Genomic DNA, 134,908 nt, shown 5'->3' with positions numbered 1-134,908 from the left:
ACATAAATCAGAAAGCAGGCTATTGTCTGCTAGTGGTGTTTTACCTTGATTTTGCATGGACCATGCATCTGGCATTCTTGCTGGTCCTTTCCCTTGTCGTATGGCATCGTTTAATTTCTCGCCTCTTTAAATAGATGGTATGAAATTAAATACGCATTTTATTTGGGTTTATACATGGATCATGAGGACGAAACATACCTTTTTCTGGCTGATTGGACAATGAATTAATGCCGATAATTTACTGAAGCTTTTGTTTGGTATGGACTATATATATGGGTATACTGCTAGTACTACCTTGCAAGCATGTGATCGACGTGGTGTCTGATTAATTAGCAGTCTGCTGTTGGTGAGTCCATTTAGCTAGCTGGGTTTTTGGAGCATTATGTGCTGCCTGTACTAGCCTGTACATGCATGCCGACAGAGGACGTGCGCCCAGGATCTAGATGTGCGCATTCTGTCCCAAATGCCCATCAGATGGTTGCCCATCAGCTGCATATCGATTCACAGAACCGAACCATCTGATGGTCCATGTCTGAAGGCCATGCCGACCTGCCTCGTAGACGCCTGTGTGTTTATACTTTCTGGTGCATGATGTGAGTGGTCTAGATCTATATGCTCTGATTATGAATACATCGTTGTATTTGACTTTTTTTTAAAAAAAAAACAAGAATTCAATATTTAGGTTAGACACATGGAAATATCATATACGATGTTATTCCTATAGAAATGAGTATGGTCGTGATAGCATAATTTTGTTGTGTATCACAAATAACTCATAAAATAGAAGTTAGTGGAGTTCGACCGTTGTGTTGAATAGCATGTATTTCAGAGAAGGGGGCGAGTATCATTTATTCCACATCATGGATAATTCCACGATTATGGGCAACCCCGCTTCATGCACCAGGATCCTCTAACAAGATTAGGCGATAAACCGCCTACCTGGAAAGAAAAGAAAATAACATTAGCAAACTATTAGATAGTAAAAAAAATCCCATTGAAAACGATGTTTTCGATCCCTTTATACAGAGAGAGAGAAATCAGTGTAAAAAAAAGAGAGAGAAAAGTTGCTATTGCCATCCTTTTCTTTGCGTGTTTTGGTTTCTCTTAAATCCTAATGGCTATTGGACTATTATGGAACATTTTCTTTTCAAAAAATAATATACTAACTGTGTATACACATCAAAGTAACTCCAATGTAAGACTGAAATTGAACCTTGCACCAAAAGTTCCAACCGCGCATATTATGAGAATCTATAGTATATCATTAATAAAATTGACTTCAAAAGAGAAGTGATCGTAACCAATTAAAAATATTTTTTGTGGGGTCACACAAGAGGGAGGGCAAATGTAGGTAAGATTGAGATTGACTTTATGTGGGTCCCACAAATCAATTTTCACGCTGCCACGATCTAACCGAAAATTTGTTTGCTTGGATGGACCACACATGTCGAACCAATACTAGAGTTACCCTCATAATCATAATAAGTGTGCTAGGATAAAGTGTTATTTAAGGAAGATAATCAAACTCACAATCAACGAACAGTTTTAAACGTAAATACGGACACGAGTTAAGGCTAACCATGTGGATATAAAAACGCATGCACAAAATTGTTTTATGCAAACATTTATTTGTAAGACATCCATCACACCAATTCACACACAAGTCTTCTTTCAGTCTTTACCTCCCCCATTTGGAACCTCAAACGAAGACATGCCAACTGAAAACCACAAACCATAGATCTAGAAATGTACACCTACCTTCTTTTTTCCCCCACATGTATTGTTCATTTGTACGCATAGCAATACTGTCCACTAGACAAATCTCACCTGCCTCTCCATCCCATCTCCTATACAACAGTTCTAATGCACATGGCGTATTGCATGCAAAAACAAACCCATCCCACCACTCACGCCATCCATCCATCCATCCATCCACCTCTGGAGTCTTGATAAGTGCACCCATCTCATCTCATCTCCTACTAGGCCAAAGCCAAACCAACCCAAACCCAAAAGGCCAAAAGCCAATCAAGGCAACAATGCGCAAATATGCAAAGTGTAAAAACTGCACCACCAATCTACTCCTATTGTGCTTACTGGTTCCCATAAATAAATGCCATCCATGAGGCATAAAAGGCCAACCAAAACCAAGGAACCAACACCCCAAAGCCCCCCTCCTTTAATTTGCACCCTCCCCAAATCTCCATTGCTCCCTCTCTCTCTCTCTCTCTCTCTCTCTCCTCCTTCTCCCCTTCTCTCTCTCTTTCTCTCTCATCCATCCATGAGGATCAGGAGGCGGCCTCAGTCCCTGCAGGCTCTCTCCTCCCTGCATCCCTCCTCAGATCCATCCACTGCTCCCCAGCCTCCACCAAGAAACCATGGACGTTACTGGCTCTCGGTAGACAAGGTGGATGAGGAGGAGAAGAAGTCGGAGCGGTTGCACTTGCACCCAAATGCGGATCTTGCCGACGACGACTCGTCGGCGGCGATGCGCGCGGCCGCGGCATTGCCGTTGTTCCCGCAGGTATACACTACCCCCTTTGATCCCAATCTGCTCCAACGACAGAGAAAACAAGAAACTTGCCATTATGAATGATTCTTGTTACTAGTTACTATCATCATAGGTTGCACCACACCCGTTTATGGCGGATGCCCAGATCTATCTAACTAACCCCCCCCCCCCCCCATGTTCTTGGATTGATGCCATTTTGCCAGGACAATGCGGTTGTGGAATGCAGCAAGATCAGGCCCCGTGGTGGTGCACAGCAGGGAGCAGCAGATGGTCACAGGAGGTATGTGAAGAACAACTGAAACTGGAACAGGAACAAAACAAGAAAGTGCCTCTGCTATGCTAACTTGTGTCATTTGTGTCATTTGTGTGGGTGTGAGTGACAGTAGTAGTGGTGGTAGCGGTAGTGGGGGGTAGTAATAAATGGAAAGGGAAAGCATCCAAGGGACTTTTTCTATCTTCTGGGCTTGGTTTTTACTGTTTTATACTGGGCAATGCCAGCTTGACACATGACACACATCAATCCAACCAATTTAATACACGGCCCTGCTCATGTAGGCATGTACTACTGCTACTAGTGTTCTTGGCTTCTTTACTGCTAATCCATCCAGCGCACTACTGCTCTTGCACCCTCGATCTTGGCATCTTCGATCGGCCACTTCCATGGCTGTTCTATGGCTGATTGTGTGATCGCCTCTCTTACAGCCTGTTTTTTGCTTGTCCTCTTCCATGATCGCATTGGTGCAACCGTGCAAGCCATGCTGATCGATCGGCAGACATGGACCATGTGCGTCGCGAGCGTCGTGAACTATTCCCTTGTGTTTGGCATCATAAGTTGCTGCATCTCTGATTGCATTGGGTTGGATTCATTGCTGTAGCTGCTTGTTCGTCAGATGGTTGACAGATGACTCGATGATGTTCTTGCATTTTGCAGCCTAGAGAATGGCCATTACAGCAAGCCTGATCCGGCGATCAGGAGTACTACAGGAGAGCGTCTCGTCAACGGCGTCGTCCGGGCAATGCCAGTGGCCGCGAACGCGAAGGAAGAGACCAAGAACGACGGCGGCGGCGGCGGCGGAGCCAAGAAGCGGCGTGGCCCGGCGGTGCTGATGGAGGGGTCACGTTGCAGCCGCGTGAACGGGCGCGGGTGGCGCTGCAGCCAGCCGACGCTGGTCGGCTACTCCCTCTGCGAGCACCACCTCGGCAAGGGCCGGATGCGGAGCGTCACCGGCGGCCGCGGCGGCGCCGGCCAGCTCGGCCGCACCGAGCCGAGGAAGAACACCGCCGCCGCCGCTGTCGCCGCGGCGCCCAAGGCGGCGGCGGCGGTGGCTGAGCCGCCGGTCGTGCGGCCATGCTAGACGACGCGAGATCGATCGATCGGTTCAACTGCAAGATTCTTTTGTTCTATGGTGATGGTGGTGCATATCAGGTGGTGGTGGTGGTGAATCATGAATGTGAATTCCATGTTCCGTTTTCTGTGAATTGCAAATTCCATGGCGTCTTCGTGGAAGAACTGGAAGATCACACTGCAGATGATCTGCTCTTGACCAGAATTTCCCGTGATAGATTCCATTGATCCCCTTGCATTCCCAGGATCCAAAACCATGCAAAACCGTTGTGCACTCTCGCCGGGTGCAATGCAACCGCATTGATCTCACTGTTCCTCATCGATCACCCACACGCAAAAAAGCCACAAAAAAAATTCGTGAAGTCAGAATGCATTTAGTTTGCGTCGTGCAATCGTCTCCGATCCGACATCCATGGACGTACTACAGCCACACGGATCGATCGAGCAATTACTTGCGTCAAAATTATCACCTGGAAAGCGGAAGCAACATTCCGGATAAAGCCTGACGCGACGCAAGGCTGCCTGTCCGGGACAGACAGGGGAAGGATGTCAGTGTCAAGGCAGTACTTAGCCACTTAAGTACTCACAGTACATTGATCATAACCTCTTCTACTACTGCCTCCGTCCCGAAACAAGTGCAGCCATAAGTTTCTGCGTCCAACTTTGATTGTCCGTCTTATTTGAAATTTTTTTATAATTAGTATTTTTATTGTTATGAGATGATACAACATGAATGGTACTTTACTCGTGACTTATTTTTTTTTCAAAAAATTTTCAAATAAGACGAGCGGTCAAAGTTGGGCACGAAAAACCATGGCTGCATTTATTTTGGGAGGGAGGGAGTAACTAACAACATGCTCTAGTCTACCAATGTTTCTAGGCTCATCAAAGCACGCTCGCCATAGCATAGGATTCGTACAAACCGTCTTCACATTAACGCTCACACACACAGACACAGTGTAGGGCAGCTTGTGCATGATCACGAGAGGCACAAAACGAACACAGGAGATCAAGAAGAAGAAAAAAGAAAATTTAAAAAATTGGCCAGGGCAAAAAAATGATGTGTCTGTTAGATGCTTTTGGATGGTAGCACGTAGAGGAGATCCGGATGAGCTAGCAGATCTCAAAGCTGCATGTGGAGGGGAAGCTAGCTAGCCACTGTAGTAGAGCTCGATCGCCCAGTTGCCTCTTCTTGCATGGCTTCTAGCTGGAGGCAGCAATGGAACAACTAGCCAGAGAGAGTGCATGAGATCGTTGCTTGGGACAAAAAAACCGTGTCAGAATGGACTTGGAGTGTGGGGAACCTACCTTATTATCTTAGCTTCATGCATGTGATTAATCGGTGATTATGTCTTAATGGAAGGAAATGCACTCTGATCCGTTCGATTTTGCAGGGGAATTATCTGTGCCGTTGATTTCAAGGGTCAATCCCTAGATAGGACAATATGGTCAGGCACTGGTGGGTCGACTGGGCTCGTCTGGGAGTGAACAGTAAAAATATAGCATTAATTTAGAGATTGAAAGTGTAACATTTTATAGCAAACGTAGTAGAGATAGATTTGTCTTGACTCCAAAATTTTCAGGAAAGCATCATTAGATTGTTATGATTGTGAGGCAACATCCAGTAAATCATTCATTTAATTTTTTTTTGAGCTTGCCATTGTGTGTACTACTTGTTCAAATGACAATTCAACTTGATGAAATAAAATTGAGACCCCTATGGAACATAGAAATGGTAAAATAAGGGATTTTAGTAGGAATAATACACAATAAAATACTAAAAACACATAAGAAACATAGAAACGGTCTTTTAAATAGATGGACAGACGATGCAAATAAAAATAGAGTTAGATGAGAGAGAAAGACTGAAAGAAAATTTCTCTAGAAGTCTACATGAACCATTCCAAATGACTTTTATAGGATTTCAAAAGCTTCAAATATCTGTTTTAAAGAGCCAAACAGGAAATTTTCTTATAGGCACAATACTTTGTTTCAAAGTCAAAGAAGGCCTGACTGTGAAGCTCACCCAGTGACCAAGCCAACTGACACATGGTTAGGTCACTGCAAAGCTAAGCAAAAAAATATCTCCACATTGCTATCCCAGAAAGGTCCTTTTAGGATAGGATAACGCATTTCTCGTCTTCACAAACGTACGTACGGTCTCACTCACTCACTCGCACCACCGGACCTCACCTGCCGCGGCCATGGAGTTGCTGCTCCTCCCTTCTCGAGGCGCCGCCACACGCCCGCTTCACCAACCGAGCCGGCGACGCGTCGCCGGCGTGTTCACCGCCCGGCCGGCGGCGGTGGCAAGCTCCAGCAACGTCGAGGTCATCGACACCACCGCTGCGGCGGCGGCGAGGGGGGACGTCGCCAAGAACCGCCAAGAATGGCGCGCGGCGGGCGGGCTCGGGCTCGGGCTCAACCTGTCGGAGGACATGAGGCGCGGGATGATGTGGCGGATGCTGGCGCCACCCGCGGCGGCGGTCGCGGCGGAGGCCGCGTTCCTGAGGGTGCTTGACGGCGCGGCGAGCGACGCGGCGCCGGCCTGGGCCGGCTCCGCGGGCTCCGCCGTGCTGTTCGCCGTGGGGCTGCTCGGTTTCCACTACGGGTTCCTGTCGTCGAGGTGGAACGCCGCGGAGAGGGGCTCGCTGGTGGGGTGGGAGCTCGCCGCTAGCCACTGGAGCGAACTGTCCATGGCCAAGCATTCCTCCATAGACGACGAAGTGGACGACGACGAGGACGAGGAGGAGGAAGACGAAGATGAGGAAGAAGTAGAAGATGAAGACACTGACTAATTAACTCGATTTCACAGCACTTTGTTCGATTAAACCATGAAATACTCAGTAAAGTGGTTTAAGACTTGTAGTCAGATATATATATTCAGATTAATAGAGATTGTAGTTGTACATGACCGTTTTATGCTAAAAGAACATTCAACTCGCAGCTGAGGGCTCCTTTGGAACGCTGAAACGTTACAAAAATCTTCACACGAGTTAGTTCGTTTCTAAAATGTTCGTAAAATTCCTCTTTCCCATAGGTCATTTCGGATACTATCTTAACATCACCACACGACTCTAAGTGTTAATCAACTGGACCGAAGAACATGACAAACATACTTACATGGTACTCCTAATTAAGATCGTGCACGTCTGGTGACCCGTGGCGTGCTGCACTTGTGAGCGGTGAGCCCCCGCCTAATCATTCAAGAACCTCGTCGACGCCGGCGTCGCCGATGAGGCGACCGTGTTCGGCGGCGAGGAGGGCGAGTTCCTGCGGGCACTCATCGACGCGGACACGCGTCGTTCCTGGTCGGGACGCTGCTGGTGGCGGACGCGTCGATCAGCGACGAGGCGTGGGTCGGGCGGCGGGAGCGCGACGGGGAGCTCGCGTTCCTCGAGTCGGAGGAGGAGGTGCTGTGGCGGTGGACGGCGCGGCGCGGGTGCCGGCGAGGCGGCGCTGCGCGCGGCGGCCGCGGTGACCGGACTCGACCTGCAGCCTCCGCTCTGGGTGGCGTTCCTGCTCTTCGGCCTCCTCCTCGGCGTCCCGTACGGCGTGTTCTCGGCGAGCTTCGATCCGGCGGTGGAGGGATCGATCGTGGCTCGGCTGGGAGGAGTTCGTGCACACAACATTCGCCACGTCGTGCTCCGCGCCGCCGCCGCCGGCGACGGCCATGTCTACGATCACCGCGACAAGTAGAAAGATTGTTACTACATACGTATTCCAATCCAGCAAACTGTGAATCTGTGATTGCTCAGCCTAACTGTTTAGTGGTATCATCAGTTGATGAGCTGTTGTGAGTTGTGACTCGATAGTGATGTTCTTTTTGTGAAAATTAGTAGGGTTTTTGGTTGCTTTTCGGGTGTCCATGAATCATGACCCTTGTTGTTAATTGAGAGCTGCAATGCTGAGAAAAAAAATGCACTAGTGCTAGCGTGCAATAGGGTATACACTGTTATCTCACAAGCTGAGTAACTTGTGTAGCAACGGACAAGCATCTCTAACCTGATCCAGGTGCTGAGGTGCAGGGTCACCAGTTTGCACAGCTACCAGCATGTAGGCGAGCAGGGATGCAGGCAATGCTTCAAGCCAAGAATGAAACAGTGGTTCATGAAAATACAGTACTCCTTTATTTCAAAATATATGATATTATTGATTTTTCACATAACGTTTGACCATTCATCTGATTAAAAATATATATAAATATTATTTATTTTGTTGTAACTTATTTTATCATCAAATAAAACATAATCTTAACTTATACTTTTACATACTTATATTAAATTTTTTAATGAGACAAATGGTTAAACGTTGTATGCAAAGTCAATGTATCATACATTTTGAAAAGAAGGTAGTATCTGATTTAGTTCATCCAGTCTAGTCTCTGTCGCTACGAGATTAATAGAAGGGAAAATATGCAGCTAGTGAAAAATCCGTATGCGAGGGAGCTAGTTAGAGATGTACCATGCGCGACCCGTTGCTTAATGGCATGGCATTGTGTATATACAACCGTCTGAATACGACCAGTTGCATATTATACTCCTAAAACTCTAGTCGTAGTGGTGAGGGGTGAATTCGTCACCACGCACAACTGACATGTGGGGACTAGAAATTGATGAATCTGTCATCACTTACTTCCACTATCAGCTGACATGTCGATGCCACTAATAAACAGTGAAGCACGCAGAATATTCATTCCCAAGCTATGAAAAAGAACAAAAGAATATATTCAACCTCCTTGCAATGTATGGGTATTTAGCTAGTACTATACATGAAGGGTTTGCCGCGCATGCATCAATTCATGACTATACCTTGAATAGTTGAATACGAATACGTTAGCGTTTCCAAAACGTTCCTACCTCCGATCCAATACAAACTTTATCCGCGTTTCCAAAACGTTCCTACCTCCGATCCAATACAAACTTTATCCTAGTTCCCGTATACTCCATTCGTTCCAACATATAATACGTACTATGATATATCACATTAATCAAAGTATCTTATATTTTGGATGGAGGAAATATACATACACGAGAGCCACACCAAGCTTAACTGTAAGGCCCTGTTCTTTTTTCCAATAAAAACTAGATAAACTTTTTGATAAAAGTGATATACTTTTTAAACTGCTAAACGGTTCGTTTCGTGCGAAAACTTTCTATACGAAAGTTGTTCTAAAACATGAAATTAATCCATTTTTTAAGTTTGTAATAATTAAAATTCAATTAATCATATGTTATTACCACATCGTTTTGCGTGAAACAATTAATATTTATGTTCATCTTCATCTTAAGTAGATTCAAACACCACCTTAATGTGAGCATATATATGGAGGCGACACAGTTACTGGAAGCTCCGGTGGTGGATTCAGAGAATCGTTTCGTTGGTGTCATAACGTGTCTATCGGTATCATAGGATGCTAATTATGCTTAGATTATAGTGTTATAACATATGGATAAACAATTTCGCTATATGTTTTGTCGAAAGTCATCGGTGTCACCTGATACCAGCCCTTCTACTTTGGATCCGCCCCTTCAGCTCCCGTTGGGCAGTGCCCGCGCCCGTGCGGCACGTTGCGTAAAGGGAGAAGGGTGTTGGAGATGAAGCGGGACATGTACACGGGACACCATGTACGCGTGCAGAATCATGGTTTACAACCGGTTCGGCGTGTGGTCACCGCGACACCAGGGGTACCTCAAGTTCGCCAGGCTCGGCGGGGCGATCTCTCGATCCTGAACCAGAAATTTGGAGGCGCTGATAGAGCAGCACGGGCTGTTTGCTTGGGACGAGTACAATGCACGGCAAGGTGGAGTTGTTGGCTGCGCGTGAGTAGCTGCAGCGCCAGCGGCTTTTTTTCTCCGCCGCGCGCCCGCCCGCTCGGCTTGTGATTGCGAGGAGGGAAGAGATGCGGCGAGCCAAGCGACAGTGTGAGCGGGACCCCCGGCGTCTGGTGTCGTTGAAGAAGAAACTTCGGGCTCCCAGGCAGGCCCAACCGCAGCATCCGTCCCCGGCCCGTTTGCTTGCACACTTTTTACTGTTTCTTTTTCCTTTTTTTATTGAGAGAGTTGTGCTCGGATGAGTTTAGGCTGTCTTCGGCTCTTCTTTTTCGCGGGCAAGCTTCCCCAAACTGCTAAAACGGTATATATTTTTTATATAAACATTCTATAGAAGAAATGTTTTAAAAAATCATACTAACTTATTTTTAAAGTTTTTTTAAGTTAATACTTAATTAATCGTGCACTAATTGGTTCCTAATCCTTACCCCAGAACACAGCGGTTTGAGGTCGTTTCAAAAGCCAAACGTACGCGTGAAAAAAAAAGAAAGAGAAAAGCAAATGCACAATTTTGGTAGGGAAGCAAAACTAAAAATGACCCTACGATCAGTGTGCAGCAGGGCATATCGTACCGTTAATCTGCTCCACCGACGACGGGAACGGCGAACCGACGGCCTCCCACCCCGCCGCGACGAGAGCTTATCCATGAGACAAGCGTCTTTAACGCAACAGCTTGCCGAGCCCTGATCCAGTTGCAGGCAACCAACAAACTAACACAATTGCTTAGCAGATACGCAGGCAAGATTTCAGGCCAAGAATGAAACAGTTATTAGTGAAAAACTAGCCGTCATTATATACATGAGATGTAGTTCCTCCAGTTTGGTACTCTAGCTACCAGATCTAATTGTGGGGCAAAAAAAAAATTATGTAGCTCACATAGAATACATTCTGCCAAGTAAGATAGCCACAAGGATGTCAGGGCTCTAGCGCATAAAAATGTGACCAAACGTTAGCACCTTGTCGATCCAAATCATACCCGCCCATGCTGACGAGCATCACATTCACGCGCGCCACGTTCCAATGCAGAATTATAAGATTGATCGTTCAACTTCGACATCCCAGCTCGCTTCAATCGCCTATTCCGATACCTCCATGCGACTTGAATACGCGTTGCAGCAATGGTTCTCCAGTAGGGTGACTCATACCTGTTGGATGCAGTTGCAACAGTAGCGCACCAGCATTAGTGAACATTGTCATACATATCATAGAAGATAGATATTCGGCAACTGACACAACTGAATGCATGACCTGCATGGAGCAGAGTACCGTAGTAGTTTCTAATTATCCCAAATATCCCAGCTAATAACAATTACTGTGATGCATGATGAACTCCCTTAGTTTTTTCCCAACTAACTTATGGTAAAATTAATTTAAATCAACAGATAAACCATTCATAAGCCTACACAATTCTAGTTGAATCAGAGAATTATTCTGGTGAGCATATATGATCATGTGACACTAAAGAAAAAAGTCTCCACCTGATTGCACCCTGCACTCGTGGATTGCGCAAGAATCGTGAAAATTGTGAAGTTACTTCTTCGAGATCGCTTGCCCTTAGTACAAAAGCTTCAACATTTGTTAAACATCTTACAGTACGAATAGCAACCAAACGCATACCATGGAATCTCATTCTCCCACCATCTGAAACAATAGAAATATGGAGACTTACCAAATATAAATCACAGAAAAGAGAAAACAATAAAAACACAAAATGCAAAAACTGCAGACCTCTGTTAGCTGAAGAGTGTTCCAAGTACCATGTCAGGAGCTCCTCTCCACATACATCACCTTCATGTAACGGAGCTTTGCTTCCATCTGCACTGATGCTTTCTAGCTTTCCCCTCACTATGAAGACCATTTTTTCAACTGGACCACCTTGATAAAGGATGTCACTTCCGCTAATATACAAGTTTTGTCTTAGTTTGTCACATATAGCGTCCAAGATAGGCCAATCCATCAATGTGAATAATCGGACCTGCAAAATAATTGTAGTCAGCATTTCCTTGAAAATTGTAGGGGTAAATCATCAGCAACCTCAAATTTTAAATGCATCATGAGCATGGAAAGTAAAAATGTGATAGAGTAACTAGTTGCAGTGCTTGCTCTCCCAGAACAGTCAGAGTCCTCATATAAACAAACCTTGTTAAGAAATCTAAAGAAATGACGGCGTATGTCCCTTTGAATATCTTCTGGTAAATTACTTAAAAGCTCCTCTTCATTCACCCCTTGGGTAGCTGCCCAGGTGAACCTTTCTGCGCGTCTAACCCTCCTGGACATTCATAAAACTATTAAGTATTACAATCTTCCAGTCCAAAAATAAAGAGGAAATCATTTGCTTGCCAACTCCAACAAATGTAAAAGTTCATGTTCTGCCTGGGGAAGTTTGTGTTCTTTGCCCATTATAGGAATACTCCAGATTTACCATTCCCTCCCTCTCCAACAAATCTTTAACTTCTGGTATGATTAAGATTGTGGAGATGAAGAAGAGAATGCAAAGAGGAAAAGCCTATTTCGAACATTTCACAAACTGACACTCATTTTTCTTAAAGACGACAGAATACACTGAGTAGCGATTGTTGGTTAGTTGCACATTTAGAGTGGCAAATACTCAATATCAATCCTTGGTGTCAAAGAAAAGATAAAATTGCACCCTTTTGGGCGAGTTAAAAATTGATTTCCGCACAAATAAACTAGTTCGAAATAATGATCCTAAAAGAATGTAGCAAACCAAAATTCAGGTATCTCATTGACATTGCCATGAGACTGTTGTGCATCTTCTGCATATGGAAACTTGGTAACTAAATTGACAAATTTCAATATCAAACAAATGATGTTTCCACTAAATCTGTTTCCTCAAAATATATCATGCATTCGTTTTACCCACAAAACAAAATGAGATCTGTAACACAGATCATAGCTTGCATGAGATTCCACTTATAAGATGATTTATCAAGAAAAGCAGCCTGATAACTGTTGAATATGTACACGTTTTTCTTCTTCTGAATAATAGGAGCCACATAAACAATAAAAAGTAAGACAAAGCAAAAAAAACAACAACATATTAATAGTCTGAATTAATAAATGGTTGCGATTTGCAACAAGATTAAGGAATATATGATGTTATTTTTTAAAGAAAAGATTAGTAAAATTTTGTTTAGAAGTTATGTAGATGAACCTTCTTAAATCTTCTGGCAGGCGTCTATGGCTCATCCACTGTTCAACATCACGCCTCCTAAGTTGCATTTCTAGTCTCCTATCCAAAAAAAGAAGAAGAGAGAATCAGGACTAGATATTTTTTCTGTTAGCTGGTACAGCTTATATCTATATAGAGGTGTCAATTCCTGATGTGTATTAACACAACAATTAGAGGTCCATCTCAGGATTGTAAGGTAGACAATATTGCACAATAAACACTAGCAAATTTTGCATGTATAACCACGTACCGTCTTCCAAGAGCTTGGAGAAAATTTTGCATGTTCCCAATAAGTAATGCGAAAAGCAACAGCCCCAAACCAATAATAGCCATAGTAAACAGGACTTCCCATGCAAAATAACTTGGGACAAGATTACCAGCTAGCGTACTTATTTGCTGACGTCAAACCAAAATAACATCAGTAAAGGGTAGTCAAAATTGTACAGTGTTAGCATGGATGCTGTAATCACGTATAGAAACCTTATACATCAAATGGAACAAATGAGACACAACTTAAGTACAAGAATATAAGGAACAAAAGTCAAATACCTGGAAACCCCAAAATAATGAATATATATAACGTTTAACAGCATTGTCCTCTGTAGTTAGCAAAACAGCCTGTTCATAAATCCCATAGTGGAAACCGTTGTCTCCAGTGTCGAAACAAGCTGTTGAGGCTGAATCATTAAACCACTGCTGTCTGCTTAGTTGATTCTGCTTCCCAATATTAATGCCACGTCCACAATCTATAAAACCATCACAAGATGGAATTTTTGATGCAGAACAAGCATTCCGTAGGCATTGGTTGACCCTCTGTCAAATGAAAATAAAAGGAATAATAACATCATGAACCTCTACTTTAGTTAACATCTCCTGAGTAGCTTGATATGATCAAGTCCTCTATTAAAAATACCAAAGGAGTCGTGAACAACTTAAAAGGAGCAGGTGAATATAGCAATTTACAATCACCCCTTTTAACACAAGGAAATCAAATGTGCATCGTTGTAACAATAGAGGTTGTACAGCTCTTAGCCTCCATGGCAGCTGTATCTGTTGTACTAGTTTGAACCTCTTCTCAATCTTAATAAACTTTGGCCGCGTATCTTACGCCGGCCCGGCGAAAAACACAAGGAAATCAGCATGTATACAATAAAATGCAATCTAAATGAAAACAACAAATTAAACAGAAGATATGTTTTCTCCGTATCAATAATAAAGCAATAATAAAGCACACATTGTCATGGCATAGTTCTCCAAATATAAGGAAACAATTAATAATATGACATTCAATTTGTTGGAATTTGTAAAATGCCACTCGAGTCAGTGTTGCATCCATAAAATGCATTTCTTAATTTAATTCCTTGTTCTTTGCCGATTACGAGCCATATGAAAAGAAAAGCATGCCTACCCCACTGTCTATCACCATTTCTCTTCATCCCAAAAATCCAACAGTTTCCAAACAATTGCTCTCCACCTCTGGTGGCCTAGACTCTGACAGGCTCCATCAGCCATTGAGTTATAAAACCCCTCTAGTCTGCAACCAATTCTGAGACCTCTGACATGGCTGGCCACAACAGTAGCGAGGTGAATTTTTCAGATTTTGGTCCTTTTGAAAAACTTATTTCGCAAATAGACCCTTGGAAAAACTTATCCCAGAAATGGTCCTTCTTGGGGCGCCAGAGTGGCTGGCGCCGTCCCCCTGCCGACGTGGCGGGGCGATGCTGAGGTAGCTAGGGGGAGCGCGCCAGAGTGGCTGGCGCCCCCCCCCCCCCCCAATTTTTTTATTTTTCTTTTATTTTTTTGATATTTTTTTTTCACGCTTAGGGACACATAAGAACCCACCATAGAAAAAATGAACTCAAATGGACGTAATATGTGACCTGTAGAATTTTTCCTCTCCTCTCCTCTCTCTCCGAACTAGTGCAGAGGAGAGAGATGTGCAACTTTTTTATTTTTATTTTATTTTTCTGATATTTTTTTCACACTTAGGAACTCACAAGAACCAACCATATAAAAAATGAACTCAAATGGACAAAATATGTGGCCTATGGAATTTTCCAAAGCTCTACCGAGAAACTTCTCTCCTCGAAAACACAATCTTGCAAGCGGAATTTGGAGGTTTTAATATCGCCGAACCCGGCGAAGCTGGGGAGAATCGGATGTAACATTTTCTGTAGATGTCCATGGATATATTATTTGCCTGATTCCGAGTCCGTATGAGAAAATTACGCCTATTTTAATAAATGACATTTTGTCCGTTTCGGTAGAGTTTTGGAAAATTCTACAAGTCACATTTTGTCCGTTTGAGTTTATTTTTTATATGGTTGGTTCCTATGTTCTCCTAAGTGTGAAAAAAATATCAAAAAAATGAAATAAAAATTAAAAAATTGCATCTCTCTGTACTGTTTAACTTATGGCTATCATTTCATGTGGTTATATTTTGAATTAGATTAAGTAATTTCATATAGTGATAGAGTGCATTATGTATAACATGCTGATCAAAGGGTTTTACTAAATGAGCTATGGTCTAATTTTAGTGAAGGTGCAAAGTAGACTAAGTGGTATGCTAGCTATTTTCAGACTTAGCTAAGTGGTAGTTCGAGTTTAAATTTGGTTGTATCGTGATCCTAAGTGTGAAAAAACATCCGAAAAAATAAAACAAAATTGACACCGTTGCAACTCCATACAGAGAAATAGGAATGGAGGTGAGGGGTGGGGGGGGGGGTGCTGGCGCCCCCCTCCCTCGGGCGCTCCTGCCACGTCGGTTCGCGTGTGCCACGGTGGCAGGAGGACGGCGCCAGAGAGGCTGGCGCCGTCCCGTTGGATGACGGCGCCAGCCACTCTGACGCCCCAAAAAGGACCATTTCTGGGATAAGTTTTTTCAGGGGTCTATTTGCGAAATAAGTTTTTCAAAAGGACCAAAATGTGAAAAATCCAGGCGAGTGATGACGATGAAGCTTGAGCAGGTTGAGATAGCACTACAAGTCAACCATTGCAATGTGTGTGATGACGATGAAGCTTGAGCAGGTGGCAACAATGATGAGGGAGAGGGAACAGTCGTACTGCTGCTCTTTGTGAGGGGGTAAAGGAGAATGGAGAAATAAGAAGACAAAGGGAGGGCATACTGGTAAGTTTCAATATTTGAGTGGATGCAAAGGTTGATTTGAGTGGTTTCCCTATTTCAACATTTAAGTGACACTATCAATTTCCCCAGATGAAAAACTACTGGTTCAACATGAATAAACACAATATTTTTGTGCAGAAAACTGAAATAGAAGCTGAACTAACCTGCAATCCAAATAGGTACCAACATGAACCAACAACATGTCCCGCCAAAACAAACATTAGAAGGTTAATCACAAAGTTAGCCCACGCTGACTCGAATATGAATCCATTGGCAGATGAGTCAGACTGACCACCAAGCAATGGTACAAATCTGATGATGCGGGGAACATACTGAAGAAGAACAGTGATACGCAGTAAATTCTTAGCATAGTTTGCAGTTGATAACCCAACATATTTAGGGATGACCAGCAATATCATCACCTTTATCAAGGAACAGAAGACAAAAAAAAAGTATTAGCCAATAAGATATAAAAAGGTGTAAATTGTTTCGATGAATATCCTTTATTAATAGGGTTAGAAAAAAATGCAATTCTGATTTACATAAGCAACTGGGGCAATAAATAGATAAAGGGCATCAGTGCAATCAGATCAAATGATGCTCATACTGACAATATTGATGGCAAACAGAACAGAAAGTAACAAAGAATTGCCAGCCTAGCTAAGGTGTTCCTCTGCATGATCAATTTCATGAGACTCATCCTCAATCTGCTAAGGTCACAAGTATGGAATAATCAATTAGTCATTATCATGCCCAAGATCCATAGTATTTTCAATGCTAAACAGCAACTTCTTTTTGACTTCTTGTCAATTTCTAGTTGGCTTAAATACATTGGCAAATACTCTGAGACCAACAAGAAACTACCAAAATAAACCTGAAAGGTTCAATAGCATATATTTTCAACGGGGACTTGAACCAATACTCCTTAGATGAAGCTTATGTATTTTAAAGTACATCAATAGTGGAGATCACAAGTTTATAGCTTAAAAGGATAATGTGGTCTATTGTGCACGTGAAGAGAACTGAAAGAAATGCTCTTGATCTGTTCATGATAGGTCCATAACACTAGCTACATAGGGCAATGAATTTGCTGTGTGCATGAAAAAGATGAACATGGATCACTAGCACTTGCCAATCGCAAGCATTCAGTTGTGGCCACCGGTCCACAAAGCCATGGCAGATGCAAAGTAATAAGCCAAGCAAACAAGAAAAGCAATTTTCAACAGCTGGATGGATAGCTGGGACCTCCTAACTCCTATGCTGCTTGTGCCAGGTCTCCAACATACTCTCCAGGATGTATAGTGCGTTCCCAGTAGCTAACTCTTTTATTTGTTTGACCTACCCTAAAAAATAATTATCATAACCCTAAGAACAAGTTTGCCTTCTGCTACCGACTTGAAGAGGAGTACCAAAGCAATATAAAAATATAAATAGAATGATAAAGGAAAACTTCAGCCTAGATAATAAGTCATCCATCAGGGATAAAGAAGAAAAATGAAGCTTAATGTCAAAATTTAGCCACATCAACTCAGAAGGATAAAACAAGTTACCTGAGGGAGTGGAAGCACAACGAAGAAGTCGAGTAAAAAATATCCACGAAGATAACGGACAGCAATTTTCTTTGGCTCGTCTACTAAATCTCCAGCTCCCACTACTCGCGATTCTGGAGCTACATAAGCCAGTCTGAACTGAAAGAGAAATGCAAAAAATAAAACGGTCAAAAGTTGATAATATGTTTTCTTGGGGTTAAAACTGGACAGGAACAAATAGATGCAAAATAAAATAAAATACAAGATATGATAAATCAAACTAAAACATGATACCAGAATGGAGTCAAAGCATGACAAACCATTACAATTAACAAACAAAGGGTAAAAAGATATCACAACTATTTGATCATGGAGATATGATAAATCATCCGCTGAAGATCAAACAATGCATTACTGTTAGTTACTAAAACATGATACCAGGACACAAGAATATTGAACCTGAGCGGCTGAGCCTTTTCTCACATATTGTCAACAGATAAAAAGTGCAAGTTATACTCACAAAAAACCAGTATCTAATTTGGCATTTTTAGAAGAAAACTACTGATCACTCAACAAATATACTTGTCCTAATATGCATACCAAAGAACCAAAATATAATCAAACTGCCTTCCATCTGATGCCTTAGTGACCATGTTATTTATGAAAGAATTTTATAAAATGTGGAACCATACCCTATCATGGAACATGAATTATAGAACCTTCTATAGAATAGCAAAAGCAATGATGTACTGACCTGAAGAAGCATGTGTAGAAAATAAATAGCATCAGTCACGCTTCTCACAACTGCAAGTGCTGTAGCAAAATGCCAGTTCAACACAATGCACTTGTTATCCTGCATAAAAAAAAAGGGAACAAAAGTAAGTGCAGGTCAGCTTTGATCTTCGGAGTATCTGAGATTTTCGGAATTTCCGAAAAGCACTGCTTCTGCATCTACTTAAAAGTTTTAATCGCCTATTCCTTCCCCCCTCCCCTTTTAGGCTTATTTGACCCTTTCAATCCATTACACAAGATATCAACACTTAGAACAGTTAACCGATAGGAGAATAGAATGCTGCAACAGGAGTAAGAAAAATTACACAAGATTAGCTCACAAACTCACAAACAAGGTGCAACAACAAATGAAGTGTACAAGAAAGTTGTAGGCTTTTGACAGATGGATATGAACTAGCATCTTCAAGTGAACTAGTTACCTTTTGAACTGATAATAGGAAGAAAAATAGTGGGTCAATGAATATGGCAACCAGGCATGATATCACAAAGAACTGATTCCATTGCTGAACAACTTTTGCATGTGGGTTCATAACTGGAATGCGTGAAAGGAAACGCTCAATTTCCTTCTTCCATCCACCACCATGCTCACAAAGAAAATTATGGAACTTCAAGAGAGCAAAAGAAAACAGATTAGATTATTCAATACAACAATACCACAGTCAGTAACTTTAAGCGCTCTTAAGAAGTGCTTTGATCATTATGTTGAAGAAATCTAACTAGACAAAAAAAAAACTAAGAACCAAGGTACTAAATAGCATTCACAATGGCCACAATTGCAGCCGCAATAACAATAGCGGGGTACTTCCGCTACAGCGCTACCTCCAGCAATATTGGCTGTTATTTTCCATTGAAGATTGAAATAGAAATTTTGATGCTTAAAATTGAGTTATCTGTAGCCAAATGTTGATTGCTTACTAGGAGATTTTTATATAAGAAGAAGATAAATATCAACTAATATTACCTCTCATCTATGTAGAGGTGCATTCTATACTCTGTTTTTTTTTTTTTGCCTTTTATCTTTTATGTTTCTTTTAGACTTGTGTTCTCTACTTTATAATTCAGAAGTACTAGGCTTCTCGAATCCAGATCACTTATGATGATTGTGAAGTATGTATCAATACTATGCTATTTTACTAGAAAAATGTTGCGCAATCCAGCCACAACTATCAGGTTCAGATAAAATCATATAGTTTTAATGTTTTGTGCATTCCTACAAAAAGAGGGAAGTAAGACCACCTTACTGTCCAATGTACTTGATCCTCTGTGAAAATGCCTTTTGTTTTTACAAGCAGGAGGGCAGTTGACACAATCAGGATCGTCACATTGTCCCAAAGGTCCAGACATCATCAAATGTTCATTCTTTGGAACATTCCCACTATAAGACCACCTGTTTCCTCCAATTTCTTCTGGCATTATCGCATGTGGCTTGTTGACTTGTTTTCCTTGTGGAGGTCGAGGAGGCATATCTGGTGTATTTGTAAATGGAATGCCCGCTGCTGCAGTTTGTGTTGGTGGCTGAACAAACAGAGGACCAGTATGGGGTACAAATGTGTCTTCTTCGTATTCATCATCCCTAACTGGTATGCACATTGATGTACTTCTAGGAGGAAACGTTGGTAGCTCAACATTTCTTAGTAGCATAGGAATATCATCTCTCTCCTGGTCAGACATTTCTTAACCCTGAAATCAACATCCATTGTAATAGAAAATCAAGTTCAATGACACAAGCAAGAAAGTTTGCATACTTTTGTATAAAAGAACATTATCTATCTTCAGAGAGTAACGACTCCAATCAATATCAATACTCATGTTGGAATTATATTTGTAGCACAATGTCAGCATAACAATAACGAAAATTTTCAGAACATTTTCAGGAATGTAAAAACACATTACTGAATGCCAGTGTTTGAAACAACCACCTTAGATAGAAATATAAAGTTATTAACCTATAATGGCCACTAGAATGATACAGCATGAAAATACACTCTGCGGTAGAGAATCCACATGTAGATTGGCCAAACAAAATCAGCCCCTGTTGTGTCAGTAACCTGCTGCATATCTAACAATGGTGACAAGCCTATCACAATCAAGTGTTCACCTGATTAGGTCCCCAACTTACAGAACCAATTACATCTGTAGGAGTCCCCCAAAGAACAGAGAACCTGAAATGAGATAAAGACATTTTGCACTTGTTATAGAAGGGAAACCTATAGCATTACTGAATACGGACTGCTGAATTGGAACTAAGAAGTGCAAACCAATAAAGACAGCAAATACAGCTGCAACAACTTTAAGACTAGTTGTGTCCAATACTCCAATGTATGAGATGAACGAAGAGAGAAAATAACTAATAAATAGTTTAATATAAAAAGGGGTATATATCACTTGAACTTGCACATTGTGATATATACCAATAGAAAGCCTTTGGTTCTCTCAAAATACCACTGAAATAGTGTGCTCTTCCTCAATCTGAATCTACCGTTCTCCTCTGATGGAGGTTCGATTGACCCTTGAAGATTGAAGCCAAGCAGCCAGGGCAGGCGTGTGGTAGCCTCCAGGGCATCGTCAGTGCCCTCCTTAAGCAGCTTGAGCAATGGCGGCACCTGGCTGCAGCGAGCAAGCTACACTAGGTTGGCGGTGGAGTCATCTAATCAAGGGAAAAACATTGGTTCATTCATCCTCGCCGCCGCCACTCATTTGCTACACCCCCATTGCTTCAGTGGAATCATCTATCTTATCATCAAAATCACCAAACACCAGCAAAACATTGCACTTCACCAAATCTAACACCCAGATTCGCATACAAAAAAAACAATTCAATTACTTCCAGGAAAACCACGAACTCATCGGCTTCCAAATCAAAGTAGGACTCGAAGCAACGAGGCGGCGACCTCAGGGAAGACAGACGGCGGCGGGAGGTGGCTACCCTGGCTGAACGCGAGGGCACGCACCGCCGCCAACAAAAAAAAATCCCATAAAAATCGCCTCTCCGACTCCTCTGGAAGCATCAAACCCCTACTCCCCCACTCTACCACATCGCCGCGGAAAAGCGCAGAAAAAAATGAACAAAAAAATGAAGAGAAATCGAACTAACCCGACGTGTTCTTCTTCTTCCTCCTCGAGACGTCGGGAGATTGCACCGATCAACAGCGGCCAACCACAATCGCTTTCAGAACTTGTGCGCGATTTGGACACTGGAGCGAGATAGCGAACTATTTTTTTTTCCACTTCTCCTTTCCTTTTTCTTTTCTTTTTGATTTTTAATCCCTTCCTCTTGTGGCTTCCACGCCAAGGACCAGGAGGAGAGAAAGCGAGTGGACACGGGGGCAAAGAGTCAAAACGACGTCTCCTTTTCTCTCACTGACACGGGGCACGTGAGGAGGGGCCCGCTGCTCAGTAGATGGCGCGTGGGGCCCACCAGGCACCAGGTGGGTTTTGGACTGTAGCTGCTGCCCCGACGCGCTGCTCGCTGCCCCACTCTCTCCCCATTCCCCTCCACGCCGCCGCCGCCGCCGCCGCGTGGATGGCCGGAGTTTCCGCCGCCTCCGCCGCCGGGAAGATCGGGAGCTTCCTCTCCAAGAGGCCGTACGCGCCGCCGTCCTGGGCCTCGCACCTGTCCCCCGCCCCCTCGCAGACCTTCTCGCTCGGCCATGTGAGTTTGTTTCCCTAAGTCCACCGCTTGATCGTTGATCCTAACGGCCGCACTTGTTCTTATCGGTGGATTCGATTCGAAGTAGTTTTGAATTGATTAGGAGGATCGATTCCGGGAAACTCACGGTTTAATTTCTAATTGAAACAGTTCCCGACGCCGATCCACAAGTGGAATCTGCCCAATTTGCCGAATGGCACGGAGGTGTGGATCAAGGTTAGAGATAAGCAACAGTTTGCTGTATCAATGAATAGATATGATTCAGCCCCGCAAAAAAAGAAAGAAGAAAAGAATTGATATGATTCAGGGAATATGTTCCATTTACTCTATCAATGAATAGATATATGATTCAGGGTAGAGTAGTTTGTTTATGGAGTTTGGCTTCTGACACGAGAGTTTGGGGGAAATTGCAGCGAGACGACATCTCAGGCATGCAGTTGAGCGGGAACAAGGTCCGGAAGCTCGAGTTCCTGATGGCAGATGCCGTCGCGCAGGGCGCTGACTGCGTTATAACTGTAGGTGGCATCCAGAGCAATCACTGCCGTGCCACCGCAGTGGCTGCAAAGTATATAAATCTTGATTGTTATCTGATACTGCGCACATCCAAGGTGATCTTTGTACTTATGACTTATGAGGTTATTAAATCATTAAATTGATATGATATCGTGTGGTAGCATATTTGGGCTAACCTAGTTTTGGTGGGGCATGTTCACATTCAGCTTCTTGTGGATAAGGACCCTGGTTTGGTTGGGAATCTCCTTGTTGAGAGATTGGTGGGAGCGCATATTGATCTTGTTTCAAAAGAAGAATATGGAAAAATTGGCAGTGTGGTATGCTCTTTTCGATGATGTGCTATTATTGCTTTTATTATTATTTTCATAATTCCATCGGGCCATGTGTAGCAAAGGAACTTTTTATATTTTGGTGTTATACTGATACTTGATATCCATACTCAAGTAGTTATTAAAGGGGCTAAAGGTCCAATCAAGTAATGCATCCTGCAGTATATGTCTGCATCATACAATTAGCATGGTCATTTTTTCCCTATTCTGAGGAAAGATCATGATTATATTGCCTATTCTTTGAATATGTATGTAGATAAACTGGTAAAGTGGCATTGCCTATTAAAATATCTGAGTGATCTTTTTCTTGTTAGAACTTCTTTATTCATATTGATATTGCTTAAAAGTCCCTAAGCCTAGTATGGATTTATTTGGTTCAGGCTTTAGCGGACTTGCTGAAAAAGAAGCTTTTGGAAGAAGGCCGAAAACCATATGTTATTCCTGTTGGTGGATCAAACTCTCTAGGAACTTGGTATTGTTTTCTGTTCAATCCTAACTATTGAACCATTTTTGCATTTTCAATTTCTTTGTGCGTTTATAGCATACTTTGAATATTCCTCAGGGACTATTATTATTCATGGATTGGTGTTTGCCATCAGTCTATCAGAAAAGAAGAGATTAGTTTGTATTTGAATAAACATTAGGGCATCACTTTTTTTTGGCAAATTTCTATTGGTCAATATACTATGTTGGACCTGGAATGTTGGAATTGTCTAAGGCCCTAGGCTCTGAATCTAGTGGATCTCATGCAACACTAGAAGATCCGGTTCTATCTTGTGTGGTGGCTAACAAGTGGAGCATAGCTGAAGGACAAATGTAGTGTATTCTATCCACATTTAATCAACAACATTGAATAGAATATAAGATTACTGTAAAGAGAAGGTTTGCACTTCAAAGTTCAAACAGGTCTCAGAATTTGTGAAAGTGATACCCGATTGTTGAAACTTGACCTATCTTTGTAACTTGTATTGTTTCCTTTTTCTTTTTGTAAATCAGAACTTGTTTTGTTTCTTGATAGGGGATATATAGAAGCAATAAGGGAGATTGAACATCAAATTCAGATATCAGGTGATGTTCAGTTTGACGACATTGTTGTTGCATGTGGCAGGTATTTTGTCAATACGCACCATTCTTTACTTTTAAGGGGTACTTATGTACTCACTTGTTATTGCGTCATGCCTAGTTCCTGAAAGTAGCAATTGCTGCTTTATGACTTGAATGATTTTTAAATTTATGCAGCGGTGGAACCATTGCTGGTCTTGCTTTAGGATCAAAATTGAGTAGCTTAAAGGCAAAAGTATGCACTTTCTTTGATTGTTTTCTATCCTGCTGAAATTGTTCGACTAATTATCCATTTTTAGGATAGGTCCATGCTTTCTCTGTTTGTGATGATCCTGGATATTTCCATTCCTATGTTCAAGACCTGATTGATGGACTTCATTCTGATTTGCGTTCACATGATTTAGTCAACATTGAAAATGTAAGTACATTTTTAAAGTTCTATATTTGATATTTAAATGGTATTGAAGAGTGGACTTACATCCTCTAATTATGACATTGTTATGCGCGTATCAGTATATAACATAATTGTTCTGAAACTAGTTTATTCATTTCATTGTTCCAATTTTATGGTGCAACTCTAATTGATGATATTTCCTGCTAATGTGCATTGGTAGAATTTTGTGAACATTTGACTTGATTACCTGCAACTGCCGCTTCACAGGCTAAGGGCTTAGGTTATGCCATGAACACAGCTGAGGAGCTTAAGTTTGTTAAAGATATAGCTACAGCAACAGGCATTGTCCTTGATCCAGTCTACAGGTACAATATATTCCTTTTGTTGAAACATTAATCCCAAGAAACACCTTTTGCATGTAACTCTAATTTTACAACCAGTATACTTGCCATTTGTCGAAAAGTATAAAAAGTTTTGTTCTGTTAGACTAATATTGAAGGTCATCACAAGTTCATGATAGACTGGCCATATCATTGCCTAAAGATATATGCTTCATATTTCTGCAGTGGAAAGGCAGCATATGGAATGCTGAAAGACATGGGTGCTAATCCAGCTAAGTGGGAAGGGCGAAAAATTCTTTTTGTACATACAGGTGGTCTTCTTGGTTTGTATGATAAGGTTGATGAGTTATCATCTTTGAGTGGGAGTTGGCGCAGAATGGATCTTGAAGAATCTGTTCCACGCAAAGATGGAACTGGTAAGATGTTCTGATTGCTATGCTCCAAAATTGCTTCCATTGTTGTTAGAGGTTTCAGACATCTCATTGTCTAAAAAGAGTATTCGCCTCAATTTGTACGACAAAATTCAAAGCAGATGGTTAATGTAAAACACTGTTTGTTATATTTAAAGAATAAAGCATATATTTCTGCCATTTGGAAATAAAGGTTTATATACATTTGATGTACTGCCAGGCACCTTTTCTATTATCTTTGCTTATGTAAGATTGTTTTATTTTATAAAAAAGAAAATCAGATATGCCATTTCTGTTACAAAGACCTGCCTAAGCAAAAAACTGTTCTTAGGGCCCCTGTCGTATACATAAAGCAAGCACACCATTGGCAATCTTTAACATTCACCATTAAACAGTAGTAATGAACTATACATAGGAAGTAACAGAAGGAAATACACCGAAGATTCAACTTAATAACATTCCAATAGCATGGAAAAGCTAAGTGCAGGAGCCAGAGACCAATCCTTGCAATGGCACCAACTCAGATGAAGGTTCTCTGCTAAAAGATGGATGAACAGCAAAACAAGCCCAGCATTCCAATTTCCAGCAGTCCCATGTAGCATAGAATCAGGCATTTGACACGGTTGGTGCACGCACCACAGTAACCGGGCAGGTTGCATTGTTGACAACATAGTTGCTAACACTTCCAAGTAGGGCCCTGCATTGAGGTAAAAACCATTGATTCACACGCAATTTAACTGAGAAGAGGTTTAGATCAAAGAATGAAAAAGGTTTAAATGCTAACCTTTTCAAGGGTCCTAGTCCCCTGCAACCAAGAACAAAGGTATTCACCTTGAGATCGTCTACTGCCTCACAGAGTTTCTCCCTTGCATCACCCCAGTAAACTTTTGCCAGTACTTCAACCTGATCCAGCCAATATGGAATCAGTGTTTTGCTTTGAATTACATTTGGATCAACGTTTCTTTTTAGTTTGATTACATTTGAATCAACCTTCCCTTCTAGTTTTTACAGTCCCATCACAGGTAATTCATGAAGAATTCAGAGAAGGCTGCAGAATCATTACCTGCTTGGACTTGGATTCAGCTTGCAGGATCTCCAGTACCTCCTTATCGGGGTTGATCCCATACCTCGCCTGCACGTTCATCTCCATAAACTCCAGCAGAGGAATCAAAGCTACACAAAGTCAAAAACCAACGGTAAATCAGATGCAAAACCTGTCAATCTTTTCTGAACCAGAATTTGCTGAACAAGAGAAGAAACTGAAAAGGCAAAAGAAAAAAAAAATGCAATGCCCCTACATACGTGAGCCGGTGCTCTTCCAGAGCTCCTTGTGGCTGGCATCTGCTCCTTTGGGAAGGACATGGACGAGGATGATCCGGTCGCCGGCCTTCACCAGGTTATCCACCGCCCACTTCGCCGCGGCCTTGCTCGACGGCGAGTAGTCCATGCCGAGCCCAATGGTTCGCTTCTCAGCCGCCATGGCAATGGGTAAACGAAGGTGGTGAAGCTGTCGAAGTAAACACCTAAAGAAAAGAGAGGTATTTGTGGTGCTATCTCTGGGTTAGGCTTGTAGCACAAGTACTCCTATTTAAGGACGTCGTTGAACAGCAACAGAAATAGGGTGACATATCGCCTGTTGATAGCGAACTTGTAGACTAGGTTGCCTTTATTCCTTGTGCAAACTGCCTTTTCTCCTTTACATGGCCGATCGGCCGTTCGCCAGATAGGCAGCCATGATGGTGCTTCTCTCTCCAGAAGGCTCTTTAATCATCTGGAAAGACGAAGAATATTTTCGTCCAAGCTCAGTACAAGTATGGCTTTGATCTGTGGCCCAGTGTCAATTGCGTTAATTAGGAGCCAATAATGTTTCCAGGTCTCAATTCTGACGCAGTTTCTTGTTTTCCTGGCCAATGACATGGAAACAAGTACGGTTCCAGAACATAGAGATATTTCACTTGCCTAGCAGCTGTAGGGGGTGTTTAGATGAGAGGTGTAAAGTTTTAGCATGTCACATCGGGTATTATATAGGGTGTCACATGTAGTGTTCAAGCACTAATAAAAAAACGAATTACAGAATCCGTCAGTAAATAGCGAGATGAATTTATTAACCCTAATTAATATATTATTAGTAAATGTTTACTGTAGCACTACATTATCAAATCATGGAGCGATTAGACTTAAAAGATTCGTCTCGCAAATTAGTCGCAATCTGTATAATTAATTTTTTTTCTATATTTAATACTTTATAAAGGTGTTCAAACGCTCAATGCAATAGGGTGCAAAATTTTTGTTAGGGAACTATAAACAGGCCGTAATTTACTAGTACTATGTTTTGTTCATTCGTATTGAGAACTGGTCCATCCAAGTTTATTTGTAGTTGAAGATTGCAAGGTTGGCACAAAAAAAGGTCCAAAACCATGGGCATGTTGGCGGTTTACAAAACGGGAGCGGAATCGTATGCTCAAATTTTATTCTTCTTCACAGCTATAGGCCCTGGATGGAAACGCTCAATGCCTCTCAATACAATAATCCCAACAAATTATTATGCACATATGCTTCGGTCAACTTCAGTTGAAAAGCCCCTACGTACATTCCTAGTTTCCTACTTTTCTTCATATTAAAATAAACAAAAACATAATATTTGATAGAACAGATTTATAGTATTAAGATATATTATATATTATTTATAATATTAAGAGTAATAGATTTGTTTATTTTAGAACAGATCGAGAGTACGCTACTGCAAACCAACTGTGCTTGTGAACTTCTTTGATCGGTGGCGTAGCAGACCAACAGCGACCGACGAGCTGGGCCGCGCGAGACAAAGCCCTACCACTAGGCCCAAGGGATGGCGACCTTCATGGTTTTGGGCCCGCGCAGCCCATCAAATCATCAGAGTCTATCCGGGCCATTTCGCAACCCGTGGCTGTGTCTGAATTCTTCTTAGATGAAAGATTCAATCAACAGGACGACGAACAGCACACTTTATGTAACAGTAGAAGCAACCCAGGGAATACGCAATGCTTTTCTTTTTACATGGCATAGATCGATGAAGTTCCAAACCATTCACTTAATCCGATTAATTACGCGCATTCTAATCGCTTGCATCTAATATAGTGATTAAAGCAGTTTGGGACGTCTAGGACTCGTTCTAACAAGCAGAAAAAAAAAAAACTCAAAAATTAGGGAAGGACCTAATATCAAATAATTAGAAGGGGTTAGGTTTTGAACCCAGGTCGTCTAGCCCACCATCTTGTGGAGCTAGCCGAAAGACCCCTGAGTATTTCTCGTTCTAACAAGCACCTCACCTCTACTTGTCTCTAACAAGCAGAGGTGAGGTGCAATTAAACAAGGGTTGAATAAGCTAATCCCGGGCAAATACCACCGAATTAAGTTTGTGCAAGTGGACAGAATTCAAGTTCTGGACTCATTCAGTCCTTCTTCATTGAATATTCTTGTGGATTCTCGCGAACTTTTACTTGCAAAGTCCGACAATATTCAGAAGCCAAGGTATGCAGTGTACAGTTCAGTCTTGCAACACTTATAAATAGGAGTAGCTTCTCTCATTCACCAAATGCACCAAGCTTGACATCCCCTGATTCCTGAAGAAGTTAACTGGAGGTTACAATAGCATTCTATTTTTACTCTGCTGGTTCCTTTTTGCTATTTAGCTGTGTATATTTCTTTCATCTTCGCGTAATTTTGTAGGAGATTTTCAATTGGTTCCTTTGTTTACAGGAGCATTTCATTTGGAGCATTAGAGCTTGTGCAGCTCGGATATTCCTGGAGCAAGAATGGGGAAGTCCAAGCGTAACAACGTCAAGAAGAGCATCTGGCAGCTCCTCTGCGGCTGCTCATCACCTCAGACGAGCGATTAACTGAGACTGCAACACACGATATTAAGGAGAATAAAGTTGCTCATGCTGATGGACGTTGGGCTCAGGGGTTGATGTGATTACAAGGTGTCGGAAAGTTATTGATTGTTTCATTAAATTGTCTGTAGATTTATTCGTGTTGAATTTAGTTCCGTTGTAGTAAAGGAAATTCAAGTCTCTTGTAACCAGATTCTGAAATAAAACCGTTTCACCTTGTATCATGGCTATGGCCTAAAATATTTCTGGTTTCCTCCAAACTGGGTAATACGGGGAAACTATTTTAAACTCTCGAGGGGATGTCTCCTTGTTGTTTGTATGTTACTCAAATGGTTATGAAAAAATTTGAGAAAATATATTAATATGTGATATATCACTTCACAAACATACAAAGTCAAATTTAACTTCTACATATCGTAACGAAAAAATAAATTTGACTATGAATATACTTTAATTATCTGTAGTTTGTTTTTTTACAACTTATAAAAGTTGATTTAACTTGCATGTTTGTGGAGTAATATATCACATGTTAATACATCTTCTCAAAAAAATTTCATAACCATTTGAGTGACATGTAAACAACGATGGGTCATTCACTCGAGAGTTCAAAATCCACTCTCCGACGATATATTACTGTATTGCTTAAATTGGTACTAATTGGTAGGTAGACTGGTAAGGCATGATTTTTTTCCCTTAATATAGGTAGAAGTTTTATAGATTTTTCACAAGAATAAGATAATTTCTCAAACAAAACAAGAAATGAGAGGACAATATGAATGTGGAACTTCGGTCAGGCTGTGCTCATCGAAAATCGGTTCCTCCCTACATATGGCATTAGCTGGTTGAAGGCATTGTCTAGAATTCGAAGAATTTGGTCTCTAGTATGAAAACCTATGATTTGGGTTTTGTTGATCGGATCATGGCAATGACAATGCAATTTTTATTTTGGAGGTGTTGTTTTTAAGGTTTTCTAAGTGATGCGTGTATAGAGTATAAAGCTTGTGGTTGTAGCTCACTATGGCATGATATTTGTTATCATGTCGTTCTTCTTTCTAAAAAATAATTATAGGTTGTGGACAACCTACTATGCTGGTGCCAAGAGTGATCTTAGATTAATTGTATCACTTTATTATAATTGTTTACATCCATCAAGAAAGTTTCCTTTATCTTAAAAAAATAAAACCTCTAAATTTACTTCCAAGGACACCTAAATAGTACTCACTTTTGGTGGAAAAAATATCGTTTCAACATCGATATAGTCTTCAATTGAAGCTTTTTTTTCATAAAAGATAACTAAATATCCAACAAATCAAAATATATGATTTTTCATACATGCAATTCATATGTTAAAAATATTGTGACTTAAAATATGTTCAAACAATGTGTTTTTGTCCTAAGAGGGGTTAGTTTTCAAGCGGGGGCTGCTATATAACGGAATCTCGTTTTCGAACGGGATGATACCGGTTAGGTATCAGGTCTTGATACATAACCTGTATCATGCGTTTCTATCACATACGTATCAGGTGATACTTGAGAAGTATCAGATGATATCTATCATGTATCATGCGATTCTTATCACATAGAGGGTGATACTTACGAGGTATCATGTCCTAATACCTAACCGGTATCAGGTGATACCTACCAGGTATCATGCGATTCTACCACGTATCAGATGATACTTGTGAGGTATCAGATCCTGATACCTAACCGGTATCAGGTGATACCTATCAGGTATCATGCGATTCTACCACGTATCAGATGATACTTGCGAGGTATCAGATGGTACCTATCAGGTATCAGGTGATACTTATCAGGTATCATGTGATTCTACCACGTATCAGGTGATATTTGTGAGGTATCAGATGATACCTATCAGATATCATGCGATTCTTACCACGTAGAATGTGATACTTGCGAGGTATCAGACGATACCTACCAGATATCCCACCGTCCATGTCCCACGCTAGAGCTCGTTGCTGGCAGCCACATCCTCCACCGTCCACGCCATGTCAGAGCTTGTCGCCGGCGGCCGCGTCCTCCGTCATCCACGCCCCATGCCGGAGCTCGTCGTCGACGACCGCATCCTCCACCGTCTACGCCACGTTGGAGCTCATCACCGGCAACCGCTTCCTTCGTCATCCACGTCCCACGATGGAGCTCGTCGCCGACAGCCGTGTCCTTCGTCATCCATGTCCCACGCCGGAGCTCGTCGTAGACGGCCGCATCCTGCACTGTCCACGCCACGTCGGAGCTCATCACCGGCGGACGCTTCCTTCGTCATCCACGTCCCACGATGGAGCTCGTCGCTGACGACCGCGTCCTTCATCATCCATGTCCCACGTCGGAGCTCGTCGTAGACGGCCGCATCCTCCACCGTCCACGCCGCGTCGGAGCTTGTCGCCGACGGCCACGTCCTTCCCCACCTCGACGAGCTAGCCAAGTACGTGCTCGTTGTGCTCTGCGCCGACGGCGGTGGTGAGGGCAACACCTTCGCACTCTACTTCCTCATCTGTTGCCGCGTCCGTGTTGTCCTCCTCCTCCCCTGCGCCGGTGCCGACGCCGCCGGCGAGGAGCTCACGATCACGGGGCAGTGCGTCGACAGTGCGGGTGTGGGCGCCGCTGCCTATGTCAGCCATGCGCGCGCGCTGGAGCGGCACCGTGTCCTGCAGAGGTTGCTGCTGCTGTTCAGGACGTGCATGGTCAGGTATCGCTACTATTTGAATAAGCAAGGGGATAAAAGGATCCCGTCCGGACGGAATTCCGGTGCGTAGCATTCCCGTTTTCAAGCACCCCTTTCTGAGTTCCGACCCATACTCTGTTTACTCTTTTTCTTCCATGGTACTACTGCATCGCTACTACTCCACATATCACGATTGTACGCTTGCACATCGCACGCCCGACGTTCGAAACGCAAGTTAACATGCGTGAACTTCTGAAGCATCTTATTGTTTTAATCATTTGCAGTAAGCATCTGATTGCTTTAATCATCTGCAGTAATTTTTAAGAGTAAATCATTTGCCATATTTAGCAGCAGCAATTATTGAACCGTTCCAAGCTAACCAAGGTAAACGGTCGTCCATGCTTCAGTCAAGGGATCGAGCTTGGCTGATTTGGCCTTCTTTTTTAAGGTCGCATTTGGGCTTTTTTGAGACCGAAGAAATCCAGGTTTACGCGTACCCTTTTTGCACTACCATGTTGCTGCATACATGCCGACCGGTGAACGCATCAAACCTGCTGACAGGTCAGTTTCAGGTCAGGTCATACACCCACACTCGATGGATTGGGAACATCTGCTGACGTGCAGTCCCAACTATAACTGCACGTTAGAGATTGCACGCAATCCAGTCATCCAATTTTTCCGTTGAAGGTCCAGATTAAATGCTACAGTAGTCTTGCTACAGCCCTAACGGTGTCCTGTTGAAATTTGGGCATTTGAATTTACATCCTACAGCCCTAACAACTGTTTAAGTTGTAGTCACGCAGGAACCAAATCGACCATCGATGTATCGTATCAAAGACAATTTGTAAGGCCCTGTTTAGGTTTCAACTTTTTATTCTTTAGACTTTCAATTTTTCTGTCACATCGAACTTTTCTACACAAACAAACTTTCAACTTTTCCGTTAAATCGTTCTAATTTTTTTAAACTTCTAATTTTAGTGTGGAACTGAACACAGCCTTAAGTCAATTTTACTCGTCAAGCACAATATACACATAAAACGAGCTACTAGCTACTACATGAAGCTTGAAATATAAGCAACCTTTTGTTCTTTAAAAACTAGTACTACTTGACTAGAAAATTATAGTATATTTCAGTGAACACTCCATGTCAAGTGCAAACTAGTTAAGCGGGAGTTCAAAGTGTAGGAGTACGTGTTAACTGTAACCAATGACCTGGTCCAGGCGGCACCTTTTGCGGATTCCGTATGTACTTTTCCTGCTTCGTGCGGACCAAGCTTCCTTCGTCGTGTTACTCGAGGGTGAACGTACAGGACTCGTTATTCGCTGAATTTTCATGTGGTTTTTTCTCATGTTGTTTTCCTAGTAACGCTTGATAACTACGGTGTGTTTGCTCTCTGGCACGGAAAACAGAACGGTCCATTAGGGCACCCACAATGGTTATCTATAAGCTATCTACAAGATATCCATGTCAGCATATTTTCCTACTTGGAAGATATTAAATGAAGAGAGAGAGAGCAAAGCTATCTACTAGCTTAGAGATAGTCTATAGAGAAAAACGAGGCAATGCATGAGAGAGCTATAGATACCTATGTAGACATACTATTGAGGTGGTTTACTATTAATCTAGTCTATTGCTGAGATGTACATGTTTTATAGAGAGCACCCTACTTTACCATTGCGGGTGCTCTTAGTACGTGATTAATTAAGTATTTGCTATTTTTTTAAAAAAATAGATTAGTTTAATTTTTTTAAGCAACTTCCGTATAAAAACTTTTTTTAAAAAACATACCGTTTAACAGTTTGAAAAACGTGCGATGGAAAACGAGGGAGATGAGCTGGGAAAAAGGGGTATCCGAACACACCTACTAGTGCAAACTTACAATTTACTGTAGTAGAAGTTCTCATATCAACTGGTCACCCTCAGCTAGCATGAGATCGAGAAGAGTCGTTCAAAAGTGAACTGTACATGATTCAGTCAAACAATCCGAGTAAAGCTTGCTAGTGCTGTTCACAATTACTCATGCAGAAACCAAGTCATAGTTTCACGGGGTTGTCACGGTGTCACACCGTATTCGACCACTTGTTGCTTGTTGCGTACTAGCATACATACCATGGGATGCAACAAATTAAGGTACTATGTGTGCAGCTAATATAACAATATTCAAAGTGCTCACACTGATAGACACTCTCAAGGATTAACTTGACGTCTTGACCTTGATCAATTCATCATAAGTACGTTACGAGTCGTTCGCCGGTACGGTTCTTGGGGAACAAGGCAATATTCTACACGGTGAAAAGTACGGAACACAGGCTAAGCTAGGAGAATTAAACGTACCATTTTCACAGAACATTCTAAGAAAACAGAGTTAATTATACAAAATGAAACCAAGTTGTTGCACAAAGTGAAAAATCCAAGCCCAACTTCAACTGTCACTTGCTAGCTAGGCCGACCTGTTCTACATTGTCATCACTGAAGTTCTCCATGGTTCTTCATGTACTTTTCCTAGTATGTGCTCGGTAAGCTTCCCTGATCGTCTTACCCGCAGCACTATAAAAGGACGAAATGGGTGGCTTGTTGGAGGCACCAAACATTCAGAGACATCGAGCTCTCTTTGATCTCTCGCTGAGCTAAGCTAGCATTTGTTCATCTGAAGTGTTATTCCAGTTAAGTTCAGGTTCAGTAGCAGCAGAGGGCGAGCTCTTTTCAGAGTAATCGAGGATGCCTGACCACAACGGGGTGAAGAAGAGCATACTGAGCGTACTGTGCGGCTGCTTTTCTCCACCAAAGACGAAAGGTTGAGATGAGATCATGGCTTCATGTACATCGATCTGTAGTGTTATTCATCTTGTTCAGATCTAGAATTGTTCTGTGTACATGAGAGGTAATAAGAGGCCGGTGTAGTGGCCGTGCGTCCCAGTCCATCAGGTAGTTTTCCATTGATTTGATTTGTACTCTTGTAGGTTATAGTTGTTTACGCCGATTGTATTGTTCCATACGTATGTGTGGTTGTGTGTTTTGTATGAGTCTTGAGTGATAAAGAATTACCAGCTTGTTTCTGAACGTTTTCACTATACTCGCAACTCGCTCCACTGTCCCCTGAATATGTCTGTATACTATTACTATGACCGAGTCAATGCTTATAGGTGGTTATAGGGAAAATATAGTATAAACCATATATACGATGGAAATCTAAAAATTATTGTTAGATGTAAAAATGGATGCATGAGATTTATCCACGTCACCAAGAGTCCGAGTAAAATTTTTACTCATGATTTCATGATTGAAACTGAGAGTAGAATTTTTACAATTGGTGACATGGACAAATTTCAAGCATGCAGTTTTACATCCAAGAACAGTTTTTTACTACATATTTTCCTTGGTTAGGGTCTGCCTACCCGAGCTTGGGCTCCAGCCAATTCCAAACAATCAAAGTTTCAAACAAGCTGAAACAAAAGAAAAGAAAAAGAAGAATCCATGGATGTGTTCCTTCTAAACCATCCATGTTACCAAGATGACTCCTGCACTAAAAGTTTCCCTATTATTCTTGGCGATCATCTTGTGACCTCCACCATAATCACCAATTAAAAAGAAATTATCTAAGATCTCTCCCTTTACCATCATACCTCTAATTAGTCGGAGATGTAATAATGTAAATGGTAGAAGAGCGTGTGTAATTAATACTCCCTCCGTTTCAGATTACAAGATGTTTTGACTTTGGTCAAAGTCAAATTATTTCAAGTTTAACTAAGTTATAAATATAGTAATATTTAAATACTAAATTAGTTTCATCAAATCAATAATTGAATATATTTTCATAATAAATTTGTCTTGGGTTGAAAATGTTACTATATTTTTTCTATAAACTTTGTCAAACTTAAAACAGTTTGACTTTAACCAAAGTTAAAACATCTTATAACCTAAAACGGAGGGAGTAGCTTTTAGTTGTGTAGCGCCCGTTCCGTCGTGGCGCCTAGCGGGAAAATTATCTCTTAAAAACCCTATTTGCGAAATTTGTTTCCTTGCTTGTTGTCTAGTGTCCGTGCCATCTCAAGATCTCAATCCCCGATCTATCGTCGAGTTCAAATTCCGAATCCAAATCCTTCCAAAATCATTTCCTCCGCAAAAGTCTATTTTGCCTCCCCCGAGGTCGATGGGCCGAATCTCGCTCGGCCCATCTCCCCCTCTCCCCCGGCCCTCTCCTCTCTCTCCCGGGCGCTCTCTCTCTCTCTCTCTCTCTCTCGCTTTCCCCGGCGCGTTCCCCCCCCCCGACTCGCTACTCGCGCGTGCGAGAGCCGCGCCGAGCGCCCCCTCCTCTCGCGCGAGCTCCCCGCTCGCAAAGCCGGCCCCGTGCGCCGTCGCTCGCGCGCGCGCCCGCGTGGTTTCCCGCCCGAGCCGCGTCGTCTGCGCCGTCCGCGTCGCCCGGTCCCGCTGCCCAGCCGCGCCGCCCGTTGTTTCCCACGCGCGCGTGCCGAGTGGCCGACCGCCCGGTCGCCGCCGCCGTCACCCTCTGCCGCGCCAGCCCGCGCCTGTCGCCCGTGTCGTCGCGCCGCTCCAAACCGCCCCGCCATCATCGCCGTCGTCATCGCCCGGCCCCCGCCACTCCGCGCGCTAGCCTCCAAGGGGCGGAGGCAGAGAGCCCCTCTCCCTCTGCCGAGTCGCCCCGCTCCCTCCTCCTTTTCCCGAATCGGCAAAGGGGCGAGCCCCCTTTCTCTCCCTCCTTTTCCTCTTTTTCTCCCCTTTTTCCCCTCTCGCCGGCGTCACCTCCTGTCGCCGCTTTGGACGCTAGCCGGAGCGCCAGCTCGCCGGCTTGACCGCCCATGTCGGTTCCCCTCTCTCAAACCGACATTGCCGCCCTTTTAAACCCGTCTTCCCCCTCCCTTCCTTTCCTCTCCCATTCGTCTCCTCACCGTTGTCGCCGCTCCCGTGCTCTGCCTCGCCTCCGCCGTCCATCGCCAAGCGCCGGGAGAGCCGGTGCGTTCGTGGACGCGGAAGGGGACTCCGGGCGCGCCCTCTTCTTCCTCTTCCCCGGCCCGAGGCCGGAGAGATCACTCCCGCGCCGTCGGCCTCTCGTCACTGCGCCCCGTCCCGCACGGTAGTGTCTCTCTCCGTTCTTCCTCCTCGCTCCATCTCCTCCCCCTAGCTTTCGGTAGTAGCTTGAGTAGACTCCCCGTAGTTAGCCGGCGCCGCCCCGACCGTTGCCGTCGCTCGCCGTGTGCTCGCCGCCGTCGCCGCCCGAGCTCCGTAACACCCGCTCGTCGCCGGCCTCGCTCGGCGTAGTTCCGCCCAATCCGACGCTAGCATCGGATTCCCGTAGCCGCGTGGATGCTCTCGCCGCCGGGAATTGGCCCCTCGTGACCTCGTCGCCGTTTTCCCCTTTTCCCGCCGCCGGTTGCCGCCGCCGCGATTCGCCGCCGTCAAGCTCCCTCCGGCGAATCCGAGCCGTTGGCTCGTCTCCCCTCATCACGTGCAACCACCCGGTGTGCTCGCTTTCGCCGATATCGCCGTGGTTCGCTCCGCCGCTCGCCGCTGTTGTCCGCCGTCCGTTCCGGCCGGCGTCGTCGTCTACCTCCCGCCGGCCCGCGTGGCAGCCACGTAGGCGCCACGTCGGCGCCAGCTCAGCCGAGGTCGGGACGGGCCGACCCCGGTCAGCCCCTCCCGTGCGCGCGTTCCACCGCGAGCCGTGAGGCTGCGCATGGGCCCGCCGCATCCGTTCCTCCGCGAACCGCGCGCGTGCACCGCGTCCCAGCCCCGCCCGCGCGCGTACGCCGCAAACTCCCTCCGCACGGTGAGCCGAGCCGCTAACAAGCGGGTCCCACCCGGGACCGCGCGCGGTGAGCCCGGTCCACCGGCTCTCTCTCCCCTCCCCTCCCGCGCGCGCGCTTGGGCCGTCTTGGGCCGGCCGGCCCGTTAAGCTCGGCCGAGCCGCTCCATTTACCTTGGGCAGCGCCCTAGCCGCCCGAGGAAAAGTCTGATTTCCATCCCTCTTTTCTTTTCTTTTCTTTTCTTTTCTTTTCCAAAAAGGATTTAATTAAATCCTTTTCCTTTAGACCAAAAATCCAATAATCTTAGAAATTCAATATCTTCCCAACCGTAAATCTGTTTGACTCCGTTCAACTTCCAAAATTCCTCAAATCTCGAGATCTATCTAATGGCACGCTTAGAGGTCATTAATAGGGCTTTATTTTCGCCGTTTGTTGAGTTGTTCCGTTTCGCGTGTAGTTCCGGAGCCCGAAGACCCGCAGTGCGAGGATTTCGAGGATCAAGCTCCAGATCTCTAGCAAGGCAAGCCACCTTTGAACATCTTGAGCCTATATTTGAAATTTAATTATGTTGCTTGAAAAATATTATGCATTGATAGGATCGCACTTAATCTTTTGTCCCGTCTGCAAGACAGATTGGCGGACTTACCTAAATTGTTGCATTTGATCCTTTCCTTGTTAATTGTTACAGCATGTCCCCTTGTAACCACCTAGTTGCGTCTTGATATTCGTGCATCCTGTGCGAGTATCGACGGACGCCTTCAAACTTATAATCTGAATAACAACTTGGGTAAAACTTGGGTTTTACGAAAGATTTGGAAAACCCGACACCTGGGTCGGTGCTTGCGAACTAAATGAATTTCCAAAACCGCGGACCGGGGAACGTACCGGGTGTACGGTTTCCCGCTCTCGCACTTAAGGACCGTTTTCCTTGGAATTTCATCCAAACATAAGACAAGTACGACCACATGGGTGGAATGGGACACCCCTGGCTGAGTAACTAGCTTATCAGGGGAGCCTTGATGCCGAGAGACATGTGGATTCGCCGGGGTGGTGTCGGGGAGGACCCCTGGGCTTCCTGGCACAGTATGGTCTGGGACCTAACCTGTTGTTGGTCTGGGACCCCTCTCGTCGGCATATGGCAAACCTGTGTCGGCTTTCGAAATGCCTTGTCATGAAAGCTTGGAGGTCTCCCGACGTGGCTGATCCCCACGGGCTGGGTGACCCGGGTTAGTAATGTCGTGTGGGTAAAGTGTACCCCCTCTGCAGAGGTTAACAAACTGTTCGAACAGCCGTGCCCACGGTCATGGGCGGATGTGAGGTGATTCCTAGCGTAGTTTTGTTTGACTACTGCTTGTGAAATTGCTGTTGTGAAAAGGGGTTCGATGTTTGAAAAATCTGCAGCTGATGGGATCAGCTAGGCCCGGGTGGCTGTTTGAAAAGTTGTAGGCCCGGGTGGCCGTTTGAAAAGTTGTTGGCCCGGGTGGCCGTTTGAAAAGCTGTTGGCCGGGTGCCAACCTTGTTTTAATTCTAAAGACTGATACATTGCACATACTTCGACCGGACGAGACGCACTGTCTCATCCGTGTCGTTTGAGAAGCACTCGCTTAGTTGTTTTTAGAAAAGAGTTCAAATAAAATCAATTGCAAAAACAACAGCCTTCCCTTGAAGCCTGCATTAAACACTTAATTCCCATGGCTTGCTGAGTACTCCCGTACTCACCCTTGCTCTATATAAATATCCCCCCCAGTTGCTGAAGAAGATGAAGCAGATCCTGCTGATGAGGAGTTCTTCCAGGAGCAAGCCGGCTACGATGAGTTTTAGGGTTTCGGCCTAGTTCCCAAGTCACGCCTGTGTGTTTGGTCCAAGTCCTGGCTTCCGTTTCCCTTTTGTAATGCAGTTGTGAGCTCGGGATCTGTCCGCAGCCCAACATGACTGTACTTCTACTCTATAATAAAGAGACCTCTGTTGCTGTGATATTCTGTCTCCCTGTGATACCAGCACTGTTTCCTGGGACTGGTATCGATTAACAGGCTAAATTGGAGCGTCACGGGCTAGTTCCGGTCGGGACTAGTTCGGGGCGTGACAAGTTGCAAGCAAATTTACTGGCATGTAAGAGAGAAAGAGGAGAGGAGAGAGAAACGCTGATGTTAAATTTTACATCAACCCTTAGCTTGTACGGAATACATGATAAAAAGTAATTTTTGCTGCATAAGGGTGAGGAAAGGAAGGAATGATAATTAAAAAAAACTTTTATAGATTAATGATTAGAGCATATATTTGTCTTAACTATTGTAATAGGGATAGTTTTTAAATAACTTGTATTGCTTAGGAAACATACTATGTTCTATCTTTCGGGGTGGGGTTAGGGGTGGGTGGGTGGAGGCGGAAATTATTGCTCTATTTTTTTGCAAGGTTGGAAACTTGTTAACGCGAAACAACGTGATAAACTAAACAGGACAATAAACATCACACGAAATACAAAAATATTCCATTGCATGCAAGATGACCGTGGTAGAGTCTGTTCTTAAACTTTCAGCAGAGCTGTTAATTTCAGGGTGTACATGCAGTATGATTCAGTTTCAGTCAATCAAGAAAAACACTTGCAAGCTACTGTACTTTCGGCGTCATGGCCGGCCGGCTTTGCATCCAAGAAGAAACATTTCCATACACGTACCTGGTGATCTGGTCGTGATCGAGCTGATGAGAAATGATGAGGTGACGCTGAACCTGAAGCCTTGGACGACGTACGCAGTACGCTTACCTGAAGAGACAAAAACAACCGCCCAAGCTAAGATTTGGTGGGGGCAAACCCTGTCGGCCGCAAAGGCACATACATATATATTCCATGTAAATTACGTCGAAGGCTCGTAGATGCGTTGGATTTTCGAAGATTCCAACATGAGACGTGAAACTCTGCTAAGGTCTGGTTTAGTTCTCAACTTTTGCTTCAACTTTTAACTTTTTCATCACATCGAAACTTTTCTACACATACAAACTTTTAACTTTTACATAACATCGTTTTAATTTTAACCAAACTTTTAATTTTAGCGTTAACTAAACCCACCCTAAACATACACGCGCTTCCTGGGACGACGAAATTAGACGCATCCTACATGCAGAACGTCGTACAATCTCGTCAATGTCGCTAGCGAATCGTGGCCCTATTTTTCTCCGCGCGACAATCAGCCAACACACGCAAGATCGATAGTGCGCCGCCTTGCGTGGATTTAGCCGTTGTGATTGTGGTGAAAAAACAAAAGTTCATTGAGAGATGAAAATGGAAGTGCATTTCCTTCCCAAAAAAAGAACCGTCCGTCCGTTCGATACGGCTGCATCCGAGTCACACTTTACACTAGTGCGCATTTCCCTGGTTTTTACCCCCGAAATAGGCCTGAAATGTCCCTCCATTTTGGAGTATAAGCTCTCAGGGGTACGGACAGAAAGCGACCGTGCTATCTATTTATACTCCACGCATTCAGGGCTCTGCTTATTGGCAGCGGTTGTTGCTTGCAGAGTTACAGTTCCAATACTCCTCTTGACAGAGAGCACCCGTGTTAGTTCGTAGAAGTTGTTCCTTGTTAGCTGCTGATGGAGAACGGACGCGGCGGCGGCGGCGACGACACGACGAATCGGCGAAGCAAGCCGGCGCCAAAGCGCGGCGGAGCCCTGAAGAGCATCCTCAGATTACTCTGCTTCTGCGGTGCTCCCGCGGAAGCATAGTTATGAATTATGATGATCCATACACGGGCGTAAAGCACGTAGCTGAATCTGGGCCGCTCAACACGATAAGGAGTACGTTTGGTATATGTCACTGGTTCCCTAATTAAGTATGGGTTTGTTCTTTCCGTGCTTGTGAAACTAATGTTAGTGTTGTAAATTAGGTACGCTGGTGTTGGTCGGTGTGGATGAGTCATGTCTGTCTATGTATAATTATGGTCTTAGTTACATTCATTTGAACGCATGTAATCCAAATACTCATATATATATATATTCTCCTCATTTAAGTTGTTATATACCTACACGGCTTGGAGACGAAAGCACAAACAGCGAGGGTGGCGGTATCGCTAAGACGAGCCCGCGTGAGAAAGAAAAACGGCCCGCTCGGCACAGCCCAACCATGGATCCTCGCGGGTGGGCTGAGACGGCGAGACTTGGTCACTAGCACGGATGCACGCGCGCCATTGTTCCGCGCCCGCGAATCCGCGACGCGGTTGGCGTCTTGGTTGCGAACCAGCCGCGCGCTGCGCGCACCGCGGCAACCGTGCCGATTTGCGTTGCGTTGCGCGGCGGGGCGGGGCGGCCGAATCTTGCGGACTTGCACAGTTGCACCGACCGAGAGCGATTGTGCCTTACGGTTACGGGGGAATAGAAATCGTCGCGCAGCAAGCACGCACGAAATAGGGGATGATGCTACTTGCTTAATTTTACTTTAGATTAAGTTTAAACTGATGCGGGTGGTGTCTAAGTTTGTATTAAGGGGATGCATATATGGTGAAAATAGATTAATTATAGTTTAAAAAATTTTCTTAACCGGGTTCCTGGGCACTCCCCTAATGTACTCTAGCTCCGCCCCTGTGTGCAGCCCCGGCGAGCATATGATCATTTGGACGCCCCTCGGCTCGCTCCGCTCAATGTGGTGAACTAAACATTAGTTAAAGATTATACTTGAAATATATATAGTTCTACTTACCAATCAAAGTTCAGTAGGCTCGAACTAAGACTGTCTGTTAACTAAGACTTACAAATCAAATATATATATAGCTCGAACTAAGACTGTCTGTTAGCTTAAAGATTTCGTAGGCTCGGCTTGAGCTTTAATTGAGCTTGAGTCTAGGCAGATGAACTTGCTTGAACTCCGCCCTACTCTAGGCTGATGAAGCGAAGGCTATAGTATGAGCAAATCATCGTTGTTCGAACAAACTTCGGTAGCTCTGGTTATATACTGTAGTAAAAATGTTACAGTATAATAGTCCTCGCAATATATTTTTCTTGTTTTTAATATTTAGTTTGTCCTGAAATAAATTAAACTCTCGTAGCCTAAGGTAATTTTAGTGGTGCTTTAATATGCAGTTCCTCCATCCTAAAATAAATTAAACTCTTGCATCCCAAGATAATTTTAGTGGTGAGGAAAGTAGTATTTGTGGGTGGGTATGTTAAGGGAATTGAAACTATAAAACTTTTTGATTCATTTGTAAGTCTAATCCCTCCGTTACATTAAAAATCAATCTAGTACTATGAATTTAGACATACATCTGTCCAGAGTCATACTAAAATATGCCACGTCCAGTCCTAGGTTCGTTTTTCGTGGGATAGAAGGAGTAGGTAAGAAGATAGTATTAATTGATTTATTTCATGACTTTGAACTCTACTAGTATATGGCCATGTTTAGTTCACAAAACAAAAACTTTTCACCCATCACATTAAATGTGTGGACACATGTGTGGAGTATTAACTGTGTTTAGTTCCACGCCAAAATTAGAAGTTTGAAGAAAAAAGTTAGAAATTTATGTGTGTAGGAAAGTTTTGATGTGATGAAAAAGTTGGAAGTTTGAAGAAAAAATTGGTAACTAAACAAGGCCTAAATGTAAATAAAAATAAAAACTAATTATACAGTTTGCGTTAAATTGTAATACGAATCTTTTAAGCCTAATTGTGTCATGATTTAACAATGTGGTGCTACAGTAAATATTTGCTAATGACGAATTAACTAGGCTTAATAAATTCGTCCCGCAGTTTTCTGGCGGAATCTATAATTTGTTTTATTATTAGACAACGTTTAATACTTCAAATATGTGTCCGTATATCCAATGTAACACCTCGAAATAAATTTGTTTCCAACTAAACCGGGCCTAATACGGAGCATCTGCGCCTGTGCGTTCTGAAGCATCTTATTACCTTAATCATTGCCATCTATCATTGCAGTACTAGTTTGCAGCAAAAATAGTTGAACCGTTCCAAGCGAGTTGCTACCTTTAACCGTCCCAAGCTAGGTGCGCTTGTGAAGGGAACGAACTTGGCTTGCCTTCCTTTGTTTTATTTTTCTTCTAAATTAAGACTGCCCATACTCCATAGCTAGTCAGAATCCCAGTTTACGCGTATTATTTGCAGCGTCGTGTTTTGTTGCATGCATGCCGACCATACTAGAAACTGATTAAGGACTTGTTTAGTTTCAAACTTTTTCTTTAAATTTTTAACTTTTTCATCACATCAAAATTTTTCTACACACATAAACTTTTAACTTTTCCGTCACATCGTTCCAATTTTAACCAAACTTCTAATTCTGGCGTGAACTAAACACACCCTATGCCAAGTTCAAGTGCATTTAACTGAAACAATGACCTGGTCCAGGTTGCGCCTTTTGGCGATTGCGCATGTACTAGCTACTTGCAAACCAAGTTTCCTCAATTTCGTCGCGTGAATCGAGGGTACATGACTCGTTAATTATTCGCTGAAATTTTCTTATGTTTTTTCACGTTCTTTTCGTAGTAAAGCTTATATTGATATGGACAATTATATCAAGATGATACGGTTAAGTAAATGACTATACAGTTGAGTAAAAAGGAATATGATATTTTAAAGGTAAAATTGGTTCTATGGCATCGAAAGTTCTCGATTTTGATTCTATAGCATTAAAAGTTTATGGTTCACTTTAATAGCACTGAAAACTACATCCGTTACTATTTTTAGCATTCTGTCAGCAGTTCCGTCGGCTCACCCCATCCTACCTCTATCTTCTTCCTCCTGCGCTCTCCCTCCTATGGTTGACCACTCTTCAAGGCATCAGGCGAGCTCGACCATGACAGTATAGCGCTGAGCGAGTTGGAGCCTTGGATGGTGGCAGCTGGTTCTGGCATGCTAGAGGCGGCGGCTCTTGGGTCGGTAGACAACGGATCCAGGGCAAGGAGGAGCGGGTCGGCACTCAGGCGAGCCCGCAACGAGCGCGAGGGTGGTGCTTCGGGGCGAATTTGAGGGCCGATGGATGAGCTCGATCGAGGGCAGCATGTCGGAGAGAGCTCAAGGGCGCCGACAATAATTTGGAGGGCTTTGCTTCCGTGCGGACCCGACAATGCCGGCGACGAGCTGGACAATGACACTTCGGGCGTTCATGGATTGGATGAGCTTGAGGATGACGCATCTAGGGGAGACCGAGGGCAGTGCACGCGGACGAACTCGGAAGCGGCACGGCCGCGGAGGAAATGGACCTGGTTGAGCACGCAAGATTTGAACAAGCTCTAGCATGGCCATGGCGGCGCGGCAGACGAGATCGATCGACGATTGCGCTGTACGGGCAAAGCTAGAACGTGGATAGATCACACCTAGCAAGCGCGGATGAACACAGCGGCTTGCGGATGAGCTCGTGAGGGCTCACGTATTACATGACGAGCTCGTGGAGCCAGCATACTGTGTTCGCACCATGGCTGACCGGCCTGAGCTCCTGTATGACTGCTGTTTCGAGATGAGAAGGAAGTGGAAGAGGGCCACCATTGGTGTTTGATCTAATTTTTTGTTGAAAAATAATAATAAGAAAAGAAAACTAACTGGAGTTTGGATGGAATGCTAAACAGAAGTAACGGAGGTAACTTTAGGTGCTATCAAAATGAGCCGTAAACTTTTGATGCTATAAAACCAAAATCGACAACTTTCGATGCTCTAGAACTAATTTTGTCTATTTTAAACTAGCCACCTTACAGTGTTCAAAAGTAAACGGTGCTTAAGTCAACCAATCCGAGTACGTAGGAGCAGGAGTATATATTCACCGTCCAGGTCCTAGTTTATGCGTATTTATATCACAGTGTTCTTTTGCGAAATACTCCTAAAGTGTACTCACACAACATATTCGACCACGTGTTACATACCATACCATGGAAGACAATAAATTAAGGAATATAATGCAGCTAGCCGGACCCCGGCATTCCTCCAAATTAATTAAGATAAGTAATTAGAGTACTATTAATTATTGAAGTGCTCATCACACTAACATGCTCCTCCATTCGCTTCCCTCGCTTCAAGCTCTTAGTCCCGGTCACAAGTATAGGGCTTGTTTGGATTGAAGCCAATTATCCCCTACCATATATAGAATTTCATTCCTATGATCAATTTCATAAGAAAATAACTAAAAGACATGGTCAATTCCATAGAAAAATAAGTAAAAAGATAATATTTCTTAGAAAACTTTTATTTGGATCAATCTTTCTTGTGGTGCATTTTCTTATAGGATTGAATTGAAAAACATGAAATTTCGATTCTTGCGTTTTTCGGTCATACGTTTCAAACGAGAGCCTTAACGTTAAGACAAGATTATGTCAAATTTCTAAATTTTCGATCATCAACAAAATTTTCAAATATTTAGTTTAAAAATAAGAGAAATAATATATGTAAATTTGTCTCAGAAAATATTATCATATTATCCTAATATTATAAAACTATTAGACTTTGTAAAGTTATTTTAATATATAAAATCGATATTTGGAATTTTAAAATATTAATCCAATTTTATCCTTTCCACCACCGGGGAGTGATGGTTGGTGCGACCTATTCTACATATATTATTGTCACTGAAGTTAATTTTCTATGCATGGTTCTTCATGTACTTTTCCTAGTTTATATACATCGTGTTTGGAAAGCTTCTGGTCGTGTTACAATAGCGAGGCCTATAAAGAGGACGACATTGGAGATGCTGCCTGGAGGCATCAATCATCCAACTCTTGTTCTCTCGCTTAGTTTCTTTGGCCATCTGAAGCATTAATTAATTTCCAGTTTAGTTTTGGGTTCATCATATTCAGTAATCGGTATCAGAGCTCTTCTAACAGTAGCCGACGATGCAGCGTCATCCCAACAGAGTGAAGAAGAGCATGCTCAGAGCAATCTGCAGCTGTTTTTCACCACCCAAGACAAAAGATTGAGATCGGCGCAGGGTGCCGCGGCGCGACATAGCTTTCTGCAGTCTGCACGGGTTAGTACACGATCGGGATTGACGGGGATTATCTACAATAGTGCTCATGCAGTGGTAGCTATAGTCACGAGCATGTGGACCTAGGTCCTAACGTTTAGTGACTACTACTACATGTACATGTACAGTAGAGAATCCATATACACATTATGTTGGGTCGAAATGATGATGCTTATGTCTGATAGTATATATAAATTATGTTGGGTAGAAATGTCGATGTTTTTGTTCTTGTTTTATGTCATATCGATATGTAGTGCCGCAACAAGGCCGGCGTGGTGGCAGTCCAGATAGTCCATCAGGTCGTGGTCCTTTATTTGATCTGTAATGTTGTGGAGTAGTATGATATTGTGTGCTAGTTCTTTCATACATGTAACGTGCCATGTAGGGTTGTCCATCGATCATCTTTTATTCTTTTGTAAAGAATGGCTATGTGTTTGCAAGGAATGTGAGTGATAGAAGAATTACTAATGTATTACTTCCTCTGTTCTAAAATATATATATTTCTATTATTTAAATTTTATACCACAATATGAGGATTTCTACATTGATTCCCACGATTCACATCACTTCCATAAATCCAGAGCCAATGACTTCAAAGAGAATCTAATCCATTCAAAATTTTAAAATAGAAAACTGAAGTAACTTAAGAGAAATCTTTTCAACTAATTAACCTTAGTACTTGCTAAACAACCTAAAAATATTATATGTTGAAATGTAGTGAGTATTTACCTCCACTCTCTTAAAAAGAACATATACATATATGTTCTATTTGAAAAAAAAAGTCGTAAAATAACCTCAACCATTTCCTTTACCATTTTTATAACAAAATAAAAAATGGTAAAACAGAAACAGAAACTAAGCCGGAGCCGAACCGCAAGCTATAATTAAGGCTTTATTAGTAACGTCCTACTACATACATGCGCGTGTAATCCAAATAGCATTTTCATTTTTTCTTAAAAAAAAAGTACGAATTACCCCCCCGGCCGCGAACTATCACAGTCGATCGAATTACCCCCTGAACAACAAAACCAGACATCCTCCACCCCCAACTATGCAAACCCGACAAATAACCCCCATGAGCACTGTTCTGAGCGGTTTTTGACTTGAGTTTGTACACGTGGCGCCAACATGGCAATCCAGTCAGCAAAGAAAATTTAAAAAACTCCCTGGACCCACTTGTCATCTCCCTCCCTCGACCAAATCTCTCCCAAGTCCCAATCCCCCTACACTCTCTCTCTCTCTCTCTCTCTCGCTCGCTTGAGAGCTCGGGGCGGCCGGCTAGCGGCGGCATCATGGGGAGAGCGCGCTACGGTTAGCGGAAGGGTGCGCCGAGGAGGGCGCTGGAGGCCTGGAGCCTAGAGGCAGCGGCGTTGCTGAACGTTGCTTTTAGCACCCTGCGGCGGCGGTGCGGAGGCGAGTGGAGCACGCCTGCATGGCTAGTGGTGGATGTCCTCTCTCTCCTCTACTCGCGCCGAGCAACGCTCGGCGTGACAAGACGGGGTCGGTAGTGGCAGCGGTGCTCAGGTTGTGGAGTTCACTGTTGACCTCGCCGCCTCCACAGCAAACTCGAAGCCACCCGTCGCACAGCTTCCCCCCACCCCCTCCCCCACATCGTAGCACCCTGAGTAGAAGAGGCGGGTGGTAGTGGCAGCGGCAGGAGAGGCGGGCAAAAGAGACGGCGGCGACAGGATCTACCACCTCTCCTCCCTCACCTCCGCCACTGGTCGCCGCCCCCATTCCTAGCCTCGACCCAGCCGCCGCTCTCATCCTGAACACCGCCTCCGCCACCAGCCATCGCCGCCATTCCAAACGCTGAAGAGAGGGGGTCGAACCGAGCCTCCAAACGTCTCCATCACCAGCCGACGAGCCCCCTTCCCGAGTCCCGCCTCTAGTTGCATGCCTCTGCCACCAGCCGTTGTCCCTATCCCGGACCCCGCCTCGAGCCGCCTCCGCCACCTCTATCCTGAGCGACGCCTCTCCTGCCTCCGCCACCGGCCACCACCCCATCCCGGGCCCTGCCTCCAGCCGCCTCTGCCACCCCTATCCCGAGCAACGCCTCTCCCGCCTATGCCAGTCTGCCACCCCCATCTCGAGCCCCACCTCTCCCGCTTCCTCCGTCCAGCCGACGCCTACCCCGAGCTGAAGAGAATGGGAAAGAGACGGGGGAGAGGAAAGATTAAGAGAGAGAAGAAATAGATGATAGGTGGACCCCACAAATTTATTATTATTATTGCTGACTGGATTGATACGTTGATGCCACGTGTGCAAACTCCCAGTCAAAACAGCTCAAAACAGTGTTAGGGGGTAATTCGTCCGGTATGAATAATCGAGGGTGTAAAATATCTTGTATTTGAGTTTAAGAGGATAATTCGGTCGGCCTTAATAGTTCCAGGGATAATTCGTACTATTTCTTTTTTTTTTTTTGGCAATACATATAGCACGTTTACCCTGCAACTGCAATTCACACACGTTTTACCTGGCACACCCTGTTCTTTAACGTTTGCGTTATTTGTTGATGGTAAACTGCGACGCGAGCCACCCCTTCCTCCGTTCCTCGTCTCGGAGGCGGAAGCTCTGCATGCATCGCGGCTAAGCGAGACGGCCCGGCCAAACCGCGCGCGAAACGCAGCGTAAAGCCCAACCGCGCGTGTTGATATCTATGGCACGAGCCCACGTGAAAATACCGTCCCTCTCGTCTCGGCACAGCACCACGGAATAACGGATCGCATCGCGGCCGCGTTTCGATCGGGCGGACTGCACGAGCCCCCGCAGTTCGGCTGTTCGGCGCCACCGAGCCGAGGTGGTTGCCTGGTTGGTGCGTTGGCACAGCCCGCGCGCACGCGCACACGCACACGCGGCTGAATCTTTCCTCCGCGCGCGGGGCGTGCGCGTACAACGGCACAAGCCCAAACCATGCCGGGGTGACTGCCGCCGTGCGTTGCACGGCGAGATGTGTGGCGCGAGCGACCCGATCGTGCACGCGGATTCGCGGCGCGGCAAGCGGAGCACACAACGTCTCCGGAGTCCGGATCCAAAAGAGGCTTTCGGGGCCCATCGCAGCGGGCCGGGGGAGTGTGGTGGTGACTTCCTCATGAAGCCAGCCGCTTTTCCCAACTTTAGTCTTCGCCAAGAATTTCTAGGGATCATACACTCGTCATTTCCATCCCCCAACTCTTTACCAAAAGAAGTTGGCACGCCGTGTCTCATGTCTGTGGGGGAGTAAAAGACCGACGATTGATTTGAATGGAAGCATGTAGCAGAGAGGAGATCTCGGGTCCAGTCCAATACTTCGGCTCCGTTCTTTTCAGCTCAGGGACTAAATTTTTTTTAAGTCTCTATCACATGAGATGTTTGAACACTAATTTAGAGTATTAAACATAGATTAATTATAAAACATATTCTATAAACCTTGGACTAATTCGCAAGACGAATCTATTGAGCCTAATTAATACATGATTAGTCCATGTGATGCTACAGTAAACATTTGCTAATTATGGATTAACTAGACTTAAAAAATTCATCTCGTAAATTAGCTCTCATTTATGCAATTATTTTTATTATTAGTCTATGTTTAATACTCTAAATTAGTGTCAAACACCCTATGTGACAAAGACTAAAGTTTAGTCCCTACATCCAAACACCACCACTTGGGGAAAAATTTTGGGTTTGGTTATCACATCGGATATACGGACACACATTTGAAGTATTAAACGTAGTCTAATAACAAAACAAACCACAGATTCCGCTAGGAAACAGTGAGATGAATTTATTAAGCCTAATTAATCCGTCATTGGCAAATATTCACTGTAGCACCACATTACCAAATCATGGCGCAATTATACTTAAAATATTCGTCTCGCAATTTACACGCAAACTGTGTAATTGATTTTTTCCACATTTAATACTCCATGCATGTGTCCAAATATCTTCGATGTGATGGGTGAAAAGTTTTTGTTTTGGGAACTAAACAAGGCCTCATTCATAAAATTATTAAAACTGATTACTTGCTTCACGATTTGAAAAAAAAATGTTTTCTCAAAAAAAAATCTTCTACTGTAGTATTATTTAGACCACTTATTTTAAGTTATTTTAAGTTCTTTGGTAAGTTACTTTTCATAATATTTAATTTACCATGCAATAAATAGATAATTCACGATAACCATCAGCTCAACAATATAATTAAAGGGATATCTATTGATCTTTTAATGGATTTATAACTTTAAATCTTGCAGAATTTTTTCAAGGGACTATCTTGCAAAAATTTTAACCAATGATATATCCCATTTTAAATGAAATAACAAAAATAAATAATCATAAATCTAGAAAAAATAGTGTAAAATCTAATTTTGGTGCACTGTAACTGAGTATAAATATATGCTAACTGGATATAAATGCTATCTAACAAAGTATATATGTAAGCTTGATATACATGAACATGAATTTTGATACAAAATCCTACGAACGAAAGTTGAAAGACAGAAACCTAAAAATCCATTGTAAGTAAAATAGCAAAAATGTAATTCAAAGCCTTTGTGTAATCATTAACTCGGCTTCTGATCTTGTCTCGGCCCCATGTCCACACTTCTAAGTTCGAATTAATCGCTACAACAAACAACGGTCGGGCCTTCACGTAGCATCCCTGGCCCTCGATGTTTTCTTATCGATCGATCCTTTATTGGCTTCCATCAATGCATGCATGTTAATACAGATTTGCTACGTACGTAGTACGTACGTACATGCAAGCCATGCATGCATGATTAAATTCATTTTTCATCGTCGTGTCAGCCACTCAGGCAGGGCCGTCATAAACGTTAAATTGCAGGTTCAGACGTTTGCAGTAGGTTGTCACCACCACCAGCTCCAGTGAACAAATCTGACGCGAGATTTCAGATTTTCACCGCTTTCACCTCACCAAGAGATCGACCGGCCGCTCGTGAAATTTCGCGCATTTCACCTCACCAATTCACCAATGGCTTCAATAATGTGGCGCCGCAGATTGAAGCAGTTTACCCATGTGCAGCTGGAAACAGATCCTGAGACGTAACCAAAACGGGCGCCGATTGTTGAGCAAAATTCAGTAATGAAAAGGATGGTACTGGTACGTACGCGAGTCGTTGTAAAGAATCAAGTGCATGCATATATATGCTCGATCGCCAGCCGGTGTCCTCGCTCGGATGTGTGCAACTGTGGAATGTGGAGGCTGCATATATAGCTGAGCTGCTGGGCCAGTTGTGTTTGTAAAGGATATCAATGGTGAAGAACAGCAACAAATCATCACGAGCTGCTTTGGTTATGGGTAGGTGGCCGTTTTAAATCCTTGCAGATGGTTCAAGATTCGCAACAGTTGACTTGGGGTTGCCATGCAATAACTGACTAGCTGACAGTCTTAGTACATGTGTTTGCCCACCATTCAATTTTGCCACTGCACATGCTCGGCTCTAATACTCCATAGCTAGCGATTTTCATATAAATAAGTTAGGGTCATGTTAGATTTAGAGGATTATCTATTTAGACAGTGTTTAGTTCCTTTAAACTTTCAATTTTTCCGTCCCATTAAATATTTAGACACATACATGAAGCATTAAATATGGATGAAAAAACCAATTACACAGTTTGCAGGTAAATTGCGAGACGAATCTTTTGAGCCTAATTACGTCATGATTTGACAATGTGATGCTGCAGTAAATATTTACTAATGATGGATTAATTAGGCTTAATAAATTCGTCTCGCAGTTTACAGGTGGAATCTGTAATTTGTTTTGTTATTAGTCTATAGTTAATACTTTAAATGTGTATCCGTGTACTTCAAAAAAATTTTGGCACACGAACTAAACATGGCCTTCATTATAAAAATAATTAATATATAAAAATAAACTTAACAGATAATTTAAAACAAAATGGTCTAAACAATATAGTAGGAAAAAGTGTTTTTTAAGAAAAAAATATCTTTTAAAGTATGGGGCAGATAATTCATTTTCAATAATCTGAAAAATAAAAGAACAAAGGCCTAGGGCCATTTGAAACAAAGTATTTACCGGATTATGGCATTTTAAATTGTGTTTTAAGTAGTTTTATAGCTAATTTGTTAAAGGTGTGGCAAATTATATAAACTGGGACCAATAAATCGTTGATCACAGGTGAAGTTTAGCTCAAATAATTAAGTGATTTGCCACAACTGTATCAATCTAAATGCTTGCCTAACAAACATTGACATGTCGACATTCGACGTGATAAACTATGGCTGTGGACAGAACAATGTCCTTACCGATTACATTGTTTTATATCAGCGGGGAATGTGAAACATGCCAATGAGGTTCAAACCTTCAATTCGTTCCATCTCTTCGAATCAAGGCAGTATATAACTACTACTCGAAGGGATGTAAATTTTAGTGGAGGATCGGATTAGCCGCAGCTCTGAACAACATGCATATACTCCTAGATCGAAGAGGAGAGAGGAATTGAAATAGCTGTCACAAGACACCAAGCAAGTTCATCATTGTACCACAGTGGACAAGACTAGTGATCAGTAGCTAGTAGGATAATCCATGTGTCTAAATTACCTAGTACTGTACCTGATAGCACTGGTCAGTGGAGATGGTGAAAACTAGAGGCAGAGGCTCCGCTTAGGTCGTTAGGCGCACTGTTTCTTTCGGCTGATTTGGTGTGGGTGTCTCGCACATGCTTCGCCAGTTTTGCCACTCTCGCAGTCGCAGCTAGCAACAGGCGCCTTGCGCTGCATAATCACAAAGTCTCGCGCGTACAGTTTCCGATCCAGGACAGAAAAGCTTTGGGAGGTGATAGTCGCCAATAATTACATCTTAGTACAAGATTCTACCCTACAACAGACAACTCGGCAAAGCGGTAAAAAAAAATTAGCAGCTCTAATCTATTGGTGTCCTAGGCCATATCATCTGTTCCTACTCTTGTAGTACTACGGCAATTCTTAATTAACTTGTTCAGTGTACGTAGTACAGTATCATTGTTGCTTCAATTTCGCCGGCATCCTTTTGAGTCGGGATTTGTGACTAGTGACCACCAAATAAACTATAGTGGTAATCTTTTTCTGATTGTAGCTATCAAATTAGACATGGTAAATGCGTCACCAACCAAGCAAATTAACACGTTTAGGCAGAGCCGCAGAATGCACTACATAGATCATCAAGCAATTAGCACAGGGCGCAATAAAAATCTTTCCTAGCCGCGCTACTGAGTCCCTTCTACACGATAGTAGGACGTACGGCATGCATGCACTCTACTAGCTCCAAGCCCTGCAAGCATGAATGTTTGTCACCCAATCATTAACCGAGTAGGTAAAGGCCACGGTTAAATATGCAAATCAAACTATAATAGGGCCTTGTTTAGTTTCAAACTTTTTCTTCAAACTTTCAACTTTTCCATCACATACAAACTTTCCTACACACATCATTTCAATTTCAATCAAACTTTCAATTTTAACGTGAACTAAACACACCCTAGCAAAAGTACAGAGAAAAAAAAACAAGGCTACGTTTTTCTCAAGATGGACGTGCAGCTTTGGGTAGAGACACGGCAGTCGAGCTAGCCGTAGTTGCAGTAAGCACACAGGCAAGTAGATATGGTCCAATTGGCTTAACCATTTTTATTTTCTTCTTCAGAGGAATGGCTTAACCATTGGTGAGTGAGCATGATGGAGTAGTAAAACTGTTGGAAGCTAGCATTAATTCATTTGCTTTTGCATTGACCATTAGCAGAAAGAGTGAGTGAGAGAGCAAGTAAAGAAGAGAAGTAGCAGAGCACGCACCTGCAAAAGAGGCCACTTCCACTTCCAAGTCGATAGTTTCTCTGTAAAATTAACTCATGGGTTTACACCAAAAGTCGAATCAGCTTATGGATTCATGTCAGGGCTAAGTACTCGTACCCTTTCTTGACCCCCTTTGGGGAACTCATTTCTGTTCCAGGCCTGATTGATCTCCCTTTTGGACCATGCCTTTTATTGATCAATATGTACGTTTCTTTGCTTCATTAGCTGGTTCAGAACTTCAGATTAGTTACATTCTTTAATTGGTCATTTCCTTGTGCCGTTGTGCATATAGATGATTGATGAACAAACCACACCAGCAGATTAATCTGTCAATGATCACACCACATATATATTTTCTCTGTCTGTTTCTTTAGGTTTACCAACCATGCATGCATGGTAAATTTCATATTAATTATTGACATTTCATATCATCCTCTGAAATTCGATGTTTCACATCATCCAATACTACTAGTAGCTTTTAAGTACTGGTAGTATCTTAAATAGTGATATTGTTGTGTGGACCCTTTTGGTCATTATTGGTGATATGTGAAGCCCCACACTTGGGTTGGGCAAAGGAGTTTCTGTAACAAGTACACAGAGCTATGATAAGCTCGCAGTTGTCCAAGGATGGCAGTAATGGCAGAAGCTCAAAACTTATGGTACAGTAAAAAGGAGAAATATAGCAAACACATTTTCTTGGCCTCGTCCAAAGATTTTCATGAAAGAATGCTAAAGCTACCGGTGCTGTCCCCGTCTGGTGCAGCAGCGATACGAACAAAAACATCAACAGTCACGTAGTACTTGCAACTCCTTTTTACTCTCCCCACCCAACAATTTTACTTTACCACCCCTCGGTCACACTTGATGGCATTAATTCCTCTACTGCAAATGTCAAATATTGCATGTGATGGCATTGGCGTGAAATGTTTTGTGAATACATAGAAATAGCTTATGATCATGAATATAACATATAGAAAGCCTCCTCCTTTTGGATTAAATGATTTTACCAGATTTTTGTAGGATAATTGAGTTAAGTCACGTGAAAATTCCGTAAAAATTCATGTTTTAGCCAATTAGCCCTAAAAGAGCAATGTTACACGTACTTAAACTTTTTTTAACAGAGCTCTTATAAACATTGATCTAAATCTTTTGAATTAACTAGATGACAGTTACAAGAAATCTAGATATATGACATAGCACATCAATATTAGTAAGAGTTTAATTAAAAAAAATAGTACGTTTAATATTTTTTGTTCTAAGGTTGTATACATGTCACACAAACTAAACTATACCACATTATTAACAAACTGTCTACATTGCTTTTAAGTACTAATGTACTATCCATATCTATCTATTTTAGATCTTTTGTATCTCGGCGAGTATATGGATGGACACTGTTGATCAATTTCACAATGTATTGAATGCACTGCTGGCAACATTCTCCGATGATGATAGAAAGGGGGAGAGGGCAATCAAACATAACGAATCACGAGAAAGGCCTAGATGCATGGAGCTATCCATCCAGCAACCGCAACTTTTTCCCCTTTGCTCTTTTGCTCTTGTTTATTCGTTCTTTTCCCATTGACCGGTTGCTGGCTGCCTGGCTCCTCCTATTGATCAATTCCGTCCATTCCCATCCGCCCAATTCGACACAGCTTTTGTTGCCACGAAAGTTGCCTCCTATTTAAGCCCCAGCCTCATCAGCATTCAGCTGCACAGCCATAATAGCTAGCTCTCTCACACACATAAACACACACGAAAGGACGTAACAGGGCAAAGGAGAGTAAGGCCATGGCCCTAGACAACTACCACTCCTACTACGTCGACGACCACTTCGTGCTGCCTCCTCCTCCTCCTCCTCAGCTGGATTGGGATTGGGATCAGCTACAGCTGCACACACTTGGAGGAGGAGGAGGAGACGCCGCCCAAGATGGCATTCATGGCGCCTTTCTTCCGGCCATGCGTAAGACACACCCACTGCTACTAGCTACCACCTCACACACAGTATATACGTAGACTCATGCATACGCAGATACGCTTGCTTTCCTCTTTTGCTTGCAAGCTAGCTAGCTAGGGCATGTTTGTGTAGTGAACTAGTGAGATAGTGTCGTTGAGCTTAGGTTCGTTGGTGTGTGTAGTAGGTTTGGAGTCGCCGGAGTCGTCGTCGTCGGAGGCGTCCAGTGGCTACCTGCAAGACGCCGTCGCGCACTGGAGCGACCGTTGCAATAAGCGGCAGAGGATGGCGGAGGCGGCGGCGCCGCCTCGACGGCCAGCGGCGGCGGCGGCGAACGAGGACCTGCACTGCCTTCTTCAGGTAAATGCCATCAACACATTCATGGACAATGTACCCGTCATCGAAGATATATGATGCATGGTTCATCGTAGATTCATTGATGCAAGAACTTGTTGCGTTTTCAGGTAGCTATAGTGGGTAGCTAGCTCGGCGCCTAGACAATATATTCATTCTTTAGTAGTGGTTACTTATTACTGGAGCTTTTTTAAAAAAGATGAAAGATCATGAGATCACTGAAACTTTTTTGTTGCCTGTAAAACTTCCAAGTAGCAGTAGTAATTAATCTCGAGTAGAACGAAAGTGCTAAGAACATAACAGAGATCACAGCAAAGTGGAAAGGCACAACTCCATTGTCGCAATGTCGCATATATGCAGTAACATATACTTACGTACAAAAGAGCAGTGCAGCGTCGTCGTGTCTCCTCGCAGAAAGCAAGCTGTGCCTGATTGTCTTCTTCCTCGCCTTTTGCTCTAGCTAACTCGTAGCTGCTGTTGTTTTGTTGCTTGCTCTTGCCACACACAGAGCTTCTGGGATTCCAGCAGCAGCGGCGGCGAGGGGGGTCTCATGCATGAATTGAATATCATGATCCCGGAGAGCGGCAGTTTTGTCTCAGGTGATTATGAATATCGACACGTCCTTTTCAATCGGACAGCTTTTACTACCACATCTAAACACCAGATTAATCATATCTCCGATCGAGTTCTTCCTCGTCACTGCATGGCTGAATTTCTTCAGGCTAAGCAACAACAGCTAGAGACAAAATAGCTGTCGGCTTCTCATCACAGTCAATTATCAGCAAACTTAGTACATCTGATCTTAGTGTCAAAGTAGTTGCATTAAAACAACTTAGGACCCTGTTTATTGGGCAGGAGATGAGGACGACGCATCGGGTTGGGAGCAGGAGCAGAGGGGCCCGATCAGCGCAGCAGCAGCAGCAGCAACATCAGCAGTGCAGGTGCCAGCGGCGCAGGGAGGAGGAGGAGGAGAGGCAGCTGATCCCATCCTCCACAACCACAACTCCTCGCCCGCCACCTCTCGCACCACCACCGGGCAAGGCGCTGCGCAGCAACTGCAGCTGCAAAAGGCAACTAGTGCAGCAGGCGCGGGCCACGCAGCGGCAGCGGCAGGGCGGCCAGGGCGCCGCGGCAATTACTCCTGCGAGGAGCACGTCATCGTGGGCAAACAGCAGCAGCAGCCATCGCCGTCCTCTCGTGCCGCCTCCGCGTCGTCGCCTCGTCGCTCCTCGTCGCTGACAGGTGAGGTGAGGTGGGGTGGGGGTGGGTGGGTGACCGGTGGGCAATTATCACTCGCCGCGCATGTGTGGCAACTGAGGCGGTGGCAGGGATTGGGGCGGGGAGCAGCAGTGCTTGCAGTCTTGCAGATGTGGTTTCGAACGTATTTGCCTTGTTAAACAGTTTCATAGGCATGCATGGATGCATGGCAGGCCGCATCTATTGATTGCCCCCCTCAGTTGTTATTTACTCCTTCATAGTATAGCTTCTATAAATGAAGAGGGTTTTTAAGTAAAATGCTACATCTGTCCCATAATAGTTGTCTTTCTAGGATTCAAAATTTGTTCCAATATATTTATCACTAGAAAGTACTAGTTGTCACATCCATTCCTCTATATTCAAATTTCTTCCTTTTCTACCCCTAAACTACTACTCCACTCCTAACCATATATACCATTTAATGTGGGGTATTATAGTCTTTTTTCTGAAATCTTAGTCCCTGCTAAACTATCTAGAATGACAAGTATTTTGGGACGGACGAAGTAAATAGTCATGTTGTTACTGTTCAACCCCCCTTAATAATAAGAATTGCATTTGTTGATGTTTATAGAAGTGTAAAAGAAATTTCTTGGTCATTCATTCACAGGGAAGGAGAAGAGGGACACGGGCGTGCTGTACCCGTTTGCAGTTGTCAAGCCGCTGGGGTTAGAAGGCGGCGGCGCGGCGACGCTGAACGACGTCAACCAGAGGATCCTGAAGCGGCCAGCCAGGCCGGTCCGGCACCCAGTCGGCCAGTTCGCGTGCAGCCCTGCTGTGTACGCTCATGGACTAGGCCTGTCCGGCAAAGCAGTTGTTAGCCTCACAAGGATCAGGACGGCAGGAAAGGGCACCATAACCATCATCAGAACGAGAGGGTGAAGTGAAGGAACCAATTATATGGAGAACTGAACGGACAAATGTCTTGGTCAGGAAGTTAGGATAATAATGGGGGAGTTAGTTTACCCACCCTTGTAAATACATAGCCACATCCTGTGGGTGAGGAGGGTTCAAATTCACCAGGATGCATCAAGGTATGGTACATATGGAAGACTGCATTGTATCGTTACCTTGTCGGGGCCTCAGTACTGTATTCAATTCAACCCTCTTATCATGCCAAGCATAAACCAAGATGTATATTGGCACAGCCTTTAGGTGCCTGCGTAGGAAGTCCCTTATCCCGGATTCTGATGAGGAAGATCGGCAATGAACTAGCGAGTATCAGCACATAACAATCAATAAACCTGCTACGTGTAACTGCAAATGGACCGTCGAATACAAGAATACTCGAAAGCGCTATAGCCTATCGGCCTCTCTCCACCATCGCCGTATCGCGTGGGCGTTTGGCTAGGAGTATAGGACGCAGGCATCACAGCAGCGGAGCATAACAAATAAAGAGTAAACAGTATCCTACGAGAACATGGTATACAACTATACCTACTAACATCATTTGCTGCAGCAGACTCAGCTAACAAGAGGTAGTATGCACCCCTCATCTAGCAACCCTCTTTTGTAATTACCGAGTCATATTTTTACGGTAGTTTCTTTTTTTTTTCAAAAAAAAATGTGTCACTTCAAGCATTGTACACATATATACCACAATATTAGTATATTATGTTCAGAACTAAGCTTTCCTTCTTTCCGTTTTAAAAAGGACAAGCATCGTTTAATCGCAGAAAGATGATAAATGAAGACATACTCCAGGCTTTTGATTGACGCTAGGGTACTGCATAAATACCCCCAACCTGCTTTCACAAGGAGTACCATGAGCAAGTGCAGTAAGAAAATGACGAAGAAACTAAAAAAACATATTTGCTGTAAAATACAGCATCACTTGCCTGAAGACGCAGTAATTTTTTATTTATCAACTCGATTCTCTGCCAGCTTTTGATGTTCCATTTTGGCAAGACAATTTCAACTTTATGCTGCCGCTCTATGCTTTCCTCCATCATTACTTCATATTGACCTCTTCCTGCAGTTGTGCCCTTCCAAGAAGCATGAGCCAACCAAATACAAGGATTGGAGTGACCAGACACAAGCCGAACATATGTCTCCAGGAACAGAAAATAAATCACATTAATATGTCACGAGATTGCCAATCTAAAGATGCTTTGGATGTACATCGTGTCCAGATCACATTCCATGCGACATAAAGGTTCCTGAGCAACCGATCTTGAGAGTCCAACAATTATGAGTTAAAAGATCACATGCAACCGATCTTCAGTTGCAAGATGGAACCTTGAGATAATATGGAGATCTCGAATTATGGACAAAAACAGGGATAGCTGCATCACGTATCTGTTTCATCTTGCAGGAGTATCTCATAAATGTCAGTTCGAATGTGCAATTCCTTGTCACGCATTACTTCTTGGAGATCTGACAACTCTTTCAGTGTCAAAATTGAACTCAGTTTTTCAAATCCATCAAGCCATAATCGTTTAGACCTGCAAAGTGGGATGTCTTGTTATGAGTGCCAAGTTCCAATTGTCATTAGTTTGGCCATCACTCAAGTTACAGTTTAAATGTTTAATATTAGAAAACAATAGCAGCTAAAATAACATGAAAATAGAACTTGTGTTTCCCAAACCCACAATTAAAGATGGAACTTTTTGATAAAAAAATAAAAAAGAAAAGGCAGAAGCTACAAGTTCCGAGTTCCAAGTAACAAGTTCATAGAGCAACCATATTTGCAAGAACACCAATTTACTGTCAAAGCACTTTCTTCCAAAAAAGTGTGGTTATTTAAACTTTATACTCTATTGTACATTTAGCTATCTGTAAGGGCAATAGCACAACAAAGTTCAGGTGCCCATTATCCTCTGATGAGATCTCTTCTGTACTCTAGTAATATAGTGTAAGTATAAGATACAAATGTAACAAAAAACATATAAATGATCTTTGTTCCAAATTGGCTACATAAAAATAGCTGGATATAGATGGATGATAGAATAAGCAATCATGTAAGTATAACCAGAGAAACATCAAATTGCGACAACATATTTCAGTACCATACCATGGACAGGCATGTATAGCTCTGAAGAACACACGCCGAGCTGCAGAAGCATTGCAAGCTATCTCTGCCTCATAAGCTAGATAACAGCGCCACAACAGAACGGATTTCTGTAACTTATCATCAGTCAGAGCTCTCTCAAACAGATTGTGTATTCTATTGTCTGATCCAGCTTTGCACAATTCAAAGGACAAAGCAAAGAGCAAGCCAATTATGGAAGGATCCCTGATAAAATCAAAAGACAAAGAGCAGTAAATATGCAATGCAATACCATGCGCACTTCAGAAGATATTTTTAGAAGAGTGCATGCACCCAAACTGGCTACTTAAAGGAAAAAAAAATACTTGATATATACTGTTTACTGTGTCAGGAAGTTCGCAGGTTACAAATGTATCTCTATATACTGTGAAAAGCATCACAAAAAAATGTATTGCTAAAGGAGACCAAGAGAATCATTAGCAGGATCAATTACATTTCTACCTTATTACACAATATATTCCATATTTTTGTCAGAGAAGAACACCATAGCATGTAATAAAAGCAGTGTGTTATGGATTTTGTAGGGAAGAGAACTCACCTTTGATTAAATTTGTCGAGTGTGAGACGTAGATTATTGGAAACACTGTAAAGGCAACCTAGAGTTAACATGGCTGCATATGATTTTGGGTTGTACGGATATGTTTGTATTCCTTGCGATATTTTTGGCCAAACCCTTGAGAGACTCAACTGATTAAGATTTTTCTGAAGCTGCTTGATGTAGTGCATCCACAATTCTTCGAATTCTAAGCTATGGTTGTTCTCTGAAAAATCATGATAAGAGTATGCTTAATAGATTGCGAATTTGACAGATGAGAATAATAATACATATTTACAGACATAGAAAAGCAAAGTAAATGAAAAGGATAAATAAAATCATGAACTATCAAGCACTGCAGAAATAAAATAAATGTAAGATCTACAGTGAAATGCTAGTTAATTTGGACTATGGGTGGAGACTTGTGATCCAAATAAGCTTGATACTTCATGCAAAATCTTGGTATCAAAAGCTGTAGTTGACACCTGAGCAGCCTTGGGAGTACTAGAAAGGAGCTTGTCACTTCCAGTCAGAAAATAGGTATGTTTATTGAAGATTGTAAAATATCTAAGAGTTTAGCAAGATACATGAAAACAATTTCAAATGTCAAACTAAAAAATACGTCTAACAGAGCCCTAAAGACAGGTTATAATTCAATAGTTAGCAGATGGTAGATAGCCAATATATAACAATTAAAGGAACAGAAAATGTAATGGCTTAGCATGTGGTTGCTTTTATGATCAGTATCTATTAGACTATCACTAGTACTTGAGAAAAAAGTATGGGAGGACAAACAATGGCTACAATTTGTACAAAAGTCAACTCGCCCCGCTTATAGATAAATAAACATACACATGAGCTAAAAGTAAAGGCATGAGTAATTATCATTCAGATTATCAAGAAAAAGGTGCTGAAGGATGAAATACCTGAAGGTGTCATATAAAAGGTCTCTTCTATAACTTCAAGACCAGAAGCAAAACCAGATGTCATACTCTCAAACAAAGATGCTGAGCAGATTAGAGCAACAGACTCTTCTTTCATACCATCACTTGCAAATGAAGATCGCAAGCTTCTAATCTGCTCTTTAAATCCTTGACGAGCCTTTAACACCTGAGGTCGTGATATAGACCCATCAAAAGAAGCATACTTCGCCTTGTCCCCTAAGCAGGACAGAACGTGGATTGCACGATCCACAGAGTCAGAATTGTTTCTTGAAGCATATATTGCTAGCTCCATCTCAGCATACCAAAAATAAAGAATAGGAACCTTCTTCCTGAGATCCTGCCCAACGAAAGCAGAAGCGAGCATAAATAAATGTGCTAGAATAGAAGACTATATAAGGCACATTGTTGTGCTGGGAATAGAGCCCTGAAATCAATAAAACTATGTTTGACATAGCTGACCAAGTACCGATGTGGTGTTTCCTTTCCAATAACATAAACTGCTCAAGACAATTAACTACGTAGTATATGCTTTCATAAAGTTGCTTGAAACCTATTCTAACTCAACCACGAGATTGCTGCTAGACCAATGTGAGAAACCTGAATGGCAAAAATATGTTAGCCAATTTTCTTGCAACAGGCCACATCAAAATGATTGTCTATTGAGAAAACCAAGTGTCACAATGTCCACTCTATAATAGTAGCTACCCCTAACATAATATTGCGAATAGGTTGAGTAGTTATAGCATGTGATCTAAGTTGGTGACCATTGGTTTGTGTCCATGGTGGAATTGAAAATAATATTGTGAAAACGAGTGAGTACCTCTATTCCAAAATAGAGGTTCCCTACTTGCCATAGGAGGTGCGCAGTCAAACTTTCAACACTTTCAAAAAAAACTTTTCAAACCTTAAGCACTAATAGATATCATGTTATTGTTTCTCACAGTAACTAATTCCAGGCAGTACATTTTATAATGCTTATCAATGTATAATGTAAAAGAAGGGTATAATTGCTAGCAGTGTGTCAGAGAACCATTGCAATATACAGAACTACATCTATATTGGAATTTGGAAGGGAGGTAGTGAGTGAGACCCATTTGACATACTGATCTATATTTCTAGCAGCATTGGCACATTACAAAGACATAATGACAACATTGATTGTATTTTTGGATCTGAACATACTGATTCATTTACTTTATGGTTTTACCTCTGAAGCTCCTTGAGAAGTTGATAGTGCCAAGTCGAATATATGCCTTGCTTTGACAAAGTCCCCATTCATAGCCTCAATTCGTCCATATATTCCACAAAGCAAAAGATCCTACCCGAAAAAGGTGACATGGTTCAGTTTTTTTTTCTTATTTCAAAAGAAAAGAGCGTCGTGCTCCAAGTATCACTGTTAAGAATATTTACTGATACATGTAGTGCAGGTATATAAATATTAAAAAAATGCACACATGGAACTGTTGGAAAAGCAAGATCCAAAATAAGATGAACGTTGAAATACTTTGAGCTAGTTAAATGAAATGGATGTTATTGAATTGAAGAGACATGTCTCAATCTCTGAAGAACTCAGTTTGATTTTGGTTCCCAAACTGCATGATGCATCCAGTCTACCAAGAGACGCAGATTAAATACAATGCACGTATTCAAGAAAACATAAAATGCACAACTAGCTAGCTTAAAACACATGAAAAAACTACCGGTTTCTGTATGCTCATTGCACAACTAACGACCTAGTTTTCACCTGTTATGCTACTCAGCCAAGTGATGCCAAAAATACGGAACAAGGCATACCTGTCTGTCTTTCTTCAATAGATTTTTGGCCAAAGCCCGGGATGCGGTGGCTGGAGTAGCCAGATATTTTTCTTGAGCTGTATGAATTTGGGGGGTAACAAGAACAGCTTCCTCCAGGATATGATTACGAGGGAATACATCAAGGAAAAGCAATATTGCATTTTTCAGAAATTTCGCAGTGCCAGGCCTTTGAGAAAATTCATGCATAGTTCCTAACAATGACACCATTTTATTATGAACTGAAGTTTGGTTCTTGTCTATAAGGTTAGACACCGTACTAAGATCTTCCTGAATGTCATCTGTAATCATCTCTAGGCTCAAATTCCTATCAATCCAACTTGAACTGTTGGTGGATGTCCTGGAATGTAAAAATATCCTGTAGTTAACTCATTGGTACACAACAATATGAAAATGGCAAGAAACAAATTGTGAAAAGTAACAACTTATTCATAGTGCAACCCAATGAACTGCTCATAATTAATACAGATTTTTAAGGCACATAAAATGAGGACAAGGCTGATATAACACATTTCACATCTCACTGCCATCGTCTCTGTTTTCATCCTACATGTCCAAATGTTTGCTTGCAAGGACTATAAACTCCTGGGCAGTAATACCATTACCATCTATTTTCCTTAATTTCTGGATTCAAGTAAAACTATCAACATGATCAGCACAAGTCTAAAATTAAGATGCACTTGCCATGTTGAATCATACACCTCATTATACAGTTACAGCTATCATTAGTATGTTCTTTCAAAGGCCCATATAGTGATGATCTTAAGGAATACGTTCACATCTTTAAAAAATGAGCAATAATATTTGCTGTTTCACTGAGGTCGAAATGCCATTTTTATTGTACAAGTGCTAGTAGACTTTGCGTACAGAGAATGACAACAGCTTATCTGAAAAGAAGTAGATGAAATTACCATCTAGAAATTTTTCCACCATAGAAATCAATGAATTGGCATATCAAAGAAAAGCGAGCCTCTTCAGAAGATAGAGAGAACAGGAACTCAGTTATATCCTCAAACAAAATTACTCTGGAAAGCTGATCATTGTCTTCTCCAGTTGGAGCATCATCAGAATAAAGTGATCCTGTCCATGAAAATGGCATCCAGTGTAAGTACTGGGTTAGCTAAAAAAACAATGTGATTTGTCAATCTACAAACACAAGGAGAAAATAACGTACCAAGTTTTTCATGAAGAGGCATCCATTGTTCATTATCCCTTGATAACTCCATAAATGACCATCTATTCCACGTTTTTGGATCTTTAACTTCACTATTGTAATCAGCATCTCCATCAATCCCAAGCTTTTTCAGCAAAGATTCAACATCTTCTTGTGCAGATGGGTCCTCATCATCTGGATTTTCTGCATCATTTCCATCAGATGTCGATGGTTCCACTTTGCTTGTTTCACTATTAGTCCTTAGAGAAGGATCAAACCAACCACTCCAACCACCCCTTTCAGTTTCTTGGGTATTTTCTTGTATATCTATATTTTGTCTACTCTCCTCATCTTTTGCCAACCATCTGGACCATCCAAGAGCCCCATCTTCTCCGATTCTAGCACCACCATTGTTCCAGAAGTGCTCAAAGAGTCTTTGCTTACTGCTTGTGGTCAGATGAAGGGGAGGGGAGAATAAACTAAATTCTATTTGAGCCTGAAATAGTGCAGTTGCTAATTCCCGATGTCCAGTATGCCATTCGAACCGACACAAATTCACAAATATATCCACTAGACCGAGTTCAAGATGAATTAAGGAAGAATACTTAGGTTCGAGACGATCATATTGTGTATCCTGTGAAAAAAAGAAAGAAAGAATAAACATCAGAAAATTTTAACTCGCTAACAGTGCATACATGCCGAGAGAGGGATAGAAAAAGGGGAGGGGGAGCAGATAAGCTGAACTATATACAAAGAAACACTGAAGTTGAACCTGCCTACATAGCTTAGTACAAGCTGCAGATAAAGCCTGTACTGCATAAGCGTAAGACTTCCGTAGGTCAGATACTTTGAATCTGGAGAATTCCCCTTGACACAGAAGTAGATACTGTTTCCACAACTTACAACTATCCGGGTGTTTCATGAGTATCTGCTCCCATTTATCCAGGAGATTCTGGGTGCTATCCCTCTCACCATATGCCTTCAGAAGATAAAGCAATAATTCTTCATTATCTGGATTAAGCTCTACAGCTTTTTCCAATATACTAATTTTTCTTTCAGTTGTTTGCAAACGGGCTGCTTTCTGAGGTTGAGTACTGGCAACTTTATCCTGTAAAAAGTAGCAGAGAAAATTTCTTCAGTGGATTTATAAAGAGCGGACAAGGAAAAGGTTGAATGAAGAAACATTATATTAATAAGGTTGATATCTTAGAACTCTCTATGTAACTACTAATGATATCCCATAAAAGTAACAACAATGTGGATCACACTATGCACTGTTTCACAAAAGAAATATTATAACATCAGACAAATTGGTAATACCTGGAATCGGGCAAAGTCCAACCAAATTTTCTCATTGTGAGGGAACTCCCGAGACATCTTGTTGAATTCTCGTGTCCTCCGAAGTATTTCATCTTCCCAAGATTCTTCAAGTTCCTGTTCCCCAGTAGTGTTATTTTCAGGAAGAGATGGTATCCCTAGGGGGATAAAATCTTCTGGGAGAATTGCAGAGTTATCCTTTTTCAATACTTTTAGGTGTTTGAAACCCTTATTTCTTTCTACAACTGCATATTTCGCCGAGTAGTAGCGACCTCCAGCTCTTGCTTTGCTATTCAGTCCATCTAAATCTGACTCATGACCCATATGTACCGAGACACCCAAGTTATGAAACAAAAGCCGTTTTAGACCACGTGCCTCTGGCATGTTTTGAGACTTGTAGCGTGCAATATCCATTCTGCATAATTTTCTTGTGTGTCAAATTTCAGTAAAATGAAAAATGCATCTACAGTCAAACTAAACAAAAATGAAGAAAGCAGAAAAATAAAGAATCAACTCATGAACCAAGGAAAAAAATGGAAAGTCACAAAATCACACTAAGCATTAATATTCTGGCCAAAGCATGATGTAAGCTGATTCATTCTATTTAAATCAGATCTCGCTTTTCTCAAGACGAAATCAAATCAGCCCACTTAACTTCAAAGGGGACTAAACATTAATGAGCTTCGAGTTCAGTAAATTTGCCTAACAGTTTCTTGCAACTCAATTAGCCCAGAGGCTTTTATTTATTTCCCTCAGAGATCACAACAAATATGTTTAAACAAGTAGCTATGAATCTAGGAAAACAAACTTGATACTGAGAATTCTGATGATGCCCTAAACAGAAGCAAGCCTGCACAACATCTAACATGCCACTTTAGCAGCTAGTCTAGCACACCTTCATGGAATTGCGCAATTAACATAAACGCCCATGGTTTTCAAATGGAACCTGATACCGCAAAAATGGAACAAACCCAGTGCGTATGCCTGATTATTAACTTCAGATGACAATGCAAGTTCAGCTTTGCTACACATTTCATATGCAAAAACCTGACCTGTATATCGATCCAAACGCCAAGTTATCCTGGTCGCCCTTGGCGTCGAAGTAGTAATCCTTAGCCAACTTCGTCTCCGACCCAGCCCAAGCGCGAACCCCCGGCTTTCGCGAGGCTTCCGCGCTATTGTACCGCTCCTTCTCCCGCCTCCGCTTCCTCCTCTTCCTATCCTTCCGTCTGTCCCTCCTCTCCTCGTCGGAGGCCGGAGGCGACGGTGAGTAGGGCAGCAGGTCATACTTAGCAGGTGCGGGCCGTGGCGCCTCCTCTTCGTCCGACGAGGCGCTTAGCGGCGGCGGTACGGATGAGGAGGCAGTGGCGGGGATGTTGAGGGAGGAGGCGTCGAAGGAGAAGCTAGGGTTTGAGAGCCACTGGGACCCCGCCGCGGGGGCGGAGGATTCCTCGGGCGCCGAGAGGGGGAAGAGAGGAAATAGAGAGGAGGAGGAGGAGGAGCGGGCGGCGGCTGTGGTGGGAGCATGCGGATCGCCTTCTCCGCCGGCGGCGAAGGCGGGTGGCGGCGGCGGAATCTCCGGCGATGGCTCCATGGCGGTTGCGAGCCGAGGGGGAGGAGAGAGAGCCGAGGGGGACGAAGAGGTCGGGCCCACGGTGATAATGGACTCTGGCTTGTTGGGCTAACTAAATTCAGCCCATAAGTTTATTGGGCCTCCATGAGTGTGAGAGATCGACAGATAATTGGGGGCATAAGTTCACTTCAGATCCCTTAATTTGTCGCCAAATCTAAAATTCATGTCTAAGGGCCTGTTCACTTTGATGCCAAAAATACTTTACCAAATTGCCAAAATTTTGGCATAGTTGCCAAAATTTTGGTAACTTGCCAAAATTTTGGCAGGATTTCTTATATAGTTACCAAAATTTGGCAGGAAACTAAACGTACACATATTTTTGGCAACTTTACCAAAATTTGGTAAGGTTGAAAATGGCATCAAAATGAACAGGCCCTAAACCTCTACTCCCTCCGTCCCATAATATAGCAATCTAGTATAGGATGTGACATTTCATAGTACAACGAATCTGGGCAGGCCGCATGTCTAGATTCATTGTACTATGAAATATTTTATCTGGTCCTAGGTTGTTATATTATGGGACGGAGGGAGTATCAGATATGACTGTATGACGCGTCCCTCAACTCCTAAAATCAGTGAAAACAATATCTCAAGACGGTTCGGATGATGGTTTTCGGTTGAGGTTGGGTTTAAATCGTTTCCTTAATCGGTACTCCCTCTATCTAAAAAAAGCCAACCTGACCCCTCCTAGTCCTACGAATCCGTAGTACTAGGAGGGTCACATCCCTTTTTAGGTTGGCTTTTTTTGGGACGGAGGAATTACTAGATATAATGTGTTGCTCAACTTTTAAAACCAGTATAAGCATGCGTTGCTCAACTTTTAAAACTAGTATAAGCAAGATCTAAAGGTGGCTCGGACGACGGTTTTAATGTCTGGTTTAACTTGATCCTCGTCCCACGCTTACTTTCTGTTGCTGCGTTCTGGCACTGTCCATTGCGAGATGTTAAAAACACGAAAGGCGCACGCACGGACGCACGGCACCAAATGGGCAGCAACCGGAAAACCCGAACGATGTGGCTCTCGTTTCTCGCACGAGGAACCGAGACATATGGTTTGTCTTCATCGTCAGGAAACGAAAGCAAAACGCCCGCACACAGGGCAAACTCATGCTTTGATTCACACGCAACAATCATAAGACGGTTCCCATGGTGCTGTGCCGCCCCATGCATGCTCAAGCATTCTTCATCCCAGAAAAACCCGAGCTCTTTTAGACCTACAAAAACATGGATCGAGAGGCAATACGATCCACATCGAACTTAGATTAATCTACAGTGGAGCGGGACGATGTTGAGCACGAGCAATAGGTCGCTCTCGCTTCCTTTGACCCCTGTGTGCACGACGTTCGCCGGTGGCGAGGAGGACGGCGCGTTCACGGAGAAACAGCGCAAGTATCCCATCAAGATGAGGCGGCGCATATGCGCGAGCTGCGGGCTGCGCCGCACGGAGCACCGCGCCGACGCCGGCGTCGGGGACGAGCACCACCTGCCGCCGCGCAAGCGTCTCCTGCTCAGGCGCGGATGTGCAAAAGAGGAGGAGCCGCAGCCGGAGCCGGAGGAGGAGGTGGAGACCTGGAGCGGCGACGCGATCATCGTCACAAGGGGGAAGAGAGCCCCGCGGAAGAAGCGCGACAACGCGCCTTGAGCGGCTTGAGCTCTCGGGGTCGTATCTATGCGTGCCTGCGAATTTGCCATCTGCCATCCTACCTGAAGTAATATTGACGACCATACAGCAACAGCATGTTTCCTCCAAGTAAAATTGAGAAACGTGCAGATGTTTTTTTAGATAATGGAATGAAACATTCCAGCCTTTGCTCATCAGAGCTACAGCCAATTATTACAAAGTATCGTAGTTCAAAATGAAATTAAACACACCAACAAAATAAAAGACCAAACCAAGATAAGGAGTATACATTTATTCAAGTCTATTTGTGAATCTCCATCCATAGTTTGCAAAAAGTTGCATTACTGTCGTCTCAAGCCTACGACATGCAACCTTCATATGCTCTCCATCGTGCAGATGTACATTTGCGTTTTGCAAGGAAAGAATATGGGCCAGCCAATCGTGTTTGTTTCCCAGGATGGATTAGCAGGATCAGCTTCATTCAGACAAGAACAGTGCAAATGTGCAATACATCTGAATGCATTGCGATAACATGGTGTCCTGACGATATGCGGCCGCTCAAGCATGAGCTGTAGTGCTGTACCCTGTAAGGTGTCAAAACTGTAGTGGAGAACAACATCCATCATCACATCACATTTTAACAAGATTGGTCATTGCGCAGGGAGTTTTCAGTTGCCTTCCTGCAAATATTAACAAAAATACATATCAAGGACTTGTTTTACATCATATTAATGCAAATTCACCACATTATGCATTAGTGAGTAATTGGCATATAGCCAATACTAAACAAAGAAGATTTGTTACTAAGAAAAAGGATCAACACAGCCAACTCATAAAGAATTTAGTGAATGATTAATATGCCTGTCTGGCGAATATTTTTTCTATTCATCAGACTCAACCATCTTAGAAGTTGCAAGAAGGTAGCAGTAAATTTATGCAACACTGAACAACATGCTGCATACCTCTAATTTGGACTTAGCTTCAGATTCACATGCCTTGCACAAAATCTCATAGTTTTTTTCAAGCCCAATCTGTAGACACTGGAAGGATCACGATATGAACATCTTAATCAATAAAAACTATAGTTTATAGGCAAAACAATACCAGTGGATCTACTCGTGATGGCGAAGTACTGGATATTACATATCTGCAGGATAAGAGTTACATTGAAATGTTTCAACCAGCAGTCACTGCAATATTAACAAACCAACGATAAGGTATAAATTTAGCATAAATAAACTGTGGAGGAAATATTCAAGCCTAGCACTTCACCTCAACTTCTTGTAGAAAGCCATAGCAAGGTTGTTAGCTTTCTGAACAGTTAGCATCACTGCTCCCATTTGGCTCTGCATGTACACGCCATCAAAATCAGCTGATCCTTCATGCTGAGATTTCAGATAGCAATTTTATGCTAAAAAATGTACATGATAAGACAGATGAAGGAATAAGAGGTATCATAGAAGAATATAAGTACGCATAATATTTCTGGAAATATGTACACACAAAATTGAGCAGGTCATTTTAGTAAACCATCAGTAATTGTTAAACAAGTCACATTACCTTACAAGCTATAAGTTCAATCAATTCCATTAGAAATTTTCCCAGCCCCTTCCCCTGTGCAGAAGGCACCATCTGTAACTCATAGACATAAACAACAGGAACATCTTCTTCCAAAACAAATCTGTAGTGTACAAAACCAATCAAGCGATCTTCATTACATGCTTCATGTGTAAATTCTAGCCCGGAATCTTGCTTCATAATATTTTGGGTGGTAATGGCATTTGAAGATTGCCGGACAAAGATATATCGTGCTTCTGGGGCAACCATTTCCCGGCGCTTAATTTTCTCTTCTGAAGGCCATTCTGGCCCATATTGTCCCTCCATGTTAACCTATATTATTGCTTTCTAGCATTACATTCAATATTTATGGGGAAACTGTAAAAGGAAGATATGCAAAATATCCAGCAGCACTAAGAGCAAAATGAAAGAGAAATATATGTGACCTTGAGAAGATTTTGGATGTACTTCCTTGTTGATAATGGAAGTTGATTTCCATGTCCAGACTCCAAGTAGACCAAAAGACCTAAGCATAAAAAAGGTGAGATTGATATAATGCCCACAACACACATATAAGAAAATTGCATTGTACTGAATAGGACTTGTTAGGGCCTAGTGTTGGAATTATAGAGGTAAATTTGACATTAGGAGTTTTTTTTCCTTTCGCTGGGAATATTAATAGTTTCTACATCATGATGGAACATTACTAGTCCTAAGGTAGTGAATTTTGTTCACCAACAGACAATGTAGGTTACCATTTCTCTGATACTTATGAAAATCAGGAAATTGCGCTAGATGATCCTTCACGGCTACAGCTTTCCTGATAAGTTCTTCAACAGCCTTCTTTCTCCCCAATATCTAGGCAAAGGCAGAAGATTATCTGAATGAGACCCTGATATTAGATACATCTCCGCTATTACTCCTCAAATGCTACCTCGGTGACAGGAGTGACAAACCACCCACCAAATAAGTTTAAAAAAAGAACTTTTGACAAAAATCTAGAGGTTGCAACATACGTATTCAACAGAAGAACACATGAGTCTAATAAAGTTGACACTGCAGCTTTCGCAGTTTATGAAAATAAAGGAATTCGACACACTTGTAGGGTTTGAAGTGCGCGCTAATTGAACTCTGACATAACCAAGTGCCAAACACCATCTACTAAAAAAATACACAAAATCTTATCAGCTATTCGGTTTCGCGGAATATAAAACAAATCGTATCAGCCATGAGTAATCGACTACGGGTAGGGTGAAACGAACGAGCTATCGATACTGGCCCCATCAACAAGAGGAGAGGAGAGAAATATAAAGACCTGCTTCCTGCTCGGCCTCTTCTCCACGCCGCCGCCGCCGCCGCCGCCGCTTCTGCTCCGAGGCCTCTTTTTCTCCGCCGTCGCCATTATCCCAGCGCTTGCTGGCCCCGTGTCGGACTCTCGCTCGGGTCTCTCTCTACTCTCTCGCACCGTCGCCCGGCCGCCGGATGGAGGGGGAGATCCCTGGGGAAGAAAGGGGCGCCGTGCTCTACAGATGGGTTTGCTAACTTTTGGCCCAACTCGGAGAGGGATTGTTTTAGGTGGGTTGGGCCGATTCTAGATTGGTTGAGAACTTGAGAATAGGGTTCACATTTTCGACAAAAACATGTCGAATTCCATGATATTTCGACGTTTCGACATGACTCGGAATTAAGTTTTGATTGAAATTTCGAAGGTTAAACAGTAGATTTGGTCAAAATTCAGTCGAAATTTATCGATAACCGATCGAAATTTATCGAAAACCGTGATACCGATGGGGCTCGAAATTTAGTGGTCAACCGGTAATGTAAACCCTGAGATGCATGAAAATCTCAGGATTAGGATGCCGTGCCATAATCCTAAATTCAGAGGAACTCAAAGGGACTAAATCCACGAGGTTTTTGCAAAAAAGTGTTGTCTGGTAACATTATAGAAAAGCAAGTGGACTTAGGCCCCCTTAATTCAAAGGAAAATCATATCAATTTTGAAGGATTTCATTTCTATAGAATTATATGAAGAATGTCTCATTCCATGCAAGTTTTGGACGAAAATTAACATGAGTAGAATCTCATGGAAAGTTTCATTTGTATCTTTATCTTTTCTCAAATCTATATGGTCCAATCAAATGATCATTCTATGTTTTGCAATTCTATGTTTTATACTTGTATTATTATCTGAATCAAGTATTTTTCCTATTCCTCCATTTTTTTCATTTCTATAATTCAAAGAGTTTTTCTCCAAAATTCATATGAAATAATCAAATGATTTCGGAGAAGCCATTCATTTACTCCAATTCTCCAAAGGACCATGTGGGAAATTTTTCTGTTGAATTTTAGTCCTCCAAAATTCCTCCACTTTTCCTTCGCTCCAAAGAAGCCAAACATATATTTTAATTGATGGGCTGGTAGCATTTTGTTTTCTTATGATAAAACTAAATAAAGTACGGCTATTCATACAAGGGTCAAAGTTCTAGAATAGGAACAGGCAGATAAAAAATAACACTATCTTTATTTGTTTCTGTCTAATCTGTAAGAATACTCAAATTTGAGTCGTTTAAATGGGTCGGCAATGAATATTTGTTCTCGAGTGACGTACAGCAGAATTCCCAAACCCTTGGGCTCCACCAACCGCTGGTTTGTCTTGTTAGGCCGAAACCAGCGAACGAGAAATGAACGAGATTACAGGGAAATTTCGGCGCCACCGACTAATGGTAACAAGTTTCAGAATGATTAGCCGGTCACGACCTGTTCTAATGACCCTGCATCTTGACTGAAGCCACCCCCATGTTTTTTGCCGCGAGAAATCATGAGCAGGTGACGAATGCTCATGCGCCATGTGTGCATGTACAGACGTGGAGACACCTCGGATTGAAGCCAGCCAGGTCAGGTCACTGTCACCTGTTCGCTCGTGAAAGCAACGGGCGGACGCCGTGATCCCGCGAAGGAAGCTGCGCCGAAGCTGCAGGTGCAGGTGCCCAAGGGCTAGGATGCAGACAAACAGCAGCCAATATCCATCGCACGAAATGTACGGGCACACACACCCGAACTGCCATACCGGCCGACAGCTATAAATAAGGTAATCAGAGTTCGTGCCCAGAACAGAAGCCATATTCGGAAAGAAAACACCTCGTCTCGCGGCGCTCACTCAGATTACTCACACATCCCACGGCGGCGTCGGCCGTCGTGGACTCGTGGTGCATTGATCCGTCCTAATCCCATGGCTCCGAACGACGCCGGCGGTGTCGCCAAGGAGGCGCCAGGACCAAGGACGGAACGCGCCCGCCGCAGGCCGCCGATGCAGCGGGTCTACGCGTTCCAGTTCATGCTGCTTGGAGCGACGGCCATCATTGGCGTGTACGCCGAGCCGGTGTCGTCATTGCCGCGCCTGTTCCTGGCGCTTGTGATTTGGCTCGTCGGGTACCTGGCGCTGTTCATGGGAATCATGGCACGGGATTGACGTAGGACTGTAAAAAAAAAAAAAAAAAAGCTCAAGGCTCATGAGCTGCTCGAGCTTGACTCGTCCTAAGTTCGATTCGAGCTCGGCTCGAGCTCCTAACGAACCGAGCTAAAGCCTATTTTAAAGTTCGCGAGCTTTGTCGAGCCGAGCTTGAGCTTCTAGATTTTTTTTATTGTTATTTAATAAATTTGTAGATCAAATATGTTATTTATATACCTTGTATTGGCATCATATATTTATTTTATTCTTTTTCCTCTTCTACGATAGATCATAAATTAATTATTTTTAAAAAGATTATCCTTTAAAATATATATTGTTCTAATTAAAAATCAAGCTCAAGCTTAAATCGAGCTTGTTTGAAAGGTCGAACATTTTATAGACTCGGCTCGAGCTTGTATCGAGCTCAAGCCTAGACAGGCGAGCTCGCTCGAGCTTGCCTGTTGACAGCCGCCTTGACACACCAAGCTAGCGGCTGCTGCTGCTTTTCCAACCTGAACAATAGTATAGGATAGATATTGTCGGATTACACTGTAGGCGATCAAGATTATTGACCCGAAGGCACAGTCAATTCCGTGCAAGTCCCGCGGATTTAACTGTGGATATAACGAGTTCGAGTCCTTGATGAACTAGTCCCATCACGTCGAGCTGAGAAGTGCCCAGTGGTCAAACAGTTCTGTTCGTTTCTTTGGACTAAGTACTACTACTCCACCTAGAATTTGAAACGGAAGGAGTAAAGCATAAGAGGGCAGCTAGCCCACAAGATACCGTGGAAAAGTGATGTCACGGGATAATTAAAACACACGACAAAATAAAAAAATGGCGTCCCGTGTCCCTGTTGTCCACGTGAAGAGGCACGATACCTAGCTGGCTCTTCCTGATATCGCGCGCTTCCCTTGCCGGCGTCGTGTTGCCTTTGCACCTGGAGAAGCACACACCTCCTCGTCGGCGTCGTCGCCCCTAAGCAGCGGGAGCAGCAGACAACTCCCCCGCTAAATCCTCCTCTTTGCCCCCACCGACAGCAACAACAACAGAAGGAGAAGAGAAACGTTGAGGAGAGGAACTGAGGAAGGGAGAACAGAAGAGGAGGCAACGAACGTGTGGCCACCGGTCAGCCAGGCGGCGACGGCGTGCTCCCCCTTCCCCCACCTTTGACCGTGGTACCAGGTACAATAGGTATCAGGTGCCAGGTGGTACTTGATAACTATAGGTATCTAGTACCTGATACCATGCACATGGTACCCATGGATGGTACCTAGGTACTAGGCATCTGGTACCTGATACCATGCATATGGTACTGTTGACGAGAAAATCGAACACATCGGCTGAGAGATTTGCTTAGCTCCTGTGCAGGTCCAAATCTTGATTAGATGCGAGCGTGCCAGTCAGTTTGATCCTGCAACTGACAAGATATGCAAATAATAGATCAAAACAGTCAATCGGCTGACAAGCCGATGGAATAGTTCCAGCCGATAGCCGATAATAGCCGATGCCGATACTAGCCGATAGCGATAGGGTGTAAGCAATCGGCTATATGTCCAATGTAGATGATGATATAAAGGCAATCGGCTGTTGATAATAAAATATAACAATAATATAGTCCAGTATAAACCAATCGGCAGATAATGATATGATAAATAAGCATCGATCCGAAGGTTAAAGCACACATCAACTGGAGGTCCGATGTCATGAAATCCACAAGATTAGATTAAACAGTGAAACCTTTGTTGTCATCGGCTAAATCCAACTTATATGTATATGCAATCCTTATGAGCCGATGCAACGTCCAGATAACTCACCGGCTGAAACCCCGATGAAACCCTTAGTGGCAATCAAAAGCAGGCTAGAGATTATGGTTCTAAGCACGACTTAGTAGATCAAACTTAACTGATGTAACACTAAGTATGAAAAGAAACATAATATCTAGACAATCAAGCTGTTGACCGAGTTTTCAGGGTGGTAGATGTCTAAGCTAATCTAATCTAGCAACGCGATTTAGCCGATACCGGCAGAAACCCTAAAACGAGAAGCAGCCGATAGAGCTAAATTGATATGCTAAGACTAGATTAACAGAGACATATGATAAATAGGTAGGCAAATATATCATCCAAACCAGAGCAATCCAAGAGGTCGAATGTACTGATGCAGCCTTGAACGACGCCGACGTAGACGATACAATTGCCTGGACCGGCGGAACATTAGACTTATCCCTTCGCCGGAGATCGAAGACGATGTAGCCCCGCGCCGGGTGCCAAGTTCCGCCGGAACGTAAAACAAAAGTAGAAGTAAAAAGGGTGGCGATGCGCCGAATTGTATTGATCGTGAAGATAGATTACATAGACCCCAGGTGTACATATTTATACCCATGGGTTGATACAAGTCCTTGTCGGACAAGAAAGAAACTTTCCTAAAGATAAAAGGAAAAGATAAAGTCCTTATAGGACACTAAACACACTTTCCTAAAGATAAAAGGAAACTAACAAACTATTCCTAATTAATAGATAACTTGCCATGCCGCATTCTCTTTGAACTCGGTCTCTTTTGGATAAGCTTCCTTTAGTAGATCAATTTCCTTAACCGAATATAGCAAGAATCCGACAACTGACGACTTGACAACTCTCATCGGCTAATCTCAGGACTTCGAAGCCGATGCTGACTCTAAGCCGATGACTACTCTGGGCTTACCAAATTTCACTGTTAACAGATACCCATGGATGGTACCTAGGTACCATGCATGATACCCTCGAGGTATCAGGTACAATAGGTATCAGGTACCATGTGGTACCTGATAATTATAGGTATCTGGTACCTAATACCATGCACATGGTACCCATGGATACTGGATGGTACTTAGGTACCAGGCATGATACCCTTGAGGTACCATACCCCTAGTACTTGGTACCAAGCTTGATACCTAGGTATCAGTCCGTACCTGCACATAACACTGATGAGAGGAGGATAGCGTCGACATCGACGAAGAGCGCTTGACACTAAGTAATCTTGTACCAGGCCTGATACTTGTGGATACCAGGCCTAATACTGAGGTATCACGACGACTGATGCCTGATGGAGAAGGCTGTGGCGCAGACGCTGAAGGTGGTGAGGTCCGGCCGGAAGTCAACGGTGACCATCTCCAAGAACACGCGCTGCAGCAACTTCATCTTCAAGTTGATGGCAAAGAAGAGGAGGTAGAGGTTCTAGAGCAGGTTGTCGCCGGCGTTGCGGCAGCCGAGGCACCGGGACCGCCGGCTTCTTCTGCTTCTACAGTGGCAGCGGAGGATCCACCTGCGCTCACCGGCAAGGAGGCGGCAGGAGCAGCGGGCAAGGACGGCGGCACAAGTGGCTCATGAGAAGCAGGCGATGGAGACCTTGGCGAGGAGCGCGAGGGAGGAGGGCAGCAGCCCCGGCGCCGGCAGTGACGGGGAGCGTGCGCGCGGAGGCGGCGCCGCAGCGGGCGGAGGACGGCGTCGAGGAAGTGCGGCGAGATCACCCCCGACGCCCCCTGACCTCACCGACGCCGTGCCGTCGTCGTCCTCCTCGGCCGCCGAAGACGACGACGACGATCCCTTCCTTCTGGCTGGCTTCTTCTCAGCCTTCTCGGCCTTATCCAGAGAGAGAGAGTGAGTGAGTTTGTGGAGGGGAAGGGAAGGAGATAAGGCAGAGATCTTATCCAGTTTATCCCGTTGTGACAGGACACCGTGTAGTAGATTTTCTGAAAGCATAAATTAGTGTTGCATCTCTCGGTAATGACTTGGATACTTAGTATTATAAAATACAGCCTATTGTACTTTTGTTTGGTCGCTATTGAGTCTTGATGTCATCTTCTCAATTTATGTGAAATCTCTTTGCAAAAAGTTCTTCCGTTTCTTTCTAGAGTAATGACTGGTACAGCAATCTATGTATCGACGACCTGATGGCCAAGGGCAGACAACATCAATTGTCAACGATGCAGCTGGCATTCGCAACTTGTTCAGTATCATTTGTCATTTGAGACGAGAGCGTATCCTGGTATGAATATCCAGGGACAAATAGGACACCTTAAAATACATGTACACCTCTGACTACTCGCTACACTAAGATATGAACAAGAATTTGTCTGGCTTGTAGGATCGGCCTGCCTCAGGCTGCTAGCTTGCCCAAAATCGCCGTGTCTAGAATTTTCGTCTGATCCGTCGTCTCTAGACCATCCACCTTCACAATGCCATCAGATCCGTCGACTCCCAGCAATTTCCCCGTGAGTCCACGCCAAGACCCAGACATTATCTTTAGCTTGTCGTTCTTCTTAGGCTTGACAACCTCAAACTCGTTTGGAAAAGCAGTTATTTCATCCCCGCTGCCTGACGACCCAAGTGCGACGCGGCAAGATCCATCCTAGAGTTTAAATTCAAGGATGTGTCAGTGTAGGAAAGTGAAAGAAGAATTAGGGGGGTCATCTTGTAGATGTAAAAATAGTACGCACCGGGAGGACTTCCTTAACCACACCGCAGGTGGTATCATAACCTTCCCTGAGCACATTGACCAAAACATCTGGTAAAAGCCAGTTCCTACCGCCCTCCTCACCTGAAAGCAGTTTGGGAATTAGTACCCAAATAAGTGCATCCAGAGCTCTAGATAGTTTCGATCACCATCCAGATTGACTGTAGAATGCATTTTGCTGGAGAAGCAACGAATTCGAAGGATAAAAATATTACCTATGGCAGGAGACATTATATCCATTTCAATATAACCCAGAGTCATGGGCTGACCACCAGGTGTGCTCGGGAGATATGATGCAGGATTTGGGGTCATTGGTTGCCCACTAGGTGTTGGAGTTGCATATGAGCTTGGATTTTTTCCGGAGGCATCACCGAAACTAACTCCAGGTGTAACAGCCCATCCTGACCCAGGGGTGGGGGCTTCGTGTGGCTGGGGAACTGGAGTTCCTGGCTGCAAAAGTGAAATGTAGAGGCTCAAAAACTTACCATTGATTGCCAACCCAAAGCTAATCTACAGAAAATAAAGAGCAGTCAAGAAATAGCATAAGTGCATGACGAACTTGGTAAGTTGGGCTGCTTTCCCAAGTGACAGCATCTTCCCAGCCATTCCTGTAATAATTGAATTAGTCAACAACAAATCTATATAAAATAAACTTATACTAGAATTAGCTCGCTTGCACAACATAATTCATTTTCATTATAAAACTAAATTGCACATAATGTCAGCATACAAACCTTGGTGGACTCATTGGTGCCCATGCTCGACTAGGCATAGGAGTTCGCATTCCATTAGGAACTGGTGTTGCTGTAAAAGACGAACACCTTGTTAATATGTGTGTGTGCAAGAGAGAGAGAGAAAGTAAATACCATTTATAGCATGAACTGCATAATATTTTCGTTTGGCCAACGACACAACGCCAGTCAAATTTTACATCGTTCATCTGAATTACATCTATCACACCCATTTCGAAGTGCTTCCTGATAAGCATTCAGGAGAGGAAAGGCTCCCTCCAAAAAACAACACCAATCAAGATACAAAGAGGTGACTACTCATATAGTTTAAGTTGATTAAACAGTAGAGAAATGATAGCCATTGATTATGCTGCTAAACAGTACAGATGCACTAGCCTCCATATAAATCTTCCATCACCATCTGAGTACTCAAGTACTAAGTAGCAAAGTCTATCCGCATTAATTTTTTACATATTGAGTAGATGACATAAAGAAAACAAAACTACAAAGTAGTGCCATGGAATTAGTACTTCTCTCCACTTTACATTTATGACATTATAGATAAACCTCCCAGTCTCTTAGGACCCAAAATAGCTACATTGGGATCATAATACAACATTTTTGTTACTTCTTAGTAAACATATTCTGATATTTAGCAGTCAAAGTTGCTTCGGTTATGTCCAAAACTACATATTTGTAAACGGAAGGAACAAATAAGTGATCTTAGCTGTCTTAATTTTTATAATAACCATAATGCATGTAAGATGGACACACCTCCAGGGTCCCGCAATGGAGTCTGAAAAGGACGCAGTGGCGTTCTAGATGGGTGCACAGGTGTTTCGTTGCCCCATGAATTATGAGATTCACTGTCGATACAAGTAGTCATTAAATGAAATCAAACAGCTTTCCAAATATACGGACAAGGAGGAAGAAATTTACCCGAATGGAGTTGCAACAGTAGCTGTGTCAGCAATATCTTCTCTCTTAACTACATATTTGAAGCAAGATAGTTTTAAAAATCAGAAGAAATAGTGGGGATTTGGAAGGAATGCAGCTCAGGAATGAAAGTTGTAGTGTGTCCGCAGCGATTGCTGCATGAAGAGGTGTACTCGTTGATCTCCTTTTATTGGTTTTTGCTTCCCTTCTTAATACAAATGCGCGCAAAGTTCCCACCAAAAATAGAACAAATGACAACAAAGATTCACCTGCAACAACCTTCATAAGTGAATCAAGCTCCACGCGTACAAGTGCTCCCGTCATTTCTTTAACACGACCACGATATCCTTTGTAGGGGCCAGATTTAATCTTGATACATCTATTCACCAGGGTATCATGCCCTTTGCCACCATGATCTCTGCCTCCAAACCGTCTGCCATCTGCATTAGATAGGAAGGACAATTATGAATTGGTATTGCTATTGCATTTAGCAGAGCAATGCAGCCTAAATAAAAAAAAAACAAGGAGCTGTGCAGATAATATTCATACAATTAGTATGAGGTGCTTTAGGGGGGAGCCTTCCTGGAGATTGCAAAATCCTTGCTGAAGATCTAAAAGCACCAAATCGTGGATCAACTGTACCCATACCCTGTATCAGAGAAGCAAAATGGTTAGGAAAATCTTCCAAGACAACCAACAGAGGTAAATAGCTTCAAACATACATTTCCGCGGCGGCTACCAGTTGATCCCCCAACAAGGAGGCATGATTGTGCGCTTGCACAGATAAAGCCTGAATGTTCAAGGTGGTGACGATCATAAATAAAAAGTACTCCTCTGTGTATATGTTCCACAGACCCTTGCTTTCCCTGTTGTGACAAAGTGTATTAGACATATAGTATAATGGGATAATGTAATAAACATATATTCTGACAGAAAAAAAACTAAAACAGAATATAATATGAAAAGCTAAAAACAAATAAAATAAACTGTACACACTTTACAAGCTCCTTCAATGACCCTAACGACATCCTTTGTTGACACGATATTACTGGACCGATCTTTTGCAGATGTTCGCCGATAAATCTTGCTTTTTATTTCTCTGAGTTTCACAAGAACTAGTTCAGGTTTGTCAGGCTCTCCCTTGAGAATCTAAATGCATTTTGGGGGTTAGTACACAAAAAATATGGGAACAAAAGATCATTAGGCATACGTGAAATGTTCTATACAAATTTTCTTGCCTGAAGTGCTTCTTTTTCCACCTTTATAATAACACCAAAAGATAAGTTTCTGAAAATTGAATGGGAGGAACATTGTTATTACATAGCCGTTCAATGTTGTAAGCAACAACAATGGCTCATTAGAAATTCTGAGCTTACCCAAGAAGTACAAGATCATGCAATTCATAATCACCAATTCTGGTAAGCCCAGTGGTTACCTCAGAACTCTCCACAACATGATCAGCGAACACACGGATCTGTAATCATATAAACACATCAGAAAGTCAAAAGCATAATGGAAGTTTATCCAAATAGTTTCTTATACTTATGTCCACGAAAATTCCCTCACATGCTCTTTAGTTGTGTCCGACAAAATGATCAAAACATGGCCTTCAACTTTAACTACCAAGCCCGTTGCACCTTCTTGAACACCAGACACCACTTTTACATGGTCTCCAGGATTGAAACATTTGCAGAGATCCCCCTCATTGAAGACAAGTGTGTTCTGCAGGTACACAAAGAGATGTATAAATTCGTAATGGCTACATTGAAAATGACATGAAAATTCCTTTTGCAAGTAATTACCAGAAGACCAGGTAATTTTGATCGGATATGAACAGTGGCATCCTCTGCTTTCTCAACATAGCCCTCTAAGTTCTTAAGATCACCTTTAATAACAATAACAGAATCACCTTTCATGAAGTGCCCTTTTTTCCTATTTGTAAATAGGGTGGACAAGCTGGCCGCATCCTCATTTATGTCATTATCAGGTTCCCTGAATTTCTCCAGTTCATCAAATGATGGCTGAATATTGTGTGCGCTTATTGACTTTATTGAAAACGTTTTGTGCAAGAAACCATCTTTGAATTTTAAACCATCAACCATTTCATAGTATTCCCCAGAGTCTCTATTCCTCCTCCGGTCAACACGAATGTTCATCTCCTTATTTACAATCGAGTTAGCAGATTGCAGCAATACAAATATATATGAATACATACTGATTACAAACGGAGGAAAAAGCACCTTGCCTCATTGGCGCTAAATAACTTTGGTGGTGGAACAAATGATTTCTTCTCCTTCACAACCTTAAGTCCATCCTGAAAATGGGAAATACTGATCATGCTAGCCCATCGGCACTGGCAAAGGATAATAGCATGCAGATGACCACGGACTACGTACAGATTTTTAATTTTCAATTTACTCAAATGGTCACTTGTTCCACTATAAATTAATACATCTGGCATTCAGTGAATCACATCAGATAGGAAATCCTAACATCATACCAAATGATGGCAGCAACAACCTAAAAAGGTAATGTATTAACAGCAGATGCATCACCACAAATATAACAGGGCATGTTAGGCTGAAAGGTGAACATAAAACGTGGCAATTTATACCAAGTAACAACTTACAAATTTGTTTGCCAAGGCTTGTAAATCTATTCTTGGAATGAGTTTCACAGTAACCTTTTGATGCACATCATCAACGTCAACAACCTGATGGAGGTCATAAAATCAAATAGTAGCAGAAAATGTTAGCATGAAGAAACTGTACTGCCGTGGTGATGGCCATACCTTGGCAAGATCCCCTTTATATGCACCAAGCTTCATTCGGACCCATGTGTTAATTGAAATATCAGTAGACTTGCTCTGAACAGAGAGTACATCAGCCACCTCTCTTATAGGCACCAGAGTTACTTTTCTTGAAGCGAAGATATTGCGCACACCTTTGCAAGCCTGTAATAAATTTTAGTTCCCATCACATAGCAGGAATATTACAATGTCAGGTCAAGCACCGTACCTCTTTGACATGGGCTTCTTTATATGCTTCCACATAAATGTAATTCTTCAGGTGATCTAATGCAAGAACAGATTTAATCTGGAGATCTGGCGTATCAATGGACTTCTGCATCAAACAAATGGCTGTCTCCCGTTCATGCCCAATCTGAAAATCATAATTGGATATCAGTGAGCATCAAATTATACAGAAAACAAATTGTGGAGCAGAACATTATTCGATAGAACCTGCAACATACCGCACATTTCACCATCCAAAGCTTTGGATCCTTCACCGATGGCAGAAGAGCTTGCTGTTCAACCTCAGTCACACCATCGTCATCATCCACAAAATGTGATGACGGAATTATATACCTGTCGTGTATTAGCTTCACAAGTGCATCCACGTCCTCCTCTTCATCCAGCATAGAAGATGGATGCCGTCTAGAGCTTCTTCCCACATCTTGGTCAGGGTCGTCAGCTCGAGTATCATCAATAAAGCCTACCAAAACATGAAGGACCATAGCTGACAGCATTAAAACACTTGAACTTGCTTTTGGATATTATATAATTCAACACAAGATATATTTTGACAATGTGAATCTGATAATACCAAAAGGAAGGTAACACATGTTAGTAGTCAGCACAAGTAAACAGCTTAGTTAGTTTATGAATTAATTGGAGCATCTTCCCTGTGCCGCATTCGAAACAAAGAGTAGGAGCATCTTCCAATTAGGTTTCACATTTGAAACGAAGATTTTTTAACAGATCTATCACAATAACATAGAACAGCCATCAGGCCATCAGCGTATTCAGACAACTTTGAACATTGATAATAGGTAGTAGCAGCAAATTCAGTCCATCATATTGGCATGTCGCAGAGTCCTGCCATTCAAGGCAACGTGGCTTTAAATAGAGATGATTGAATGAACTACGCCCACTCGCCCAGTTAACTTCTTGGTTGGTGAAGGCCTAATTGGTGTCGAGTTAGTTTGACGGAACTACTTTTGTCCTAGCAAATCTGCCCAATTTATGACAAAAATCCCGGAATGAATATAAACTTTTGCCTCCAACTGAAGTTTTCACATATCGCTAAACAGAAATCTCGATTCTTATTGCCATTAGATGAGACTAAACCACCACAAACAACCATAGAACTGCAACAACATGGAATCAATACGAAATTGACCACCAAATTTAATGAATCTACACCTGGACCATTTCGAACAGAGTTGATTATCCAGGGTAACCGGGAAGGAACTAGCATTGAAATTGTTGGTTCGCTCAACTTAGCGCTTAATTAACAAACACAAATTCTACGTCCAATGACTCAGCTAGCAGAAACCGAAACGAAATTGCTGATTTCGCTGTGCTTCGTAATTTCGGATTTGGGAAATCAATCTAACGATTCTATCACGGATTCACAGTTCAAACACCAGTGAGACCACCAGGAAGCACTCACCGTCCTCGAACTCGCCATCCTCCTCCTCCTCCTCTTCATCGTCGACCTGAGCCATATCGTCGATCAGGATGGACGCCCTCTTCCTCTTGCGGGCACGGCCGCCGCCGCCACCCACGTAGTCCTCGTCGTCATCCTCCTCCTCCTCCTCATCCTCATCCTCACTGGCCGCGTCGTCGATGAAGCTCTCTACGCCGGACCACTTCCCGCCGCCGCCGCCCCCGCGTGACCGCTTTCCGCCCCTCTCCTCCACCTCCCCCTCCTCCTCCTCCTCTTCCTCCGAGTCGTACACCTCCTCTTCATCCTCCTCCTCGCGGCTGCCGCGCGACATTGCGGAGGCTAGGGTTCCGCACCCTACTCTCGCGAGTCGTGGCGGCGTGGGTGCGCGATGCCGCGGAGCAACCGCCGAGAGTCGAGCGCCTAGTCGCGCGTGGTCTCCCTGCGCGGACTCCGCGTGTGTGATGCTGTGCGAGAATGAGGGGGAAGCGTTTCGATCGATTGCTCGGAACTCGGAAGGGGAGGCGGGGGGTATTTATTGGGGCGGCGAGCAACCGCCTCGTAGCCGTAGGCTCGAGGAGGGCAGAGGTGCTGGCTGGGTTGGGCCGGGCCGAAGTCGGTGCGCAAAACGGGGGAGGAATAAGTCTATTATGACTCTCTTTATCTCTCTTCTTGATTGAATCGCCTCTCAACAGCAAAACTGAATATAATGTCTTCCCCATCTTGAAAAACCGATACAAATCAAACTCTTTCGATGATTTAGGAAGTGGTTCCTGTAGACGTGATATGTTAATTATAGTTGACTCGCTGAATCAGCTGGTTAAACCCACCTATCAGCCACTCTCCTCTCTTTATTTTCCTCTCTCCTCTCCTTTCCATCTATCTCCTGAGGTCGGCAGCACATATCCCGCCAAGGAGACCATAAGTAATCGATGTTACACGCCCCGTTGGTGGCGACGCAACTGCAGAGCCCTGGGGTCAACCAGCCACATCGGCAGAAATCGTTTTCCAAACCATTGAATAAGTCGATTTACACTAGTTTTAAAAATGAGGGAGATGTTATATGCAGTTTTAGGTTGAGGGAGGCTATTTAATCACGAGCAAGAGCTTAGAGAAGTCAAATAGACATATTCTGGGTGGACAGGATCGAGGGATTGGGCACGATCGCACGAGAACAGATGCGTAAAGAGTAAAGACCGCAACGGGCTAAAATTATTTTGGGCCTTCTCGGAAAGTAAAGAACGAAAAGATGTGATTGGGCTTCGAGCCTTGGCCCATGTGGCCTGCATGCTGCAACGCGATGGCGATTCCAAAGCAAACCCATCGTCTGGTCGTTGCCGATGTGGAGATGGAAGATGCTGTCGCAAGCGGCACGCCGGATATGCCTTTCGAACAAACAACGGAAGCAGGCGCACAGCTAGTCAGCTATCTGGTGCACAACACGTCAATACACCCGGTGAGCAATTTATATATATAGTTGTTATTATATGAACTACAATATGGTGAGTTGACAAAAAGACCCAATACATTAATTGGTTGATAGATAATTTTATCACGGCAACGTTGGTAGATCGATCATGACCACCCTAAGGTCCAATACGGAACGAAAATATGAAATATGTAGTTCAATTTACATACTACAACCAGACAAGTCAATGTATTAATGGGTTGATGAATTATAAGCATTAATATATCAATTATTGCCAAATTTCATAGAATGTTAAAGCTTGATTTCATTGTTGATTTTAGGGCCTTTTTGTTTACCCCTACAAGTATGATTTACCCTCTTAAATATTTTAAACCCCGAACTATTAAATCTGGATGAATCATGGCAACAAAAATATCAGCTCATTATGCCTACCTACCAGCCTATCTCGTTATTCTTTTTCTTCCATGACGCACCAACCCCTCCTTGGTGATGTCCTAGTTCTCGACGCCCCAACCTACTTTCCTAGGCAATGCCCTAGTTCTCAACGCTCCAGCCTCCCTCCTTGGTAGCGTGAAGCCATGGAGGGACCTTGATAATAGCATGTGAAGTTGTGGTGTGAGGACGGTTCAATGTTTTGCCCTCTAGATCTATACCACCCGCTCAAGTTTCACCTCATTGGGTCCCCGTACAATGATGGAGGGGATGTGTCTTATGGATGGGATGGTGAGGTTGGCATTGAAGCACTTGATTCGGTGAATGAGAAGGTTGACATACTTGATGCATAGGTGAGCGGACACGATTTGATCTCCTTGAGCTTGAGCTGTCGGTGTCCTCCCATATGAGCTTGCCCGCCACCATCCTTCATGAGCTTACGAGTCATCCTCTCACTCGCCCTCCCCTCCTTTAAAATAGCACCAACGAACTTCCCTTTCATCCCCTCCTAGACAAGCATGTCCGCCACCGTCCTCCACTAATTTGCGCCACTATGCATCCTCTGTCACTCCCATCCCCATAAATGGTAGATGGGCTTCCCCTTCATTCCCTCCTAGCCAGCTCGGAACGTGGTCCTCCACAAGGTCGTGTTGTTCTTTGTTGCTCCCCTCCTTCAAACAACATTAGGAGGTTTTCCCTTTCTCCCTTTTGGCCCTCTCGTCGCTCGAATTACCTTTCTTTCATTGATCGAAAAAAGTAAGTGGAAAGACCAAGGTGGTGGCAGGAAACAGAAAGAGGACAACAGGGAAGGAGGTCGTAGACAGCGACGGCCCTATATTTGATCGAGCGAGTAAGAAAGATAGATAAGAGGGTAAGAAAACTAATAAAATGCGTGATTAGGTTGCCATGTAATGAAATCGATGTCATATGTTTGCAACGTAATATTAAAACTACCACTTTTTTTTACGCATGGGAAGGGGTACGGTTTTGGTTCGTGTTGATTTAATAGCTCGGGGATTGTCAAATTTCCGATACTCTAGTTTAAGGGGATAGATAATACTTTTATGATAATCGAGGAGATAAATCAAATCCTTTTCTTTTTATCATGGTCTGTTTTTTAGATTTGGTTCATACAAAATTATATTTTTCCCATAAGAGCAGGTACAATAGCTGGATATTAGCCAGCTATAAACATATTTTAATGAGATAAACGATGAGAGAGAAGAGCAGCGGGCTACAGATGTGTAGCCAGCTACAGCACGGACTCCAAGACACAATGTATATATGACATGTGGGACCATATATTAATAGTATAGAAAGCAACTATTATATGAATTGGCTATTAGATTGATTATAGATGAATTGGAGTTAATAGTGAACTATACTATTAAACTTGCTCTAAACTACTTCATCCGTTTCACAATGTAAGTGATTCTAACATTTTTCACATTCATAATAATGTTAATTAATTTAGATAGATATATATGTTTAAATTTATTAACATCAATATGAGAGAAATGCTAGAATAAGGGAGTACTTTTAATTAGACCGTTCATGTTTCCACGGTTAGTTCCTTGGATCTTGTCTGAACGGAGTAGCTCCAGCTTGTTTTCTCCAGGAGGCCACGATCATTGATTTATCTATGATCAATCTGGGCGTACAGGCCAATAATTTCACATGCAATAAACCCGTTACACGGTGCTCGAGGCGTCACGCGGACGCCGTTCCTCCTTTGCATGTGGCGCCTAGAACCTAGAGCCCTCCGTGCACCTGTCCGAACACGAAACACCACACGTCATCGCTGCAGTAAACGCCATCATTGCAGCACGGTCCACGTGTCACCATATCATCGGTCGCACACCATCGCCGCGTGACCGAACAGCCGCAGTTGATCCCCTGAGTGCCCCACTCTGGATTTCGATAATTACGTATATGGGTCACTCGCCTTACTCCACGTCGGATGCTGCAGATCTCACCGACATATGGGTCCAATCTTAGTGGGCCCCACACGTCACTTGCATACCAGTGGCGTCGGGTAGGCCGGCACGTAGTATTTGTCTCCCCTTTGCTTCGACGCGGGGAAACCAGAAATGCCCGAAGCGGATGACGCGGCACGCTGGCTTGTGGGAGCACACAATCTCCGGGCCCACCTGTCAGCCACCCCCCGGGTTTCGTGAAAGTCCGCGCCATCAACGTCACCCCCACGCCGACCGCACCCGCCTCCGGAGAACAAATCCGGGCACGCTGACAGGTGGGCCCTGCTCGTGCTCGGGCTCCACATGTCATCGGGATATAAATATCCGAACCGTCTCATCTCACCTCGGAAGCAAAGCCCCCGTACCGGCCGTTCGGATGGTTGGTTGGCTTGTGGCGCGGGGCCCCGCCGCGATCCGGTCGCCGCCTCCACCACCACGCCGCGTCACCGGCGGCGGAGCGGCGGAGAGCTAGCCGCGCCTCTCGCCGGAGCAGCGCGAGGCAGGGTGGGGGGGGGGGGAGGCTCGTGGTGGTGGTATTTGAGGAGGAGCCATTGGTGATTGAGCGCCGCGTGGTGGTGGAGAGGGGGAGGTAGGCGGCGTATTTACCCCACCGGGGGTGGCCATTAACTCTGGCCACCTTGGCATGCGGATAGGCATCACCATGGGATGCCTCTGACCTCTGCGCAGGTATTCGACGAGATACCTCTGCAAATTTTTGCTTGCGCCTTTGCCTGGATTTTGTGGTGGCCTCTGATCTCCCGTTTGATGTGGAATTTTTTGCGTGTTTTCGCGTATGTGGTTCAGGGAGGTGGTGGAGTCGGCGTGATGGAGAGCGGCGGGAAGCGGCATTTCTTCCCCCTTACGAGCTTGCAAATCGGGTAAGTCTCCTTCTGTGTGCGGGGGCTCTGTTTTGATCTCGCGGTGGAAACGTTCTTTTCATTGCTTTTGGTGGAATGTTCCAGTCTCGTATAATTTGGGTGCTAATTTGTGTGGTCCACAATGCAATGTAGTCCCGTTGTGATATAAGTGAAAAAAACGAGAAGTTACGAGAAAGTTAACTGGATAACTTCGATGAACACGGTTGAAGTTAGTTACGCTTGTTTCCCAAAGGGCAGTGGAAATTGATCAAAACTACAACAGTCGTTTATTCGTTTGTGTTACTTGGTGGAGGAAGTTCCAGCATACTGTTTATGAGAAAAAGACAGGAAAGCTCACTTGTGGGAGTGGGTAGCTGAATTGTCTTGTATTGCTTCATTCTAGTAGCATTTATTTTGTTACAGAATACTGTATATCTTGATGAGAGATATGACTAAAGTTAGTAGGAGTAGAAAGGAAAGCTGTTCTTGGAAATCTTTCCAATTTAAGGTAGTAGATGTTTCCAGTGTAAAGGCACAGGATCGATACTATACTGGAACGGTTCAATAATTCAGGGTTTGTCATTTCTCCCTACATATTCATGCAGAGATGATAAAACAAACTTACTATACCATCACGTTGTTGTTTGCAAAACAATCTAGGTTTTATTCCTAGGTTTAGTTGCCTATCGTAGGTTGATAATTTTGTGTTTTGTGCACATTCATCATACCTTATCGACTGGAAATCTGGAATTGTGGCTTTACTTTACTTCTAGGTTCAGTAGGCTGCAATACATGACTCCGTCCGTACACTGGAGGAAAGAAAATGTTAAATACTGTGTTCCTGATTAATTTTATTTTGATCTGCTATTGTCCACCTGGATCATATGATATCAAACAGTGAACAATGTGGCGGTTATTTTATCCTTTTTCTGTACATCCATTGGACTGCATTTGTTGTGCAAAGTCGTATGACCTTAAGTTGTATTGCAATTATCTTAATTTCTGAGGTGGGCAATTGTGTTAAGAATTCTTGCAAACTGCAAGTTTTGTTTTACTCCTCACAGTTTTGCTTGCATTTACTAACCTCATGATCTTAAAGTGCAATGTAAATTTGGATTTTCATCTATATTACAGTTAGTTAGTCTGATATAATTATTATATGCAGGGATTTACAATCATATCTTGCTGAACTTACTATATTTTTGTGCCCTCATACGAAGAAGTTTCTCATATTGCTTGATAACCGGCCATGGCTGCAAGACCAGGACACAAAACCTGCTCACCTGTGGCAATTGATGGTCACAAAGGTATGCTTTACTGTTTTACGAGCCACTTGTAAGCACACAAACGAGTACTTATGAATATTTGTTCATTGCTTACACTTTCATGTATTGCCCTTGTTACATCGATTCTGGCTCGTCTTACTTGTTGACTTCTTGTCATTTTTTGCTCCAGTCAAGACTTTCACCTTTTGCAAACACTAGAACTAGGAGAAAGGGAGATGAAACTGGGAAGAAACTTGTATTCTCTAAAGATCCTAGACATGGTTCTCATTTGTGGAATCCATCATCCAGATGGTATACCTTAATTGATGATGCCATGCGGAATAAAAAGCTTCATGTGAATAGGCTGAAGGATTCTCGCCTGCTGAACAAGGAACTGCACCGAACCTTATATGGCTTTATAATTTTTGAGGTAGACTGGGCTGATGTGCGCGGCATGAACTATTTCAATGAACTTCAGGTATTGTTTTAGACTGAACATGATATTCATAGCTATTAATGGATGGTACATGCTTATTTTGTTTTTATGTTGTTGTAGACTGATACTTCTATGGCAGTGGAAGCTAAAACAATGAAGAGATGGGAATTTGAGAGTGTCAACCAAGCTTCATCATTAATCACTTCATGGTTTTCTGGAAATTACTCTGAATGCCAGCTCCTACAGGATTATTTGAACAGCATCTCTCCTAAAGGTAAAGGCATGAATGTGCTCTCCATTCTTCTCTGCTGCATGTGCAGACCACTTATATGCTTGCTGTACAGGAAATGTGTTTTATGACGCTCAGAATTATTTCTCAACACCTGAAGGGGACAGTGAGAATGTACAGAGTGATGATGACGATTCTGGACCTAGTCAATGCATGAGAGAGTCGTCAAGTTTTACAAGCTCCTCATACACACCACCTCCTTGCTCTGGACCTTACAAGAGAAGAAAGATAATAAGATCTGATGCTGGAAATAATATGTCTGAAGAATCATATTCTGAAGTTGTGACCTCACCAACACATTCATCATCTCCATCTTCCTCGTGCTGCAGTGATGATGATTGTGGCAAGACTCTGCTCGAGCCTAGCACATATAAGGATGTGTTGATCTTATTCCGGTTCGATGACCACGATCTCCCTTTCAGACTAAAAGAAGTAATACTTTCTGATGTGAGGCTGTTAACATTGCTAGAGTATGGCCTTCCTTCATGGGTCATTTTTCTCCAGTCATATCCAGTGTTCTGCAAGACATATCGCCCATGGATGTGTCCTCTTGCCAGGGCATTGTATGTCTTGATGTCAATAGTTACTGTTCTCATAGGATTTTATGACCTCTACAAGAATGTCCCCATGTTGAAGGCAACTGCATCAAGATTGTTTGGCCCTTTCTTTGACTGGATAGAGACGTGGGAAATGATTTCACGACTGAAGTATCTTGGAACCATGCTTTTTCTACATAACTTCCAGCAGGCTTTTACATGGTCTCTTAAGATTGTAACTGCTACTAAATCTGCTCTAAGTGTTTTGACAAAGCCAATCATGGGACCAATTTTGGAGGTTCTTGAATTTACCCTGCCGCTATGGAACCTTTGTGCTGAAACAGTAGGACATCTGAGCTCAGTTATCATGTTGGCGATGGAGACTTCATGCAGTGTAGTTATCAGTACAATGCAGATGATTATATGGCCTTTTTGGCTGGTCTTCAGTGTTGTGCTTAATGTTGGTATGTTTTCTGCAACCTCTGAGACGATATGTCTGCTACTCTGCTCTTCAATTTGTATTGACCTCACTATGATAAACTTTTTGTGTTGATTCTGATATCTTTCTCTTTTGTATTAACTTCAGCAAATTCAGTCCTGTACCCTTTCGTTTGGCTTCTTGGAGAAATTCTAGCTGCACCTTTCCGGCTTGTTGTTGCGATAGCAAGTTTTGTGGCAGACTCTTTTGTGGACATTGTTGGAGTTCTGAGGGAGACCTGGTCTACATTGAGTTCCTTATATCAAGTTGGTTCTGCATCCGGATCGACCGGACTTGCATCTGAAACTACCATCTGGGGGTCACTATGGAAAGATCTTCTGTACCAGGTAACAAAAATATGTTGATGCGGCCAGTAATTATATTAGGAAATAGGATATATGGAACTTACTTTGACTTTCTTTTTCAGATTTTCCGTGCGATTCGAAGCATTCTGTATGGTTTTGTTGCCTTCTTTTCAACATGCAACAGGCATCGGCTTAGGTAACCTTCCTTCTCATCCGTATGTGGTAGTATTTTCAAGGTCACATGAACATTAAATATGAAATCAGGTATATACAGAAAACATCTCGTATTGACTGTCGAATTAGAATTTTACCTGATTAATGCCTCATCTAACATGTCATTCTGTTGTGAACTTCACTGGTACTCTGGTAGTGATTTAGTAACATGGTCGAGTGGTTCAAAATAAATAACAGGATTATATAGTGTTTCAAAGTTTACATTATCACTTCATGTGTGCTGTGTGTTAACTACTACTTCATGCTGCAGCATTTACAACCACATTCAAGTATTTCTCCGACGCCTATCTCGTGTTTTAACTGGTGCACAGCATACCACCTCTTGTGAAGGCACACGGAGGTATTCTAGTCAAAATCATCCTGTAAGTCCTTACTTTTTTAAAAAAGTTACAGTCTATCATGATTTTTTTTCATGAAGTTTAGGGGTAAAAATGACCCTTGGAATTGAAATCACTAGTTCATATAACAGTCTGTTATGACAATCTGAGTTATGCTTCATTGCTGTTTGTGCCTATGCTTTTCCCACTAAAAAAGTGCAAAGTAGTCTTTACAATCTTGGTTGTTTTTCCTAGATGTTAAGCTATGTTGAACTACGAAATGTCTACAGAATCAAGTATGAAACTATGATTGCATTTTAACCCACAAGTGGTGATAACTGTGAATATGGCTGCTTTTCTTTTCACTGCACGAACTGCTGTAACTTGGATTATCAAAATCATGCTTATATCATCTTTTGCATTCCACATATATTCTACAGAGAGTCCAACATGAAGTAACAGTTCAAAACTAACTTTTCTATATTATAGTTTCAACTAACTTGTCTATATTATAGTTTCAACTCCTTACATAAACATGTCTGGTGTATGTACTTCTGTAGCAAAGGAAAACTCACACGAGATAACAGTGGGCCTGGCAACTTGACTTGCCAGGTAACAACCTCATTCAGGGAGCCTATGCGCGGGATAAATAGAGATAGCCAGTCGTGAGCTGAAAAAAGTGTGAACAGGAAACATTTACTAACACAGAAGCATACCCGGTCGACTGGACAGACCTTCAAAACAACTTGCTTGGAATTGGAAGAGTCATGTACAGGTTTATACCGAATGTTTCATCACATAGCTTTAATCATGTATCCTATCTGTACCAGCGGGCAAGTAGTGAAACAAAACGCCGCAATTGTACATACGCAGAATCTGTTGTTTGTTCATTCTAATGGCTTGTATAGCAGCCTAGTAGGTTTGTGCATATCCTCCCGAAATGTTCCTCTGAACAACAATTTTGTAATTACATCCGAGTATTAGCTAAATAGCTAAGCATCAATTTCCATAACACGGTTGTCCAATCTTTTGTCTTAACTGTGTGTGGTACTCAGTTTCACATTTTAAAAACATCGTTGATAATCGGTTTCCCATCCAGCATCACAAAGGAATCGAAAGTCAATACTAATGGGCCTCTACACAGTAAATTCAGCATATATACGTTTGGTGGGTCCTCATATGTGTTTGTTGGGTCCTCCAGTTTTATCATTCCAAACTTAGATCAATCCTCATCAGTTGGAAGGGAGAGAATAATCTGATGTAGCAAGACGTTTTAAAACCGAATTCTTCAGCCAGGGTCACCTTTTTATATTCACCTCTCTTTCATCAGATCTCATCTATTCTTCGCCGTTGTCATTTCCTGCTGCTGCACATGGAGGTGGTGTAGCATACTAGTAGCATGCAATTCACCCTGCCGCGTCACCAACGGCACGTGGGGTTGGTGAACCGGTCCATGTGTGCAATAGTGCAAGATCCAGGCTTGATTCCCCATCCTAGCCGAACGGTGAAATGGAGCAAAAAAAGAAGATAAGGAAAACAAATTGCAGAACCAGTGTCACCACTGGGGGTGTGTTTAGTTTACTCCAAAATTAGAAATTTAGTTGAAATTGAAACGATGTGACGTAAAAGTTAAAAGTTTATGTATGTAGGAAAGTTTTGATGTGATGGAAAAGTTAGAAGTTTGAAGAAATAGTTTGGAACTAAACTTGGCCTGAGACGGATAATACTAAGGCCGAGTTTAGTTCCAAATTTTTTCTTCTAAATTCCAACTTTTCCATTACATTAAAACTTTTCTATATACACAAACTTCTAACTTTTCCATTACATCATTCTAATTTTAACCAAACTTTCAGTTTTAACGTGAAATAAACGTTACTGCCATTTGTGGCCGTGAAATTGTTCTGAACTCTGAAGGTGGGCACTGAATCAGCAGCAGTATCAATAGTATCATATCGGATGTATTTGATGTCCTCTTCCGTCTGAATCTATTGACTCTTTTGAAGCGCCGTGATCTAAAGTAGGCAGCTCAGAGATTACTCCCTCCGTCTAAAAAAAGACAAACACTGGGTTTCCGTGTCTAAATTTAACTGTTCGTCTTATATGAAATTTTTTATAGTTCGTATTTTTATTGTTGTTAGATGATAAAACATGATTAATATTTTATGCGTAACTTATCTTTTTAATTTTTTTCATAATTTTTTTAAATAAGATGGACGGTCAAATGTTGAGCATGAAAACCAGGGTTTGTCTTTTTTTTTTAGGGCGGAGGGAGTATGTGATATGAATGGTCCATGAGTGAGCTATAGCTCACTGGCTCACTGCAATCAGTGTGAAAATAAACGTTTGGTTCACATGAGCGCACTCTGTGGTTTCCCAGTCTTGGCCTTTGGCTGTTGTCGCCGCACTACTGTCTACTGCTGCCCGAGCTGCAGGTGCAGTACAAATCCAAGCCCCAATCATGAACCGGTTCATGGTGGTCCAGGGATGACGTCCAGTGACGTAGGGTAGCCAAGCATGTTCATCATTCTGCCCTTCCCGGCCTAATCTTTCGTGCGATGAGTGAATTCCCCAGCCACACCGACAGAAATGCCTCTGGGACTCGGATGCATGATGCTCCAAGATCCACATGGCTGACACTGATCATAGCGTGGGAGTTCATCAGATCACCATGCTACTCTCGTCTGCAGCAATGGCCACTCAGTGGTTCTCAAGAGGCAGAGAGAAAAATATTAATGCTAATGATAAAAACCTTCGTGCAATGATGCAGGATCCCATGCATGCGCAGGAGCGATAATTCTCTATCTGAACCAGATTAATCAGCCTGCTTTGAATGCAAGCTTCTGCCGGTCTGGAATCTACTACTGCTATTATAGGAGAGAAGATTGCAGTGCCACCCTTGCCACATGGTCGAAGCGAGAACGAAGCTGCTAGTAGGGAACATGAACACAACTAACCTGAAAATTCTTGACAAAAAATAAAAAAACTAACCTGAAAATGGTACTAGTGCAGATCCAAAGGCCTACTACTGCCTCTCCTCTCCTTTGCATTATCGCGATGGCACGATCTCTTATGTCAGGTATCGGAAGCAGAAAAATCCTGTGTCTTTCTGGGTGTGTTCAGTTGACGTTAAAATTGAAAGTTTGATTGAAATTGAAACAATGTGATGAAAAAGTTGAAAGTTTATGTGTGTAGGAAAGTTTTGATATGAGGGAAAAATAAAGAGTTTAAAGAAAAGGTTGATAACTAAACCAGGCCTATGTCTCTAGGACATTTAGCATTGGGCCACGTTTAAGATGTGGCAATTAATTATTTGTCACTTGCTGTCTATGATATATGGGTCCTTATGTCTCTATGACATGTGGGCCCTTATGCGTCTATCACATATGGGTCTAGGGGCAGATTATTTATCACCATCCGTAAGAGTGGCAAATAATTAATTAATCCTCTGTCTGTTGGGCCACATTCGGGAGCATTGGCACTTTGGCAGCCAGTGAGTCAAGCCTGTGTGTTTACTACTGTGGCCACCGACGAGAGAGTGAGGCAGTGAGACGGGTGGAGACGAGCGGTGGACGCCGCGCGCCGCGGCCGGGGAGCAACGGGCGTTACGGCGCACATGGCGCGCCCCGGTGGAGGACAAGCCGGACGCAGCAGAGGCCGCTTTTCCCCCCGTTGCACAGCTGGGATGTACGTCCCCTTTACCACCAGTCTTCCCCCATCATTTCTCGCCGCGCGGGCCCTGATGCGTTTTCCTGCTGGATTTCTATCCGTTTACCACTTGATCGCTCGCTCGCTCGATCTGCTCTCCTCTGTTCATCACCACGTCCACTTCATCTGCAACTGTGCCTGCACGATCGAATTGGTTGTTTGCCAGAAACTGGCTGGCTAATCTAGGGGAGAACGCTACATGTGAAGTGTGGAACAGCTGAGCGAGCAAGAACGACGAATCGACGACACCATGCGTGACAGATGTACTGACCGATCTACGACGATCACGGAGAAGACCGTGAGTACACGCCCTGAGGAATTTTCCTAATCGTGTCGAGCTCAACAATAGCTGTGCCGCAGCACATCTACTGACTACTGTTATTACTGGTCTTCTCGTCTTCTGCTGCAATGTGAGCTGGGGCAAACACTGTAGTTTGGACCTAGCGAGGACATGCTGCTTCCATCCATCGAGTAGTAGTAGTTGCAGTATGTCTTCGTCTCGAGCATGAGCACGCTAGCTCGACTCTACCTACTCTAACCAGCATGCGCGGCTGTCCGTTGTTATTAGCGGCTTAAAAGGCGTCCAGGCCTTTTTCCCCACTCGATCCCCATGTGTATTCTTGTCCGGACCTCAAACATAATTAACCGAAGGTGAAGCTTGAAAAAGGCTAACCTGTCCTCCTGTCCATTTCTTGCATAATTTACCTCTAACCATTTCGGCTACCTTCAGATCTAGCCATCAATCAATCAATTAATAAGGGCATTTCCACCCCAATAACTAGAATGGTGTTCATAGCATTAAATAAGTTGCTATCTAGGACAAAAAAATAATATGGCAAGTGAATAAAATGAGAAAAGAGAAGGAAAACATGTCTTGCATGAGACATGGTTCCTACACAACATCCAAGACATTATGTGAGATAAGTAGCATTAAATTAAAGTATGAAATAGTGGTGTTTGCATTGTAAGAGTAGTGTCTAGTATTAGTTTCTTGATAATGTGGAGTTTATAAAAACCATATCTAGTGTTATGGGTTGGGACTGTCCTAGCTCATCTAATCACAGCAAACACGGTTACAGCTAATTAATGAACCAACGTCACCAAAGTACCAAACCGAGCTAAAGCGTTCAACTGCAGTGCAAATGTGCAAATGCAACGGATGAGTTGGTACACTAGTGCTGTCTCGCACTGGACACTGGTCATCCGCTCCAAAAAGATCCTGTGGTAGCTAGTGTACCTGGCTGCCTTTGTGTGCAGTCATGCGTTGCTCGCCTCATCGCCTGTGTGGCCGAGAGACTTTACTGACCAAGCAATTCAGGTCGGCAGAGTTTGTTACGTCCTCCAAGGAGAGGACCATGCAATTGCATGTTGCGAAAGCAGAAAACTGGAGAGACCGGGGCACGCTGTCGGCGTCATGCTACAAGCGTTCCCTTGCGTGTATGCATCGTCCACCTAGTCACTTGGATGAGAGATTTGAGGGGAACAAGGCTACAAAAGTACAGGTTTGTTATCGACAATTATTTGGTCTAAGTGTAGCTGAAAACAGTCGCGCGTATAGCACGTTTGATTAATGCTCAGTCACCATTTTGTTTCGGTTTACATGCTAACAAAAGTAGGGTATATCACGTCGTTGAAGTTTACATTTTGTAACACTCAATCCAGTAGTCCAGTCAATAAAGAATTTTTTTTCATTAAAAAGGTGTTTTTTTTAACTTATTGTAGTCACAGGTGGTGTTTGGATCCAGGGACTTAACTTTAGTCCATATATTTAGACACTAATTTAGAGTATTAAATATAAATTACTTACAAAACTAATTCAATAAATGAAAGCTAATTTGCGAGACAAATTTTTTATGTTTAATTAATCCATAATTAGAGAATGTTTACTGTAGCATCACATAGACTAATCATGGATTAATTAGGCTCAATAGATTCGTCTCGTGAATTAGTCCAAGATTATGGATGGATTTTATTAATAGTCTACGTTTAATATTTATAATTAGTGTTCAAACATCCGATGTGATAGGGACTTAAAAAGTTTAGTCCCATCTAAACAGGGCCACAGTCTATGTGGAGCATGTTCACCGAACACCGATAAATATTGCAAAGCCCAGAATGATTTTGGTCCCACATGCCAGAAACTACCACACCCACATTTCGGTTCATTTTCAGCTCAGGAAAATCGTCCAACAATTTCAGCTCAGGAAATTAAATCGTCCGAGAAAGGAACAAGTTTGGAGCCGTTGGGATGAGAGCAATTAGGTCACGCTTAACTACAAGTACAGTCTCATTCATCGACATTGATTAGCCAGCAACTAACCACTTAACCCCGAGCCAGCCCAAGCGCTCCGTACGTTCGTTGGGCCCCCGCCGCGCAGGCGGAGACAACGGTCATCCGGCGCGCCGGTCGCTCTCCCTCGCTCGCACGGCCGCACCACCCACTTCGCCACGAACCCGACGCGAGCGCGACGTGCATCTCCCAACATCCCCGCCATTTCCTCCCCACCCAAAACCAACCCGCCCGCGTGCGGCTGGCCCACTTTACAGCGCCTCACCTCCCCCAACCATAAATCCCCGCCCTTTTCCCCCCCTCTCCACCACTCACCACGCTCTCCACTACACGACTCGTCGCCGTCTTGCTCTGCTGCCTCTCGCGCCCGCGCAGCAGTGAGCAGCAGCAAGAGCAGCAAAATGGCTCTACCCGGGCGCCTCCGCGCCCTCATCCTCGCCGTCGCATTGCCGCTGCTCTTCCTGTCCGCTTCAGGTAACGAGAGATTTGGCAATGCAGGTGGTTTAGTGGAGAGTAGTGTGGTTGATTGTTGGGTTGGTTTGGTTACAGAGGCGGGCACGGTGGGGATCAACTATGGGAGGGTGGCGAACGACCTGCCCAACCCGGCGGCGGTGGTGCAGCTGATGAAGCAGCAGGGCATCGCGCAGGTGAAGCTGTACGACACCGAGCCGACCGTGCTGCGGGCGCTGGCCAACACCGGCATCAAGGTGGTGGTCGCGCTGCCCAACGAGCAGCTGCTCGCCGCGGCGTCGCGCCCGTCGTACGCGCTCGCCTGGGTGCGCCGCAACGTCGCAGCGTACTACCCGGCCACGCAGATCCAGGGCATCGCCGTCGGGAACGAGGTGTTCGCCTCGGCCAAGAACCTCACGGCGCAGCTCGTCCCGGCGATGACCAACGTGCACGCCGCGCTGGCGAGGCTCAGCCTTGACAAGCCCGTCAAGGTGTCGTCCCCCATCGCGCTCACCGCGCTCGCCGGCTCGTACCCGCCGTCGGCCGGCGTGTTCCGGGAGGACCTCGCCCAGGCGGTCATGAAGCCCATGCTCGACTTCCTCGCGCAGACCGGCTCGTACCTCATGGTGAACGCGTACCCGTTCTTCGCGTACTCTGGCAATGCCGACGTCATCTCCCTCGACTACGCGCTGTTCCGCCCCAACGCCGGCGTGCTCGACTCCGGGAGCGGCCTCAAGTACTACAGCCTCCTCGACGCCCAGCTCGACGCCGTGTTCACCGCGGTGAGCAAGCTTGGGAACTACAATGCCGTGCGCGTCGTGGTGTCGGAGACCGGGTGGCCGTCCAAGGGTGACGCCAAGGAGACCGGCGCCGCGGCGGCCAACGCCGCGGCCTACAACGGCAACCTGGTGCGCCGCGTCCTCTCCGGCAACGCCGGAACGCCGCGCCGCCCCGACGCCGACATGGACGTGTACCTCTTCGCTCTCTTCAACGAGAACCAGAAGCCCGGACCGACCTCCGAGCGCAACTACGGCGTGTTCTACCCGAACCAGCAGAAGGTCTACGACGTCGAGTTCGTCCTCGGCGGCAACTCCGCTGGCGGCGGCGGCAGCAGCGGCAAGGACAACGGCGGGCTCGGCTGGCAGGACAACGGCGGGGTAAACGCCGGCAATGCGCCGGCCGGCGCAGGCGGCGGCGTGAAGGCGACGTCGACCGGTGAGGCGTGGTGCGTGGCGAACGCCATGGCCGGGGAGGAGCGGCTGCAGAAGGCGCTGGACTACGCGTGCGGGCCGGGCGGCGCGGACTGCAAGGCCATCCAGCCCGGCGCGGCGTGCTTCGAGCCGAACACCATGGTCGCCCACGCCTCCTACGCCTTCAACGACTACTACCAGCGAAAGGGCCGCACCATTGGCACCTGCGACTTCGCCGGCGCCGCCTACGTCGTCAACCAAGCGCCAAGTGAGTAGTCTTCGCGCTCGTTTGCTCGTACAATTACCTCATTGCATTCGTACTACTTCTACATGATTCCTTGCGTTTCGTAGCGAAATGTACGTGTTATACGAACGGGTGTAGGGCTTGGTACACGCTAGTACACGTTACACAACCTGGATTGGGCCATCGTGTTCCGGTAAAAGTTTGCGTAGGAACTACTACTACTTGTACATGGTGATTCACAGATGGGTGGGTCACAGTACGGGTGCAAATGAAAGGCGCTTTGCATCGGCATCGTACGGGAATGATTCTCGCTTCACTGTAGTCTTCGCAGCCACACACTGGCATGTGCCACACGATTCACACCCATGGCTTCCTGCCTGGGTTAAACACACCTTGGAAAGACGCAGCCGGCGGTTGCAACTTGCAAAATTGCGACTGCAAGCAGCCGCTACTGTGTCTCTGTGACCAACAAATCTTCACTGCGGTTTTGAGGTCTCGTTGCATTGGATTCGAGCTGTAGGTGTTCTGCTTCTTCTGCATTGCACTGCGGTAGTTAATGAGTGGCTCAGCAAGTTGTAAACCCGCACAAGTGCAATTATGACTGCGATGAGATGGGGTCAGCGTGGCTCGCAGCTCGACGTGATATGACTCGTCCTGTATTCTTTACTCCCTTCATTCATGGTGATGCGTGCCGTGGCTGGATGTCGCAGGCTCGCAACGTGTGACTGATTGCCACTATCGTGTCGTGTACCTTTTGCAGTTCGTACTCCTACTACCTGCATCAATTTTTTTACAGTATTCCTCCACTTGTTATTCCCTCGGTTACCGCCAGTATACGCGTCTCCTCCTTTGGACCAGCACTACAATTGGTCTCTTGTTCACATGATAGCAGCGATTTACCAGTTTTTTAATCGCGTAATACCACCCTGTTGTATGATTCTTTCTTTTTGAACCGTGATCTTACTGGGTGATTGTCTATTCCATTGTTTGCAGAGATGGGCAAGTGTGAGCTCCCGTCGACGGTCTGAACCGAAGCAACAGTAGCGAAAGACTGAAGAAGAGCAGCGGCAGCAGCCATCTCGGGATGCGAGGATTTATGAAAGAAAATCGAACGCCGGACAGAGGAAGGAGGGAAAAGAGGCAGAGATGTTGGAATCTTTGCTTTTCTTTTCCAGTTTTCCTCCCTTTCTTTACCTGTGGTGCTGTGCCCGCTGCTTGACTCCTGCTGCATGTTTGCTGCGGCGTAGAAACAGATTACTGTAGTAGCTGTACCTCTTTCTTTTTGCAGCTTTGGCTAATGGTGGGGGATATCTTTGTTTAGTCCATGTAACTACGCTGGAGTATGGAGTATTACTATATGATTAACCTAAATCACTACTATTATAGACTGATTTGTACTAGCCATTGGTTGGCCATGTGAGTGACCCACTATGGCTTGTCTCGAGGGCCTTGTTGCCTGGTTTGACTCTTCCTCCTCCATCGTCTGGTGGATTTATACCGGAAATGGTGCTTTGCTTTGAAGCCAATTCGACCGGCATTAGAGTTTCAAACCCATGATAGCGTTGTGCCCTCGTCTCGTCTCGTGCTTTGCAATTGTTTCGCTTTCAGGCTACGCTTTTGTGAACGTCCGTGAGTTTGTTAAAAATCAGTTAGTAGTAGGTTGGTTTGAAATCCGTCGTTGGGATTTCTGCGTACTTCTCCTTTACAAGGAGAAATTTCGTGCCAAACTGCTCTGGAAAGATCCACATAGTAACGTCCCTTTTTACAGTAGTATTTCCTGATCAGGCCCACTCACAAAGTTGACAGGCCGTTGATCCCAACTTCTCACGACAATCACCAGATCACCACTAGTGTTTGTGACCAGCTAATCTAAAATGTCGCGTTGACACGCACTTGCGACGTACGACGCTGATCTAACTAGAAAAGGCTCGCGTTGCCACCGGCTCCCCACCCGACCACGGCACACGTTGTCTCGAGGCCTTTCGGCAACCAGCCAACCACGCGACGTACCGGCCGGGGTTGTGGGCGTCGTGATGTCGTGCACGGCCACGGCTGCGGCCTCCGGGAGTCCGGATCACATGGAGCTTCGCCTTCGCGGGACGTGGCCTCCCTTCGGTACAAAACCGATCTCTGCCTCGCCTGGCTGCCTCCCCCGCGACCCGCGTGCGCGCGCATGTGAGGGAAGCTGCCAAGCGGAGCCGGCAGGCGAGGTTGAGCTGGACCACCGAATGGAGGAGGAGACGGGAGAATATCGGGGGTTTCATCGGTGGTTCCCCGTGAAAATCCGTGCCCCGCCGGCTGGAGGGCCACACGCTGATATGCATGCAGAGGATACAGTTTTTTGTGACTCGTACTCCCGTGGTGGATTCGTTTTGTACCTTTGGTTCGTTGTCTCGTAGCATCGCGTAGGCGGTACAAATCGTCTTTAGCGAGGCCCGGAGCTTAACATGCTCGGCCGAAAGAGGGCCCGTTTAGTTATCAATTTTTTTTCCAAAAACATCACATCGATCTTTGAACACATGCATGAAGCATAAATCTATCTATTATATTATTAAAACAGCTCGAAAAGAAGCCACCACGTTCGCTGTGGAAGCTAAAAATTCCTACATTAATCGAAGAAAAAGAAAAGAAGAGTCCAAATAGAAATACAAACTAAAAAATAACTGAAATTCGGAATTAAAAATAAGCAATACTGAAATAGGAGTCCATATAAGAACCCAATACGAGATTAATTAAAACCTTTGGTAATTCTAGATTTTAACTGTTTACAGTAGAAAAGATAAGTCTATAGATCTGTACTACGTTACATACTAGGAGTCTTTGTCCTTTTCTATTTCTTTGGCGGTGTACACAATACACGTATAATCTAATTCAATTACAAACCTATACGGAGAAGAGTTGTGCTGCCAAATAAACAAAGCTTGCACTGCTGCACCTATATATTCTGTAGATTTCAAGCATCAACGATTGGGCTGGAGCGGCAGAACCCAATGATAGCGGGAGCCAACCATAGTAAAAAGACATGATATTTACATAGACATTACAACAAACAGATCAATACTTGCAGCCGGCAATGCATCAAACACCAAAAGTTTCTTTGATGTTTATGAAAGTACAAATGATATCAACATATTGTAATTAGTGTATATTTTTCACAGGAGATGAGTTAGTGCAAGCCGCTATAAACTGACAGTCAGATTAAACGTTTAGATTATAGTGGATTCATAATTTAACGTTCATAATTTAACGGTTGAGATATAACACCTATATATAAATATAGGAATTAGAGTTGTAGTGCTAATACAGGTGTACAAAGCGCCTTGCTCGATGGAATAATCGAGATCCAATTCTAAAACTGTTATCTAAACCTATTTGATTCCAGTGGAAAAAAAAAGCAAAACAGGAACTAGGTAGGCAGAAAGCCGTGTATATACGTGTGCACATGTAAGTATTATTTTTTCAGTCTAATCACTTCAAAACTATTTAGAACATACTGTGATATATTTGTTGCCAGTAAAAATGAAGCGACTGCCTCTTTATCTATTCGATCCTTTTTAATCACCAAATATACAACCAGCAATTCAGATGTTTTATAAGTAACTAATTTTGAAATAATAATAATAATGAAGACTATGAAAAGAAAAAACCATCTACAACACAACATGTGATTAATTAATTTTTTTTAAAAATTATGAAATTAGAAAAATAAAAACAAAAGTTTAAGAAAGAATACGATTTATGAATAACAAAAGTTCAAAACAAAAAAAAAAGTATTAAAAGAACAACCCGTAACACAACAATGGTAAATAACAATAAAGAGGGAGGGATAACGGGTGAGCCGTAAATAAATAAATAGGGTGTAGCGGTTGATGGGACATTTTAAAACAATAAAAATATAAATGACGATTAGATTCAATTTTAAAAATCTCAATGACGATTAAGAGAAACAGCAGCGGGCAAGCCATCAAGGAGCGCAGTCGTGACGTTTGAATGGACTTCTAAAAAGAAAAAAAAACAACGATAATCATAATATCATATTTGACTTTTTAAATTCCAATGACAACTAAGAGGAGACATCGGGTGGATTGTAGAACAGTACAATGATGACATTTGATGTAACTTCTAAAAATATAAATATGTCAATCGACAAGACAATGAATTAAAAAACTATAAGATCTAAATATGAAAGTTTCAAAGAGGATGAATAAAAGTTATGACAGGTCGGGCAATCAAATAAATGAGAGGTAAAAAAGTAAGGGGTGACGACTTATTGACTTTTAAAAACTAACCCGATGATAATAAGATTCAATCTTTTAAGATCGGCTAGATGGCTATTTAACAAATTTAAATAAAACCATGCTTAAAAATATATAATCCTGGATGGGTGCTAGCCGCGCAACAAATAAAGGGGTTACAAAGGAGTAAGGGTAGCAACAGGTGTGACTTTTAAAAATTATAAAATTATAAACCCGGGGATGATAATGTTCGATCTTTGAAAGTCATAAAACAACGAGATAGATATTTAATAAATTTTAAGTAGAATCATGTGAAAAATTAGATAATTTTGTGGGTGCTAGCCGCGCAATTGCGCGGGCCACCCAGCTAGTTATATAATTAAAGGAATAGAAAAAGGAGCCTCCACGTTCGCTCTCGTGGCCTAGAAATTCTCACATTAATCGGAGAAAAGGAAAAGGCATAGTACATATAGAAATACAATTTAGAAATAGCTGAAATTCGGAATTAAAAAATAAGGAATACTAGAAGAGGAGACTAGAGTCCATATAGAAATACAATTTAGAAATAGCTGAAATTCGGAATTAAAAAATAAGAAATATTAGAAGAGGAGACTAGAGTCCATATAGAAATACAATTAAGAAATAGTTAAAATTTGGAATTAAAAAATAAGAAATATTAGAAGAGGAGACTAGAGTCCATATAGAAATACAATTAAGAAATAGTTGAAATTTGGAATTAAAAAATAAGGAATGTTAGAAGAGGAGACTAGAGTCTATATAAAAATATAATTAGGAAATAATTGAAATTCGGAATTAAAAATAAGGAATATTAGAGGTAGAGTATGGAGTCCATATAGAAATACAATTAGAAAATAACCGAAATTCAGAATTAAAAATAAGAAATATTAGAAGTAGACTATAGAGTCCATATAGAAATACAATTAAGAAAAAAAATAGAAATTTGGAATTAAAAAATAAGGAATATTAGAAGTAGAGTATAGAGTTCATATTGGAATTTAAATCCAACTAAAATTCAGAATAAAAAGGAGCCTCCATGTTCGCTCTCATGGCCTAGAAATTCTCACATTAATCAGAGAACAAGAAAAAGCAGAGTCCATATAAAAATACAATCTAGAAATAGCTGAAATTCAGAATTAAAAAATAAGGAATATTAGAAGAGGAGACTAGAGTAGTTATTACACATTAGTAGTTTTGAAAAGTTATTGCAAAATTTAAAATTATGTTGTCATTGTAATATATTTTAATAATATAATGAGAAAACATATGTGCTATTATATGAGAGAAAATATAATGATGCTAGCCGCACAATCTGCGCGGGCCCCCATGCTAGTATAGATAAAAAGAAAAATTAATTGCACAGTTATGGGGGAAATCGCGAGATGAATCTTTTAAGCCTAATTAGTTCATGATTAGCCATAAGTGCTACTGTAACCTACATGTGCTAATGACGGCTTAATTAGTCTCAAAAAATTCGTCTCGCGGTTTCCAGGTGAGTTCTGAAATTAGTTTTTTCATTCGTGTCCAAAAACCCCTTCCGATATTCGATCAAACGTTCGATGTGACAGCCAAGAATTTCATTTTCCCCAACTAAACACACCCAGAAAAGCACAGATGTGTCGACGAGACATTATACAACAAGGCCCATCTAAGGCGACAGCGGAAGTAGCATAAAACAACATTAGCACAAGGCCCATCTAACGTGGTAGCCATTGAAGCACAGAACAATACGATTAGAGCGCCCGTTACACACACTTGAGTACTTGACGCGATACTTACATCCCCAGGTTACGTACACACACTAGTAGTAGTCTAGTACGTAAAAACATTACGCAGAAAAACACGGGACGGCATGTACAGCACCACGTACACTACCGTACACATCCCATATATCTGGATCATGGCACGCGCAGCCGTAGCTAGTGAAGTCTGATCCTTATCAAGCGGTGGCGATGGGCGCCGCGTGGACGACCTCGGCGGCGGACTTCATGGCCTCGAAGCGTGGCTCCTTGGCCTCGAACTTGTGGCGCACGTACAGGTTCATGTAGTCCTCGAACACGAACCTCGGGTAGGCGGCCGCCGCCGCGTCGGCGGCGGCGAGCGCGGGCGCCGGGAAGATGACGGCGTCGGCGCCGGGGTTGTAGAAGGAGGCGATGGACATGCGGTTGCCGTCGGGGCGCGTGAGGACGCGGTGCATGACGCTCTTGTACCTGCCGTTGGTGATCACCTCCAGCTGGTCGCCGATGTTGGCGACGATGGCGTGGCGCATGGGCGGCACGTCCACCCACTCCCCGTCCTTGAGCAGCTGGAGGCCGCTCACCTGGTCGTCCTGGAACAGCAGGATGATGCCACCGGCGTCGGTGTGGGCGCGGAGGCCGTCGACGAGATCGGGGCGCGGGCACGGCGGGTAGCTGCTCACCTTGGTGCCGAACGTTGGGCCGTTCGACCCGGCGAAGGCCTTCTTCAGGTAACCCTTCTCCAGGCCCAGATTCTCGCACAGCAGGTCCAGCACCCTCTCCGAGAGCTTCTCGATCTCCGACGCAAATTGCTTCATCACCTGCCTACACAAACGCGACACATGGGCTTCTGTTAGGCCTCGCGAATATTCACAAGTCACTTGCCATTTGCCAAAAGCGAATCCAGTTAGTGTGAGTTCTGATTGATTGATAGTTACTGCACGTTGTATGATGTATACTCCTCTCCGGGGGAAAACAGAAAAAAAATGGTGTATTCCTACACTTGTTACTATCTCATAGTAGGAAAGGGTGCAGAGATGCGCCACTACGTCCGTTCAAGAGTAATCGACGCTGTGGATAAGCCGCAGTAAAAAAGTAAGCATCTCCTTTTGGTCGATAATCCTGTCACCTTTGGTTGCAGTAGCTGTTTACAGAAGTGGGCATTTCTATAGTAGAGCGCGTCGTGTCAGGTGTAACTTTGTTGAGGTTTTGGTCAGGCCTACACTCTACAGTAGCTAGGATACTTTGTAAGCCTTTGCTTTGTGAGTGTACTACTTCCGATTAAAATACTGACGATCATTTAGGCGAGTTTGCAACTTAAGCTTTTCTTTCAGAAGCATGCAGATAAATTAACAAAGACTAAATTGAGTTTGTTAATGATGATTGATGATGACGCATGCATGCAGGGTAAGTATACCTGTAGTGGTCGTCGACGTCGGGGAGGTCGGCGAGGTTGGAGACGGGGCGGTGGCGGACGAAGAAGGTGCTCTCCCAGTCGATGCCCTTCACGTCGGCGCCCTTCTCGCCGGCCTCCAGCATCCGCCGCGCGAACTCCTTGAACTTCTCCTCCCGGCAGTTGGCGTAGTGCGCCTTGCTCACCCGCTCCACCTCGTCCATCAGCTCGTGCGCGATGCCATGGTTCAGCATCTGCATTCACACATGTTAATTTCGACATGCAAAGTTAATACTTTGACAAGCATGACAAATCAAAGCTAATTAGTAGGCGTTCTAGCCGGCGAGCCTACTGAGATGATAAGATTGAATTGGTGGGTCGACTGACTAAGATGGAGAATAAGAATATGTTTCCATCCTTTCGGCCAGAAAGAACGATGTACGTATAGGTGGCTCGATGAACAAAAAAAAATCGAAACATATCAATAAGTTGTGCGGCCACTTAGGAATTAGCTAGAATCATATTAACATTTTTTTGCTGGTTAGTACATGCTAGTGCTTGGCATGCATATGCACCTCGAAGAAGCCCCAGTTCTCGCAGGCGTCGCGGATGACCTCCATTGCTGCGCCCCTCTCCTCGGTCTCCAGGTTCTCCATGTTGATCACCGGGAAGGAGGCAACACTCGCCATCTCTGTCTCTCTCTCTCGTTCACTCGCTCGCTCGCTTAAGCTGAGTGTGTGAGTGCGTCTGTGTGTCTGTGTGTGCACTCTGAGGCCGGCGGCGAGCGCCCAATTTATAGGCGCGAGAGCGAGAAGCTAGCTTGCACAGTTATCTTTTTCACTAGGCTGACTGCCTGACCCCCAGGACGTGGTGTGCGGTATGCCTTACTTCCTACATCTCAAAATAAGTGCAGCCATGGTTTTCCGCATCTAACTTTAACCGTTCGTCTTATTTGAAAATTTTTTTAAAAAAATTAAAAACATAAGTCACGAGTAAAGTACTATTCATGTTTTATCATCTCATAACAACAAAAATACTAATTATAAAAAAGTTTCAAATAAGACGGACGATCAAAGTTGGACGCGGAAACTTATGGCTACACTTATTATGGCACGGAGGTAGTACGAGTTTACGACAAAGTTTAGTGATTTGGTCCAACGGAGAGTAAAGTAGTGTGGACGTAAGCAAGCTAAGCTAAGCTAAGCTGCTAATCTGATTATCTGATCTGATCACACTGTGTCCTGTGCACGCCGCAGGTTGAGTTCATGCCGGTTACCCGACACAGTCACAAAAAGGTTCTCCACAAGATTTGCTCTTACTCCTAATTAATGTCTAATGCCTTTGTGATGTAGTAGTACTATAGTGTAATACTATAATGGTAGTGGTGGTTACTATTCTATATACCTAACCTAAGTGATCAACTCTATTAAGTAGAGAACTACAGATCGATAAGAGACTGTTCCTTGCTTTTTGGATTTGATGATGACAGAATTTTGGGCATAGTACACCTGGCCCAGACCTGATCAATTTGATTTGTCAAATGTAGACTTCACATGGCTAGGTCCTATGGACACATATCAGGTTTTTTAAAAAGGGTGTGGCAATTTATTATATTAAAGAAGATATAACATTTTAAGAAAAAAAATATCAAACCATACATTATGCAAAAAAAACATACAGTGCTTAGTTTGTTAGGAAAAAACCGTACATTGTGTCCGGCCAATACCACCTCTATAACCACCTACTAAACCGAACAAGCCAACCTCCTCTAAAGGCTTCCCTGCTTCACGTTGATTAGTCCACGTTCAAAACAAACCGACCAACCTCATCCTATCAAATCAGCTCTCTAGGCACCAACCGATGCCCACATGGAGCAAGAGTGTCGTCTGTGATGGCTCGCTCTTGCCGTCAGTGTTTATGGATCGAGAAAATATGAATTGAATTCATAGAAGAAAAATATCTGTATTAGGCAGAGAGAGAAAGAAAAAGAATGTGAGAGGAGAGGAGAGGGCAGGCATCGGAAGTGGGTGGGTGACGTTGCCGATGGTGGCAAGGTGGTGAGCTAGGAAGGTGGTTCAGACCTGGTGGAGTCGCCTCCTGGATTGCTCATGTACATATTGTACTATGTATTTACAAGCCGTCGCTCATCGTCGTTGTCAACCTGTGCAGTAGCAGCTCGACGACGGCCACCTCGACCCGTCCGCAGTGGTGGCCCGACGAAGGCCGCCTCGATCCACATCTGCCTCAACCTCCTTGTCGTGTCGATCTGGTCGACGTTGTCCGATTCGAGGCTCCACCGAGGAGAGGACCGCCGGATGGGGGGAGAGGTGAGGCCGCCAGCCATCGGAGGAGAGAAGAGGAAGAGGAGCTCAAGCTCGAGGCCGCCGGATGGGGAGAGGCAGGACCGCCGACTGTGGGAGGAGAGGAGATGTGGAGCCCCGGCGAAGTGTGGGCGAGGTGGGAGGCGACCGGATAGGGTTTGGATAAGCATATCTATGTGGCTGTTTTTCGAAAAAAAAAAATTCGTATTTTTTATGTTTACAGCGCTACCCCTAAAAGCGAAATTTTCTCATCTTAGCGTTGTACTTGTCTGAAACACGAAGGGTTTTCCGTAAGAAACACAACAGCATGTTTGCGATACGTGAATTACAAATAAACTGGAGGACATTTTTGCCGATTCCCACTCGAGGAGTCCTGTATACTAGAAAAACATGTGTCGCCTAAAGAGAAGAGCAAAAAAAATATTGAAAAAACAGAGAAAAACGGAGCCCTACGAACTGCTAATATCTATAGATGTACCAACTGATACCATGAGGTTGCATGAGATTTAACACCAAACAGGCACACGCTTTCTTGTTGATTATTTGATACCAAATTATTTTTTGGTTATCCAGTGTATTTTTTTCTTAAACTAATTGATATCTTCCAGTAAAATTCAGTTGAAAACTCTTGAGGCTTAAACAGATCTCATTTCAGTCAGTACACAAGCATTACATGATGCTTAATTACTTGCATCAATGGAACCAATTACTCTTTTTTGCTGTTGCTGGACTGGACCCCGAGACCCCAGTCCCAACGATTGGTTGATTGTCCTGTCGTTCCTGTTCATCTCTGATCATGTCCCTTCTTCCTCATCTCTGCTTTCTCCATCATGTAGGGGCCGGAAGAACTCCTATATCCACCCATCGCTGCGATCTCCACTTGACTTTTCTGGACCCATCTCATTGCCTCGCTGGTGTACATGCATCAATGCATGCATGGTGACGGTGCGCACTGATCGGCCGGCGCCCGTTCAACTTGTCGCGCCGCAAGGACCAATATGTCTCCTGCCCGGCCGTGAGTGCGCTCTGCTTTCCTTGGTCGCGCCGGTTTTGGGGATCGCCCGAACAAACGTGCCCTGGCCTATACTGGGCTCACCGGCACTCCGGTAGGTTCAGTGCATTCGTCCGGAAAAGAAAAATAAAAACGTGTACATACAAAAAGTTGTCCTCAAAATATAGTTAGTGTTTATTCCCTAGAAATATAGAAACCGGTTCTGATGAACCCTAATTAGTTATTTTCCGTAAGCACTTCTACGATATGAATGAATGATAATGTCACTATTTGTTTATATGGCAAAAACTGTTGTTGGCCGAAGCACTCCCTTCGTCATTTCTGTTTCCTACTGACGATCTCCGGACCAACTGCTAGCGTATGTTCTTTTTCTTTTTCAAACCGTCCCACTAATCAAAATGTACTTAGCTAATTTGATGTATATATATCACCATCCTCGTCATTAGCGGCAAAACCACCGTACGGACAGGTTGGACGGTCGCCGAGCTTCGTCACTTCGATTTCAATGACGACTAACGTTGATATCTTAAAGAAGTGGTCGACCACTATAACGCCGGCCCTGGTTTGACAATGCCGTCGACTCTCTCACTGCTCATCATGGTTTATTGGGCATACATCTTACTAGATTATTTGGACCTGTTTTAATTTCATATTTAGAGGGTACAATATCCGGGCCATTTCTATATTCAAGGTTTTAGGAAAATCAACCATAGTACTTTAGAGTTTAGAGTGACGGTAGTCTGTTTCTAAAAAAAAAAGAAAGAAAAATAAGGTGCAAGTGGTGATGTCTAAGTGGTTCAATCATTCTTGACGTATGACATAGGGAATGTTTGGTCGGATATGTAGAAATCTTTTTCATTATCACAGTAGATCTTCAAAAAAAGAAGACTTTGTATCGACTAAAGTATATACTTCGACTTTCATGCGCTAGAACTTTAGCTCGTAAACATAAAAGTACGGTACGAGCTTTTAAGCAATGGTTGGGTTCGGTATTTTAAGAAGTTTGGGATACAATGATAAATGTAGCGGCAATATTATAGGGGTTTTGCCGTTGTGCTGCAGTGGGGAGCTCATGGAACAGTATCTTTTGCAACAGTCTCGGGAGAATGATCAGTGTAGAACTGTAGATGTGCAAGTTGCCAAATATACTCGAATTGTGCCCGACCGACACAATAATAGAGGGCAGAATAATATTCAGAACAAGTCTCCTGCATACTTTGGGGTTTTGATCTTTCACAAATTAATTTTTTCATAACATAAATACGTACTACCTTATAGGAAACCTCAAAATATTCTAGCTTAGCAGCTGTCATACAGAGACATATCTAGAGTATAGTTAGGGGTGTTAACTTTAGTCCCAGCCACATCGGATATTTAGATACTAATTTAGAGTATTAAACATAGACTATTTATAAAACAAATTACATAAATAAGAGCTAATTCGCGTGACATATTTTTTAAGCCTAATTAATCCATAATTAGCACATGTTTATTGTAGCATCACATGGGTTAATTATGAATTAATTAGGCTCAATAGGTTTATCTCACAAATTAGTCCAGGGTTATGGAATGTGTTTTATCAATAGTCTACGTTCAATACTTCTAATTATTGTCTAAACATTCGATGTGACAGGGGCTAAAAATTTTATCCCATCCAAACCCCTCCTAAGCAGAGATCTTAAACCTCAGTTAATTTTATACTATCTGGGGGCAAATGACTACCTTACAATTTTTACTTTTTTAATCTTTCTACGTGGTAGTAGATATTTTGCTCCTACTCATGCTACGGATTGAGATCCTCTGAGTTACTGACATGTGGGCCTTCTTTGCTATGGACCCACATGTTAGTGACTGTTAAGTCACTTGACTTAAGTAGAGGATCTCAATCGAGCTACTTCTTACCTTCATCCTTGTTGTCATGGCTTTTAATCGTACTAGTAGGTTACGCGTCTAGGAGTACCATGTATTATGTACTACTAACATACTTCTTCTTTTCATATTATAAGATGCTTTAACTTTTTTTTCCTAAATTAAATTTATCTAAGTTTAACTAAGTTTATATGAAAAAATTTCAAACCATACCAATATACTATTAAACTATATTTAATGTTAGATTTAATGTGACTAATTTAGTGTTGTAGAAGTTGCTATATATTTTCATAAAAAAATTGGAATAATATATTTTCATAAATTCGACCCAATCTATTCAAATTTAACTAATAAAATTAAAGCATCTTGTAATATAAACGGAGGACATGATATAGGGCATGTTTAGTTTGCGAAATGAAAATTTTTGGGTGTCACATTGGATGTTTGACCGAATGTCGGAAGGGGTTTTCGGACACAAATGAAAAAACTAATTTCATAACTCGCATGGAAACCGCGAGACGAATCTTTTGAGCCTAATTAATCCGTCATTAGCACATATGGGTTACTGTAGCACTTATGGCTAATCATGGACTAATTAGGCTCAGAAGATTCGTCTCGCGATTTCCCCCTTAACTGTGTAACTAGTTTCTCTTTTAATCTATATTTAATGCTCTATACATACATCCAAAAAATTCGATGTGATATTTTTGGGAAAAATTTTTGGGGAACTAAACAGAGCAGAAAGGGATCCTCTGACTTAACTGCTGTGCAGTTGAGTCACAGTTAAGTCAGAGGATCTGCTTCCAAACGGGGCCATAATATGAAACGGAGGAACTATAGTATTTGGGACCCCGGCTGGCCAAGGCAGTAATCATAAGAGCACCGTCACGTCGCGCTCCGCCACGACAGTACGACGGATCACCTGTGCAGCGGCCCTACGAAATGAACGGGAGCTAATTAGCTAGCTAGGCACGGGTGATGGGTCGCCGGCCTCCATCGCAATCGCGACGGGGTCGCGTGACCGGCGGCCCCCGTGAAGACGACGTGGGCGCGCGCGCGCGCGCGTCCGTCTCGCGTGCACCAGCTAGCAGCTGCGCGCGACCAAGATCGGGTTACAACAGTCGACCAGAAACTGGTGGACGACAACTCGGCAACTGGCTTGCATGCGCCGTTGCGTCGGCGTCTGCGTCCAAAAGAGAAATCGCTGTAGGATGATTTGTATATATATAAACGAGTTGTAGCTAGATGATATGATCCATAAGTTGCCATTGGTGATTGGTCACACTCTTCCGGAATATGATATATCATTATATTTACTGTCACGAAGAGTACGTACGTACCACCGAACTCTATCACATCCACTTTCTGAACTACAAAACGGCGTAGTTTTTTTTTTAAAAAAAAATCTATGCATGAATATTTTGTAATACTATTTTAAATATGTTTTTAACTTTATAATAAGTTAATGGAGAGGTATACCTATAGCCCTACCAAACGGTCTGAGCTTCACCTTAAAAACAGAAAGTTGAGCTAGTTCCCGCTCTACAATTCTACTTAAGATTTTAAAAATGGAGATGAGATTAGGCTGCTCCACAATTCTACTTAAGTTTTAAAAATTATGGTCACTTTTATTATCCCTTGGATGATAGACAATGTTTCTCATAACTATTATATCACTTATCGCTTTCCAATGATTCAACAATAAATTATGATAACATACAAAAAAAATTGTAAAATTATATGTAATAAGCTTATATATGGTTAAAATAAACAGAAACTTACAAATTTTAAGACCTCGATATCTAGGAGAACCTCTATGTTTTAGGCGGAACACTAGTAGTCCTTTGGGTGGGACGTTGCGAAACCCATAGGGGCTAGTTTTCTTTTAAATTTCACTATGGTTGTGTTCTCTTAAGTCCTGGATCACCGAACAGATTTAGATTTCTTATAATTATTCGAGGATAGAAATGAATGAATTAACTAGAAAGTATCTACATACTATATTTAAGGTAATTATTTTTTTATAAGAAAACAGTCATTTTTTCCTGATAGCAATTAATTTAATGGTTTTCATATCTCTCACTATTCCTTATCCAAAATAAAGTTGCCGCATTCTTAGCTAGGTAAAAGGATGACAACGGATTACTCTAAGCTACACATAAAGTAAATTTACCATCCATAATTATTTTATAAAATTAGATGCAAAAATATTCAGACTTATAAAAAAAGGTAAACCATATATAATAAGAAAAACAATGAAATTGCAGTTAAAATGAACTAAAACAACATATTGCACATATTATAACTCTAGACATAGCAATATATAAATTTTACGTGACTAAGATCTATCAATTCCCTTTTGTTACATCAGGAAAACATATATATATAGTTAGTACCCACTAATTCGTAAAGCTCAACATAAAGTATGCTACATCATCATCCACTAGCAATTATTATCTACAGTATTTTAGATCTCATACAAACATGATATATCATTTGTAATTTAGTTTTATTTTTAGAACTTAGCATGCAAGCAATATAAAATTACCATCTTCACATTATTTAAACATATACACCTATCATTTTTATAATGTATAACATACATTCATCCACATATCCCGCAGCAAAGCGCGGGGTATCAACTAGTATCAAGGAAAAGGTGGACCATAGGATTATTCGCGCGTACACCCATCCAAGTAACAGTGTTTGGCTTTGCAAAGCCACCGGCCGGCAAAAAGATCACAGGCATGCATGGCTTCTGTTATTGATATTTGTCCGAGTGTCTGGAATCTAATTCTAGGTGTGTTTAGTTCACGTTAAAATTGGAAGTTTGGTTGAAATTGGAACGATGTGATGGAGAAGTTAAAAGTTTATGTGTAAAAAAGTTTTGATGTGATGGAAAAGTTGGAAGTTTAAAGAAAAAATTTAGATCTAAACTCGGCCTCTATGTACGCGCACGAAGTGCAGTAAAAAAAACACATAGCTAGTGGCTATGGAGATTTTATTCCGTTATACCCGCTATATATGATATGGAGAATTGCGCAAGTCAAGATTCAGAGAATTACGAAGTGCACCAAAATGCTTCAACGAAGCGGCAGACATTGAAAACGTTCTCAAGCTGCAGTCACTGAAAACTCAGAATATATAATTGCGAGAGTGCGAGACTTTCATGCAATGGACAAGATCAAGAACGGGGTGCCTGGATATATACCGATCATCGTTCGCTGTAGCCTATCCAGATGCCGTGTGATCGTGCCAAGACGTTTCTCTGCTTTCGCAACTTTCAAACTTCAGTACCGGCCTAGATTTCGATCTTGCATATAGCCATGCAACTCCAGTGCGAAAAACAAAAAGGGAGATCTAATTGCGACGCCGGAAAGATCCTCTCCCATCGAGGCCACGGCACCGAGAGCGTTTGCAAGATCGCGGGTGAAAGAGATGGAGATCGATCGGTGACGCGCGACGCGCCGTCCATCCCCGCTGACTGACCAGTCGGCCGATCGCTCGCGCCGCTGCGCTTCGTCATCCTGTCGCTGCTGTGAAACAGAGACGACCTGAAGCTACGTGCCGTCGCCATTAATTCCACGATAGCGATACGACTACGAGGCGGCGAAAGACCCAGCAAAATTTTACACTCCGGTAGCTGAATCCTCAGCAAAATTCCACGATAGCTGAACACGTTTGGCCGGAATCACCATTCACCAGTAGGCAGTAATTAACTAGCTAGAGTACCAATTTTTTGGAAGCATGAGCCGACCTCCATTGCTCCACGCGTGGGACGCTCGAAACACTGCTGCTTTCCAGCTCGCACGCTGCGGTGTTGCGTGCATTTCATGGCGTATCAGCGTGGTGTATAGCCTAGGGAATCTGGGGATGTTAACGTCACCGGACGAGCCGTAGAAACGAGATCTGTTTTTGTTTGGTGCGTTGTCGGCAATGCGTAGCTGATGGAATGTTGGATTAAAGTAAAGTCTCTCACCTTACATGGACTCTGCTTGTTCAAGTGGACCTCCCTGTTAGCTGCATACTAGTGTTGTTTTTTCATCTTATTATACTTTGTCTCATCAAAATTGGTCAGTGTCAACAAGTGGACAGTTAATGACATTTGCATATATACTAGAGTTCTATGTTTATCACTAGTGTGTAGAGACTATAGTAGCCCATAAACTAATCAAGGACTTCTTTCAGAGACCAAGTCAGAATTTAGACTCTCGTTTCAAAGAAATATTTCAAATAAATTTCACAAAACAACATATATATTTGAACTAAATTATTACAAAATGGAAGATTTAAGACGGTAGATCACAATTATAAATTTACTAGTAAAGTTATCACTAAAACTACAAATTTCAGACGGAGTATCACAAAACTATAAATTTAATGAAAAAGTTGTCATAAACCTATATATTCTAGAATTCAGATCCATAGAACTATTGGATTTTAGTTACAAAAGATATAGTTTGTGATGAAACTTGATGTTTAATCGATACAATACCTTAAACACATAGTTTCATGATAAATTAGGTTTGAATTTATAGTTTTTTTATATATCTTTTTAAAATTTTAATAAACTAGCATGGTGGCCCGCACAGATTGTGTGGCTAGCATCATTATATTTTTCTCTCATATAATAGTATATATATTTTTCTAATTTATTGTTAAAATATATTAAAATGATAATATAATTTTAAGAGTATAGTGTACCAGCGGTTCTTAAACTTGTAGGGGTGTGTCATCTAGGTCTTTAAAATCTCAAAATGCATATCCAAATCCCAAAATTTGTCATAGTGTGTCATCTAGGTCCCAAATCGTCACAACCTCTTCAGGATCCTACGTGGCGTTGATGTGGCATCATTTTAATTGACAAATAGGACCCATTTAAAATTGTTCCTTTTTATTTTTTTTTCTTCTCTTTTTTCCCTTTCTTCTCCTTTCTCTCTGACCCAAGCAGAAGAAAGGAAAAAAAGAAGAATGAGAAGAAAACAAAAAAGAAAAAGAAAAAAAGAAGGAAAAAATGAAAAAAAAAATGACACGTCACGTCCATGTGGCATGCCACATTAGTGCCACGTAGATCCTATAGGGGATGTGTCGATTTGGGACCTAGATGATATACTTTGACAAGTTCTGGAATCTGGATATGCATTTTGAGAGTTTAAGGACCTATATGACACAACCCTACAAGTTTAAGTACCGCCAATGCACTTTACTCTAATTTTAAATTTTGTACTAACTTTACCAAATTACCAGTTTGTAATATTCATATTGTATTGTATATATGTGATAGTTATTAATTTTTTTAATATCAAATTTTAGTTATTTCTAAATTATATTCTTATATGGACTCTAGAGTCGTCTTCTAATATTCATTTTTTAATTCCGAATTTTCGTTATTTGTAAATTGTATTTCTATATAGACTCTAGGCTCTTCTTCCAATATTATTTATTTTCAATTCTAAATTTTGAAAATTTCTTTATTGTATTTATATGTGGACTCTAAAATCATCTTTCAATATTCTTTATTTTTATATTTTGAATTTCAGTTACTTCTAAATTGTATATCTGTATGGACTTTAGATTCTTCTTCCTATTTTTAAAATTTTGAATTTTAGTTATTTGTAAATTATATTTCTATATGGACTCCAAACTCTACTTTTAATTTTATTATTTTTATTCCGAATTTTAGCTAATTCTAAATTCCTATATGGACTCTATACTATTTTTCTAATATTAAATTCCTATATGGACTCTATGCTATTTTTCTAATTTCAGCTATTTAATATTTAATCGATACAATACCTTAAACACATGTTTTCATGATAAATTTGGTTTAAATTTATAGTTTTGTAATATATCTTTTAAAATTTTAACTGAATTTTGATCTAAGTATCAGTTGTTTGTGAAATTAATCAAACATTTCAGACCCAGGCAATGCAGTCAATCTGCCTCCAAAAACATGAATTGCTTTTATTTTTACAGCCAGCCAGATGGTCCACAGACTTGAAAACACATCGTACCTTCAGTTGCAGGGCTTGCCGGCTATGAAAGTAGTACTATGAAATAAGCACGTGAGATACTTGGGATTGTGATCTCGGGACATGCTTTCGTCTAGCTGCTTTTCCGAAAAAAAAAAATTTTGCCCAACACGGGAATCTCAATCTAATCCGTCCTGCAGCCAATGTTTTTCCAGATCACACACGACACGACCTTAATTAGCCAACGTTGGTAGACGCGAATTTTCCTTCCTCTTTCCGAAGCAAAGCGCTTTACAAAAGCTACGAAATACTGCGATTCCATCGGGATAAAATTGTTCTCTTTCATGAACATGTTGGGCAGCTTCATCTATGCAGTTCGAGTGAGAATTGGATGTTGCCACTTGTTACTTGTTAGTGCACGAATATATTTGCATATGTGCTCCTAGCTGTTAACCTCTAATGCGGAATTCCAGACAGGAAGAAAGATTGCTGCTCGATGAAGACATGCAAACTTTCGATCGGAATCAGGTTAACTATACTATCACGAAGAAAGTCTAGCATCTGTTCTGTTGCTTGCCAATCTGTATTTAAGGTGACAGGGACGAGGGCTAAGCACTTGAGACCTCATATCTTTACCACTTTAGCCACACAATTTCTTCAGCATTTCCTGCATATCTGCATCCTTTCTCTACCACTGACGAACTAATTAAGCAAATTAGAAGCCAGAATCTGAACTCTGTCGTGTCAACTGCAACATCACAAAAGAAAAGTAACTAATACTATTCCATTTCATCGTAACATTAGTTGTTTTTGACTTCTTTTTCTAATCAAATCTTTTTATGTTTAATTATGTTTATATTAAATATATTTAATATTATGCTTGTCTCGTGTTAGAATTGTTGTTATATTTTCTATAAACTTTATCAAACTTAGATAAGTTTGACTAGGGCAAAAGTTAAAACGATTTATGATAAAAACAAAAGCAGCAGTAGCTACTGCACCAGTACACACAACTAGGCGTAGGAAGGTGGCCAATCTTATTGTCCTATCCTTGCACGAACCAGCCTAACTTGCGATATCTGAACTGGGCAGATCGAAAATATTCGATGTTTCATCCGGTTCTCCGGGAAAGCTGGAAAAAGGACGAAAGGAGGAGTGAACGATAAGGGATAGATAGCGAATCTGCGGCCCATGCGGCTGTTTACGTGCAGTAGGCCCGAGCCATCGCGTATCCGGGGCATATGGGCATGGCTCGCCTGATCCAAATATCCAGTGAATGATGGATGAAATTATATGCATTATGGGCTCTGCAAACGAAACCATAGCCATAGCGATACATATTTCTGATGAGTTATTCCAAAAGAATCAAGATGGTGCTTAATTAATTTCAAATGTCCTTGCATGGTAACATACACTAGGGCAGAACTGGCATCCACTAGCTTAGGCACTTTGATACGAAGTAGAGTATATCGTACAGTACATATAATGATATACTCCATATAAACTGGCCAGTGGCAGGCTCAGGCCGATGAGGAGAATGTCGACATGGTACTATTCCCAGGAGTACTTCCCATACTTTTGTGTGTGCATGCGAAGTGAAAGAAAAGATCAATCCGCACTTTGCTCTCCTATCATAGAAAGCCCATATGGCTTTCACTAGTCACGCACGCTCGCTTCCTGCAAATAGCAGCCGCATGCGTATATAGTACTAGCTGCCATTGGCAAAGTCCACCACCGGTGCACTATCGCGCTGTCTACTCCTGTGTCGTGACGACGAGGAGACCCTACCACTGATTCACGAGTAGAGGAGAGTGTGGTAAATTATTGGCCTCGCTCGCCGGCATCCCCGTGGCGTTTCGCGAAGCGGCGGACTTGGCTCTTTGGCTGGCACCCTGAACAGATAAGCGGATAACGCGACGGGACTCTTGATAGTTGATACGGAGTACGTCACGTCTCGATCGATCGATCGATCGATCGGTCGATTCCCCGGTGTACTGTTGTTGCAAACAGCTGTGCTTGTGCGGTACAGATCGGAGACGAGACGGCACGTCGTAGCAGGCCGGAACACACTAGTTAGCCGAGACCGCGACGTGATTGGACTTGGACACGATCGACGCGAACGCACGCACGCCGCGCTCGCCCGGGGAGTGCACGGCAGACGGGCTGAGCACCACGCACGCACGAACGCACGCAGCGGCGTCGACGAGAACACGAGATTCACCCGGCCGCGCTCGTGAAGGGCCGAGCCAACGGACGACGTCCCCTGACTACCAGGCCGCACCGCTGCACGGGCCGCTGCTGTTTCCGCGTTTCGGTTTTGCAGGGAATAAGTTCACTTTTGGTCTCTCTATTTGTCGTCCAGTCTGATTTTCGTCCCTGAACCACAAAACCGGGTACAACCCGTCCCCCAACTTACGAAAGAGGTCCCTCAGCGATTTTGATAGCGGTTTTGGTTGACGTGGCGCTTACGTGGCTCATTTGACTCAGTCTTTATCTGACATGGTACTGACGTGGCGCTTACGTGGCAATTTGATCTGGAAAACAAACTCGTGGGACCCACATATCAGTTGCACATACAAAATAATAAAAATAATGATGGGCCCCATATGTCACCCTATTTCTCCCCTCTTACTGTATCTGTTATCTCTATCCTCTCTCTCAGTCCCTGGTGGGAGAGGACCACGTGAGGTCCGCCGTGCCAAGGCTCGGGAAGGCCGAAGGCTGACGGCGCTCAGGAGGCGGACCTCGCCGTCGACGCCGCCGCATGCTCCGTGCACTGCCACGCCTACGCCGGGGATGGTCGCCGCCGGCAGCAAGGAGCTCCTCCGCAACGAGGACTGATTCACCACGGAGGACGCCGTGGCCATGGACTTCCCCAACATCGTCGCCCTCGCTGAGACGCCGACGGCCAGGACATCGCCGCCGCCGCCGCTGCCGACCACCTCAAGGCCATCTGAGCGAGCTAGCTGCTCTCCTCAAGGCCATCCGTGCAGCGCCGGCGTGCCGCCCAGAGATCCTTGGCGTCGAGGCGGCTGCAGCGGAGACGGCTTCCCGCTCCCGCTGCCGCCGCGGCTCCTTGTGGTGCTCGGTGGCGTACGCTTGCGGGTGAAGGTGGCAGAGCAGCACCCCGGACGTGTCCGCCTCCACCCTGGCCGACAGCTGCCTCAACCGCGACTCCACCCAGCCCTGTGAGCTTTGGCCCAGAGAAACAACAAAACACACGCGAGGTCACACACGCACGAAGGAATACACAAGTGATGCAAATACTTCAGGGGACAAACACGAGCTTGCGGCGAACTAGCTACACTTCCACTCTTATTTCTCAGACTCAGTGATTTGTTAGTCAAGCTACAACACATGCAGTTACCGATCATTAAGACTAAGCAGTACTTAACTAATCACCACCCACATGGCGCCGGCCTTGACGATCTCCTGGCAGACGTCGTCGCCGACGGCGAGCTGCTCGGTGGTGACGCGCAGGGTGGCGTCTGAGGCCGAGCTCGCCGTCGTCGTGCTCGATGGCGCGCAGCATCACCGGGCTGGGCCACTTCTACCGCGCAAAGACGCGGAAGAAGCGCGGGAGCAGCATGCTGGGGAGGTGTTGGGGTAGAGCTGGCACACGCGCGCCACGAGGATAGCCCAGCCGATGCCGCCGAGGAAGCCTGCGACGTTGGAGTAGACGCCCCGCGCCTTAGCCCAGTGCTTCACGCACCGCAGCATGGTGCGGAACGCCGCGGTGTCCGGGACAAGCCGCAGGATCTCGTCGGCCACGCGGATGCCGTGAGGCTGCGCGCCGTGGCGAGGTCGTCAAGGCCGCGGAGCACCGACCGGTCGCGCTGAGGTCCACTCCAGGTTGTCGGGCACCACGGGAGGCACACGCCGGCGTACACGAGATCCACCTGTACACCGCGGAACCTCATCTGGATCACCGGCAAGGGATGTGGCGGTGGCGGGAGCGGCGGCGGAGTCCGTGGTGGTGGCGCTGCTGGAGAGAGGAGAGAGAGAGGAAATGGGATAGAGATGAAGATGCCGAGAGAAGAGGAGGAAATGAGGAGTGAGGATGACATGTGGGACCCATGTGGGTCCCACTATTTTTTATATTATTTTATGTGTGCAACTGACATGTGGGTCCCACGGGTTTTATTATTTACCCGGATCAAATTGCCACATAAGCGCCACGTCAGTGCCACGTCATATGAAGACCAAGTCAAATTAGCCACGTCAGCCAAAACCGCTATCAAAACCGTCGAGGGATCTCGTTTGCCGGTTTTCGTAAGTTGGGGGACGGGTCGTACCCGGTTTTGCGGTTAGGGACGAAAATCAGACTGGTCAACAAATAGAGAGACCTAAAGTGAACTTATTCCGTTTTGCAGCGGGGGCCGCGTCCGTAGGAGTCGCGGTGCCCACGGCCCACAGCTTCGTAATGCCATCCAGAGTTTTGCCATGTGGGCCTCGGTGAATACGGGCTTTATTTCGACTGTTCCACGGCCGATCGAATGAACTTTTCGGTTTTCAACCTTGCGAGTTGCGAAGTTGCGATACACCAGCTTTTGTGTGATGAAATGAAACCCGGATCAGCCGAAAGTGACCGACAAATTTATGAACAAGTGTGTTGCTTTATTATCAGCTAGGAGAAGGCCATATATATGTAGCAAAAGCAACCAAACATCTCGATCGGGGCCCTGCAGCTTTGCGATCCGAACAGGACACTGGATGCGGATGGATTTGGTAATCAAAAGGAAAAGGGGTACCTGACCGGCGCCAATCTTGGAGAGGATGTTCGTTTCGTGCGTGCACCGTGCGCCTTTGTAAAGTGCCCGAGGTTGCTGTACCATTGGAGGATGAAGGATGAGGTTTGTTGGAAATGCCGTGGCAGTCGTCAGATAATATATAAGATAACGAACGGACGGGCCACTCTGACAGTGCATTTGCTTGTTCATTTGGGAGTTTATTAGGAGTAGTCCGAATGTTTGGTTGCTCGAGCGTCTATTTTTGGAAATTGAATTTCATGTTCTTCGTCCCGGTATGTTTCGTAATCTCTTTTACCAATCATTATATTCTCTCATGGACTAGCCTTCATAATTTGCTCTGTAGCCTTTGCATATCGTGACATTTTTTTCCCAACCCAAACGCGCCCGATTTGCCCCGTCCGGCCACTTGGGAGTAGTATATCGAATCGCTTTCGCAAAGGAGACAACTCTGCAGCAACGTCGCGTCCCATCCATTGGCCCGCCCGGCATTTTGCATGCTGTAGATCGCCTGTAGCTGAGCGATTGGGCAACGGCATGCTATTCACCGGCAATTACCACTTTACAACCAACTCAAAGTCTTTTTTGCTAAAATTAAAGTAAAAAGGTTGCAAACGGATAAACGATACTCTGAAAATGCACGGTTAGTCTGAAACTTTTGTGTTTCTGAATATAAATCAGGGTTGGATACAGTATCTTTTACCCCCAATAAGAAGCTAGAGTTCATACGCAATGGGACTTCGTGTTTTTTATCGTCAAAAGGAACCATGGTTTCTCTGTTCGACGACTTTGTGTAACGAACGCCGCATGCATTTCTAGTTTTCAGAACCTTGTTAATTGTGTTCTTTTGTCCAAAATTGTACCAGCATTTGGAGTCTATACGGAGCAAACCACTTGATAACTTGCACTTGCAGCTTACGGCGATGATGACTAGTGAAGCCTTCTGCGGCAAAGCGGCAGTAGTGACTGTTACAGTGTGCCCTTCATTGTCTGGAGTGCAGAAAATGATATCTGCAGGGTTCCAAAGTACTGAAAATAGTTCAGAACATTGCACCCAAATTTGATTTGTTTTCTCTTTCCGGTAATCCACAGCCACCGTTTTAGGTAGGATGATCCACTGTTAAATGAGAGCCACACACATTGCAAAAGCAAAACACTACGACAGGAGGACAAATCGGGTTTCAGAGAATCGGGGGGGGGGGGGGGGGGATCCCTTTCCCCTTTGTTTATTAGTGGCCTGATGATGCAGCCTTGCGCCCTTGCATATATAGTTTGCATGTTGCATGCAGGTTTTATCTGATCTGATCTGCTGCACTATACTGGAATGCGACTGGAGAGCCACGCGCGCGATAATGCATCCTGACTAGGCTTGCAGATGGGGAGTTTTCGTTGGTCGTGCGAGAGCTTAAGGGCTAAGGGTGCGCTCGTTTCAGTAGTTAGGATAGGCTGATTAGCCGTACGTAAAACGAGAAATATGATTAACATATAATTAATTAAGTATTAATATATAAATTTTTGATGAATAAATTTCTTGGATTTTTTTAAATAACTTCTTTATAGAAAGTTTTCGTACGAAATATACCGTTTAGCAGTTTGAAAAACGTGCTAACGGAAAACGAGGAGAATCTAATCCTATAAGCTGAAATGAGCGTACCCTAAGGCCTGTGTATTGTGTAAATAATGCTGCCTTTTGCCATTTTGGAATTTCAAAATCCCCTTTTTTTTAAAAAAGTGTTTGTAAATACAGTAAGAAAACACAAACTAACCGTGCCTTGTAGACTTTGTAGTGGATTCTGTGCTCAGACAACTTTGGTCAAAATCCATACTTACCTATAATCTTCTAGGACGTCTGAATTTCTTGACATGGATCTAGATCTGTCGCGACAATGAAACTGATCAAGATTCTAACATTGACCTTCTGATCCAATACGGATTATCTGGTTGGGTCCAAATGTGTACTGTAACTTCTTTTCCAGATTCAAAGAGGATGGCGCTTGCTGCCGTCGACCAAGCCACCTGGCTGCGGACTTGCATGTGGCTCGATCAATCGTTCACAGCGTCAACGAACGATCAAACCACAATGCAATTCGTAGCGTGCACACCACGAACACCAAGATAGAAGATTGACCTGACCCGATCGATCGATTGATTGACCATGTTTGCTGCTGCTCTTTGATGCTCTGCTCCCGCTTGTGGTGTTATCTCCACGAGGGTTGCTTTCTTGTCGGTACCAAACCGCAGATCAGTGGTCAAGGACGGGTTAGGAAAATAAGAACTGTACAATGAAATGGCCCATAGTCCAGTGAACTGGGCAGTCCTTCAGACGAGTCATGCTACGACAGCAATACAATATGCTGATGGTTTTATGCATTTCTGCTGGATTTTACGGTTAGAGAGCTCAGACCAAAAGTCACCTTTCATGGAAGACAAAATTTTCTAAGAGTAGATGCAGCTTGTCTGACTTTGTGTAACTTATAATCGTGCTACTGATATATGTATCATAGTAAAGTATAATCTGTATATTAGTAATTTAATTATAGACTGCACAAAGTCATATGATCTAAGTTTCGAAAACAATTGCACATAAGAGCGCGTATTGAATTTGCAGGAATTGGTAAATCTTCCATATATGTGTCTCATGAAACTCTCACGTGACCTTGGTCCTTGTACAAGAGGTCAAGAGCATGCGGCGTTAGGCTTTGAGCACGGATAAAACGCCGCACTTCGCCAGAGCTATCACATGACCAAACCTGCGCATTTACAAGCTAAGTGTTTCAACACTAGGTGAAATGGATCGTCGCATCACTCTCGCCTAAAAATTTCCTCTCTCAGAGCCGTGCCAACCCACATCGGTCACGCTCATCCACGAATTTACAACTTACAACGGGACGCGTACTGTCACGTACTTGACGTACATAGTGCCCCTCTTTATCCTCCCCCAACTTCCGCCTCCCCTCTATAAGTAACCGTCACTCTCGCCGAGAGTCTCTCATCCCACCACACGACACGACACGAGCGCGCGCGAACACCGTTTCTACTAAGCACAAACGCGACGAACACGCGCCCAAGAGGAGGATATGCAGCTGGAGATTTCGCCGAGACAGAGGAGCCAGCAGCAGAAGGAGGAGGAAGGCGAGCACCAGCAGCGCGCCGGCGAGGAGGCGGTGGGCGCCGTCTTCAGCATTGAGCCGTGGGTGGACGCCGCGGCGGTGCTGGTGCCGCCGCTTAACTTCGCCGAGGTGAACGACGGCATCTTCCGCTCCGGGTTCCCCGCCGCCGACAACTTCGCGTTCCTCCTCTCCCTCAAGCTACGCTCGATCGTGTGAGTCCTATACCTAGGATCTCTTTCTCGGCCACGGCGACCGTGGCGGCGAGCTCGTCGATTACGTGTTCTGACGGCGGCGGCGACGCCTTGGCGTGGTTGATCGGTGCAGGTACCTGTGCCCGGAGCCGTACCCGGAGGAGAACACGCGGTTTCTGGAGCAGAACGGCATCAAGCTTCACCAGTTCGGTATTGACGGCAGCAAGGTAAATGAACAAGTCAAAAATCATATGCGTTGAGTCCTTTGATTTTCTGCTTTATTTTCCACGGATGGCAAAGTCGATCTTCGCATCGAATTGTTTTTTGGTTTTTCGGTCGATTTGGTGCGTTCTGCTTGTGGAGATAAATAATTTGCACACATAATTTGCACCGAGAAATAGCAACTGGTATCGCATTACAGTGGATGCGAGGGTTACTTTAGGTAGAACGCGCTGTTTACCTGTTTGACATGAGCACGCACTTGCGTTTTCTGCGCGTTGCCTCGTGTCGTATGGCCATGAGCTCGTTCGACTACTTTCCGTTAAAAAAACATGGGAACTGACAACTGATATTGCTGCTTGCTTCGGCAAAACACTTGGGGGCAACGCAACTAGGGCAAACAACAACTCAACTAGAACAAACAAAAGTCCCTTTCTTGCTTTATCTTTGCCCCTTTCAGTTAGGGCATTTGCTTGAGTCTTTCAGGCTGAAAATGTTTATCGTTTTTGGGTTTTGTTAACCTAAATTGACAAGGTTACGTGGTGCATGGTGACTATAAAACACCCTGTTTGAGCAAAATGCATCTAGTGCGCTACTATTTTTATGTTCTTATTTCACTAATTCGTTTTCCCTTCTCACAAAATAGTGTAGAAAATCTCATTATGGTAGGAGTTATTTTTTTTACAATGCAAAACAACAGTGTCAGTTAAGCGGGTTCTTGCGTCAGCCCAGCACCCATAGAAGATTAGAAGTTGTTTACAATGCTGCAAAAGCGTATCTTGCTACTGGCCTACTGCCATTAGCAACAGTAAAGCTTATCTTTGTTATGATTATTCTGGTAGCGTTGTGCTACTTTTCTAGAAGCTAGTTCAAACTGATTGGTAGACTCATGGCTAAGGAAAATATTTTCTATTTCAGCATCACGCATTTCAGGGTTAGGAGATTTTTGTCTGCATTATGCCAGTCTGGTTCTGAGTTTTACTGAATACTGCAAGCTTTAAGGGTAAAAAAAAAAAAAGAAAACACCTTAAGCTTAAGTGATCAGTGATGCAGTACAGCACAAGTTCTACTCCCTCTATCAAAAAAAAAACTAATCCTAAATTTGAATCTAGAAAGACGGAGGGAGTAGCTGAGAAATGATGGGCTTGTGGAGTCTCCTCTGTGAATTGGGTGCCTAAACAAAGATCAAGTTGACTTATGCCCATTATTTTTTTTAAGAGAACTTATGTGAAAAAAAAAGAGGATCAAGTTGACTTATAGTATAATCGCACCTGTCTTTTAACTGTCGAGTGACGTCTGACCAGCGTAATTCTTTCATAAATTTGTTGGCCATGACTTTAATTCCGTTATTAACCAGCCACCCAAGATTACCATTTCTCTGTGTGCCATGCCATATTTATTCTCATTTTACTAGTCCTTCACTGAAAGCCATTAGTACGGTTTTGTCAAGCTGTCCATATTAAAAGTTCATTTAGGCATAGACGCATAGTAGCCTTGGAGTATGTCGGTATATTACTCCATCTCGCAACTTTAGTACTCGTGTCATCGCGTGGTAGCATCCACCGCAAGTCTGCAACAATGAGAACATATTCCACTGTCAGTTCTGGGTTCATGAAGGCATGAACTGCCACGGCAAATGGTCAAAGTTGGTCAGCGTCGGCGACTTAAGGCTGAGGTCGTTGCTTGGGTTAGGTATTCATCCCTAGTTCATGCAAAATGACATAACTCATTAACGTATGATTAATTAAGTTTTAGTTTTTTTAAAAAAATAAAATTAATATGAATATAAAATTTAAATTAACTTTCATATAGATTTCATATAGATTTTTGTTAAAAAAAACACCGTTCAGTAATTAAAAAAATGTGCATGTGAAAATCGAGTGAGTTAAGTTGGGACCTTCAAACAAAAAAAAACTTTCATCGTTCATTGGCGATTGTTGCTGTCGATGATAAACAACACAGATGTGCTGACCAACTTTAGCATTCCCAGCAAAAAAGAAATATATCGCTGAGTGAAAAGACACTGATCAGGTGGCTGACCTTACTACAAGTGTGTGAATGGAAATTAGTGCTCACTTTGACATTGTCTGGAGATGATGCTTCTTTTTCGCCGGACTCAAGCTAGGTGTCTGAAACCACTGAATTACGAGGGTCACCGGTAATAATTGTGTCACTGCTAGATGGATTCTAGGATGGTCACTGCTAGATGGATTGTACGGTGGTGTTTGGATCAAGGACTAAACTTTAGCTCCTGTCATATCGGATGAATTTAGAGTATTAAACATAGACTACTTATAAAACTAATTACATAAATGAGAGCTAATTCGCGTGACAAAATTTTTAAGCCTAATTAATCCATAATTAGCGCATGTTTACTGTAGCATCACATAGGCTAATTATGAATTAATTAGGTTTAATAGATTCGTCTCGCGAATTAGTCCGGGGTCATATAATAGGTTTTATTAATAGTCTATGTTTAATATTTATAATTAGTGTCCAAACATACGATGTGATATGGACTAAAAAGTTTTAGTCCCATCTAAACAGGGTCTAAGCTTGTTTCTTTGTTAACTAGAACCAATAATGTAGTACATACTTGAGTGGCATGACGATATCTTTGCATCTGAACTTTCGATAAAGGTGAACCTTATCAGTTACCGCATTAGCCTGAAACTGTGAAACAAATTAAAACATCCTTCTATTGCTATACCATATCATCAGTAATTCAGTATGCATCCAACTGACCATTCTCTTCAATCCTGTTGACTCTTAAAGTTGATGCATAGCCTGACAATAATCTGAACCTTGCTGTTACAGGAGCTGCTTGTAAACATCCCTGAAGAAAAAATCCGAGAAGCACTCAAAGTTATTCTTGGTATCTGCCTCTACAAAGATATATCCAATGTCTCAAAATTTCATCACACTATCTGTATCTAACTCTTATCGTTTTGATCAATTCAGACGTAAGGAATCAACCGGTGCTCATCCACTGCAAGAGAGGCAAGGTAGCTATATCTATTTAGCATTGCACATCCCTGATATCCCATTTTCTTGAAACCTTTTGCTACATGGGAATTCGACGGTTTCCTGATATTCCACATGTTTCAGCACCGGACTGGCTGCGTCGTTGGGTGCCTGAGAAAGTTGCAGAAATGGTGCCTAACTTCAGTTTTCGACGAGTACCAGCATTTTGCAGCGGCGAAGGCGAGAAGTACTGATCAGAGATTCATGGAGCTGTTTGACACATCCAGCTTGATGCACCTGACGGCCTCACAGTGTTAACCGAACCGAATGTTTTTTCATATCCGGTCCCGATCTGTAACCATGCTGTCTACCTAGCAACATATTGTAATGTTGCTATTGAAACAATTCATCAGAGAATAATGTTAGAACCATCATTATCCTCATAAAAGTATCCATCAAAATACAAGGCCTTCCTCTTTTTTTTTTGTACTGCAGAGATACAGTAGTCGCAGTCTCGCAGATTCTGACAAAATTTGGAAGCTGGATACGTGAAATTACTGCATCGCTAACATATTACTTCCTAGATGCTGAAATTTAGGATCTTGTACTCGTTTTGAAATCTGACAGGAATGTGCTTATGTGCAACAACAAAAGATCTTCTTTTGGTGCAAAAATTACCTGTTAACAGGATGGATTGCACTGAATACTCGCTACCCCAGTCTCCTGTGTCCTGACTTCTGAGCCCTAGCCAAAAGGAGCATCAAATTTAGGAGGAGAAAAAAGGAAAAATTATCCATCGAGTCCAGATGAATCCTGGGGAAATCTTAACAAGAAGGAATAAAAACATGAAGTGAAGGGCATCATTGGACTGCATCCTCAGACTTCAAGATAAGATCTTCATGGAGTTCAAGTCGATAGGGCGACAAACAATTCAGATTCAAATTTGCAGATTATTTGGATCAAAGCCTGAACAGAGAATAGGCCCAACGGCCACCTGTCTGGTTCGCGCGTTCTCCCGTCGGATCCCGCGATCGTCCACGCCAGGGTTTACGATTCCGATGAAATCCTGTCGGATTTCGCGAAATTGTGACGTTTCGATGAGGCTCAAAAGTAGAAACCGTCTGAGATTTCGAAGAGTTTCATCCAAATTTAAATTTGAATTGATAAAAAAGGAAAAAATCAAATAAAATCTTATAAATAATATGATATTCATAGAACCTATTGGGATATAATTTTTTTGAAAAAAAATGATATATTGTGTGTATTTACTGAAACTTACATCAGGAAAGAAAAGAATAAAGAATTAAAAAAGGAAAACACTTAGATGGGCCGGATTACTTATCGAAATTTTGATGATTTCGATCGGAATTTCACCAAAACCGATCGGTTTTCAAGAACTTGTCGGCAAACTCAGGGAATTTGTATTCAAATTTTGGTTTATGAAATTTGTTCGGAATTTACCAGTTTTCCACCGGATTTCGCGAAATTCCGAATTCCACCGGTGCCCGAAACGGAAGCGTCTGTCGGAATTGTAAACCCTGGTCCACACACTCCCAGCTCAGACCATGTTTAGATGGGCTTTAATCCCGGCCCACGTACATGTGTAGGCCTCGATTTTGAACTAAAATGCCGGCCCATAAAATCTTTAGCCCAATAAGCCATCCGATCACGATCAAAAAATGGACGATCGGAAAATGAACGGTGGATGCGGGCTACGCACCGAAATCCAACGGTCGATGTAACCCCCAAGACCCCAACAAGCCCTACAAGCTAATCCAATATCACGCCGCACGGAGAAGTCCCGAGACCGGCGCCGCCAGGACCGCCACCCACCTCTGCCTCCGCCCTCCAAACCCTAGCTCCGGCGATGGCCCCGAAGCGCCCCACTCCGCCGCCGCCGCCGCCTCCGGTTGCCTCCTCAGAGGAAACCGCCTCCGGCTCGGACTCGGACGAGTCGGAGGAGGAGGAGGAGGAGAGTCCCCTTGCTCAGCCCGCACCCGTGGTCTCTAACAAGGGCGCGGAGTCCGATTCTTCCGGGGAGGAGGAATCGGAGGAGGAGGAGGAGGAGGACTTGGTGCGCTCCTCCGCTACCAAGAGCAGGGATCCACCGCAGGAGAATCGCGAGGAGGATGATTCGTCCGATGAGGAAGAGGACGAGTCGTCCGAATCCGAGAAGGCGGAGGCGCCGCCGCCGCCGCCGCCGAATCCGGCTCCGAAGCAGGGGGCGGAGGGGAATGGCCCGAAGGTCTCGTCGCCCAAGAGGCAGGCCTTCCACCGCATCTGGTCGACCGAGGACGAGGTGCGCATCCTCGAGGCGCTCGCGGCGCACCGCCGGGAGCACGGGTCGCTGCCACAGACCGACGCGCTCATCGCCACCCTCGCCGGCAGCCTCGACAACACTGGCTACGGCCGCAAGGAGCTCCAGGGGAAGGTCAGCACTCTCAAGCGCCGTTACGAATCCACCGCTAAGAAGAAGGGCGATCTCCCAAGCAAGGGCCATGACCGCCGGCTCTATGACCTCTCCAAGAGCGTCTGGGGCAGCGAGGCGGCAGCGGCGGCGGTGAACGGCACCACCACCGCGCCGAGGGAGTTCGGCGAGATGTGCGAGCTGTACCCGCACCTCGCTGAGGAGGTCAAGTTGCTGGAGGCGGCACACCCTGGCTTGTTCAAGAGGGACTTCGGGAAGCTCGATGACGACAAGGCGCATGCGCTGGACATGAAGATCAAGAAGCAGAGGATTGCCGAGATTTCGGTGGTGCTGCGCCGTGGCGACCTGACCAAGGAGGTGACCAAGGTGCTCGCTGAGCTGGTCGAGTGACTAGGTGAGCTGAACTGAAGTGAACAGTAGTAGCTCGGCGTTCCTTACCATGGCATAAGAAAGTGTACCTGGTCATTACCTGCAAACTATATCGTGAACAGGCATTACCTGCAAAATTTTGCTTCTTAGTGATGGAGTTGGATGTTCTATGTTCTTGTCTAGGCAATTCAGTCAGCGTCTCTTCTCAGTTCAGATAGATCGATAGGATGTAGTATAAAACATTGAAATTTCGTTTTTGGTTTGTCTTATCATTCCAGACAGTGATAGAATGTAGCAAGACTGAAATCGGTCATCGAATCAGTCCTGAACTCTTGACTCCTTTATAAACTGAACCCCAGTCCTCGTTAAGTATGGGTTAGTGCTGGCAGTGTGTTGCCCTAGCCTGAGGTCTCTGATATGGCAACTTGTCGCGTGATCAGTGATCGTCTCTGTCTAGCTGACATCTCTCCTGGATGAAATCAATCCAAAAAAAAAGAAGGCTTTGATCAGATAGATTAGGGTTCACACTTCACAACTCTGACGTTTCAACGCAGCGCGAAAGCAAATTCTGTTGGAATTTTTGA

General features: G+C 43.5%; 14 protein-coding genes, 1 long non-coding RNA gene and 1 pseudogene across 23 annotated transcripts; 10 read left to right on the top strand and 6 right to left on the bottom strand.

Annotated features, from left to right (window-relative positions):
- The first annotated feature begins 1,989 nt into the window (after positions 1-1,989).
- LOC4330884 (uncharacterized) lies at positions 1,990-4,095 on the top strand. Its single transcript, XM_026022930.2, has 3 exons — positions 1,990-2,521; positions 2,713-2,789; positions 3,441-4,095. The coding sequence occupies exons 1-3, from the start codon at positions 2,111-2,113 to the stop codon at positions 3,862-3,864; spliced, it is 912 nt and encodes a 303-aa protein (XP_025878715.1). The 5' UTR covers positions 1,990-2,110; the 3' UTR covers positions 3,865-4,095.
- A 1,689-nt stretch (positions 4,096-5,784) lies between these two features.
- On the top strand, positions 5,785-6,800 carry LOC4330883 (uncharacterized). Its single transcript, XM_015768695.3, has one exon. It carries the CDS (start codon positions 6,059-6,061, stop codon positions 6,650-6,652), a length of 594 nt encoding a protein of 197 aa, XP_015624181.1. The 5' UTR covers positions 5,785-6,058; the 3' UTR covers positions 6,653-6,800.
- A 3,632-nt stretch (positions 6,801-10,432) lies between these two features.
- On the bottom strand, positions 10,433-21,537 carry LOC4330882 (probable cyclic nucleotide-gated ion channel 20, chloroplastic). Its single transcript, NM_001416930.1, has 14 exons — positions 21,418-21,537; positions 20,422-20,485; positions 19,560-20,003; positions 18,743-18,928; positions 18,286-18,384; positions 17,553-17,690; positions 16,167-16,424; positions 13,428-13,691; positions 13,129-13,274; positions 12,861-12,938; positions 11,825-11,954; positions 11,414-11,660; positions 11,164-11,326; positions 10,433-10,830 (listed from the first exon to the last, which is right to left on the bottom strand). Exons 3-14 carry the CDS (start codon positions 19,992-19,994, stop codon positions 10,656-10,658), a joined length of 2,319 nt encoding a protein of 772 aa, NP_001403859.1. The 5' UTR covers positions 19,995-20,003; positions 20,422-20,485; positions 21,418-21,537; the 3' UTR covers positions 10,433-10,655.
- Positions 21,538-21,702: 165 nt separating this feature from the next.
- Positions 21,703-25,239, top strand: DCD1 (putative D-cysteine desulfhydrase 1, mitochondrial). The gene is made up of 10 exons (NM_001416929.1): positions 21,703-21,975; positions 22,123-22,188; positions 22,386-22,580; positions 22,692-22,802; positions 23,195-23,286; positions 23,833-23,922; positions 24,054-24,111; positions 24,181-24,294; positions 24,538-24,635; positions 24,837-25,239. Exons 1-10 carry the CDS (start codon positions 21,724-21,726, stop codon positions 25,039-25,041), a joined length of 1,281 nt encoding a protein of 426 aa, NP_001403858.1. The 5' UTR covers positions 21,703-21,723; the 3' UTR covers positions 25,042-25,239.
- A 130-nt stretch (positions 25,240-25,369) lies between these two features.
- On the bottom strand, positions 25,370-26,682 carry LOC4330880 (universal stress protein PHOS32). The gene is made up of 4 exons (NM_001416931.1): positions 26,324-26,682; positions 26,085-26,194; positions 25,806-25,924; positions 25,370-25,718 (listed from the first exon to the last, which is right to left on the bottom strand). The coding sequence occupies exons 1-4, from the start codon at positions 26,499-26,501 to the stop codon at positions 25,628-25,630; spliced, it is 498 nt and encodes a 165-aa protein (NP_001403860.1). The 5' UTR covers positions 26,502-26,682; the 3' UTR covers positions 25,370-25,627.
- Positions 26,683-55,784: 29,102 nt separating this feature from the next.
- On the top strand, positions 55,785-58,775 carry LOC9267910 (uncharacterized). 2 transcript variants are annotated; one of them, XM_026022926.2, is made up of 5 exons: positions 55,785-56,029; positions 56,205-56,380; positions 56,883-56,973; positions 57,230-57,616; positions 58,239-58,775. In XM_026022926.2, the coding sequence occupies exons 1-5, from the start codon at positions 55,858-55,860 to the stop codon at positions 58,508-58,510; spliced, it is 1,098 nt and encodes a 365-aa protein (XP_025878711.1). In that variant the 5' UTR covers positions 55,785-55,857; the 3' UTR covers positions 58,511-58,775. The 2 variants fall into 2 exon arrangements, with proteins under 2 accessions (XP_025878711.1, XP_025878712.1); XM_026022927.2 differs by having other exon boundaries at positions 57,230-57,621.
- A 107-nt stretch (positions 58,776-58,882) lies between these two features.
- On the bottom strand, positions 58,883-68,066 carry LOC4330879 (uncharacterized). The gene is made up of 12 exons (XM_015771633.3): positions 67,491-68,066; positions 66,442-66,853; positions 65,894-66,229; positions 65,143-65,755; positions 64,880-65,048; positions 63,951-64,308; positions 63,364-63,474; positions 62,139-62,493; positions 61,216-61,438; positions 60,642-60,863; positions 59,467-60,072; positions 58,883-59,373 (listed from the first exon to the last, which is right to left on the bottom strand). Exons 1-11 carry the CDS (start codon positions 68,030-68,032, stop codon positions 59,919-59,921), a joined length of 3,495 nt encoding a protein of 1,164 aa, XP_015627119.1. The 5' UTR covers positions 68,033-68,066; the 3' UTR covers positions 58,883-59,373; positions 59,467-59,918.
- A 1,158-nt stretch (positions 68,067-69,224) lies between these two features.
- Positions 69,225-69,897, top strand: LOC107277523 (uncharacterized). Its single transcript, XM_015768397.3, has one exon. It carries the CDS (start codon positions 69,357-69,359, stop codon positions 69,711-69,713), a length of 357 nt encoding a protein of 118 aa, XP_015623883.1. The 5' UTR covers positions 69,225-69,356; the 3' UTR covers positions 69,714-69,897.
- On the bottom strand, positions 69,828-72,749 carry LOC4330878 (uncharacterized). 3 transcript variants are annotated; one of them, XR_001542961.3, is made up of 8 exons: positions 72,565-72,749; positions 72,005-72,107; positions 71,696-71,775; positions 71,253-71,582; positions 70,965-71,038; positions 70,797-70,882; positions 70,655-70,732; positions 69,828-70,372 (listed from the first exon to the last, which is right to left on the bottom strand). XR_001542961.3 is itself a non-coding variant. In XM_015768395.3 (8 exons), the coding sequence occupies exons 1-8, from the start codon at positions 72,649-72,651 to the stop codon at positions 70,361-70,363; spliced, it is 798 nt and encodes a 265-aa protein (XP_015623881.1). In that variant the 5' UTR covers positions 72,652-72,749; the 3' UTR covers positions 69,828-70,360. The 3 variants fall into 3 exon arrangements, 1 of the variants encoding a protein (XP_015623881.1); XR_001542962.3 differs by having other exon boundaries at positions 70,655-70,723; XM_015768395.3 differs by having other exon boundaries at positions 70,655-70,723; positions 70,797-70,839.
- A 4,252-nt stretch (positions 72,750-77,001) lies between these two features.
- Positions 77,002-85,807, bottom strand: LOC9267296 (putative transcription elongation factor SPT5 homolog 1; annotated as a pseudogene). The gene is made up of 21 exons (XR_010739496.1): positions 85,313-85,807; positions 84,111-84,352; positions 83,876-84,019; positions 83,650-83,811; positions 83,488-83,571; positions 83,074-83,172; positions 82,661-83,017; positions 82,425-82,580; positions 82,235-82,332; positions 82,097-82,145; positions 81,855-82,007; positions 81,581-81,724; positions 81,408-81,507; positions 81,128-81,298; positions 80,862-80,910; positions 80,697-80,788; positions 79,926-79,995; positions 79,751-79,799; positions 79,407-79,641; positions 79,175-79,275; positions 77,002-79,086 (listed from the first exon to the last, which is right to left on the bottom strand). The product of XR_010739496.1 is annotated as a putative transcription elongation factor SPT5 homolog 1 (transcript).
- A 3,682-nt stretch (positions 85,808-89,489) lies between these two features.
- LOC4330875 (uncharacterized) lies at positions 89,490-94,885 on the top strand. 3 transcript variants are annotated; one of them, XM_015771405.3, is made up of 10 exons: positions 89,490-89,830; positions 89,948-90,021; positions 91,166-91,307; positions 91,456-91,743; positions 91,822-91,975; positions 92,046-92,990; positions 93,113-93,351; positions 93,432-93,505; positions 93,794-93,883; positions 94,421-94,885. In XM_015771405.3, exons 1-10 carry the CDS (start codon positions 89,810-89,812, stop codon positions 94,527-94,529), a joined length of 2,136 nt encoding a protein of 711 aa, XP_015626891.1. In that variant the 5' UTR covers positions 89,490-89,809; the 3' UTR covers positions 94,530-94,885. The 3 variants fall into 3 exon arrangements, with proteins under 3 accessions (XP_015626891.1, XP_015626892.1, XP_015626893.1); XM_015771406.3 differs by having other exon boundaries at positions 93,794-93,905; positions 94,473-94,885; XM_015771407.1 differs by having other exon boundaries at positions 93,794-93,905.
- Positions 94,886-100,161: 5,276 nt separating this feature from the next.
- Positions 100,162-103,143, top strand: LOC4330874 (glucan endo-1,3-beta-glucosidase). Its single transcript, XM_015770440.3, has 3 exons — positions 100,162-100,329; positions 100,405-101,763; positions 102,733-103,143. The coding sequence occupies exons 1-3, from the start codon at positions 100,257-100,259 to the stop codon at positions 102,765-102,767; spliced, it is 1,467 nt and encodes a 488-aa protein (XP_015625926.1). The 5' UTR covers positions 100,162-100,256; the 3' UTR covers positions 102,768-103,143.
- Positions 103,144-107,658: 4,515 nt separating this feature from the next.
- Positions 107,659-112,060, bottom strand: LOC4330873 (1-aminocyclopropane-1-carboxylate oxidase 1). Of its 3 annotated transcripts, none has more exons than XM_015770441.3 (3): positions 111,283-112,060; positions 109,146-109,375; positions 107,659-108,553 (listed from the first exon to the last, which is right to left on the bottom strand). In XM_015770441.3, the coding sequence occupies exons 1-3, from the start codon at positions 111,610-111,612 to the stop codon at positions 107,932-107,934; spliced, it is 1,182 nt and encodes a 393-aa protein (XP_015625927.2). In that variant the 5' UTR covers positions 111,613-112,060; the 3' UTR covers positions 107,659-107,931. The 3 variants fall into 3 exon arrangements, with proteins under 3 accessions (XP_015625927.2, XP_015625929.1, XP_015625928.1); XM_015770443.3 differs by having other exon boundaries at positions 111,203-111,352; XM_015770442.3 differs by having other exon boundaries at positions 109,697-111,296.
- Positions 111,069-111,536, top strand: LOC136355358 (uncharacterized). Its single transcript, XR_010739573.1, has 2 exons — positions 111,069-111,205; positions 111,291-111,536. It is a non-coding gene; the product is annotated as an uncharacterized lncRNA (long non-coding RNA).
- A 16,049-nt stretch (positions 112,061-128,109) lies between the features above and the next one.
- LOC128684019 lies at positions 128,110-131,995 on the top strand. Its single transcript, NM_001416928.1, has 5 exons — positions 128,110-128,365; positions 128,478-128,571; positions 131,381-131,438; positions 131,525-131,568; positions 131,672-131,995. The coding sequence occupies exons 1-5, from the start codon at positions 128,121-128,123 to the stop codon at positions 131,843-131,845; spliced, it is 615 nt and encodes a 204-aa protein (NP_001403857.1). The 5' UTR covers positions 128,110-128,120; the 3' UTR covers positions 131,846-131,995.
- A 1,335-nt stretch (positions 131,996-133,330) lies between these two features.
- LOC136355186 (probable transcription factor At1g11510) lies at positions 133,331-134,494 on the top strand. The gene has a single exon (XM_066307493.1). The coding sequence runs from the start codon at positions 133,395-133,397 to the stop codon at positions 134,343-134,345; it is 951 nt and encodes a 316-aa protein (XP_066163590.1). The 5' UTR covers positions 133,331-133,394; the 3' UTR covers positions 134,346-134,494.
- Positions 134,495-134,908: the final 414 nt, after the last annotated feature.

Source organism: Oryza sativa, chromosome 2 (genome assembly GCF_034140825.1).
Source record: "Oryza sativa Japonica Group chromosome 2, ASM3414082v1".
In the NCBI taxonomy this organism is placed as follows: Eukaryota; Viridiplantae; Streptophyta; class Magnoliopsida; order Poales; family Poaceae; genus Oryza; species Oryza sativa.
Note: the sequence above shows the minus strand (reverse complement) of the source record. Positions and strands in the feature narration are given on the sequence as shown.

Excerpts from the sequence above, each read along its gene's own strand:
- LOC4330878 (XM_015768395.3), bottom strand. The coding sequence starts at position 72,651 with ATGGCGACGGCGGAGAAAAAGAGGCCTCGGAGCAGAAGCGGCGGCGGC. Across the intron at positions 71,583-71,695 it reads ACATCCAAAATCTTCTCAAG|GTTAACATGGAGGGACAATA; the intron begins GTCACATATATT and ends GCAATAATATAG. Across the intron at positions 71,039-71,252 it reads TTGAACTTATAGCTTGTAAG|AGCCAAATGGGAGCAGTGAT; the intron begins GTAATGTGACTT and ends GTGTACATGCAG.
- LOC136355186 (XM_066307493.1), top strand. The coding sequence starts at position 133,395 with ATGGCCCCGAAGCGCCCCACTCCGCCGCCGCCGCCGCCTCCGGTTGCC.
- LOC107277523 (XM_015768397.3), top strand. The coding sequence starts at position 69,357 with ATGTTGAGCACGAGCAATAGGTCGCTCTCGCTTCCTTTGACCCCTGTG.
- LOC128684019 (NM_001416928.1), top strand. The coding sequence starts at position 128,121 with ATGCAGCTGGAGATTTCGCCGAGACAGAGGAGCCAGCAGCAGAAGGAG. Across the intron at positions 128,366-128,477 it reads CTCAAGCTACGCTCGATCGT|GTACCTGTGCCCGGAGCCGT; the intron begins GTGAGTCCTATA and ends TGATCGGTGCAG. Across the intron at positions 131,439-131,524 it reads AGCACTCAAAGTTATTCTTG|ACGTAAGGAATCAACCGGTG; the intron begins GTATCTGCCTCT and ends TGATCAATTCAG.
- LOC4330883 (XM_015768695.3), top strand. The coding sequence starts at position 6,059 with ATGGAGTTGCTGCTCCTCCCTTCTCGAGGCGCCGCCACACGCCCGCTT.
- LOC4330875 (XM_015771405.3), top strand. The coding sequence starts at position 89,810 with ATGCCTCTGACCTCTGCGCAG. Across the intron at positions 89,831-89,947 it reads TGCCTCTGACCTCTGCGCAG|GGAGGTGGTGGAGTCGGCGT; the intron begins GTATTCGACGAG and ends TATGTGGTTCAG. Across the intron at positions 91,976-92,045 it reads GAACAGCATCTCTCCTAAAG|GAAATGTGTTTTATGACGCT; the intron begins GTAAAGGCATGA and ends CTTGCTGTACAG.
- LOC4330882 (NM_001416930.1), bottom strand. The coding sequence starts at position 19,994 with ATGTCTGACCAGGAGAGAGATGATATTCCTATGCTACTAAGAAATGTT. Across the intron at positions 17,691-18,285 it reads TTCTACACATGCTTCTTCAG|TTCAGACTGGCTTATGTAGC; the intron begins GTCAGTACATCA and ends TTTCTCTTTCAG. Across the intron at positions 11,661-11,824 it reads TCTTTAGATTTCTTAACAAG|GTCCGATTATTCACATTGAT; the intron begins GTTTGTTTATAT and ends ATTATTTTGCAG.
- LOC4330884 (XM_026022930.2), top strand. The coding sequence starts at position 2,111 with ATGCCATCCATGAGGCATAAAAGGCCAACCAAAACCAAGGAACCAACA. Across the intron at positions 2,522-2,712 it reads CATTGCCGTTGTTCCCGCAG|GACAATGCGGTTGTGGAATG; the intron begins GTATACACTACC and ends CCATTTTGCCAG. Across the intron at positions 2,790-3,440 it reads GCAGCAGATGGTCACAGGAG|CCTAGAGAATGGCCATTACA; the intron begins GTATGTGAAGAA and ends TGCATTTTGCAG.
- DCD1 (NM_001416929.1), top strand. The coding sequence starts at position 21,724 with ATGGCGCGTGGGGCCCACCAGGCACCAGGTGGGTTTTGGACTGTAGCT. Across the intron at positions 23,923-24,053 it reads ATTGTTGTTGCATGTGGCAG|CGGTGGAACCATTGCTGGTC; the intron begins GTATTTTGTCAA and ends AAATTTATGCAG. Across the intron at positions 24,295-24,537 it reads ATTTAGTCAACATTGAAAAT|GCTAAGGGCTTAGGTTATGC; the intron begins GTAAGTACATTT and ends GCCGCTTCACAG.
- LOC4330879 (XM_015771633.3), bottom strand. The coding sequence starts at position 68,032 with ATGGAGCCATCGCCGGAGATTCCGCCGCCGCCACCCGCCTTCGCCGCC. Across the intron at positions 65,049-65,142 it reads GCCTCTTCATGAAAAACTTG|GATCACTTTATTCTGATGAT; the intron begins GTACGTTATTTT and ends TTTCATGGACAG. Across the intron at positions 61,439-62,138 it reads CTTTTATATGACACCTTCAG|AGAACAACCATAGCTTAGAA; the intron begins GTATTTCATCCT and ends ATGATTTTTCAG.
- LOC9267910 (XM_026022926.2), top strand. The coding sequence starts at position 55,858 with ATGGCCCTAGACAACTACCACTCCTACTACGTCGACGACCACTTCGTG. Across the intron at positions 56,030-56,204 it reads CGCCTTTCTTCCGGCCATGC|TAGGTTTGGAGTCGCCGGAG; the intron begins GTAAGACACACC and ends TGGTGTGTGTAG. Across the intron at positions 56,381-56,882 it reads ACCTGCACTGCCTTCTTCAG|AGCTTCTGGGATTCCAGCAG; the intron begins GTAAATGCCATC and ends TGCCACACACAG.
- LOC4330880 (NM_001416931.1), bottom strand. The coding sequence starts at position 26,501 with ATGGCGGCTGAGAAGCGAACCATTGGGCTCGGCATGGACTACTCGCCG. Across the intron at positions 25,925-26,084 it reads CTGAATCCAAGTCCAAGCAG|GTTGAAGTACTGGCAAAAGT; the intron begins GTAATGATTCTG and ends TGGCTGGATCAG. Across the intron at positions 25,719-25,805 it reads GGACTAGGACCCTTGAAAAG|GGCCCTACTTGGAAGTGTTA; the intron begins GTTAGCATTTAA and ends ACCTCAATGCAG.
- LOC4330873 (XM_015770441.3), bottom strand. The coding sequence starts at position 111,612 with ATGCTTATCCAAACCCTATCCGGTCGCCTCCCACCTCGCCCACACTTC. Across the intron at positions 109,376-111,282 it reads GTCGAGCTGCTACTGCACAG|ATGCTGAACCATGGCATCGC; the intron begins GTTGACAACGAC and ends GTGTGAATGCAG. Across the intron at positions 108,554-109,145 it reads GACGTCGACGACCACTACAG|GCAGGTGATGAAGCAATTTG; the intron begins GTATACTTACCC and ends GCGTTTGTGTAG.
- LOC4330874 (XM_015770440.3), top strand. The coding sequence starts at position 100,257 with ATGGCTCTACCCGGGCGCCTCCGCGCCCTCATCCTCGCCGTCGCATTG. Across the intron at positions 100,330-100,404 it reads GCTCTTCCTGTCCGCTTCAG|AGGCGGGCACGGTGGGGATC; the intron begins GTAACGAGAGAT and ends GTTTGGTTACAG. Across the intron at positions 101,764-102,732 it reads CGTCGTCAACCAAGCGCCAA|AGATGGGCAAGTGTGAGCTC; the intron begins GTGAGTAGTCTT and ends CATTGTTTGCAG.